This window comes from Drosophila eugracilis, unplaced genomic scaffold, assembly GCF_018153835.1.
Source record: "Drosophila eugracilis isolate 14026-0451.02 unplaced genomic scaffold, ASM1815383v1 contig_90, whole genome shotgun sequence".
Classification (NCBI taxonomy): Eukaryota; Metazoa; Arthropoda; class Insecta; order Diptera; family Drosophilidae; genus Drosophila; species Drosophila eugracilis.
The window spans coordinates 9,618,821-9,738,179 of NW_024573812.1; the positions used below are offsets into that span (position 1 = coordinate 9,618,821).

Here is a 119,359-nt window from a genome sequence, read left to right on the forward strand (position 1 = left end):
CACTTTCAATTGAAATAAATCCTCACAAACACACGCATAGAACACACACACACACACGCACACACACATTTGGAAAAAGCGAGCTCGAAAAAAGTACGAAATTTGCCAATTTGTTGTCATGTCCCACTTTTGCCACGCCCATTAGCCCATTACACACACACACACACATACACATACATAGGCGGATGGAGAAAGTGGGCGGATGATATCTCATGGAAGACCAAAGGCATTGTCAATACTTGAGCCTTTTTACAGCTCATTCACTGGCTGCCTTCGGCTCATTTCTCATGGCTTTTCCATTTCCCTTTAGCTCTTCCCAGCCCCTTGTCAAGTGTTTTTCAAGTGGAGATTAGCACGATTCCTGTGCAGCTTATGGCAAGGATGCGGCCCCCTTTTATCAGTTCGATTGGTTTGCTTGTTCAACTGTTTTCCTTTTTGCCTCGATTTCTTTGAGTTGTTTGCCAAATAAAGATTTGAGTCGCTTACAATGAGGCAGGAAATGGTAAAGCCAACATTATATCTAACAAAAGTGGGTCGCATAAATAGATTGTGTTAATTCAAAAAAAAGGTTTTGGGCATAAATTAAGGAAATGAGAGATTTATTACAAACAAATTGAAAGATACAACTCATGAGAGTACTTTCTAGTAAAACTTTATCCATTGTGGAATTAATCTTTATTTCATTCACTTAGCATATACATAAAACTCTATATAGATAGTATCAATCTAGCCAAAGTTTTTAGACTTTTTACCTAATAAGTAGCCCCAACTTAATTGCTAAATTTACCCAAAATGAAGGCAATTTCATCACGTTTAACGATGTAAAAAATGGAGCTAATTCCGAGAGACATAAAAAGTAAAGCACCAAAATGAAATCATTTGCACCTTTAAAAGGGCATTAAAAGTGGACCCTAAGCGAGGGTGGGTATGCGAGTTTCACGGGGGGATATGAGTGGCAATCAACAAGAGACACACACGTAGAGTTGCAAACAAATTAGAACACGCACGAATGGCCTGACCACAAAAGCGATTTGATGAAGAAAACGAAGGAAAAAGAGGGAGGTAACCCAACACACAGAAAAATACTAGAGGACAGAGGAGAAGATCAAAGCCGAAGGCACGTGAGTCTATGGCAACTTTTCCCCCAAGCGGCATAATAATAATTGAGTGGATGCCCAAACTAGTCGAGGTGTACAAAAAATAGTTGCAGAAAATGCAAAATAAGGGGACAAAGACGGCAAAACTGGAAAAAAGAGAAAAAAGAGGAAATCGCCTGGCCATTATCCACAGACTGTCGACTGACCGCCTGGGCGTATACGTAATTTAAGCCGCTTTAAGTCAGGCCCAATCGTTGGAAACGGAAATCAGTACCCTACTCCATTCGGGGATTGAAGGGAGGGTGGAGTTCCTCATCCCAGAGCCACACCTACACGCACATCTGCTCCTAAGCTGCTGCACGCACATGAAATATCCAGCAAAAAGTCCTTGAGCACGGCCCACAAAAAGTGAAAGAAAGGGAAATTCAGTGGCGGGGCCAACTCGAACTGGCACTTAAGAGCGTCGATGTCATGTCGACACGGCGGGTGGGAAGGAACAGAAAAAAACAGGATGGTACAGGAGAAGGTGCACACTGAGAGGAAAATTTGTTAGAAATTCAAACAATTAGACATTAACTCAAGTTCAAAAACTAAATGGAAGTCCCTTAACCTTTTCCTTTGACATATTTAAGTTTTTATGAAATATTTCTAGGGGAGATTTTTAAGAGAATGTTCAAGAAACAGTAAAGAACATTCATAAGTTCATACAAAGTATACCACAAAAAGTGTAAACTAAACTAGCTATCTAATGCCTTCGGCTAGCATTAACTGAGAACATATAAACTTTCCAAATATTATTCTCAGTGAATAATAGGCAGGGGCAAAGGCAGGCATCAAGTGTTCCTGGCGCCTAAAGTAACTGAAGTCGGCAAATACCGCGAATCGGATGGGTGGGGACGAAACTGGATAGGATCAGGATAGGATCTGAACAGAAGGAGCAGAGGAGCTGAGGAGCAGAAGGGCAGCCTGACACCGTCGAAAGCGGGCGACATGGAGTTAAGTGGCGTAAAGCGTGTACTTAATCGCTTAAAGCATTAGAATTTGAAATTGAATATCATAAAGGATATTCAAAAGTGCGGGCTACAAACGAACTGAGGAAAAAATCGAAAAAAAAAACCCATCAAGAACAAGCAAAGCGAGGCGAAAAAATTGTTTAAGTAGAGCAGACAGCAAATAGTTGTAAAATGTTTCTATGAAGGGAGAGAGATAGGAATAGCAGGGAGGACAAGGAGGGGGGAGAACATTCTGAAGGGTGCGAGAACATTTTGCAAATAGTTAAGGGTCCGTGTGGAGTTGAAGGAGTTTTCGTTGCGCCGTCGAACTGGCGACTCGTAAAATTGTTTTAAGGTGCGACATAAACTGTGAGTGGCCGGGCGAAAGGAGTTTCGTTTCCAGGCGATAAACAAATTGTTGAATGGAAGTACATTTTTATCGCAATTGAATCAATTTGTTTGGCTTCTCGCTGGAACGGCGATAATTTGTGTGGTTTCACATGACCAAACACAGCCGTAAAGCTGGATGAATTTCCATGCCATTTAATGCATTATCATAAAATTTACAAAAATATTATGAAAACTTTGGTAATATCTTTTAATAACAGTTATTACCCTGGCCAACTAGGGTAATATTTTACGCGGCAATTAGCGAAATTACATTAACAAAAGTTTTGATTTCACTGAGGCAAACAATTTTCGCCCGAAATGATTGCACAAAATTTTTGTTCACTTCAGCATTCTCGCCACAGACAAGGCACTGAAATTACAACCGAAAATAATTATGACTAGATAAGTTTTTGAATGCATTTAAAGCGAATGGAACTATTGAAATGTATTTTGCATTTAAATTTATTGCACAAAAGAGAGATTTATAAATCGCAATGGCAGAGAGCAGAAAGCAGAGCACAGGGCAGAGAGAAGAATGATTTTGCGGAAAATCCAAATGTATGTCCGCCCGCCCAGATGGCATTAAAAATGCATGACATTTTGACAATTGATGGGCTAAGGAATCGATAACATCAAATATGCATTGCCAAGGGGGCGACTTTGGGGGCATGGCAGTTGGGCAGGCAGGCGGGCATCTGACAATTTGCAATTTGCTTTTATCATCTTAATTTGATTTGAAGGGTGTTTGCTGAATGGGTCAGGAGTGAGGTTGCGTCGGCCAGGCAGTTCGATAATGAAGCGAAGCTGGTTAAATTAGCACAGCATTCAATTATTCAGCTCCGATGGGAGTGGCCGTGGGACCAACTGTCTTCTCTTTACTTTTCCAATCCCTCTACAAACACAAATTGATTCTGTATACGTCATCTACACATCAACATATCCCAAAAACAAAATAAATCGAAAATGCTTTCGGTTATTGTGATAATCTTGGTGCTGCTGGAAGCAGCTTGTGGCTTCATCATCACACTGGATGCCCATGAGGAGGAGTGCTTCTACGATCACGCCAATGTGAACGATAAGGTTACCATATCCTTTGAGGTCATGGAAGGTGGCTTCAAGGACGTGGGTGTAGAGATCTCGGCACCGGGAGATGATCGCCTCCACTACTCCGAACAGGAAACCCTGGGCAGCTTCACCTTCACGGCCATGAAGGATGGCCTATACCAACTGTGCTTTGACAACGAAATGTCCACGCTGACCCCTAAGGTATTGATGTTCCAGTTCCATGTGGCCAGACCCCTTCAGTTCTACTCGGATCCCGCTAAACGAAAAGACGATGTCGTGGAACAGGCCACGGTCCAGTACACGGTCAACCAATTCTCTGCCAAGCTGGGAGCCGTGAAGATGGAGCAGGAGTACATGCACTTTCGCTATCGCGGTCACGTGGAACTCAGTGATACGGTGGAGTTTCGGGTTCTTTCGTGGTCTATCTTTGCACCCATGATGCTGATCATCACGACCATATTGCAGGTGTACTACCTTAAGCATTTCTTTGAAGTTAGGCAAGTGGTTTAGGCGGGTGATTAATAAATGTTTTTCTACATTCTATTGTCTCATTTTAGGGACCTTAAAAGTCTATATTTCTTAGCTTCTAGATTAAAACCACGCAAAATCCAAGCGCTAAGCTTAAGAAACTAGTGGAAATCTTGGGCTTTTCCTTGTGGCTTTTTCTTTCCCCCAATTTGTTGCATATTTCACGCTTGGCAAACCATAAAACTTTGCGACTTACGGGAGAGGGGGCTGGTTCAAGTATCCATAAAGTTCACTTCACCTATATAAAGTGTGGCCCCACATTGGATTAGCACTGGAAATTTATGACGGCTGTCCACACATGGCCAATCCAGCGGTGCCTCCAATACACCAGTCGAGGCGGAAACTTATCATATTCATTCACAACTTTCTCCCGCCGCTTTCCCAGCTCCTTGGCAAAACAAAGCCAAAGTTTTTGCCTCTTATTTACGACAATGTCGCGTCAAGTTTTTTTCCCCGCTCCAGGCTTTCTTTTTTGTTTTTCTATGAGTATATATATTGCCCTATAAAGTAGCAAGTTTTCTGTATTTTTTCCTATATTTTTTCGTTGGCTGTTGCATAATAAAATGAAGCATGTTGTGGGAGCTCTCGAGACGCGGCATCTGGCAGCGCAAGAAGAATGAATAAAGGACACCCGACTCGGTACAATATTGTTCCCCAGCGTCAAATGAAAGCAAAAGTTCACGGGGAGAGTGGGATGGGAACGGGGAGCGGGGACAGGAGAGAGAGAGCGGGAACGGGGGCAATGTGGTCCAAGCATCCTGGCAGCCAATGGAGCAGCGCGCAAATAAAGTTCACAAGACAAAACAGGAAAAGCAATGGAGCCTAGGCAAAAAGCTGGGCAGGCCGAGAAGAAATCCAACTCCCTGATGGATATTTTCCAAGAATTTTACTTTGAATTTACATTCTTCGGTTGGTCATGGTCCAGTTCTTGTTTGATGGGAGATACATTAAAATTTTAATCATTTACCAACTTCAAAAATTATTTGGAATTATGTCTTAAGTTCCGTCCACAAATTTCAGGAAGGATTCCCTTTACTTAGTTCCCAAAGCGGCTTATATTCTGTTCAACGAATAGTACGGAGGACCACAAAGAATATATCTCCATAAGAAAACGGATTAAAGACCACTTCGATTTCTCCAGCAACAGCAGCTCTAGCAGCTACTCAACATTCCGATGGCCCATCATCTCTCATCATTATCGCATGCCAGGACCTCATGGCACTCTGGCTTCAATTATGTTTTGCATCCTTCAGAGCTGTTCACTTAATTGCATCACTTGCAGAGCTGCCATCGGGGTCGAAGGCAGCGGTTAGCCTTGGGTTCCCTCTGAGTTGTGATGGCTCTGGGTTCAAATGTCCTCCCACTTTCCATTCCGCCCATTTTCCTTCCCTCTCTCCGTCTCTCCCCACAACCAGCGTGGCAATTCAATTTTCTATTATGTCAGGCCGAGTTGAAAGCAATGTAATGTTAATAAAATACTGCCACCAGCCTCTGAATCAGCCTCAGCCTCCTCGACTAGTGCTCCAGCTAGAGCAACAACAATGCCAGCAACATAAGCGGCGCGGCTGCCATGGCAACGTAACGTATACGCAACGTGGTGCGCCTTTTGTCCTGCCTACGAGTATTTACCCGCAACACAGCAAACACACAAGCCATATGAGAAGGGGGCCAACTGAGGCGGTTAGAGCTATGTTATTTGACATTTATTTGCCATTTCGAACCACAGTGGTTGCACTTAAAGAAATGGCAGAAACTAAACGAAAATATACTTGAAATTTTATTAAATTTTAAGTTATTTTCTTAAATATTTAAACAGAGAAGTTGATGGAACGTAACAGGCTATTGAGACAGGAATTTTCAATGATACTCCTTTCATTTTAACTTGTTATACATTTTGTATATAAATCTATTCCTGATTTATCAGATAATTCTATTTAAAGTCAAATTAACCGCTGTTCAAATTCGAGTGCCAAGAGCCCATTAACACATTATAATGAAGAATAAATCACCAAACAGGTCGTTATTTATGGTAATTAATGAAATGATATAAAAAGCAATTAAAACATTTTTGCCAAAGACAATTTCAGATGGCCATAATTGTGAAAACTGTTAAGAAATGGCGTTAAAAAGCCAAATAAAAATCAGAAAACCTCAAATTAGGGAATTCTAAGAAAGAATTGAATTGATTTCTGCCTGTGCATTGAGCAGCACTTACCTCTTTTCTGTGGCGCCTGCATCGAGGAGGGCGATGGCGTAGCCAGGCGCTCACCCACCAGCTGGAGGAGCAGCAGGAGCATCAACAGGCCACAGTTGACTGCTCCTGATCCGGCAGCGGCTGCTGCTCCTTTGTTCCGGCCCATCGTCGGTCGTCGACGGGCGACTCCACTGGATCCTTGACTTTGGTTACGGTTTTGGTTACGGTTTTGGTATTGGTATTGATTCCACAACTCGCTGGAGCGTTTGCTTTGCTGCATTTCGGAATTCGCACTTCACTTTCACAATTCCCGTTTGTATCTCTGATTTGCACTTAATTTTTATTTATTTTATTCGTTCATCTCCCGTGCTCGTATGCTCCTGTTTAAATATTATTGGTATTTAAAAAAAAGGAAAAAGGATAACAAATTCGGCAAATATTTGTTAAGCTTTTCCGTGCTTAATGTCTGCAAATATTTTCATTTTAATCTCGCTTATAATTTTGCGCATTTAGTAGGCCATATTTGCTATTAATTAAAAACCAATTTACTCAATAATTGATTTTTTCTCGAAAACAATACATATATGTTTGGTTTTTGTGAACATGTTTTAATGGCTCATTGTTTGGTCATCATTAGTCATGGGCAAAATCCAGTGGGAACTGAAAAATGAGTTAAATCCCAGGAGGCGAACTGTTGGCAATCATTCTCCATTAGATGGGGCCAACATGTCAAGGACTTTTCGAGGACGACCACAGAAATTTCGCAGTTTTCTCCGCCGTCTTCTCATCCTTCTACTTTTTTTACATTTCTTTTTTTTTTTCGTTTGATAAATATCAAAAATTCACAGTTGCATTTCCATGGAAATTGGCAAAGGCAAAAAAAAAATAAGGGAATGCAAAGCAAAAATACTTTTTTCTGGCAGCCAACTAGGGGCAGGCGACGCTCTGTGGAGCTTGAAAAATTGCAGCAATTAGTGGTGCCTGGAGGTCAACCAACCAACGAGCCAAAAAGGACACGGGCCCAACACCAACACCAACACGGACTCAGTCCTGCTACCTGGCGACGTGAGCCAGCCAAGAAATATGTGGCTGAAATATTTCGGTGACGCTTTCTTTTTTTGCTTTGGAATAACTTTAAAGAGGGATTTTTCGGGCAGATTGAAATATAACTTGTGACGTCACAAGTTGGGTGGGTATCAAACAGGGCTTTTATTTTAATAGCTGTTAATGCCAGTTCAAGGCTGCTCATTTATTGATTTTTAATTCAGTTTTTAGTGCATCGCCATCGTCAGTGATTAATATTTATGATTCTCTTATCACATTACATGATTTACAATGCAGTTTATGAACTATGTGGCAAAAAACATACGATTCAACTTTCATATTGAGTTCATTTAATCGTTTGATAGATATCTCTCCCTCTCGACCCTCGACCCATCGGGCTCTATATATCGGATACGACATTAAAAATATAAACCCATTCCGCGGTTATTTCAATGATGAATGCCTGCTTGGCCAATTGGGGGAACAACCGAAGCGCAGGACTCCTTTTGTGGGTTCAGCTGGCCTGGCCCAACATTTCAATGGGTCGCACGGGTTTTTATTGCACCTCTAGGCGCATTCAATTATTTATGCAAACGCTTCGAGGGGAGCGGCGAAAAACACAACACAAAAAACAGCAGCAAAGGGCGGCGGCAATAAAAATCAAAATCGGGCCAAATTCAGTTGTGTGGCATGTGGCATATGGCGAAAAAGGGACAAAAACTGCTAAAGAATAACACAAGGACCAAAAACAAAAGCCAACCGAGGGAAACGCACACGAAAATAAAAAAAAAAAAGGGGTAGGGGAAGGGGAAGGGGAAGGGCAACATTCTGATGGCCATTGACGGATGTGGCACGCGTTTTTCCTTTTTTTTCATATATATATATATATATTTGTATTTGTTTTATTCTTATTTGGTATTTGCAGAGGCACTTTATAAAAAATCACGTAGCCGCCATGGAGTCAGGACGGCTTATAGCGTATAGCCGTGAGATGGCGCCAGCCACGGAGCATTGAGCATTGAGAATTTAATATTTAATCTTAACGAAGGACATCCATTACAATTACACAATTGAGAAACACGCACCACAGACACAACACCACGATTTTCCAGGTCGTCACAGAAATTACGGACCAATCTCAACCGCTTCTGCTGGCTTCTGCAGACGAACTGAGCGCGAATTTATGGAGCTGCTATAGGAAAATCCGATTGATGTATATATATATACGAATATATATAGGAAAATCCAAGCTAGACGACCTCAGGCTTCGACTTGCCACGGCAAACTGCCGATTTTTTCAGATTTCTCTGGCAAACAGCGAAGCCCAAGACGAACGGAAAAACGAAGCTCTGAATGAAAGTGAAGCTGGTTTCCCGACGGGAGAAAACTGAGCGAATCGGTAAAGCCCTTACTCCGGGGAGCGTGAAAGCTCTGATTTGTGCGTATTTTCTGCTCTCCAATATTCTCTCCGGAACCATCTGACTTTTGTTTACGCCAAATCAGCTGTTCGCAGTTTGGAAAACGCACGTGGTCGAGGACAACAAAAACAAAGGCCGTGTTTTGATTCTGCATTATGTAAGCAACTGAATCGGTTAACGGGAAAGTTGTCTAAAGGGTAATTAAGATACACGCAAGGAAAAAGTAAGGCATTACTCGAGAAAATCTCTTAGATCTTTTAAGTATAAATGAAAGTGTTTAATAGTTTAATAAATTTATATGGAATAAGAATACAATTATTATTCACCACATGAGGATTAGGATTAGAATCCTTCCAAAAATGTAACATAAGTCATGTAGGAAAATTAAAACAAAGAAAATTAAGTTAATTTATTTTATATCATGTAAAGAAAAAAATGTTATGTTTCATGTTAGCTATCCAAAAAAAGAGGAAAATATATTAGTGTGTTTGTTATTAAAAAACATTAGAGTTAAGTTAGGAAGAGTTTTTAGAACTTAATGTCGGTATTGAGGAAATGCTTTTATTGCCTATAAAATTCACATAACTTATGATTTCTCCATAAGTATATCTTCCCAGCGTGGACTTAGATAACAAATATTTGCATTACTTCTACTCTTTTAATTTCCAAATCAAGATCGCAAACTACAAGCTAAATGGAAGAATACAGCTTTAAAAATGATACCTTCAAGAGCCCAAATAACTACCCCCTCCTCTACCAGAGTACCACCCACCCCCGCCCAAAGTGGTCATCATCAAGGGCGACTCTTTTGCGTGGACAGCTGGCGACGACCTTTGCATGCCAATTAGATTGGGGATCGCAGGCAGAGGAGCAACTGGGACACGGACCACTGCGCTCCACTGCGGATTCCCAGGACCAGGACCAAGACCAAGACCAAACCCAAAACCCACCCAGTGTAACCTGCCCTCAATAACCTTCAAGTATAACGGTAACGGCTGAGTTTTAAGATGGCGAGAAGGAAAACTGGAGGTATTTTTTATGGCTATCAACCATCAGATTCAGATGCAGGTAGCCCATGCCCAAGTCGTGGCGTTGCTCTCTTTATTTTCTCATTTCCTGGCCATCCTCAAGGATGTGCGCAGGTGTCAGGACCAGAGGTAAGGCCACTAAAAAAGTCCGGGAAGCGGCTTCCTTTTTTTTTGCTTTTGCTTAATTTTCGTTTTATGTTTTGACACCGTTTGGTAAAGTTTTCCGCATCTCGTCCTGACACTTACAAGTTTGCCTCTTGTTGCCGTTGACATTTTTATACATCATCTGTCCTGTTGGAAGCTATTTACCCCGCATCCTCGTCTGCCCCACCGACATGTGGCACCTTTAAGTGCCCCCCATATCATTTCGTCGTTTCTTACATTTTTATTTAATTTCAGCCTTTTCTTTTTCTTAGTATTACGCGCCTGGAACGGCCGACATAAAGTTTTTGTTGCCCATAAAGGCAAGTGTCTTGGCTTCGTTCGGCTTACGGTTTTTATTTTATTAGGACCATATAAGTGTGGAAAGGGTGTAAAAAAAATAAGGGAAATCTTGAAAGTGTGAAAAGATGGCCCTCAACTTGATCAATATTTTATTTGGCTTCAAAGGGAGAATCCATATCAAAGGAATTCCAACGAATGTTGCATACTTTCGGGCTACATTTGTAATTCATAATTTACACGCTGGCCATAAAATATTGAACAAAATCGCTATGCAATTGATTTAAATGGGATAAAATTGTTCGATAAATATGTACAAAAAATTACAAATTAATTACAATTCAAAATGGCCGCAGGCAGCCACAAATATGTGATGTGATTTATGTGCCGGCTGTGCATCAGAAATCACGTATACGCCACCCTCATTTTGCCAATGCCTTTGGCCCTTGCAATTGAACACATAATAAATATTTATACAGACAGTTGCTTGTTTTTCTACGCACACACACACACATACTGCCGCTCTGTGTAATTACACACCCACACTTGGGCGTTATTTGTGTTTGCCAAGATTATTAAAGTTATTTTCTTTAGCCTCCCCGCCCTCCACCTCTTTCACCTGGCGCTTTTCCTTGGCTTGGAACCTTTTGTTTATGTTTACACACATGAATGTATAAATTACGATGCTTGGTTTTTGTAAACAAAATGAGTTTGCCTGCGGGCCGGCAGAAGCCTGGCAGAGCCTCCGCCTTCGGGCCAAAACGGCTTCTCCCGTCGGCCACATTTAAATATTTGCGCATGGAATTATTTTCCCTGGCATAAAGTGTGGCCAGGTAGACATTTTACAAAGTCAAACAAAAGCCACCACCACCAACATCACCGCCACCTCATTCACCTGCCAAGCTGTTAACCTCTGACCCTCACTTTTTGTACTTCTTGTACCCGCCACCCCCTTGTCTGGGGTGAGCCTGATTTCTGTCCCCATTTCCAGCGGATAGCCCGTCAATCCTCTTTCGCCCCCACCCATCCGCTCGGTCATTGGGAATTTTAATTAAATTTAAATGAAGATTTATTACATATTTCTTTGCTGGCTGCTCGGCTCGGCTCTGATGTGACCTTCAATTGTCCTTCGATTAAGCCACAATTGAAAGCGTTATTATCGATTCCAAGCAAAACAAAGAAGGCAAAAAGGGCGGATTTTTGTAATTATAGCCATTAATTATAGTCATCTATAGAAAAGTTGTATGAAATCACTTTGCATTACGACTTGAAAAGAAAAAATAATATAAATATATTCTTTTTCCATATTTATTCAGAGCAAAAACAGTTACATATTTTGGTAGTATTATTGCATAATAATTTCTATCCCTTATTCCAAAATACCTCAAGTTAGAACCTCTACAACAACTTCTTCTCTCTGCTCAAAGCCGGTGGTCCTGTGACATTCGTAGAACCACTGTCCGACTCAAAGCCAGTTGGCCGCATCGCAGGCCTTGGGCGGATGATGACAAAGTGGCAGACCAGATTGGGGTCCACCACCAGAACAGCGCCACTGTTATCAAAGATATTACAATAATTGGGAGCCGAGAAGATGGTTACCAGCTGGCGATCGGCAAAGAACTCATAGCCATCCTCCACAACCTGATGGGCGCGTACAATCAAGTTGAATTTGTACTGGAGCAGGAAGCTCTCCACTATGCTAGGGCCGAAGGTATAGCTGACACCCCTATCATTGGCCGCCCAGGTTCCGGTTGTCTCCTCCGGATCCGACCAGAGCAAATCACACAGCAGTCCATCACTAGGCACATCGGTGGGTCGATGCAGTCGCCGGATATCATCCAGTTGCTTAAGATCCGGACTCAATCCGCCGTGGACACAGAAAATACGATCCGCTATAATGGCAGCCACCGGCATGCAGTCATAGCAATCCACAAAGCAACGCCATACTTTCACATTATAACGCCGTTTGCACTCGTCGAAGAATCCATAAACCCGATTAACATCCGCCGATTCGTGGTTACCACGCAGCAAAAAGAAGGTCTCCGGATAACGAAGTTTGTAGGTCAACAGCAGGGTCAGGGTTTCCAAAGAGCACTGACCACGATCCACGTAATCTCCAAGGAATAGGTAATTGGATGCGGGTGGGATACCACACTGCTGAAATATCCTCAAGAGATCCTTGAACTGACCATGCAGATCCCCACAAATCTTCACCGGAGCACTCAGTTCCAGGAGCATTGGTTGGGATAGGAACAGCTCACGGCACGAGCTGCATATAAAGGCTATAGTGGCATCTGTCAGGTTACCAGCTCTCCGGTTACCCAGATTCTGGGTCTTCAACTGATTGATAATGGCATCCAGTTGGGCCAGACGATTCTTGTCATCTTTGTCCCTAATAGACTCCTTGCCACTGGCCAATATAGAAGTCGAACGGCGAGACATCTTCTCCTTTCTATTTCAAAATTGTTTTTGGAGGGTGAAATGTTTTTGCTATGTTGAGTTAAATGTCTATTTTGTAGAGAAACTAGTCAAAACTGGTTTCTGAATGTGATGATGGGAATAGAAAGAAAAATACTTTTATATTTTTTATTTGAGAAAATGTTAGGTGTGGGTACATTTTCAATAGTTAGTGACTAGGTGATCCAGAAACCAGATGTATGTATCTGAAACTCTGATTAGTTTCGTAGAATTAAACTATGTTTCTCTTAGAAGTAGTTTTAGTTACCTTAAATATTCAACAATTTTCATATAAAAATATATTGAAAATTAAAAAACTTCTTTTAATATCAAGAAATCTTCCTTTAAACATATTTTCCACTTTCAAAATTCAAGTAATGTATAAACTGTGATTTTCCCGATAACCTTAAGTAGTCAGCTTGCTGTGCTGCGGTTCAGAAACTTTAATCTGCACTTCAATACCCAATGGCTGTGGTTAAGACTTTTCACTCCATTTGCCTTGCCATTCCTTTGGCCCATTCCGTAAGCCAACTCCCTTTTGTTTCCCATTTTGGCATTTGGCATTATCTTTTGCCCCTCGACCGTTTCAATTATCAGACACTTGGCATAAATTTGGCAAAAACAAAAGAAAAAAAACACATGCAAATGGACGCTCTCGATAACAGGGGAAAAGCGCCGCAAAGTCGCTTGTTTACTCGCTGTTGACCCTTGAACCTCGTTTGGGGGTCCTCTCACCCCCTCAACCCATATTTTTCGACTTTTTTTTGTACTTTTTGGCCACGAATGTTGGACCCAGCTGCATTTTGGCTACTCGTAATCCCGATTCAGAGAGCTTCCTGCACTTGTAATGCGGCTTAAAAGAGTGAAGGGGCAACGGGAGAGAGTCCTGGGTTTTATGGTACCATTTTGGCCCATCTAGGGTTTTATGTACTCCCTCGGAAAAAATCCTTTAGCCTCCCTACCCCGCCAGCTAGCCATTTCTCTCTCCGGTTTTTGGAGCGCATTTTGAATACATTTTTGAATCAGTGTCAACGCTGTTTACTTTTTATGTCACTCGCTTTTTCGGACCCACAACAGCTCCTTGTGCCCCCTTTTGGGTTTTATGCGATTTGTGTACTTCCGGCTATAGTGGTCCTTCCCAGGGACTCATGTGTGTCCTACCACTCTGGCAACCTAAAAACCACTAGCAACTTTGAAGCCCACCAGCGACCCATTTGTCGCCCTTTCCACCCCCCGCCCCCACCAGAATGTATTTAATTGCAAGCTGCGCTCAAATAGGATTTGTGCATTGTTTTCTGCGGTGGATTTAATGCACTGCCCCGGCAAACCTAAAAAAAAAGAAGAGATAACACCCATCTCCTCCCGTTTGAGAGGTTGTTTGCATTTCTTTACTCCCCACCCACCCCACTTGCCTTCCATTTGGAATCTATTTTAATGTCAGTTTAATTCAATGCCCCAGCGGTTCTCTAACGCGCTGCGGGAGCTTAGAGGGGCTCCCTTGTGTGGCAAATGTAATTAAATTGTGGCCAAAGTGGGATAATCCCCTTCGTTCTTTTCGATAAAGGTACTTAGGATATGCATGTGACTATATCTACGTGACTATGTACATGGGAACATATAGTGCTGTGGGTTCAGGATTAGAGGTTTGGTTAAATTACACTAACCGACCTTGAAAATGTTATGAGATATGAGAAGTTTCCTCGTACTCTTTGCCAGTTTATATCCTTAGTCATCGGAATCTCACAGATACTTCAGTTTGGAGAAAGGAACTTAATAAATTTAAATGTATAAAAATGTATTTAAAAGTTGTACTATTTAGTCACAGCATATCCTGATTTCCTGGAAATATCCAAATAACTATAAAATGACAAGGATTTTTGCGGAATTTTAGTTTTGATGGCTAATGGGAAGCTTATTTATTCAAGATTTAAATCTGTTTTAATGCTAATTTATACATTGTTTATCTTCGATATGGCTAAATGTTAAGATCAATTCAACTAAAAAATCATATTCCTATCATTCTGATATATAAGTTAAGTAAATATCCAAAAATATAAAGTTAAAATACAATTTATATATTATATATGGCTAGTCGTATTCCCCTAAAACCCTTCTTCCTTCCACTCTTATTACGAATTTCATGGAATCGTACTCAATCGCCTCACTGGGGACTCAAAGTCGAACAGCTTTCAACCGTCTCTCTCGAAATCTGAAGCAGCTAAAGGCGCTTGGCTTATTTCCGTTTCCGCTTGCTGCCATATTTTGCCAGACCCTCCTGCTGCCAAGCAGCTCTCCATTTTTACCTCAGCAATGCAATTTTCGATTTGCAAAAAGAAAAGCAAGGCAAAAATCGCACGCTTGAATTTGGAAAAGCGGGAAATCTGAGGGAAAATCGGGAGAATCAAAGAGAGAGAGAGAGAGCGAGGGCAAGGGTTGTGTGGTTAGGTCAGCAAAACTGCTTTTCAGCTGCTGTTGTCGCTGCTTTTGTTGCGGCCATCCCATTGTGTCGCCGGAAATATTCAATTTTCAATTTTCATTTCGCTGGCCAGCAAAAATTGGCAAGCGAAAACAAAGGACGTGAATGGCGAACAGAGTGAGAAAATCTGCTAAGCACATTGTGCAGCGAGGTTAAATCAAAAAAAAAGAGAAGGAGAATGCTGCATGAAGGAAATCAATTCGATTATTACGCTTTTCCTCTTTTTTATTTTCTCCGATTGCATTGTCCGGCATTATGAAGGTGCATCGGAAAGTTGCTGCCCGTCGAACTTAATCTTAATGAAACGTGCAACATGATTTCCCAGCACATATACGAGTAAGTGGCAGCCACAATATAGACACACTAACTTTAAGCAGACATTGTCATCTTAACACAATTAAGCGCTCAACGGGTGCCGGGGTAAATATAAATTTATTGAAATATTATTTATGACGTTGAAAATTGCTGGAAGCCGCCTTTAATCCTCGTTACTTACCAGCCAAGCCCCCTGCTGGGCTCGCCTCGGCTATCGTTTGTTTTGGCCATTTTCCAGGGTCATTAGCTGATAGCTAAGATGATGATGATGATGATGCTGTGGTGATGCTGATGCTGAACTGAAGCCGACAAGTTTGGTCGGACAAAGGCAACAAGGTCCTGGGAGGTGGCATCTCCAGCTGGGTGTCAGACCGCAATAAAATTGTTTATTGAAAACAATTTTGTAATTTAAAAGTTATTTGATAATGTAAAGTTAACAGCTAATTTATGGCGTCTTAAATGAAGTGAAGATTTTTGATTTGAAATATAGTTAAAGGGAAGTTGTAGAAAATAATTTAAAACATTTTTTATAATAACTTTCATGGTAAATCCCTGTCATATCTTCTGCATGTAAAGATTATCTACAAAAGAGATTATATATTTTTGCTAATAATAAATCATAGAAATATAATATATAAGTTCCTTAACTTTATTTTTAAACTTTAATTGCATAAATATAAAAAATTTCATCAAAGCAAATTTAAAGAGCTTTCTCCAAGCTGACCAACTATCAAGTGGAAGATGCCTTATGGCATAATGACCCATCCCATATCTTCTATAAACATTAAGAAGAACGCCGTAAAGTTGTCAATGAAGCCGCAGACCAACAGCTCGCTGACAGCCTCCGAGAAATATCTCCAAGCCACACTCATTAAATTGGCCCGGGGCTTTAAGCTGTTTTTGCTGAGTGCTCGGGATGTGCAGAAATTTCCGGAGACGGGAGCTTGTTTTAATTAAAATTTTAATTTAATTCCTTCCCTTTTTTTTCTTTTCTTTTTATTACCTTTTTTTTTTTTTGGTATTTCACACACATCAAACGTGATGGGGATCGCTGCGGGGGCCAGCCAGACATCAAGTGGCCGAAATTAAAATCTGCTGCAAGCACTTGACACTTGGTGGGGAGGGGAGGAGTGGTAAGAACGGGAGATTCGTTGTCAAACTGCAAACTACATAAGTGACAAAAATTACGCATACGCACTGTGGCCCGGCTGTGAAAATAACACGTATAATGAAAGCAACCAGGGCGCAATATATTGAAGTGTCTGCATATGTGTGTGTGTGGGTGTGGGTGTGGGTCCTCATTAACACTCTGTCAAGTGGTGTGTGTGTGTTTGTGTGGTTCCAACTTGAAGTTTGTTTCGAGTGGAGAATACCAACTGGGAGATGAGCTCAGGCCGCGTTAAAGAGTGAGAGGGCAAACAGTAAATCACTGAAAATAGCTGGCAAAATAAATTCCACAAAGATTTAGTAAGACATAGACATAGCTATCGTCCCTAGACTCTTTTCTCCTCCATCACTTTTCACACTTCACGCCTGCTGCCAGAGACTACAGTCGTGTCTGGAGAAGTGGGAATGTTTTGAAAATAGTTCGACTACATCTAAGCTTAAAAAGTTTTTAAAAATGTTATTAAATTTTATATGCCAATATGATATTAATTAAGAGATATATTCTGATTGAAAATTAAAAATGCAAAGTTAGTTAAGTATTTAAAATTATTCATTAGGGCAGCATTCCTTTTCCTTTTTGAGTTTGCTGATTTCGCCTTCACTTAATCGGCATTTCACTGTAGTTGCCGCTCAAAAAGGCTTGCCTACTTTTCGGCCTCGCTCGGTGTGCCTGACTTTTAGCAGTCGCTTGACACATGCAAAGGCACAGACATAGACAGTGAGTCCTCCGTGTGATATCCTCTTTGGCTGGCTGAATTCACCAAAGACACCAAGTGCCAGACACTTGACGTTGACGAGCCTGTGGATAAGATGCCCCAGGCACAGCAAAAATGTGGAGTGGGAATGGTATGGCAGTTGGAGAGGATGATTTCGGGTGTGGGTGGCGATAAGCGAGCGGATAATGATGTACTGGAGCTGCAATCCACTGACACAGTCGACAGTCATTGAGGACGCGTATGAGTAATGGGCCATGTTAGTTAGTTAGTTAGGTTCGCTGCTCGGCTACTTGACTACCCGCCTGCTTGGCTGGCCGAAAGACCAATCTCTCCCTTTCGACCAGAAAGAATGATGCAATTTCCAGGCCACAATTTACCATTTTAATGGCCTTGGCAGACGGACCAGCGAGCAGGACATTGCCGTTTCAATGATGCACTTAGCCCAGCCTCCTTGAGTTGCCATCTCTTTCTCCTACTCTCTCTCTCTTTCTCTCGTCTGCTTTATGCATGTGAGAAATTTAGAGTAAAGCACCTCATTAAATTGAAAAATGTCTACAATTTGCAGGACATTATGTCCGTTACTAATGCATGCCCTTCGAAAAGTAGTCCATGTCCTTCTTCGCATCTACGTATACCCAGCTCTCTCTGGCGCTGCTCTCCGTCTCTTTCTGACCCTACAAATTGTTTAACTTCTCCACTTTTAAATCTCTTTTGGTCTGAACGAGCTCAATCTATACGGATGTGTATATGTATAAATTTGCAGTGTTAATGCAATTTTAAGCTGCTTTATTAATGATTTTCTCTTTGGTTTACCTTCCAGCTTTCAGTCCCGATTGCTGCAGCGGTACAGTGGTTTGAGGTTTATGATAAATTGGGTGAAAATATTATTGATATAAAAGGTTTTAAAGAAATTTCAGAAATAGCCAACGAATAGGTGCAAACTTGAAGGATTTTTTACATTCTTTAACTTATAAACTTAGTTTATTAAAAATTAACTTTAGCGATATTATTACGAATACGTATCATGATTTTATATCCTATTTCCCTCTTTTTTTTGTGTTATAATATTAAATTTAAATTTTTATGCAATTTCATACCTCTACCAATCAATCTCGAACCACTGTACTCATGCCGCTTGTCATACAGCAAAAGTTATTGGTGCAAAAATCCTGAGCGCCAGAGAGAATTTTTTTCCCGATTTTGCTCTTGTTTGTTGCGGGGCGGACGCATGTATGAGTACGTACGAATGTGTGTGTGTGTGCGGGCAAGCATTTGTGTCAATGCATCGATAACCCGAGAACAAGAACGAAAACAACAACATCGAGGGGCCGTCAAAGGATCAGAGGGCGACAGGATATGGATATGGGCAAGGGCAAGGGTGGGAAGGGAGGCTTAAGAGAGGAGCCACTGCAGCCGGAGTCGGAAAACGAGCTCCGTCGGCTTTCTGCATTTACTCGCATGCATTATTGAGCATTAACCTCATTTCACGCAGTCAATTTACGGCATTAAATTCTCGTCTGGCCGGATCTACTCTGGCTCCTGGCTCTCCTCCGGACCAGGGCAATGGCGTAAGGATTTAACGAGCTGTCGGGACACCCAACCATGCCAGGCCATCTAAGCCCGTTGATGATGATGACTTTACAAAACTAATTCGGTTTTGATTAGCCTGAAAACACAGGCGCGAGGTGGTTTCAATTCCTCCCCGGGGAGAAGTCCACCGGACTTAACAGTTATTGAAAGTATCTTAACCGTTAGCTGATAATAAGTGGCAAGAAAGCAAAGGAATTGCCACTGGCCAAGAAATTGAAAACACTTGAGGTGCAAGAAGCGCAAACGGCCAGACTAAATAAGCTCATAAAAATCCTAGAGGATAACCCAAAGTGGAAACTCAAGTGAAAATAGTGGGCGGGGGGTTGGGAAAATGGAGGAGAAACTAAGAGGTTGACAGCATCCTTACTTTTATTTTGGCCTATCTCGTTTGTGCCATTGTAATTGGATAATTAAAGAAATGTCTGAGCCACAGAGAAGAAAGAGAAGTAGGGAAAGAAACAATAGAGACAGAAGCAGAGGAAGAAATTAAGAAAGAGACAGCGAGATAATGCCAGAAAGAGACAGGGACAAGCTGGCGGTCTCCGTTGGCCCTTTGTGCTCTATAATGTGTGTGTGGAGGCTATTAAAAGCATCTAAACGGTTGCTAAAAATGCTAGTATAATTCACCACTCCAGACAACGAAAGTGTGAGAAGAAAGCTTAGAGCGAGATAGCGGTAGAGTGGCAGAGAAAGAGACCGAGCACAGGGCAAAAACATGGCAACGTTTAAGTAGCCTTAGTAACAGCTACCAGCTGTTCTAGTCGCAGCGCGGGAAAAGCCAAGGCGTGGAACAAAACCCCAGTACCCACGTCCACATATATTATATAAGCTGCTTTTCTATTGTCTCGCTTACTTAATTTACCCAGCGGAAAATAGAGATAGTAGCTCAAGAAGCTACGAACAGCTGTGTCCTGGGGTCCTGGTTACTTGTGGAGCTGGCAACAGTATTGATTTTACAAAATATGATAAATATGTTAAGATTTTTTGAAGTATATTATGTGCACTTTAAGGTTATAGTTAAGATGGGCAAGCAATATCTTTCTTATTTATTACAAAATTTAGAATTCTACAAAAGTGATCCTAAGCCCAGCTTTTACCCACAAATCTATTTCCTATTTTATTCTCTGCTTCAGATTTTCAATCTTCCTTAAGTCGTTCTTTCTAGTTCTCAGGCTCAAGACCTATTTAGTTGTAATTTTTGTCAAGGTTGACTTTGGGAGATTGCTTGATTCCGGGATCATCAGTTTCGAATTGTAAAAATAAAGATTAGTTTCACCTGAAGGCTTATCTAATTTGGTCACTTTCCTGATTTGAATTTGTAACCTTTCAAGAAAATTAGAATATTTTCTTAACAAAAGTTTATTCTAGTTACTTTTAAAATATCATCTCTTATTTTGATCAAATTCAAACTTTTTAACCAGCCCTACAGTTACTAAAAGAAAAATTAAAGTAAACAGAAAAGCATAAAAGTATTGACAAAAGTACATTGCCTTTCCACGTCTCCACATACTATATCTACCAAAGAATCAACGTAATGCCGTGTTTACATATCATAAGCTGGGGATAACCTTCCCTGTGACCCCATTGCCATAAGCTCATTCTTTAATTGCCATATGCTGCAGAGATAGGAAAAATCGCCCCAGCTAATGGCCAATTGCCCTGGCAACACCATTTGGCTGCTGTTAATGGCGGTGGTCAACACTCCGGCACCCATAACCAGGACTCAGTAGCAGACACTTCAATTCGAATGTAGAAGGGGAGAGAATATGGTGACCGGTGACCCTTCTTTAGCATCATGTCACCAATAGACACATGGCAATGGCAATTTTCCCTAATCTTTGGCATTTTCCGTTACATTCTATTCAAAGCAATTAAGCTATCGCCGTGGACTTTTTGCCTGGGCAATAGCAATCGCAATTGCCATCGTCATCAATCATCGCTTAACGACGGAGATGAAAATAAAACGCGAAGCTTATGAGCGGAGCAACACCTTCAGTTTTGGGTAGAATGCATAATTCATGGGGGAAATGGGAAAACTTTGACTTTGGCGCGTGACTAAACGAGAAATGCAATGAACACAATGCAAAAGGCCAAAAACTGTTGCCAACAAATGAGCCAGCATAGTAGCTGCTCTAGCTGGTGTAGGGATAAACGATAAATAGCAGGCAACAGCAACAGCCAGTGAAACAGAGCGCCAGCATCTAGGACACTAAGTATGATTTATGCGGCGAGTCTCGCCATGGCAGTCAAATTGAAATTTACACCAGAACCTTGGCAGCATGCCCCGTGAGCTGGGCTCAAATGAGTTGCAATCCTTGCAGGGTTTGTCGCCTCGCACACAAGTAAATGTGTACAGTAGATTGTGCATGCACTGGGAAAAAAAGGTTGGAAATCAACGTTGAACAACTAAGACCTTAGAGAAGAATTCAAAACAAACTTCGAAATGGTGGATACTTTTAAAGTATTCCTCTTACAACGGCTGCATAACCAATTTGAATTCGTTAGGGCTTCTAATTTATTAAATCTCAGAAATGACTCCTCTGACCTTTTTCTCAGTGTGCTTACCAAGTAAGACACAGATACAGATCATTATAAGCAGCAAATCTGTTGTCCCCGGGGACATGTGCTGGAGATTGGCTGGGGAATCGACCCTTTTTCTTCTTAGCCGGAATCTTTCTATTTTCTGCTGCTGCTGCTGCTGCTGATGCTGCCAGTTGCACTTCAATTTTCGTTTGTTTCGCCGGATTATCAGCCAAGCTGAAGCATGAAAATTTAATAATCCATTTGGCCCGGTTGCAGGCGAGGTCCTGCAGCCAGGACCTGAGGCAGCTGCAAGACTCCTCGGAGACGCTCGACGGCAGCGGGCATGATAAATTCTATTTAATTTCTGGGCGAGAGATTGAAAAGAAATTCCTGGTGGATTTTGTGATCTGATTGGGAAAGCGAATGATTTGGGGCAACTCTGCCCTCTTCTTCGCTCCGAAAATCCTTTAAAATTAATTGACTGTTTTCCCGGGCACAACTGTACCCCTGTACACCCTGTACGGTGTTTTATTTACCAGTTAAACGGCCACAGCAATCGTCCGAAACAGTTAAAACCCCAATCATGTACTAACAAAACCCCAAAAACTAAACCAGTCCACCCACCCACCATTCAACGTGTCATTTAACATTTTGGCTAATAGTCCGCACATTGTTTCGAGCTGTGGACTCTGGAATAAAGCGAAAATTGCCAAATGAAGAAGAAAGAAAATAGCCAAAATAGCAGCTAAAACTTATTTCATATCAAAAGAGTGCTGAAGGAGGGGCGGCGGGGCAAGCAGTCCAAGGGGAGGACATTAAAACCGCGCCAATTTTGGTCAACATGCTGAATGAACTGCAAAATCAACTCGCTTCAAAATGTGGTCGGTCAGCAGTGTGTTTATATATGTATATATACATATATACTGATGGGAGAGTGTGTGTGTGGATGGTACATCAACGACAACACAACTAAAAATCAGTTTACCCGATATTACGTATACGACGCGTGCAACGCTAAACGAGAATTAACATTTAAATGCCGCATCTACATCGTTGCAGGTTTTTGTTTGCTCAATTGAATGGACACGGAATTGTAATATATAAAGCTTGTATTCGCATGGATATTTATAGGTTTTATACGGGCTAAACAACGGCAAAACAATTGCGGGAAATTAGAAAAGGCACCTGTCAAAAATAAATTTGGATTTAGAAGATAGAAGTAGGGGGGAATTTTAATTGAAGTTATTAGGTAAAACTAACAGTTTTGTCTTTTTCAATTCAAGAGTTTTTATGATTTATGTATGATTTTTAAAATTTTTTATCAAATTATGTGAAAATTATAAGCAACAAAGCTGATTTCAAGTTAAATTAATTAATTTATATTAAAAACTTTACTAACCTTTGGTAAAAAATCTCATTTTGAAAAGAGAAAGCTTGACTGTTTACTCCAGAACTCCATAACTTATAGTTTAATCAATTTTAAATATAAAAACGCAAATTTTTAATTTAAAATTTGTTTTATTAACAGTTTGCGTTTTAGTTTTTAGGATTCCTATGGACTATTTGTCCCTTTAAATTTCTAACCACCTTAGTGCACACTTGCAATAGTAAATATTTCTTTATTTCCTTTTCAGTTGACTTAGTTACCCATCTATTCACTTTGGAAATTCCCTCATCCGTTTCCTGTTGCCATTCCGTGTCCTCTCTACGTTGTCCTTTTTCTAGTTGACTTTCTGTTAACAAAACTTATTAAAGTATGCTTGACATTCACTGATTCTGATTCGGATTGTCTGCTCTGTTTGTATTTGCTTTGTTCATTGTCAGTTGGATGGTGCCTCACCTATATATAATAAAATATTTCCCATCTTGTCAGGTTCAAAACTCAGATTCTGTTTTAGCTTTAGCTTTGGCTTTGGCTTTGGCTTTGGCTTTGGCTGCTAGATGTAGACGACAAATTGTCGCAGGAACAAAACTTCGTTTGCCTTTCAACTCGGCAACCAAATCCTTGCCAGGCTTTCGCCAGGACCTCCTCCCTTCCCTTTCCTGCCATTCACCTCTCCCCGTTTTCCATTGCATTTGATTCAATTTGCGCAGAGCAAAAGTAAATCAACAAAAAAGAGTGGAGAGGAAAATAGGAAAAATAGGAAATGTTCGTATTCCATAAATTTGCTGGCACTTCAATCTCTGTTCCCGTTGCCGTTGCCGCCATCCTCCCTTCTCCCTTCTCCCCTACCTCTCTCTCTGTTGTTCTATGCTCTATTTATAAAATTTAACATTCCGTTCTTGGTTCTATGGGTATATATATTTTTTTATATTCTATATTTTCCATTTTTTTTTTCTGTTTTGTGTTGGCCGTGCCAAGTTTTTGCGGCTTCATTGTCAGTTCTTCCATGTCCTGGTTCTTCTCCATTTCTTCCAACTGCCATTGCATTACGTTCCTCGTCCTTTCCTCTTCCTTTTCCCCTCCTGGTCCCTTGTGTTTTTAATAATGCATAATTTGTTTTATAACTAGGTTCGGGTTTTACCCCTCCCCCACCCAAAACCTCTTCTTTCCTCATCATTCGCATTTTATCTATGCTATATATTGTGCATACCGTACTATAATATATATAAGGGAAGAGGAGAAATATTTTAATCAAAGTGAAAACAAAGCATTCCATTGTTGAAAAGTTATTATAAAATGCTTTGCTTTGTTTGGCATTTTTTCTGGGCTCGGTTCATTTTCTAAAGTGCCTCGAGGGGGTGTGAAAAACTAAAGCTGGCTAAGTGAGGAACTCCAACTGCTGGACAACTATTGTCTAAGCGAGCTTGAATAATGCAGTTATAGCCAGAAATTAGATATGGCTGAGAGGGAAGGCAACGTTGACATAGAAAAATCATTTAAATCCGGCAAGGGAAGCTGAGTTTTTCACGTAGACAATCTTTTTAAGAAATAACTTTTAGATTTCGCAACGAAATTTTATCCATAACATCAATATTGCTTCGTAGAGAATCTGTAAATTTTGTTTTCAAAAATAAAACTTTCACAGCGGAGCTTCATCAATCCATTTTAAATACGGAAAAGATTTTTCATTACAACCTTGCTATAAAAATGGCCCTAAAGCAGGTGGGGCAAGTTATTACCAAATTATGGTTTTGACTTTATGAAGGCTGTTTCTGATACTCTGGACCCCTTTACTCAACCACCCCCAAGGGCACACTTAAAATGTCATTACCCTGCCTGGCAATTTGGTTTTCGCTTACTGTTGGGAAAGGTTCGTCCTCTTTGTCTCTTTTCTCTGAGGGCAGGGGTGTGTTGGTTTTCGAGGCAGGAAAACTCTCATAAAAAGCCGAAGTGAGACATAATAATAAAGCAACAAAAGACAATTCAGCTCGTAAAAATACAAAATAAATGTTATAAATGTAGCCATAAAAATTACAACAACAAAGGTGGAGTCCCCCCCCTTGGGAGGTGCTTTCCTCTTTTTTTTTTTCTGCAACCTTTGGCAGCGGAAAATATTTTTAACTGATTGATACGCGCGGGGTGGTGTGCTGTAGGTCATATGTATAAGTGGGCCTCAATATGTGTGTGTTTGTGTATGTGTTGCGTGACAAAAACAACTTGACTCACACACACACACACACTCACGTGAATTGACATTAAGGGGAAGAGAAGAAGAGAAGGTAAGAGAGGGGCAGAGAGACACTGACGAGTGACGCCGAAAAAGAGGCAAACACTCACACGCAGACAGACGCGCGTGAAAACAAATGAGAAAAAATATGTTACAAAGTGTCGCACATGACACACACTCACACTCACTCACACCCAAACACGCAAACACTCCCGTCCACATACACAGCACTCTTTTTTCCTGTTTTCGAAAAATATCCCATTTCAATTTGCAACATGGCTGTATTTGTTTAAGGAATACACCCATCGTCTCTTTATTTACTTGAAAAAGTTAAAAAGTATTTATAGATCTGGGAAATCTGTGTTAAAAAATATTCTTTAAATGTGTGTTAATTATTTAAACATAGAAATTAAATCATTATTACTTTTGAGCCCTAATCCAGTGTGTAATTCAGAAATAAAATTTAATATTATATTTCTTCCTTAAGTTAATATTTAACTTTAAGCTTTTTGGAGTATATCTGCAAAAAGTTCAAAGAAACTATAAAGTAAATATAAATACCTAAACAAATGAGTCACATTAATAACAATAAAATACCTTAAAAATGGTAAATTTACATCATCTTTCAGTTCATTTAATTCCTAAGCAATAATGTTTAATGTATTTCTCTCAGTGCTCCGACTCAGTTGCACACCTACAGGAGCATGCCACTTGCTCGCCTCGTCATGTCCTGGCAGCGACTTTTACATTGTTTGGCTTCGAGCGTTGTGCCATTTTTACTTTGGCTTTCATGGTGGAAAGGGGGGAGATGGTAAAAAAAAGCGGTAAAAAGGGTGGCAAGAGGGAATGGGGGCAACAGTTTGCGGGGGTTTTGGGGTAGGTACCGCTTTTGTGTCATCCTCGCCGACGCATTCGTGTCAAATTTATTTCTCCTGCCTTTTTTTTTTGCTTTGTATTTTAGTGTAATTTTGTTGATTACAACGTTGTTGCCTTTCTCCTTTCCCTTTCAGGCTCTCACCAAATGTGCATGTGTGTGTGTGAGAGTGTGGGTTTGACATCGTTGAGTGTGTAATTTATTTGGAGTGATCCTAAATTATACATGCATGTGCGTGGCGTAACCGGCAAAGATATGGCCAGGGATATGGTTGAGTTGCATTTAAATTTTGGGTTTATATTCCGAAATCAGTTGACCTTGTTTGGCATTGTTTTTATACATTTTTAACATTTTAATAAATTATTAACAAAAATATTAAGAACTTGACTCTAACATCGCATATACTATGCCTGAGTTGGGTTATAAAACTTTTAAAAACACAAATTTGAGACACATATTTGATTTTTAAGACCTAAACTTTAAATAAAACAGAAAATTTACAAGACTTGCACCTTGAAATCTCCCAAGAAAGGACTTTGAATTGATGGAAAAAACACAAAAACAGAAAATGCTAGCCCAGAAAAGTATGCTACACTTTCGCTCGCCAACCACCTTCATCGCGCTCTCCTCCTTTATCTTTGCCTTTTTCTTGGCCCCTGGCTAACGATTTTACTGCCACATTATTACTTTTTATGAGGGACAAGGCACAAGGGAAAGTCGTGTTTCGAGCTTGTTAATATAAAAATTGCGGTGGAAGCACCAAATTCCAGCACCACCCGCGGCCAGACTCAACGCCAAAATGTCTAATGAAATCTAATAAATTAAAGAGATTTATACAAAAGCCGTTTGCCCATGGCTGTGCTCCCTTGTTTCCAGCTAAGCCAGATACTCCTCCCTATATACTCGTACATATATATATTTATCCACTTTTCTCCTTGCCAGCGGCCTAATTTCGTGGTTGGCATAACTTACATTATTTTCAGGCTGGCCGAAGCTAAATTATTGTCCCTTGAGCAGAGTGTAAATTCTTCAAATAACAAAAACAAGAACTGGGGCTGGGAAAAGTTTTCCCCTTTTTCCGCCACTTGTCACACTCCATTGTCTTTTGTTGTGAATGAACCCCAAGGAACGCAAAGCAGATAAAAGATATCGGATAAGAAGTTCAAGTCTTACCCGAAACAATCAAAACTTTAAACTTAAATCAAAGCCAAAGCTACGATAAAATGTTTCATTTTATCACCCAACTAAATTCAATTAGAGTGGCTTTAAAATTGTTTTATTTTAACTGCCTCGCTGTCTTTGTGTGCATAAAAGTTTAATTGATTTTCAATGTTTATTTGGCCAGTGGAAGGAAGGGAAAATGGAAAGCGAACTGCGGCCATAAATCGAAGCTGAAGCATAACTGTGCCAAAGTCAGTTGAAAAATTTAATCAACCTAGCTGTGACAATTCTGGAGAGGATTTTGGAGGTGGCCTTTGGGTCCCTGGAGCCACTTTCCTATAAATCTTCAGACGCTTTAGGAGGTGCAAAATTGTATACATAAAATACTTCTGCGTAGTCGCATTCGTTGAGGTAATGTTTTAAAAATGATTTATGGATCCGCATCCCCATCTTGTAAGGGAAAACAGAGCGGAAGGCAGCCAGGATGGGCATGTGTGAGGATCGGACGGGGAGGGAGGACCTCCCCATGGCACCTCAAGTGCTCGGCCAGCCATGCAATTACATATATCAGGGAGGAACTCACTGCGGGGTGGCCCGGAAAATAAGGAAGCTTCCCTTGTTATTTTTGTGCATGTTACAGCAGGGGCGAATGCATAAATTATTTAAAATTACCCACCACCAACAGCAGCAGCAGCAGCAGAGGCAGCAGCCGAAGAAGACTCTTCAGCTCCCGTGGTGCAAACTCAAGCTTGTAAAGTGCGTGTAACATCGAACAAATAATATTTGGAGAGCAATAAATAGATGATAAATGTCTTCAAGCCGACCCGAGAGTTCCTCTAGAAAGTTAATCAAAGTGTTTGAGAAATGGTTCCTCCCCCCATCTTGGCAGGAGGAACTGCATAGTTGGAAGGGTTTTCTGTCTCAACGAGGAGCAACTTTCGCTGGCGTTTAATAAACAAAGGTCTTTGCCGTTCATTAATCACCAAAGGAAATATTTCCCTTAACTCTTAAATTTAACGAGCTGCTAGATACTTATTACAGCAACTTTTTCTAAGCACTATTTTCTCCCATTCTATAAATTGTTTTCATTAACGTTTATGAGCTTCCTTCTTAATGCATTTTTAACATTTTTTATTGCCTTTAAAGGAAATTTAAAATCTTATAATGATTTCAATTTTAATTTTTAGGTTTTAAACTAATTTCCGAGCCGATGAAGATTTCCTTCTCGACCACCAAAGCAGATTTCTTCCACATAAAGTGCAGATGCAGGAGACTGCAGAAGGCAAAGGTTAAGCGAAACAGAAGTCTCCTATTTGGAGTAACCAATCCAAGGACTAAGAGGCTCGGCTGGAAGCAACATCGCCTCACGCTCTGACCGAAACTGTCGATATCCTGAACCTTCCAGCGGAAGTCCTTTCGTCCCAACCAACCATGTGTGGCCAGGACCTCCTCGAAATGAAGGAGATGCGCCACGTGCATCCAAGAGGTGTCCTGTGGAGCACCACTGGTGGCCACCAGTTCATCAAGGGTGTGCAGGAGGCCCTTTAGGTTGTTGACTAAAACTCCAATTTGTAAGATGCGTCGCCATTCGCCACTCGAAAAGGTGTAGATGGTGCTGAGGTCGTAGAGAACTATCAGGATCAATTGGGGACTCAGGCATTTGATCAACTGATGGGTGACCTTTACATAAGATCGATGTAGTAGCTGCAGGGAAGCCAGGCGTCTTTGTAACCTCCTCACTGCTTGATAATCCGATCGCAGGATCTCCAAACAGAGTCTCTCATCAATGGCAGTCATTTCTGTATTCACCATCTCGAAGGACTTGAGCAGGAGGGAAAGTACAATGCCAATCAAATGGGAAGTGACATCCATCACCCAAATGGCGAATGAAATCGGCACCACGAAGAGCACAATGTACATCATTTTCCAGCTAGCGGCCCTATGACCCAGTAGACCCTCGTAGAACATCCGAAAGGTTAGGAATTTGACCAGCAACTGGAAAACCAACGACCAGGACAAGTGCATCTTCCGCCTGCACAAACGATAGAGTTGCGGCGAAAGATGCAGGATTCGGTTCAGCAACCTCGTTCGCTCCTCGACGACTCCTCTTGGCTGGATTAACAGACAGCAGGTGAATCCCACCAGCTGGAGGTGAAGCATCAGGGAATAGGGTTCCAAAAGGGCCAAAGTAAAGAAGAAGCCGAACCAAAGGCCAATAATCCTTGAGACGGTGACACTGTAGTAGGTCAAACGCATCTCCTTTCGGCACTCCTCGTAGCGTATGCGCATCAGTCCCAGGTAATAGAACTGCGCCCGGTAGAAACGCAGCAGGAGGAGCACGTGCTGGCTGATGTAACGGTTGCTCAGGCGAAGCGAACGCCACAGGGCCATCGATGAAATGTATCCCTCAACTGGTTTTTCCGAAAGCATCCAACTGTTCCCTGAAATGATGGCTATCGTTAAGTTGGTAATGTTCCAATAATGGGCTTCTGATGTACACCAATTAGGGATGACACTGCGATAAAATAGAGAAGGTTAGAGTTACATATTCAGTTTTCTATTTCAAATTCAACAAATAATCCATTTCCATTAGCCTTTAAAATAGGAATAGAAACATAATAATTATTAAATATAAAACTGATTACTTAAAATTTCTTCATTCATTTGTTTATATCAAACATTCAAAATGAATTGAGTAGTTTTCACATTCGTTTTTTATCTTTATCTGTATCCAAGCTCGTTGTGGAAGGCAGGGCAGACAAAGCTATGTATATTAACTGGAAAACCAAACCCAACCCAATGCAAGAATGACCAAGCTCATTTTAGTTAGATGTACTCCAGCAGCATTCTTGCACTTCATCAACACAATTTGTTATGCAATTAATTTGAGTGGCAAAAAGTGAGGAACTTTGTTTGAAGGCGCCAAATGGCTGATGGAGAACGGCGAGTGCTGCTGAATATGAAGTCTGGTAAACAAGTTTTGCATAATTTCCATAAAATATTTCATAAACAACTTGAAAAATGGGAAAAAAGGCTAGGAGCGAGAAAATAAAAAGAAGTGAGAAGAAGAAAAGTCCAAAAAGAAAACAAGCCAAACTCGCAGCGGTAATTAAAAAGTTCACAAAAGAGTCCGGGCACCAGGGACTTTGGAAAATTGCTACCAAGAAGAATCCCACCGATGACAAGGCACAAAACTTGCCGATTGAATGCGAAATGTGGGCCGGTCACAAGGATCCAGGCACAATGCCCGACTCCTTCTTTGCCCTCCTGCCAATCCAAATAAATTAAAAAAAGGAACTGCAACTCGTTGCCAAGTTTGTCACCGCAGAAAAATAATATGGAAAAAATGTGATTTATATATATATGTGCTCTTATATATATATCTAGATAGATATTAAAATATGTAGATGTGAAAAAAACAGTGCAGAGAAGGCTTGGCAGGAACCGCAAACTGCGGTTACTGTGGCTACTCTGGTCAGTGGTTGTTACTTTTCCACTTTTGTTGTTATTTTTGCGGTGTTTGTCCTGACAGCATCCTTGCATCCTCGCATCCTTGCACTGCCACTGCTCATTATTGTCGCCAACGGCCAGGCGTCGGAAATTGGAAAAGTTTCCTGCCATCTTCACAATTCACACTTCACATTTATCCGTTCATAAATATGCAATGTTGTCAATAAATGTGGCTGTAGCTTTTCCGATTTCCAACTGACAGGGTCAAGGCGAATGAAAAACAACTTTGGCCACAGAAAGGGGATTTTATTGGTAAGCCGTTTAGCAACATTAAAGGGAATTTGTAAGTGCATGCCATAGATTTGAGAGGTGTTCAGTATTTACTACAATTTACATTATTTTGCAACAGAATGAAACAGCTGATAGCAGAATAAGCTCTCTCTCTCTCTCGACGAAGTTTACCCCTCTTTCTTAACCGGCTTCTCTTTGGGACATCAGGGGTGGTTTTGAAACGGTTTGGATTTATCTAAACGGTTGGTATAAGGAGAAATTCTATGTTTTTTCGGTTAACAAACATTGAAATCAAAAGGAAAGTAAGGGGTATTAGCTACTATCGGCTATATCCCGACGCAGCCAATCGACCAGCGAGTCCCTGGCGCATTCTGCCTCCGCATCCAAGCAGAACAGCTTGCAGACTTCCTCCAACCAGTTGGCTATGATATAGCGTTTAATACACGGCATCACTCCAAGTTCCCGGAACACTTTAAGGCAATAAAGTTGCAGGCGAGGATTATCAACCGTGGCGACCATCAGTCGACCCACATAGCATGGCAGCTGAGTAAACTCCCTGCTGCGCCACAAGGCCTTTTTGCTATGGAGACCATTGAGCAGGGCCAACACCATGTACTCCCAGTTCTCCACCTTCTGACGAGGTAGCAGCACCCTTTGATTTTCATCAGGTTGGACAAAGACATCGTACAGGAGCTTCACACCATCCACTTCGTCGAAACGACGCTGACCCTCAGTGCAGCGAAGCAGCAAGGCAAATGCCTTGGTGGACATATCCCAAAAGTTGGGAAGGCGATTCAGGATCCTCGGGTGCAGCAGTTCAAAGAACCCCAACTCGATTCCCTGCTCGGGAGCCAGTTCCATCAAATGGCAAAGATGGTGCCACAAATGTAGAGGATAATGTGGACGACAGGGATCCTGCTTGAAAATTTCAGCCAAGGAAGCGAAGTTCTCAGGATCCTCTAGAATAATACCTAGAACTAGGGGGGATGAAAGAAATTAATCATGCTATTTTTATATATTTTTTTAATTCTATAGAAATTTCTTAGCTTACCTTTTGGTTTGCCTGTCAAATTTCTCAGAATCTCTGAAGCCAGATCATCTTTAACCGACTCCTGATCCTTAATGATTTTATAAAACTCAATCCTAAGACACTTGCGGTTGGCTATATTTTCGGCACCATCCAAATTACGTGAGAGTATATCTGGGGCAGAAATGATTCAAGTTAAGATTGGCTGACTTAATACCGAACTTACTATATATCCTTAGATACATCTCCACCTCTCGGTATTCCTCTTGGTGATGCTTCAATCTCTTTCGCATAAATGCATTTTTCAATCTGTTTAAAAGAGGGGAGTTTCCAGAACTGAAAGTATCGATCAAGAAGTCAACTTACTTTCTCACAATGTCCTTTTCAATAATGGCTCTTTGGGCATTCAGCGGGTTCAAGAGAAAATCTGTTAGTGAGACGACTGCCTTCCAGTGGGTCAAGGGAACATCACTATCCAATTCTTTCATCAGCTTGGGCAAAGCAAACCAGCCATAGGCCAACTTAGCCCGATCATCCAGGTAAGTGGAGCTCGTTTTGCAGCGATAAGGAATGCATTTACACATCTCCCGTTTTTCCATGGCCTCAGTCAGCTCTAATATATATTTTTTACATTTAAGACTGAGTTATAAATCATTTTTCTTTTCTCACCTTGATTCTGTTGAGTGTTGATGGAGGTGGACTTCATAACATCCTTGATCTCTAGTTGCAAGAAGTGATTGCGATATCTTGCCAGCTGCTCCCACATTTTGGCTACAGAATTGTGAAGTTTGGATAATATTTAAAAAAAAACAATGCCAAATGTCACCGATATTTATTTTGTTTATTGAAGTATAACAGGTAGAATTTTTATCCGGCGATTAAAACTTGTAACAATTTGTAAACTTTTATCACATTTGTATGATATTTTATTCCAGTATTTCTGATTTCTTACAAACTGCATAAGATAACTAAAAAGTTTTTAATAAAAACGTAAAATTCAAATTCAAACTGCCAAGTAACAGCGCCACGAGTGCCAGTGCGACAGAAAACAGAACTCTGATGAACATTAGCTCAAATTAGGTCGAACACTTTGCTGAAGGTTGCAAGTCCTGCTAGAGGTAGTTATCTCAGCTAAGTAATTGGCAATTCGGATTAACAGCTGTTCGGAGCAAAAACTTGAATCGAAGTATAGCGTATATATCGCCTATTTTAAAGCCGCTGCACTTGTGAACGGGCGCCGAGCGAGTTGAAACCGAATAATAAATGCGGACCGCGAATGAAATCAAAGAAAACTATACTGTTTAGCCTGGAAATAATGCAAATGACAAGAGTGCAAATTTATTGACCGGTTAAAAGGCGATATTGCAATTGCAATTGCAATATTATTTTAAACACAAATGCTCTTAGCTGAAAAGTTGTATAAAAGAATCAAGAGAAGATACCGTCTGTGCGTGTGGGAAAATGTAAACAAACGTGTTAAATAAATAGCAAAAATAAAAACAACTTAACTAAGGAAATATCGAATAAGCGCAGTGTGTTGTTGTTGTGCCGGCTGCAAATAACCGTTGCTGTGACCGCGTGTGTGTGTGCGATTTGTATTTTACGTGTGTTTGTGTGCGTGTAAGAGTGAGCAGACAACAAAAGAAATTGCGCTCCCTGTACTTCATCTTCCTCGTCGTCCTCCCTTTTCGCCCGTTTACCGTTACTTGCACTGCCAAAATAGCATCAAAAAAGAAGGAAAAGGAGAGAAGTAAATAAATAAATACCGACGAATTTCAAATAATATAAATAGAAGGTCCTGCCAAAAAAGAACAAAATAGGAAAGTCAATTATATAGACGGCGAATCGAATCGAACAACAAACATGGCCTTGATAAGACTGGCAAGGTGGGTTTTTTTTGTTTTTATATTACCTGAAATCTATGTATAGGAATTTTCCCGTTAAAAGTTTTAGTCCCCTTCATTTCTCTCTTTGCTTTACCACTTAACAAACCGCAATTAAGTTCCAGGGGCGGAGTTTTCTACCTCAGGGGGTTTGTTCCCTACTATATAAAATTGATTTTTCTTGGCCCTCATCATTACATCCTGACAGGCTGACCTAAACTGACCCCATTTTTCATTTTCCGCTGAAAAAATGAAAAGCAGTGTAGGCCTGGAAAATCCGGCCCTGGCCTTTTTGTTGCCTCTTGGTCAACAGAAAATCGCTTAAGGCCGTGTAATAACTTTAAGGCAAATATTTATTTACCCAGCAACGAGTTGTTGATATTGATGTTGGTCAATGCACTTTAAAGCCCCTGAAACGCACTTCGAGATATCGCAAAAAGTATTCAGCCCCACGGGAAATCAATGATAACAATAATAGCTATGAACTGGAAGTTACAGAACAAAATTATAGAACTTTATATTTAATTACCATCAGAGTACATTAAGAACACGTTTTATATTGATACAGACAGTAATATTATTTATATTTATTTTTAGCTTTCATTTATTTACCTTTTATGTACTATTTCTTGTTTTAATGATCTTAATATTTTTTAAATCATTTTGAATCTCTTTAAGGTTAATATTTCTAGATTCTAGATTTTTTACTAGTAGTTGTTACTTTATTATTTATTAATAATAACATTACTAGTTCAAACATACTAATACGCAGAATTAGAAATACGATTCGTATAACAATAACTATCCATAGAAAGAATCTACAATTCCACCTAATTAATCCTAATAAAAAGATTACAGTAACAGTATATTTAGTAACCGTCTCGATTTCGTTTATTTTCTTTATCAACATTTACAACGTCTAAAAAAATAAACGGGGATTGGAATTTCCAACGTGTGTCTGGGACGGCGTAATTATCCATTAATCATTGACTCCGATTTCAGTATATATTTATGCTGTTCGCGTTGTTTACACTTGCAAAGTAAACAATCGCAAATCACACATGATTAAATTAATCAAGCGGCGCAGCCAAGGCGTTAACTATGCGATCAGTTGATTGATGGCCCGGTGACTGATTGGCCGCGTGCTGCTTAACAATATCAAAATTAGGACTATCCTACGTGCTATATATAAATATACATATATCTATCTATAGGTGGGTAGTGCCTCACATGCACTTCGAGTTTGATTGTCGTGGCAATTTAGATTACAACATGGATTAATAGCAAAAGCAAATGCTCAACTCATTTGATTGAGAATTTGTTAGTTCGAGCTGGTTCAGAGTGGTTTGTTCTGCAATTGATATAGATTTTATTAGTGCAATATAGTGCACCTGCATAACTGATTTCTAATAGACTTCGAGATGCGTTTCGACTGACTCATCCAATGGCAGTTCCAATTAAGGGTCCAAAAATAACTTCCAGCCTTTCAGCAATTGAGATCGCAGTTCCTAGGATGATGGGACTTCAGTAATTGAGTGTAATTGGAACTGAACACGAGGCTTCTAGCTATCGACTCCACTCCTCACTCCTTGCCCTGAGAAATCTCTAGCCAGATGACGGATGACAGTCCCCAATGGAAGCTGTAAAAGTGCAGCAGAGATTGCATCCACAAAGAATGTGTCTGTATCTCAACCCGATGGCCCCAATATGTCCTCGCCTGACCCGCTAGTTCAATTTGCACATCGCACTTGTGAAGCATATATACTATATAGTATATATAGCATCCATATATATATATGTTCAGTGGATGTGCAATGGAAACTTTTTGTGGGCCACAATGAAAATGTAATAAAAGTAAAACCGGAGGCTGCATTGATAAAGGCGTGTAATCTATATGACGACATGGTCTCGAGTTACTAAGTAAATAGCACCCTGCATATGGCTCTTATTTACATACTATGCACGTATGCCAGTAATCTCGGGTCTGCCGCTGGAAGACCTTATTGTTATACGACTCGTGCTGGCGACTCTTTAATTTAATTATGACTATTTCATTAATTGAAATGCGTAGTATTCTATAAATGGAAACTTTGTCGCAACAACAACAACAACAACAATAATAACAACAATGATCATGAAATGAAAGCTTCCAATCAAGATCTGTGCTTTATACTTTTGCTAACCATAAATCCAAATAGTCATATCGAAGTCAGTTCGATTTGTCATTTCATTCCACAAAAGTCGTTTTTTATTTCGGAATAGATCTTCGATTGATTGAAAGATTGGACAAAATGCATCTGATCGATCAATGGGAGGTCTTGGCCATCCACTCGTGAGTAAATCTTGTAATTGTCATTGCAAAATCAAGTTCTAGATTGCGCAATATTACAACTTGTCACAGTTAGCTCGAATTCTAGTTTTTTATTCTCACACAAACCTGTTTGGAAAACCAACAAACACTCCTTCCACCGCTGATTACTTTGTAATGCTGGAGAATACTTAAAAATACAGTACTGATACTTATAAATAGACTTTAAAATGTGATATCCCTTAAAAACAAAACATTTGTTAGAAAGATGGATTGGACATTTGCTTTGGTTTCCTTTTAAAAACAGAATAATTTCCACTTAAATACTCGTAAATCAAGATCCCAAACCGTTCACAATGACAGACTGTTATTAGGTAGAGAAATTATTTTTAATTTCAACATATTAATGGCTAAATACGGATCCGCCTTTACAGTCAGTAAATAATAGTCGTAAATAAAGCTGTGGGAACTTTCTCAATTGGAGGCATGCCGAAACAGTAAAAACCCGTTTGCAGGGAGCAGAAATCAAATATATTTATTATTATTGCCCAGTTTATAGATTATTATTTCCAACAATTGAATCAAACTCATACACAAACATACATACCCCAACATTTTGCAGCGCACAAATTAAAGATCAAACAGAGCAATTGGAGGTCGAAAAAAACCACAACGAAGATGGCATACACTCTACTTTAAAAGTAAGCAAAGTGGGGGTTAGTTTTCGGGAATCGGTAGATCGAACCACCTTCTGACCGATCTTAGAGTATTCTCTAAAGACTCCCCCAACTTGACCAATGAACGTTTAGCGCAATTCAATGCCCAGACATTGGCTGGTGGCAATCGGCGTCTGGTTTTCAGATGGCTACTGAGTGCGGGAAATCCGGCTGAAAGCAGTTTTCACCAAACTTATCCAAAGTCAAGAGCATGGCGCACACGAAACTCACGGATACAGATACCGCTACCGATACAACTGCATTCCGACGACCATGTCGCCACCACTACGCCAGCGATTCTGGTCGAAATTCGAATCAAGGGTACTGCAACTGAATATTGTATTCAAGCGAATTGCAGTCAGTCTGGAAATCTGAGGGACCGAGGGAAGGGGTTCCTTCATTCAAATAGAGCCCGAGAAGGTCGTCATACATTTTTGGACCGGCTTCGGAATGGTAAAATTATTATGCACGCGCCTCCATTTCCAAAGCGGCACGCGGGGCGTATGCGCAATAAATATATATATAATTTGTTTCCCCCTTACATTTTTTGCCTCTTATCCACTTGCTAATTTCTATCAATTACAATAAGCCCAGCCTCAAGTCATGTTTATTACAGTAGTCTCATCTCCAGGACCTTGACGGTAATCATCCGTAAATAAATAGCCGTACCTCTGCAAGTGGCAATTAGCAAAGCCAAGGCGAAGTCAATTGCCGTGTACGATAATGTTGAAAGTGCAAAAGGTGCCACGTGATTCCCTCTGAATGATCTCATAAAACATAATATTGGTTCTGCTCTATAATGACATATTACTATTACTATTGATTTGGATTCATAGAAAGAGAATCTTAAGTATAAAATGGTTTTCGAAGTTACCGAAGAAAAAATACTTCGAAACCCCTAAATGGGAGAACTAATTTACTTAAAAGCAATACATAAATTCTTCTAACTCAAAAAAAAAAACATAAGGGTATATTCTAAAGTTTTTACTTATCATAATATTTCAAAAACAAGATAAGACTCCCTAAATAAGCGTTAAATTGTTTTTTGCCAAACTCAATGGTTGATTTTACTTTATTTGGTTTTTCCATTTAATATGCTTGAAATATGCACATAGGCGCCTATTTCATTTATAGGCTTTTGTTTTTTTAGTTCGTTAGCTCCATTGTGCCCGGGCACGCTTTTCATTTGGCCAATTCATTATACCTCCTAAAAATGGGCCAACTACTGTTCGGGAATTGTGAAATACTAAATGTGTAGCTAACTAATAAATGCCTTGCCTTGCATTCAGTAGTGTGATTTGTAATTATTATTACTACAACTACATTGTTTTGGCGACAAAGAAAATTGCACTTTACTGCCAATTTTGTTGGCCAATTAGTGGAATGTGTAAAAAGGGGCTTGTCATCACTCGTTGAACAATTTGGCGAGATGATGACCAGTTGGAAAACCTGTTGCCGACTCAGGATTCTTTCAAGTGAAACACTCGGTGGGTGTGGAAATTCCAATGGGGGTGGTAGAAAACTATAAGCTAGTATAGCATGTAGCTTGCCAAAGGGATTGTTATTCTTATAAGTGGAAAAATCCAAATGAAGTGTTTTCTTTTATTCCGATAAGTGGAAAAATTAAAATTTATGGGCATGCCAGGCTATAAGCTACCTAAAAACTTCATAACAAAATTCTTCAGTATAAATCTTTCATAATGTTTGTTGTAACTCCAAAGAAAATGCTTTTTATTTAACTATTACTAAACTTTATAAAGATTTTAGTTTATCAAGTAAGCCCTATTTAAATTACACATTTTCACACTCTATACTTAATGAAATACCAAATCCTTCTCGTTGTTCAATCTTGTTTTGGTCGATATCTATTTACAATTGATCCTTTCCACTAGTTAACCTCCTTTCCGCATGAAAATTGCTCTGCCCCACTGGCATTCCGCCCACTAGGCAATTTGTTGCAATTTTCTAAATATAGCTTAACCCATTAAAGTCACTTAGAATGCAAAGCCGACAGCACGGACTCGATTCAATTGGCGCAAGTAAAAGTGAATTTAAAAGTGGTTTTCCTTCCTCTTTTTTTTACTTTTTGTGCAGCCTGCCAGAGACACAGAGTTCATTCATCCAATTTTATATTGTTTGTGCAAAAGTCGACTTCCGCATATGGTCCACCACGGTCCAGCCCCCTTTAGCCGCCTTCCCCAAAAACGACACTAAAAAGCGAAAGTGCGATTGTGTCTGCCATGCAGTTTTCTTGTTGTTGTTGTCCATTTAATCATTGCAAATTTTATGCAATCTGCCGTTGGCAAATGTGTGTGCTGAGGCTGATCTTTTTATAACCACTTTGTGTGTGCCATATATCAAAAAGCAGATCATGTCAGGCATTTTTCATATGTAATTCAATTTGATTAAATTGGCGCGGAGCGTGCGCCAAAAGTGCATTGACTCCGGAGGCTGATGCAGTGCATCTGGTGCATTTCGAAAATAGAAAGATTACCCTAATCGAAATGAGAGTACTAATCACAAGAGAAACCCCAATGGGGAGTTAAAGCATTTTGATGTCTAGTAAGTGTAGTTTTCGTACGATTATCATCAGACGATGGCACGCGATTCGTTCATTTGTCTATGGCTACTTAGTCCCCAATGCAGACTGATAACTTTGTGGAATATAAAGTTTAGCTCTTTTAGTTTCAACTTTCTTAGGTACGGCTATCGTTAAATAAATTAAATCAATTAAATAATTCATCTTACTTCAAAAGAAGTTTAAAACAAGAAGAAACGCTATAGTCGAGTGCCGCGACTATAAGATACACAATTTTAAAATATTAATTTTGCTAGTGTAAAATCACAAAGCGCCATTGTCAGAGATAGCATGTTGAGTAACTGATACTCACGTCACTGCTCAGGTGAGGCATGGACATGGGCTTTATATACTTCGCTATTGATACTAATCAAGAATTTATATACTTTATAGGGTTGGAAACACTTCCTTCTAATATATCCTTCTTAATTCTAAATTATTGAGTATTTCAATAATAACCTAATAAATATTGTATTTTCTAAATGTTAAACTTGCAAACAGATTTTTGTCTAATAAAAAATTAAAAATATCTTTGTCTAACATAAATAATAAAATTTTAATTTTCAGTCTATAACTTTCCTATTGGAAGGTTTTATAAAAATAATACACATTTTTTAAAAATAGTCAAATGTACAATCAGCGAAAAATAAATGAAATAAATTTGTACATTTTCTGATGCATAATTTTTTTCTCAGTTGTTTTCGTCAGCATACAAAAATAGAGACATAGCAATCTGATTGTGAGATAACCGGTGCAATTAGTGAAAGTAAGAGTCGTCGGCATTTGCTTTATACAACTTGATTTTATCGACCAAACAACAGACAGCTGCATTAGTAGCTCTCATTTGAAAATCCCGCCATTAACTAGTGTTGTACACAGCAACACCGAATTGAGGCTAAGTGGCAACGCTATACCGGCATGTTGCTTTACTCATTTTGCATGCGGCATTGAAATTCCCAAAACTTACTTAAAGTTAGTGCCAAAAATGAGCGCGCCAAGCACCAAACTGCTCCTAAAAAAGATGCCCTGCTCCATGGAGGATCTGGCGCAGCTAATCCAGGAAATGAAGTTCATAACGCCGCGTTCATTAAACTCCTACGGAAGAAAGAGGGTGATGCTGGAGTACGGAGATTCGGAACAGGCAGAAAAAGCCCTGACGCAACTGCAAGGATTAAGCGAAATACTGGATAAGCCATTGTGCATCAGCGTCTTTGGACCTCGTACCAGTACAGGACTCACCACTGCCAGCAAATCCACACAAACAAAGACAGCGGGAACAGAGTCTCAGAAACAGGATCCCGAAATCGACAAGTATGTTCGAAGGCTATATGCCTGTAATAATCAGTCCGACTTTACACAGCCTCCACCGCCTTATCTCCAATATAACTATCCACCAATTAACGGTGATATCCTAGCCAGAATCGGTCAGAATCTCAAGACAAATCACCGTTTCTACAACCAAGTATTACACTTGATGAATCGCATGAATCTGGAGCCACCTTTTGAGAAGCATTCCCCGAGTTTATTTGTCCAAACCTATGTCCAAAATGTTGGCACTCAAACGGAAGTAACACCCAGCGAATCGGAAAGTGAATTGGAAAGCGACGATGAGGAGAACAAGAGGGCCAAAAGACAGAAACTGATGCTAACACAATCAAATGAAAAAATGCAGGCCAAAATCCTCAAAAGAACCCGACAAATGCTGCAGCAGGCTGCTCATCAAGCTAGCCACTCTAATCCCAAGGTGGACATCCAGAAGCCCATTTTTAATGTACCCAAAATCGAACTAAAATTGCCAGAAACCCTAAAGCCATCCACCTCTAAACCTCATGTTCGTCTGTCTATCAATGAACTTCGAGATCTGCCTGTCTATAAAAATTACAAAACGGGGAAACCCAGTAACAAGCTGTACATTAAGAACCTGGAGAAGAGTGTGGATGAACAACAGCTAAGGGAACTGTATGCCAAGTACACTGCCACAGACAATTTGGACATCAAAGTCATGCAGCAAGGTCGCATGAAGGGTCAGGCTTTTGTGACCTTTCTCAGGCCTAACGAACCGGAGATCATAGCCCAAGCTCTCAGCGAAACCAATGGTCTTTTGTGGAACAACAAACCTATGATTGTCAGCTATGGCAAACATCAATAGGATCAGTCAAAAAATCAGGGAGAAGGTTAGATTCTTCTCGATTATTAATTTTCAAAACTTTTCCCCTAGACAGTAGTGTCAGTATTAAACTTCAGTCTAGTTTGTTCGTATACTCGGGTCAGCTGGAGGACAAGCTCTAAAAATATCATACCAATTTTCTACAAAATTCTTAAAAAATTAAAAAGGAGACTGTAAACTAATGCTTATATTTTACATTTCCCGTTGATTTTTGCAGACAACTGGGCCTGATAGATACTATATATGTGGACGGAGCTCGACCAGATCAAGTTAACGAGCCCGAGGAGTCGCTCAACGAAGACGAAATCACAGCAGCAAACTCAGTGCCCGTTAAAAACAAGAAGTCGAGGAAGTCCAAAAAACTCGCTATGCAACCATACTCCTATGTGATTGCCGTGGATTTTGAGGCCACCTGCTGGGAGAAGCAGGCTCCACCACAGTGGCGAGAAGCGGAGATTATTGGTAAGAACAGTTTTTAGATTTATATTACAATGATTTAATTCCTTATTCATTTCCAGAATTCCCAGCAGTGCTTGTCAACCTGAATACAGGCAAGATCGAGGCGGAGTTCCACAAGTATATCCTGCCCATCGAGTCGCCACGCTTAAGTACCTACTGTACGGAGCTGACAGGCATCCAACAGAAGACTGTTGACAGCGGAGTGCCACTGCAGACGGCGCTGATGATGTTCCATGAGTGGCTGCGTAAGGAGCTGCGCGCCCGCAACCTAGTCTTGCCGAAGATGAGCAAGTCAAACATACTTGGCAACGTCGCCTTCGTCACCTGGACAGACTGGGACTTTGGCATCTGCTTGGCGAAGGAGTGCACTCGGAAGCGGATGCGCAAGGCAGCCTACTTCAATCAGTGGATTGATGTACGTGCGATTTATCGATCGTGGTACAAGTACCGCCCGTGTAATTTCAGCGATGCCCTGTCCCATGTAGGACTGGCCTTCGAGGGCAGGGCTCATTCCGGGATTGACGATGCCAAGAACCTGGGCGCCCTCATGTGCAAAATGGTGCGTGATGGAGCGCTCTTCTCGATCACCAAAGATCTGACGCCATATCAGCAGCTCAATCCCAACTGCGTGTTGTGAGTTCCAGCGGCCAGCAATCCCTCCAAAACAAACAGAGATGAAACGAAACGCAGAATATCCATTTAGTTACTGAATTTTATTTAATTATTAATATTTAACGCAAGAAGATAGATGATTGGTACGAAAAAGATATGTGTAAACTGAAAGCTAATGAAAAAAATGCATAAAATTTTAATTACCTCCTCCTTTTTTTTTAAATTTTAATATTTGCCCTAATTTTTCTAGTAACGGCAATTGATAAGACTTGAACAATTCGAAGCATCGCAGCGATCATAAATACATATAAATTTATAAATAGCTATAAATATGGCCTTAGAGCATACATATTTTTCTACCATTCATACTTACTTGATAATGCTTAGTAGTAGTCTATAATACGGAATGCAATACTTATTTTAACGACTTACACCGCCTACCATTTAGGAGATAAATTAATAAAACGACAATAGGTACATATAAATATGTGCTGTTAATTGATATATCCAATAAGTCTGAATAATGATTTTTGATAAAAGTCAAACAATAATGTCGCTCGACAGTCGATGCTTGATAGCCACTTGTATGACAGCCTTGTCGCCTGTGGTCATCCACTCTGGATTGTCCTCCGTTAGCCACTCCACCTTGCAGACGGGCAGGCCACAGTAAATATCCGACTTAATGAGTCGCAATGCACAAACGCTTGTTGGCTCAAACCCACGCAGGCAATTCGAAAACTTTTCCGTGGACTTGTAGTTAATATCGCCTAATAGTTTTCGGTAGTTAAGATCGCCCTTAAAGATCACCAAGGCAGCCTCACTGATATAAACGTAAAGACAAGGCTGCACTCGCTTCATCTGGCTGAAGGCGTGGCCACTTGTCCAGAAGTAGCTTTTCTCGCACAAAATAAACGAACGATCCTTAAGGTACCCCCGTATTCTCCTACCGAAAGACTTAAATTCGGGAAATTCATGCTGGGAAATGAAGTTAAGCAGCCAGTGAAAATCTTTATGGGTGGCATCTAAGATAAACCATGGAATAGCCTTTACATGGAATCGCACGCGTCGAGCTAGCCCCGATTCAATGATGTACTCAGCAAGAATGAGATCCGAAAAGAGTTCTAATCCAGCGTTATCACAGACGATGTCCACGTAGACGGGTTCGGCGGCTTCAGTCAGATCTTTCCATACATCCGATGACTCATCTGCTAACAGATCCTTGTCTAAGCTTGTAATCTTCTTAAAAATGTTTTTATCCGAGCCTTTCTTTGCGATAGGCAGATCACCGCGATTTGCCCATGCGGATAGTTTAAGTAGACACTGAAAGTTATCCTTGCTGCGCTTTAGCTGTCTGGTGGACAATACTATATCCCTCATAAGGAGCGTCGAATTCTTAGTAGACAACATCTTTTGATCACCAAAGAAGTCATAGCTTACGAGGGTTTCTGAGCGCTGAAAGATCGACCAAACGCGGCGGTACATATAGCATTCGGCGTGCATCCAAACGGCTGAGAACCATTGCCTTCTGTCCTCGCTGAGACCCATCAGAAACTCATTCCAATTGTCCGTATCCGGGGCTTTGACCCGGAATATCTGAAAGTCGTCGTTGTTGATTATCTCTTCGCGCAGCAGCTGCAGACTCCACATGGTGCGCTTTAAATCGAAATGGGCATAGTCGCCAAAATCTTTTACAATTTCTGTCTCCCGATCTCGCAGGAATGTGATCAAATCCCGTATAAGTCCCGGTGTTCTTCGCTTGAAGGTGGCAAAAGCGAAGCTGTGCAGAAATCTGGCAGACAGCTCATCATTAATTCCTGGTGGATTGTATATAATCAGATTCTTTTCGTTGAATCGCAATTCCTTCATCTGCTCGATAGTCGCCTCCTGATTGCCCGGAACCGTGATATCCGTCACATCGGTACGACTACTGTGCTGGCTTTGCATTTTGTCTGAAACTACAAATTTTGAAACCCTCTGCCAGTAAAAATGTTAATTTTCAAATGGAGATTTCTCTAAGTTTTAGTAGCCCCTGGGCAACTGACATCCGTAAGTTTGAGTTTCTGTGCTTTTATAACAATGCAAATGGCTTTATAGAGAGGTATTGCTTGAGACGGCGAATATTCTTATTTACAAAAAGTTTGTCCTTTTTTGGTTCTAGGTTAAAATCAATAAATCATTTCATCCAAGAACAATTTCTGATTTAACTTCGTTAATTTTAATAAATCACTGTAAATTTGTAGATTAACTTCCCGTCCCTTGGATTTCCTGCTTTACATTCAACAATTAAGCTAGTAATTAAGGCTACAACAATTCAACTAATCCTTGTCCGTGTACTGATTCTGTCCTTTACTTGCTGGCAAACTGAATAACCCCGTATTCACCGGTGAGCATCCACTCCTTATCCTTGGCAAACAGTTTCTCTGCCACTCCATCGCCCAGTCCGCAGATCAAATCCGCTTTTACCGTGCGCAGTGTGCAAAGGTTAGAGGGACGAAAACCTAATGGAAGTGATGCAGGTAATTATAAAGACCTCTACACACGACCTTAAGATATACTCACCTCTTAGGCATTTTTCAAAGGACTCCGTGCTGTCCCAGGAGAAGTCCCCCAACAACTTGCGATAGTTAAGATCGCCCTTAAAAATGACCAGTTGAGCTTCCTTTAGGCGTTCGTATAGTGACGGATTCACCTCCGGCATGCGATAGAATTCGTAAGGAGACGTCCAGAAGTGTTCCAGTGGCGAAAGCTCGAACTTGCCCTCCTTTGTCAAACGCTGCCACTTTTTGCCTACTTCACTAAGCGCTGGATCCGGATGCTCTGCAAGGAATTTCAGTGTCCAATGATAGTCGTGCTCCATCACGTCTGATATGAACCAGGGAATAGCCTTTGGGTTAAAGCGCACCTTGGCCGCCAGACCCTTGTCGATGATGTACTCGGCAAGGATGAGATCGGTGTACAGCTCATAGCCGGCATTGTCGAAAATGATGTCTACAATACCCTCGCTAGAAGCTCCTTCGAGAGCTTTCCAAACCTCTGCCGTTCCGTCAATTAGCAGCTTCTCCTCCAGGTCCGTGACCTGGTCAAAGGCATTGCCAGTAGGCTTCACCTGCTTGCCGGAAGTGATAGACAGGTCACAGCGGTTGCCCCATAGATTCAGTTTGATTAGCTGCCGGAAGGTATCTGAGTTTCGTTCATTATTCCTGGTAGCCTTGGCTACCGCCAGCATGGCATCCACGCTCAGCTTAGCTGCCGTCTGTTTCTGCTGGCTGAAATAATCATGGGCGGACAAACAAGACGTAGCCCGGAAAATTGATGAGATTTTGCGATACATATAGCACTCAGCATAGAGCCAGCATGTTGAAAAGTAGTTTCTCTTCTCCTTAGGCAGTTTCTGCAGGAATGCGTTCCACAGTTGAGTGTCGGAATCTGTAAGGAAGGTGATTATAGTTTAGCTTAGTTAAGTAAAATATTTTACACCTTATGCCTTACATTTGTCATCACCTCTTTCATAAATAAAATTTTAGGTTTAAGGCTTTTAAGAAAAATTTAAAATTTATGATATGGTAGAAATGTTTTTATATATAATTAGATATAATTCGTTAATCTTGCTTTTAAGGTGTGTTTAAAACCACAAATGATATAAGCCGATAACATATTATATATAGTTGTATCACCTATTTTTCGAAAGCCCTAGAATACTTACCCTGCCCCTCAAAGGGCAACAAAGGACCATTGCTAAGGATGTCCTCCCGCAGCTGTGTAACATCCTTTGTAGTTTGTTCAATATCGGCGCCTGCTTCCTGTAAAGGTAAACCAAAGTTACTACTCCAAGGTCGAAAGGGGAAAAGTGCACCTCACAACTTACTGCACCATATGTGGCTAGTAGGTTGTCCTTGTCCTTGACCAAAGAATCTGCTATAGTGGCCAAGGTCGAGGGCAGACGAACACGAAAAGTATAGTAGGCAAAGCTCCTGTAACAATAATAATTTAAATGATAATAAACCATTTCGCCGCCCTTTATGTATGGGTGAAGATAAGTCACCGAGTATTTGTTACATATGCTCGGCCCATATAGACAACATCTATACTAGGCGCTATATTTAGCGACCTCCCTACTCACTGCTTATAGAGGGCAGCCAGTTCGGAGTGCGGAGGTGTTTGGCCGTCCACAATTCCATTTTTTGTGTCAAAATCCGGATCAGCAGCCATCTCAAAAGATCTGTTTTCGTTCCTATCGAATATGTTTTTGGAATTGAACTGTTGCGGAAAGTTTATAACTTGATAATGTGGCGGGTAGAGTGACCATTTTGGGTTCGATGAAAAATACACACCGATACATTCTCTCGATAGTAGGTAAGAGTTTTAATTTTCAAAATTCCCAAAAATTAAAGCGAAAAATGTATTATTTGAAATTTAAAAACCATAAAATACCAATAATAAACGTCTTTAGTGTTTAATGAATTGAATATACAAAAATGTTACAACAATTGAGTATAATCGGCATACTTTAAAAATAAATAGAAAAAATCCTTATCGAAATGTATATTGTTAGTAAACGTATTACCAATTAATAGTTTGAGAATAGCTTTCATTTTTGCAACTTCTCGCTTTGGTTTTAAGATATGTAACGACTATTTATTACCAATAATTTAAACTGCGCAGCCTTTACAAACTCAGTATCCAAATTCACGAGTTCCGTCCACGAACTGGATGACCCCATAGTTTCCGGAGACCATCCACCCGGGATCCCTTCTACTCAGCGTCTGACCAACACCTTCGCCCAGGCCGGAGATGACCTCGCTCTTGACCCTTCGCAGCATACAAATATTGCTGGGCAGGAAGCCCCGGAGACAGGTGCTCAATTCTTGGGTGGTGTTCCAGCAAACGTCCTGCAGCAGCTTGCGATAGTTCAGTTCTCCCTTGAATACTACAAGCTTGGACTGCTGCAGAGACCTGTATAAATCTGGATCCGTCTGAGCCATGCTGTAAGTCAAACAAAATGCAAGTTAGGTACTAAAAATCACACAGTATTTGCAAATCGCACCTGTAAAAAGCATGTGGCGATGTCCAGAAATGTGAGAGTGGCGCCAATTCGAACTTTCCCTCATCGAGATATTGCAGAAACTTCTTTCCTATCAGACTTATAATGTAGTCCACATGTTGGCTCAAATACTCGAGAGTCCATTTAAAATCCCGCTCTGTAACATCAGTTACAAACCAAGGGTGGGCCTTGACATGGAAACGCACTTTGGTGGCCAGTCCTTTCTCAATCATGTACTCTGCCACGATGAAGTCGCAAAAAAGTTCATAGCCTGCATTGTCTAGAATAAAATCCACCTGCTTCTGTTTCTTGGTCTTCTGATTGTCCAAACAACTCCAGATATCGGCTGCCTGGTTAACTAGTACATGGTTATCGGTGACCGCCACATTTTCTAGCACCTGACGATTCGATTGTTTAACTGTATCTGGATTGCTGGACACATCGTTGGAATTGCTCCACATGTCGATCCTTAGCAATTCGTCGAACCCTTCTAGGTTATTCTCGGATCGCCTAGTGTATTTGGTCAGGGCCAACACATCATCCATGCCTTCGATCAGCGCCTGTTCTTTGACCTTGGCAAAATAATCGTAAGATTTTAGAAATATGCTGTTCTCCAAAAAGGAGTAGAGTTTTCGGTGCAGGTAGCACTCCGCATGGAGGGAGCTGGCCTTATAGAAGGTACGCTCACCATCTGGCAGGTGGCTGATAAAGTTGTTCCAGAGTTCTTGGTCGGGCTCTAGAGATAAATAATTGTAGTAAATAAGATCTGAATTAATCTTAAAGCTTACCGTCCCCTGTAAAATTTTGAAACGGTTTGTCTGTCTGCAACTCGTACTTCAGCCTAGAGATTAGTCCAATGATGATTTTTAGCTCCTCGCGAGCAGCCTGTGTAAACTCATTAGTGGCTGGAAATCAAATTAGTGAGGCTTGGGATCAAAAAATGCTATCAGGTATAGCCTTACCAAACTGAGTGACTATCTCGGCTTTGTCCCGGGTCAAGGTATCTACCACATTTGTTAAGATCACGGGGAGACGACTCCTTAGAGTGTAGAAGGCGAAGCTCTGCTTGTAATGACCGGACATAAAAGCATTTAAGGGCGTCTGCAGGTTTACAATCTGATATTTGGAATCGAATTCCGTTCGCAGTATTCGCGATATTTTGCTGGGTTCTGAATCCGACTTGGATGGATATTCATCATCCAGCTGTTTGGACTCCGAGGAAGGTTCCCTCGAGGACGATTCCATTTTTTTTTTTTTGTGAATTTTTAAGTGAATTTTGTGCGTTTACTTCTGCATTATAGTAAAATTTACTTGTTTTTCTGACGGATTTTTCAAAGCTACAATATGTGCAGTGTTAGTAAACATGCGTCGTACTGCGTTTATGCGCAGTGACTATACGAATTGATTCATCAGTTAATGCATGTGTAAATGAAATTTTTGAGGATATGAAAGTTTTATTTCTAAATTGGGGTAAATTATTATTATGAAGTTATTTGATATTTTTTGTTTTCTTTTCGGAAAGAGTGTATTTATCTTTTATAAAAAAAACATTTTTTACGGGTATTTTATAAATTTGGCTTTAACAAAATCAATTTTTCTATGTCTCCTCATAGCAAAAAAAAAACGTGTATTAAAAATGAAAAATTTTTTGAAAACTTTAAAACAATTTAATTTTTTCGAATATTAATACTTAAATGATATATAAAATAATATAAATTATATTCATTAAGTAATAGAAATGTAAAAATCGTTAGTATTGAGAAGCAGCTGACATGTAAACAGTGTTGCAAAGCGACCGACAATCCGCGGTCTTTTTTAGCCCCTTTTCACTTCCGCATCTGATTCGCGACGCTGCCCCTCTATTGCAGTTTTATTTGGCGAACGAACGCGACGCGAGATGTGCAAAATGTTTAAAGCGCAAAGAACGATCGACCAGTGATTGCACCTTGATTGATCCGTTCAATCCGATCTGATCTGGCAATCCATCCAATCGGGCAACACAAAACCGCAGAGCAACCGCAGCAAATGCCATCGTGAATTGAAACGCCCACCCACACAGGCAAACGAAAGGGGATTTGGATTCGGAGTCACCACACACGCACACACAGACGGACTTTAGGAGCACCACCCGCACACACACGCACCCACCACCCACACACCCGCAGCGATGTCACACCTACCTTTGCCGCTTTATGGCTTCGCGGCATTCTTCATGGTTTTCTGGCTTGGGACTTGGATGGTGCACGTGATAGCCATCTGCTACGGCCGCTATAAGCTGCACAAGAAGTCCTGCAAGCTGCCTACGGAGGCACAACCCCTTCCAGGTGTTTCCATTCTGAAACCTCTCATGGGTGTCGATCCCAATTTGCAGCACAACCTGGAGACCTTCTTTGCCATGGATTACCCGCTGTACGAGCTGCTCTTCTGTGTCGAGGACAAGGAGGACCCGGCTATTCAGCTGGTGGAACGGCTGCTGTCCAAGTACCCGCTGGTAGATGCCACACTCTTTGTTGGTGGCTCTGACGTGGGCGTCAACCCCAAGATCAACAATATCCATCCCGGCTATATGGCCGCCAAGTATGACTTTGTGATGATCTCGGACAGCGGCATCAAAATGAAAGATGACACGCTGTTGGACATGGTGCAAAACATGTCCGAAAAGCACGCCCTGGTCCATCAGATGCCCTTCACCTGCGATCGCGACGGTTTTGCAGCCACCTTCGAGAAGGTCTTCTTTGGCACGGTGCAGAGCAGGATCTACCTTTCGGCGGACGTCCTGGGCATCAACTGCCACACGGGCATGTCGTGTCTGCTGCGCAAGGCAGTCATCGATCAGTTGGGCGGCCTGAGAGCCTTCGGCTGCTATCTGGCTGAGGATTTCTTCATTGCTCGCAGTGTGACGCGACTGGGCTGGAAGATGCGTATCTCCAACCAGCCAGCGCTACAGAACAGTGGACTCTGCGACATCGGCAGCTTTCAGGCACGCCTCATCCGTTGGGCCAAATTGCGCGTTGCCATGGTGCCCACCACCATTCTACTGGAGCCGCTATCCGAGTGTATGATTCTCGGCGCCATCGCCGCCTGGTCGGCCTCCGTGCTATTCAGCTGGGATCCACTGGTGTTCTACCTGGTGCACGTGCTCTGCTGGTTCCTGTCCGACTGGCTGCTACTCTCCATTGTCCAGCACGGCTCAATGCCGTTCCACAAGTTCGAGTTCGTCGTTGGCTGGCTTTTCAGGGAGCTGACCGGACCATATCTGTTCCTTCACGCCCTCTGGAATCCGGCGATCCGTTGGCGCGCCCGCACCTACAAGCTTCACTGGGGCGGAGTGGCCTACGAGCTGAACAACCCCACCTCCGATGCTGCCAACGCCCCACTGGCACCACAACCCGCTCCCACGTTAGAGCCTGCGCCAATCACCGGGGGATCCACGGGGGACACATTAATCTGCACGGGCGCCAAGCAGCGTCTGCTGGTGTCGTAGCACCAGCTAGTTAAGTTTGTTATTTTGTACTTGTGAGAAACCAACTCAGCGGACTGCAAGCGGCTGGCGGGCGGCGTCTAGCGTCTGGTAGAAGTATTATTAGCTGAACCTTAGTCACTACGTAAGTCTAGAGTTAAAGCTGTAAAAAAGGCGATTGCGGAGCGGCATCCTTGCACGCCTCCTGGACGTGAAGCGCGGCAGGCGGACCTAGATTAGTTTAAAGACACTGATTAGACGACGAGCGTATCGTTGCGATCACTCGCCAGAGATTTAGATTGTAGGCGTTCGAGCAGAGCGACCCGGGCGCAGTTTGGTGGCTTCATGGAAACTGGTTAATGATGCTTTCTGTATATATTAGGTACATATATTTGTAGCCAGCCTGTACAGACGTAAGCCCTAGTTAGCATTATGATTGTGTTAATTCTCTTCTGTTGCTTTATTGAATTGTAATTATTTATTTTTGGCCAAGCACCCTAGTTATATTGTTATTGTTAAGCCTAAACTTATGATTACTTTTAGTTGAGTTGTTTGTGTTATGTTCTGTTTTGCCCCAGCTTCTGTACATAAGCGCCGTAAGGGAATGCCATTGAATAAATCGAATCGAAACGATCGTGCGAATGAAAGCCCATTAGGTTCTTTGATTGATGTTTATTTTCGGTATCATTTTTCATACATAGATTGCTTCTGGTTATCAGTTATCTGAGTCACAGGGGTTTTGACCAAATAAGTGGGAAAAGTTTGGCTGACTCACGCCAACGACAACAAAGTAATTATCATCGTACTTTTGACTCGACTTTTTGCTTAATGCGGGCCAGAAGCGATCTAGCGATCTTGCACCCCAGTTTTTATCAGAGTTATGTGTGGGAGGTGATGGGTCAGGCTGGCGTCGACGACCATTATAATGAACAATAGATGCTGTTTATAGAACTTTCTAGTCACATGATCATATTGGATTGTTATGGCGGAAAATTCTTTCGATTTCTTTCAACAGAGCCCCTTATCTTAATGAACTTAAGCTTAAGCCATGACAACAGAGAGTGACACAAACATATTTATGAATTAAACGACTACAGATAGGAGAATGGGCATATCAGCGTCCAAGGGAAGAGGATATAGGTGGACCTTTCGATGCAGGTCTGGAACATACCAAGGCCAACGCCTTTAGCTTACGCATTAAGTAATAAAAATTACGACGAGACGTATTCTAATGAACCACAGGGTAGATATATTTGGTGGGCACACACTATAAAACGACTGCGGATATTATTTGCAAAGCCGCCTTGCCTAAAAATGGGTGAAAATGCAATTAAAACCGAATGACGTACATTTCTGAGGGGGAGTGCTAAAAATTCCGAATGTAGCCATATCTTGGCCAGGAATTATGTAAATTAATCAATCGTTATCAGTACCCAAGGCACGACGATCCACTCTAATTTTCAGTTAAGCGATTAGATAAAATTGTTGGGACTGCAAAAACCCTTCGACTAGAATTGTTTGTTGCTTCGTTTGCCAAGCTAAATCGAACTATATGAAAAGTGTATATGAATAATTAAGTACATATGTATTTTTTAAATAAATCCGTAATTTAAGCCTAAAGCTAGTCAAACGTACATATATTTAACGAATAAACCGAAGATCATGACCAAAATAAATCACAGTTTGTTTACATTCTCAATACATAATGAATGCAATGTGTAATTGCAATTTATTTACGTCCTTCGGATTGTGATAAGGCGGAATGGAATGAATCACCCGATTGTCTGTGATTTACAAATAGATGAATTGTTTTGGTGTTGATAATTACCCAAAATGTCCGCAATGGCAATTGGGTTATCTAATCGACTTTAGAGGAGCACGAGGGACACATGAAGAGCATAAAGAAAGAGAAATAACAACAGGATATGATAATCATTTCATTTTAAATTTATTTATATAGCTAAAAAGAGGCAAAAGAGTCATTCAGTGATATAAACAAAAGGAAACTTAAAATATCATTCTTTTCTGTGTAACAAAGGGAGCGTCTGAGAAACCCCCACGTTGAAGTCATAAGTAAAAGTGAGGACGTTTTCTTATCTGTTGATTAGAAAAGTGTGCAGTTTTGGGCGATTAAGATAACTAATAGCTATATTTGTCATATAAGAAATAGAAAATATTTTAGATACCATAGGCATTGGGGTCGCCAGTGATAAGGCGCCATTAGCTTTGGCCTATCTTCAAGTGTCCGATGTATTCTTTAAAAGTGGCTAATATACTTGACTTCTTTTTTGTAACTAAAATCAATTCAAATTCAAATGTTTAGATCAGTGCGCCAATGAAAACTGATTTCTCGATAATTATCGAAGCAAGCTAGAATGTTGTCATTCTTCAGCTTATCAAATACGGTCATACTAGCCAAAGCTCCCAAGAATTTTGCAATAAAATCTCAAACAAAGGTATTAAGTGATATTAAATCCCTAGAAAATAAAACAAATTAAAAGTGGCAATGGTGTTGTGAACTACAGTGATTTCTGTAAATAGTGTTCTTAAGGTGCTACGAATTTTGGATGTCGGAAAAAGCAATCCATTTCCGTTGCAAACTGCATGTGAAAAATCTATAGAATGCGCAGAAAATGTTTATCAGTCAAGCACACACACTCATAAGTAGAGAGAGTGAAAGCGAGAGAGCACAGCTGTCGCCGGTGCATGTGTGAATGCTGCATGTGTGTGCGTGAACTTGAGTGCGAGGCGGAAAATATTGGAAAAATTCCTACGCTTTTCGGTTTGTTTATGTTTAAGAGTTGCCTATTGATTTTTAACAGGCTACCGAAATTTTAGTGCCATTTCCAATTCAGTTCAAAGTGTCGGTGGAACTAGCTGAACTTTATCTATTTTCCCACATTTTGTTTAAATTAAAGATCAAGGAAACCAAAATTTATTGGTACAATATTTGTGTATATTCTTTGAAGAATTTAGTTTCATATAAATGAAATATATATTCTTATATTTTAAACATTACTTAATTATTTAATCATTAGTTGATTGCAAAAATACATTTCTATTTTTGCTTTAATCTGTTAAAATGAGTATTTATATATAGCAAGTTAAAAACAGAATATTATCAAACTCATTTTGTGGTTTTTATTTTTTAAACAAGAAAAACGTTTGTTGAGAAAAATAAAAAAAGATTTAAATACATTTTATAATAATGGCAAACAATTTTGTAATTAAATATTACTAAGTACACATATGTACTATATAATTGATACATGCACTGATAATCTCATTTCTAACCGAAATACACCCAATAAAAATCTAATTAGAATGTAAAAATACACCCACCATTAAATTGTTTATTTTATTTTCACCCGCAGATGTCTTAGCCTAGTGCTATCGCCCAAAAAAAAACCATAACCAAAAACTAAAGGATTAAAAAACATCATTCGAAAAACTAAAAAAGCCAGAAGAGAGATTCCAGCAAGATGGCCATGTCCAAGGTGATCCGAGTGCTGGAGAAGTCCATTGCCCCTTCGCCGCACAGCGTTCTTTTGGAGCACCGGCACAAGAGCGACAGCATCCTATTTGAGTCCCATGCTGTGGCCCTGCTCACCCAACAGGAAACGGATGTTATCCGGAAGCAGTACACCAAGGTGTGCGACGCCTACGGTTGCCTGGGTGCCCTTCAGCTGAATGCCGGCGAGAGCACCGTACTGTTTCTGGTGCTGGTCACCGGCTGTGTGTCTATGGGCAAAATCGGCGACATCGAGATCTTCCGGATCACGCAGACTACCTTTGTCTCCCTGCAGAATGCAGCGCCTAATGAGGATAAGATCAGCGAGGTGCGCAAGCTGCTCAACTCGGGAACCTTCTACTTTTCCCATACCAATGCTAGTGCCTCGGCATCCGGAGCCTCGTCACATCGGTTCGATATCACACTCTGCGCCCAGCGACGCCAGCAAACAGAGGAGACGGACAACAGGTTCTTCTGGAACCGCATGATGCACATCCACCTGATGCGTTTCGGCATTGATTGCCAGTCCTGGCTGTTGCAGGCCATGTGCGGCTCGGTGGAGGTGCGTACTGTCTACATTGGTGCGAAGCAGGCCCGTGCTGCCATCATCTCCCGGTTGAGCTGTGAGAGGGCAGGCACACGGTTCAATGTGCGCGGCACCAACGACGAGGGATATGTCGCCAACTTCGTGGAGACGGAGCAGGTGATCTACGTAGATGGCGAGGTGACAAGTTATGTCCAAACTCGCGGATCAGTGCCGCTCTTCTGGGAACAACCTGGCGTCCAGGTTGGCTCGCACAAGGTGAAGCTATCGCGGGGATTTGAGACATCGGCAGCTGCCTTTGATCGCCACATGAGCATGATGCGTCAAAGGTACGGCTACCAAACGGTGGTTAATTTGTTGGGCAGTTCTATGGTCGGCAGCAAGGAAGGCGAGGCTATGCTAAGCAACGAATTCCAACGCCATCACGGTATGTCGGCCCACAAAGATGTGCCGCATGTTGTGTTTGACTACCATCAGGAATGTCGCGGTGGCAATTTCTCGGCGCTGGCCAAGCTCAAGGAGAGGATCGTGGCCTGTGGGGCCAACTACGGCGTCTTCCATGCTTCCAATGGTCAGGTGTTGCGGGAGCAGTTTGGAGTAGTGCGCACGAATTGCCTGGATTGTCTAGACAGGACGAATTGTGTTCAGACCTATCTCGGCTTGGACACACTCGGTCTCCAGCTGGAGGCTCTGAAGATGGGCGGAAAGCAGCAGAATATCTCGCGGTTCGAGGAGATTTTCCGCCAGATGTGGATCAACAATGGAAATGAGGTTAGCAAGATCTACGCCGGCACCGGGGCGATCCAAGGTGGATCCAAGTTGATGGACGGAGCACGGTCTGCAGCAAGGACAATTCAGAACAATCTACTAGACAATTCCAAGCAGGTATGGGAAGATATTCAATCAAAGAAAAATCTACTTTAACACATTACTAACGATGTTAATCATTTTTAGGAAGCCATTGATGTGCTGCTTGTGGGTTCCACTTTGAGCTCCGAACTGGCGGATCGGGCTCGCATTCTGCTGCCCTCCAACATGTTGCATGCCCCCACAACCGTCTTGAGGGAGCTGTGCAAGCGCTACACAGAGTATGTTCGTCCTCGTATGGCCAGAGTTGCTGTGGGCACTTACAATGTCAACGGCGGCAAACACTTCCGCAGTATTGTGTTCAAGGACTCGTTGGCTGACTGGCTGCTCGATTGCCACGCTCTGGCACGCTCCAAAGCTCTTGTCGATGTTAACAATCCGTCGGAGAACGTCGATCATCCAGTAGATATTTACGCCATCGGCTTCGAAGAGATAGTGGATCTAAATGCATCCAATATAATGGCGGCCAGCACAGATAATGCCAAGTTGTGGGCGGAAGAACTGCAGAAGACGATCTCGCGGGACAATGACTACGTACTGCTGACTTACCAGCAACTTGTGGGCGTTTGCCTGTACATATACATCAGACCGGAGCATGCACCGCACATCCGGGATGTTGCTATCGACTGCGTGAAGACGGGATTGGGTGGTGCCACTGGAAACAAGGGTGCCTGTGCTATTCGATTTGTGCTCCATGGCACTTCCATGTGCTTCGTGTGTGCCCACTTTGCCGCTGGTCAGTCCCAGGTGGCGGAAAGGAATGCTGACTATGCGGAGATCACTCGAAAGGTAGCTTTTCCAATGGGCCGGACCCTGAAATCTCACGATTGGGTATTTTGGTGCGGAGACTTCAACTACCGCATCGACATGGAAAAAGACGAGTTAAAGGAGTGCGTCCGTAATGGAGATCTTCCAACCGTCCTTGAGTTTGACCAGTTGCGCAAGGAACAGGAGGCTGGCAATGTTTTTGGCGAGTTCCTCGAAGGAGAGATCGGCTTCGATCCTACGTACAAGTATGATTTGTTCAGTGATGACTATGATACATCCGAGAAACAGCGTGCGCCCGCCTGGACAGATCGCGTGCTCTGGCGGCGGAGGAAGGCACTAGCCGAGGGTGATTTCGCCGCTTCAGCATGGAATCCCGGAAAGTTAATTCACTACGGGCGATCAGAGCTAAAGCAGAGCGATCATCGACCCGTTATAGCCATCATCGATGCTGAGATCATGGAGATTGATCAGCTGCGTAGACGCTCTGTCTTCGAGCAGGTTATTAGGGATTTGGGTCCACCAGACGCCACTATTGTGGTGCATGTGCTGGAGTCTTCGGCGACGGATGAGGATGGGCCCACCATCTACGACGAGAACGTTATGTCAGCCTTAATTGCTGAGCTGTCCAAGATGGGAGAGGTGACTCTGGTGCGTTATGTAGAAGACACTATGTGGGTCACTTTTCGCGATGGAGAATCTGCTTTGAATGCGGCATCTAAGAAAAGCATTCAAGTCTGTGGATTGGATCTTATTCTGGAGCTTAAATCAAGTGACTGGCAGCATCTGGTCGACAGCGAGATCGAACTTTGCACCACCAATACCATACCGCTTTGTGTTAACCCTGCGGAACATGCTCAGCTTCTGCAGGCTATCACGCCGGAAGTGCCGCAACGGCCGAAGCAACCACCTTCACGTCCCCCAGCCCGCCCCCCAATGCCTATGTCGCCAAAGAATTCGCCACGCCACCTACCCCACGTCGGGGTCATCAGCATTGTCCCAAAATCAGCGAAGCCACCGATGCCGCCTCCACCACGAACTCAACCTCTTATTCCCTCACCGCTTCAGCCGCAACCGGCACCACCAGCAATGGACACCACGCCATCATCAAAATCTCAATCGCCCACGGAACACGTTTCTGCTAGTTCGTCGACCTCATCCTCTGGGAAGGCCTCTCCCACGGCTCCGGCCGTGCTCTCTGGTCCGCCGACCCCGCCACGCCAAATGCAGAGCAAACAGGCCACACCAGTATCGACGCCCACGCGACAATTACCGTCACCGAAGGATCAAATTCCACCCGATACCGCCTACGAAACCGCCAGCAACATTTACGAGGAGATTCAGGAGGATGTGCCTGCACCACGCCATCCACCGCCGGCTGGACCGCCGCCAGTGATAGGAGCACCGATGGGACCGCCACCACCGCTGCCGAATCGAAGGGGTCCACCACCCATTCCAAATAGGAGCGGCAACGCCCCTCCGCTGCCCACTCGACCCGCCAACAACTGAGCATCAGGCTACGCACACGGGGTTAGTTTATAATTCAGACGTTTTATTTTTTTCAAATTAATTAATGGATTTATGTATTCAGCTCGCTGTCCTGCACTCTGATTGCATTCCGAATCGCTGTATTTAATGTTATATATATTCTCAAAAATATTGGGCCACCCATGGAGAAGGAGAACTCCTCCTGGCAATATCTGCACTTCGCATGGAATCTATGTTACTAGTGTATTACCTGTTTGTTTGTCTCGATAGGTTCTAGCCGAAATCAAACTAAATTTAACTAATTAGTTCTACATAGCTAAAGCCCAAAACGAGACCCCGTTCTGTTAAACTTTTTGTACTTGTTTACCGCTGGCCAAACGTACTCAACCCATTTTCTCCGGATTTGCCGAGGACGAACAAATAATAATGAATTATATAAGCGACAAAGTATTACAATTACTCTGCATAAATGTAATGTTTAAATGAATTATAGCCGTACTAGTCAAATTATGAAATAATAGTGTAAACACTGGAGCAGCAATTCGAACTCTGTAACAGATTCCAATATGAAAGATATACATACATACACACACATATATAGTATATATTCATTGTTATTGAAACCACTATTGAAAAAAACTACCCATTATTCCGTATTATTGTTAAACTATCGTTGTAATCGGTCAATTTGAGGCTACATTCGAATTTGTGTTTCAGTTGACTTAACAAAAGTATATCAATGAAATTGAGAAATTGCAGTTGCTCTGTTCAAACGTTGAAGTTACACCTAAGATTAAATTAACCTCCCCCAATCGAATGAAAACCCAATTAGCATACAACACAATAAACAAGTTGGACCGCTGTAGCCGCTACACCAACTGCATACTCGCTAAAAGCTTTTGTTCTTAATTGGAAATCAATAAATTAAGTTTGTTTGCCCTTTTCCAGGTTGATAAAAAGAACAACAGTTGACCTCGGATTCAGCCTTTGTTATTCAACCAAACTCAAAAGTATCTTCCAAACAGATTAATTCATTTATTTCATTTAATTTCAGCTGAATTCAAACAGAAACTTAACACAGGATGTTGGTATATCAGGAAGAATTGGATAACCGAATCAACTAGAACCACTTGGGCAGTGCGTCATGTGGCAAGTTCTTGTGATTGGGAAGCGCCGTGCAGGGGCGTTGTTGCCGCCAGAATTCCTGTCGTTTGTTAAGGAACTCCACTGCTTCTCGGGCGTAAGCGGAAATGCTCTCCGTGTGGGTATCCGCACGAACCAAGTCCGGATGGAGCAACAGTTTTTCCAGGTACTCCTTGTCTACACACAGCTCTCCTAGTAACTTCCGAGCGTTTCGTCGCTCCAGATCCGCTCGACTGGGTTTCTGGCGTACTCTAGCACTGGTCCCAGTTGTTCCTGCTGGCTGGGACTTGGGTGTATCTTCGCCGGACTTTCGCGACTTACCGCTTTTCGGAACTGCAGATGGTGCTGCCGTCGCTGGGCCAGGCTTACTGCCAATCGTGTTCTCGATAGCCTCTTGCGTTTTCTGAACGCCCAGCCGGAATAGGGCCAGTTCGGGACGAGCTCTTAGTCCGCGATGGAAGAACATCAGGCTCTGTTCGAACTGACCTAGATAGTAGAGTGATTCGGCCTTTTGGTAGATGGCTCGAATGTTATTCTTATCCTCTCCAAGAGCCGTCTCTGCATCCTGCAGTGCCTTGGAAGCCTCGCCAAGCAACAAGTAGCACTTGCTACGCGATATCAAAGCGTTGATGTCGGTGCTATTTAGCTCAAGGGCCTGAAAACGAAAAAATGGGTTTTTCAAAATAAAGCTTTCATAGTTTAACACTTATAAAGGGTGGAAATTATTTGTGGTTTAAGTATAAAACGTATTAACTTTCATTCAACAGCAAAAATAATATTATAAAACCAAGCCACAACGCCCTAGAGAGTTCCCTAAAAAAATGGAATCCTAATAAGATGAAGATGAGCTGAAGCACCTTGCAGAAAAAGTGGATGGCATTTTCAGGATTAGCGTTCTTGATCTCCTTGAGTCCAAGTGCGATCACCGAGCTGATGTCTGCCTCGTCGGGGATAAGCAGTGCCTCGTTGCGGTCCTGTTTCTGCTTGATCTGCAGACTCTGCTTGATGTCGAAAGCTCCAGCGCTGACCGCAGCCGCCCGATCCTTGTCCGTGTAGAAGTCGACAAAGTTCTCTTTGGGTTTCTTTTTCTTGGCGATCTGTTCCTCGATCTTTTTACGGGCAGCCCTCAATTCGGCCTCAATGCGATTGCCTCGCTTGCCGCCCGCACCGTCGCCACCTGCTCCGCCACCAGCTCCTCCGTCATCCGCCTGTTTGCCATCTCGACCACCGCCACGTCCACCTCTTTCCGTGGACTCACGCCTCTCCCAGATGGGTGGCTTGTGTGACCGACCCTTGGAGCGTCGATTGCCCTCGTCTTGTGACTCTTCCTCCGCAGCCGCTCCTGTGCGGATAAAGCTCTGCAGCAGCTCCTGCTCCTTGTCCACAGCAAGGATGGTGTTCAGAACGTTTGACATTCTGTTTTATTATCCTTACGCAACCGTTGGTAAAACTCTTTAACGTCCTTCGATTGGAACAAAGGGTAAGAACTCAACTACTGACCAAATCACTCGCCGATTGATTGGTGGCTGTTGCCAAGATACTGGCGCTCCCAAATGGGTTAGCAATCGATAACAAAACAACCATCCATGCGTGTGGTGCCAGGTGCCAGGTATCAGGTGTCAAACGCCAGGCGCGAGGTGTTGTGCCTTTGGGCGGTGTGAATGCCAAGAATAATGGCCTCCAAGTGGGTCGCGACCTTGAGGAAGCCCGCCAACCTTAAGAGCTACTTATGTTTATGTTTTACAATTTTAATTTATGCCAACACTTGAATAATAGAATGTTCCGCGTTTTATTAGTTATAAATTTTAGGCATTTTTAAAAAAGGTTTGTGAAAAAAAGTGCATAAATATTTGATTTAGAATCTTATTCATTTAATTCTAAAAAATAGATTATTTTGTTTTTTGGGTAAAAATGGAAATGTTTCTCTTAGCAGAAAAACATTTGGTTTATAGGTCGTATAAGTAATCTTTGGTGAATGTGTCTGATATGGCGCCAAACTCGACTCAAATCGAGTTTATGGATTTAACCAAACTTAAATGCTTCGGAATGCGGGTTTAAACAAGGTGATTGCATTTTAATATTGTGATAAAAACTAAACTTTTTCCTGATGTATGGTAGTTATAGAGTTAAATTAAGTTGATCAAAATAATAAGTCAGTTAAATAAATTAATTTAATTATTTTATAATAGCTAAAAATTTTAATAATTTATGTAAAATATATATTTTAGTTTTAGTTTTGGTTTTTACTCTACAGGTGTGAGTTCAGTGAATCAGAAACCATTCGTGCATGTCAAACTGTGTAACTTAAGCCTGCTCTAAGCTTTCACAAGCTTTTAGCGGGGTTTCCTACCAGTTTCGGAAAGTTTAAAAACCTGACAAATTCTATTATACAGGTAATAATAAATATCTATAACATCTTAACATAAATCTATAAATCTAATCCGTTTTAATTAAAATAACACTTTATTACTTCTTAATATACCCATTTCCAAAACAGTATAACAGTAGCAGAGTCTGACATAAATGGTTTTCAAAGAAAGAGAAAGATCCTTTTATTCTTGTTTTTTGAAGTTCTAAAGGGTATATTTTAATTTTTGAAAATTCAGTAACATAAATACACAATTTAAAGTATATATATTCTTGGTAAGAATCACAAGTTACTATACAGACATGTCCGTCTGTCCCCCGGACACATACTAACAAAAATATAGATTTACCAAAATTGAAAACACTCAAAATCGAACATGATTTAGTTTCAGAATTCCAATTTGGTTTCCGGTGTAAGTTCAGTTTACATAATTTTAACTTGTCTCAGAATTTATGCATTAATATCAATAAAAGCTATAAATTAGCTTACACTTTTTACGCAGAGATATGTTATAGTTCTCTTTCAGGATATCTTAGTTAATAGTTACCTAAAAATTTCTACAAAATAGTATAATAGACGCACCTGATTGTAGCCGAAGAGTGCCTTCTCGTAAGCCCGAACTTTCATATGGTTATTGGATTGATCGCATAGCAGTTTTATATTGGTCTCAATCTCTTCGAGAGTGTCAACCTTCGGCTTCTTGCGCGGCATTTCGACTTTGGTCTTATGGAAGGTCTTAGATTCACATTTTTCACTTCTTTTTCAACAACTGTGTTGTGATTTCTTCACCGCGGTCCGAGAAATTGACGTCTGTACGCGACGCTTGTCGTTGAGCAACTGATTCACCTGCCTTCACTTTGCATTTGACTCGACTTGGACTCGGAACCCAGTACCAGCAAGCCATTACCCAACTACCCATCGCAAGCTCCAGCTCCTGCTCCTGGCTTTTCTTTACTTTGTATGCCAGTTTACATGCGCTGACAAGCAGCAATAAACTTCAATAAAGTTTCATTAATATCTCAACAAACCCTTCTGGGCACTCGAAGAAAATTCGTATTATACTTTAACGTATGAAATTATTAATGACAGTACAACTTAGCTTCTTAAATTTATGTCCGTTTATCAGTTCTAATAAATTTTGAACGATTAAAAACAGCTTTGTTTTCATTTGAACTTTTTGAGATTTTTATGCCGATATCACTGTGAATTGAAATTTAATTAAGAAACCAATAAACTTGGTGTTAAATTAGGTAGAACCCGTTTAAAACTCAACTTCCAGACTTATAATTCAGTAATATTTCGATCTGTAGTTCTTATTTTTCTCTGTGTAGGAATTCTAGATTGCCGAGGAACAAAGGGAGGACCAGGTGGACGAGGGGCCACCGCATTTACACGCAGTTAATTGAAGCTATCAAAATTAAACCCGAACTCCCAAGCAGAGGAGTCACGCACCGAGAAACCAGCTGATAAGAGAAGGGCTTCCCCAGGCCAGGAAGCAAAGTCAGACAATCGATGGCACCAGGTGAAACCTATTTCGCAGCACCAGCACCGGCAAAGAAAGCCAACCGAATGATAGTAAGGGGAAATATAGTCACCAGTTAAGGACATTTATTTCGACAAATTTATGAACCCCAACAAATTGCTATTAATTTTCCGGTATTGTTTTTAGAGTAAATAAATAAGCTTGATGTTTGAGCAGGTCGTAATGGTGGAGCACGTGAAGGAAGTTTGGGTTCTTTGGGTGTGGGAACAGTGTGGGTGGTTCCAGGAGGTGGTTGGCGGTTGGTGGTTTAGCCAGGTCTTGCGTGTGCCAGCCTCATTTCGACAGCGGCTGGCAACCTTCGCGGTGGCGTGACGAAACAATTTTATTTGTCCTGCCCTCGTAACGGTGGCCTGGCTTTTGGATGTGCAGGTGGATCTGGAGGTGGATCCGGAGGCGGGACTCCATTTGTGGCCGATTCCCCTCCCTTCGTTTGATACTTTCTGCAGATGTGCTGTCGGAAATTATGATATTTGCATTTGCTCAAGTTGCCCTCCTCGGCGGTGGGGAGCAGACCTTAATGCCAACTCGCGTTTACGACAACTCCAATTGAACAGACACGACCTCCGATTGTAATGGCTTCGATTCCCAGATTGGAGCAGCTCGCATGCAAGGCACCAGGCACTCCACCTGTTGAATGTGGATAGGACTTGCGTTCAAACGAATGAGGCCACTCGGTTGTCCTAACTTAGCATGGGACTTAATACAGGTCACTTTGCAATATACTAATACTAATAATAATCACATAATCTACATATTTTAGAGTTGATAAATGGTCACAATAATGTTCCATGGCTAATAAATGATTAGAAAATAATTATTAAGTAATAAATTGTAAACATATTTCATCGTTTTATTATCTTAAATGATCTTCCACAGGTGGTCTTAATTAAGTAGTGAAAACATTTAGGAAAAATGATATAGTGAAGAGTTCTTATATCAATTTGATACTAATTCATTGGTAGATTTCTAAAAAATGTTTAGTTTGTTTTATTTTCAATACTTGGTTTCAAATCTATAATACCCATTGCTTTTGTACAAATCCAAATTCTTGACATGCAAACGAAAAATCAAAAAACTTGTTTCTGCAGATCTATAAGATTACTAGTATAAGAAGACTTACAGGCCCAGATAAACCATATAAAAATTCTACGAAAACACAAACAATTTATTTAACCCCAGCGATTTTTAACATATTCGCAGAGGTATATGGAGCAGACGGTGTGAATCACTAAATGACGAGACAGGGAGAAATCCATTGGAAATTCGATTATCACAACAGAATTACAAGAATTACTTACCGACGGGAAATATTGCTGGAGTGTTCACGATTGGAAAAAAATAGCTTAAGACTTTTCCAGCCTTAAAGACTCCTTTGGCGTTCTATTATAACACAGTAAGAGGTAAAAATATGATACTTGCTTGACCTCCTACTTATCTTAACTTACATATTTATGGCCATACGTCATAAAAATCCCTGCGAGCAGATAGGTTAAGGCAAAGCACAAATACATAATACCAATACCCTTAATATTAATATCTACTGAATTCGGCCCTTCGATAGAGTTAGTCTTTTGCTGCATAATAATCGCTCCCGCGATAACTCCAAGAACACCAAATATGACGCACCATAGTGTATAGAAAGTGGCACAACTTTCCGGTGAGTAATCTCCGCAACCCATCCTTTGTTTTATTTACGTTAACAATTTTTTAACGAAACAAAAATATTAAATGTGTGAATTGTATTTTAACTTCCTGACATGATTCACCCAGAGAACTAGGTCTTCAGCGTCTTCCATTTAGTAATTTTTAATCATTTTAGAGTGTTTTCATGCTAGGCGTGGTTTTCGAAACTTTATACCTTTGTCTTTTGCTAGACTTTGGCTACTTTTGCCGATTCCTAATTCTTCAGTAATTTACTTCTCTAAGCTTGTTTTATATATTCTAGTTTTTGAAAACATCTTACAGATGGGCCTAAATAATCAGAAACATTTAAATTTTAATCATGTAAGTTCTGCCTCATGACCGTAGACCTACAGAGATTGAGGCCGTAAGAATGTGGAAGATGCTGGATGTGTTCAATAGAAACTTTTGGTGGTTTCGCCATTTCAACTAATATTTGTTACTCGATTTGAGCCACATCGAATGTTATTATTGACTTTATAAGGGCAAAATAGTCTTAGAACATAAAACATTAACAATTAACATCTTCTTTAGTCAGTATGAGACAGGTTAAGGATGGATTCCTTTAAGATATTCGTAATACCTAAAACGTTTCTGGCCAGACGGAGTGTTTATAAGGAAGGTACGAACAGGCGGAGAAACAATCATCAATCTCCAGTTTAGTTACCCCTTCCTTATTGTTGGATTATGAAAATTAATTAATTTAAAGCTACCTAAGCCTTACGTTGACTCTTCTGCCTTATAACATTGCCGCGACTCGGATTTAACCGGAGATATCCTTTATAAGTTTAAAATATCTTGAAAAAACATAGAGGCGGTATATCTTAGTGCAAATCCTGATAAGATCAGTCATTAACCGGTTAAAGCTAAATTCAAAAACATCGAATTTTATGTTTTTAACATTCAAATATAAAAATAAAATAGTTTTAATGAGTTTGGCTCCCAAATTAAATTTCTAAAGATAAACCCTTACTATTTTATTTTTATATATGAGTGTTTAAATGTAATAAAAATGTACAAGTGTAAACTATTATAATTTTGATATTTAACATAACGATTTGGACGCATTATAAGCTGCTGTTCAGTGCTTCTCAAATAGTCCGATCAAAATGCACTGTTTAAGGAACATATTAAAGGCGGCTTTAAAGTATTATTAGCTGTTACTTACGAAGCATTGACGGGCTGTACTGCTTAACAAGCACTTTAAAGGCCATTTAAAAATATTAATTACGATTTGGGCTGGAAATGATAAGCCGAAGACAACTTACGTAGGTTTGGTTAACCCCAGCGCCCATTCACATATTTGCACAGATTTATTACGGCTATGACATGGACGACTGAATGCAGAAGTAGAAATACAAATACTACATATTAGTAAAATTTGAAAAATATTCTGAATAGAGTTGAGTATTAAGAATAGGCACTCTGAGAACACCATGTTCAGATTAATTGAAAGTGTAAATTGAGTAAAGACAAAGGTTAAGTAAATGCAAATCTGTATACGATAAAATTACGCAATGATAGTTACTAATAGTGAATATAGCAGCAACCATAACAATAGGAAGTATATAGCTGATGATCTTTCCAGCCTTGAACAATCCTCTTTTGTCCTATAAACACAAATGATTGGTTAATTTTGTTGAAACCATTAATGATCTCAACTTACCATTCTTACTCCCAACATCATTAATACTCCAGCTAGGATATATGATATGGACACAGTCAAATTGATAAACGCAAACAGCCTTAAGCGTTCGTACTGTTTAGCGAAAACCATATAAACTGATGATAAAAGTGCACAAAAACCAAAGCCAATGCACCAAATGGGATAGAACTTAGCGGAACATTCCGGTGTGTATTGGCAAGACTCGCACATCGTTGATTAAGTATATTTCTATATTCTAAAAACTCTCGAAAGGAATATGTTCGTATATTGTTAGCTACTAATTTTACGTTTTTTGACAGTGAACTAGACTAGGAAAATCAGAAAGTTTCGTTGACCCTTCATATACAAGGGCATGTATCATCTTGTATTCTAACAAAAGTATGTAATGTGCCTATCATAATTACCATCCAAGTTAATCTATTTTGAATATAATTTCTGAATATTAACTATACCCTAAATAACGTATACTTACTTACACTTATCTTATCAATTCAAAAGAAAATCATACGACTTGGTAGTTCTGAGACGATTTATTTCGCAAGTAATGCGATGACCCGCAGGTCATCTACTTAGTTAGCTCTAGCATAGGTACATGTACATGGGCTATAAATAATTTAAAGTATTCGCGGTCTCCCGGACTTTCGCACATTCTGCTACTGTCCCCCAGTCCGCTGCACGTTGTCGAAGGGCACAAGAATGCCGGGTGGTCCACCAAAACGGCTATCCGTTCGCCGGCTACTATCGGCTTGCTGTTCCCTGTGTTCCGTCTGCTGGCTTATGGGCTGGAATGGTCGCGGCTCCGCCTGCGCTTGTGGCGAAAGGATACCCGTGGGTGCTCCAAAGCCACCATTGTAGCGACCTGGATTAACGATGGGTCGCCCCTTGTTTGCCTGCACAATGGTGCTGAACTCGTGCTTGTTGCCACCCACATAGATGTCCGGATTGGTAGACTGTGGACGCAGTAGTCCCGCTGGTGCGCCAAATCCTCCCGTGTACTTTCCAGTGTTGCTAACTGATGCCGCTGCTTCCGCTGAGGAAAAGAAAAATATGCATTTTTATTAAATTTAATTACCATTTACCATTTTTTGGCGCTAAGTTAAAAATTGTAAACTTAAATCCAGATGGCACGGTATTTATAGTTACTACTTACTCTTACGCTGATTGCTAGTGACCGGAGTGCTGATGACCTTGCCCTCATCGCTTTTCGTGTACTCGACCTTGCTGGTTGGGGAGGGCTCGATGTTGGGTGAGTTGGCATTGACGGCTGGTGGATCGAAGCGGGCTGCAAAAGGCGTGATAGAGTTGGTAGTGGGATGGATCAGTGGTCCGGGATTGGTGCCGGAGAAAGAGCCGATGTCAGAGCTGGAACCGGAATCGAAACCGGAATCCGAGCTGTCAGCGGGCGGAACGAGCACCAGCGGTGGCCTCTCGCTGCTACTGCTACTGCTACTGCTGCTGCTGCCTGGAAGCGGAAGCGTGACTTTGGATGGAAAAGCGGAGGAGGCGGACGGGACGGTGGGGAGACGTGGTGGGGTGGTTGGGTAACGGGTGCTGCTAGCTGCTGGTCCATAATTGTCCGGATCAAAGGGCACTCCGGGACCAACATCCGGATAATCGAAGTCACGCAGCCAGGCGGGAATTGTGGCCGAATCGAATGGGTTGCCTGCATCAAACTGGCTCGGAGTGGTGTTGATGGTGCTGGTATAGGTGCTGCTGCTGCTCGAATCCGTCGGCGAGTTATCTGCGTGATGGGTGGTGGTTGTGGTCAGTTTCACTTGCTGTGGTTCTTTGTGCACTTGGATGCTGTGAGTGGGTGGTATGGGTGCTTTGGTGGTGGTTCTCTGCGTGCTCGGACGTCGCGTGGTTGTGGTTGTCGTTGTTCGTGGCGTGGTTGTTGTGGTTGTGCTAGTTGTTGTTGTGGTTGTCGTTGTTGGTGCTGCCGTGGTGGTGGTCGTTGTGGTTGTTGTGGTTGGTGTTGTGACTATGGGCCTAGTAGTCGGCGGTGGTGTCAATTGAATGTTGCCCAAATCGACGAATGGCTCAAATGGTGGCTCCAGATCTTTGGCCAGCGTGTGGTTGTAAAGATCGTTGTCGGCGGGCACTTCAAAGGTGACTGCCACATCCAGATCCGGATCGGTAACCTCCTGCAGCCACGTGGGCAATGTGTAGGCGTAGGCCTCCTCGTTGTCAAGGCGATAGAAGGTGGACGGATCCTCGGTGGTGCCAATAGTGCTGGTTATTGGGTTGGCAGTGCGCGTCTCTGGTTTCGCTGTAGTTGTGGTCCTGGTTGTAGTTATTCTCCTGGTAGTTGTGGTTGTAGTGGGCCTCGTTGTCGTCGTGGTGGCCCTTGTTGTGGTCGTCGTGGCTTGCGTGGTGGTGCTGCGCGGCCTTAGAGTGGTGCTACTACTCCTGGTGGTGCTGTAGTGGGCCGTGCCACGTTGGCGGTTCGGAAAGCGGCCCGGATTGCTCGGCGTGGTGCTGCCGACATGCGCATTGGTGCCATGATGCCCCGGCCCATCGTTATGTTGGTGCTCCTGTGGCTGTGCCTGTGCTTGTGGTGCTTCCGGACTCAAAGCATTACCACTGCTCAGGCTGATGCGTATGTTGTTGGTTATGGGATCGACAATGCTCTGCACCTTCTTAGCCGGCAGCTGCTGGGCCTGAGTGATAATCGTGGGCTCCTGTGCCTGTTCCTGTTCCGCCTGGCGGTGGGAATCCTGATCCTGGTGCGGTGGCAACAGGTCCCAGGCAATCACACTGAGAGGTGCCCCATCGGCAGCCGGTTTCCATTCGATTGGACCGCCAATATTCGCATCCTCCCGTTGCAACTCCCGGATATAATCGGGCAGAGAATCCGCCTCCTTCTCGTCCTGTGGAAGTGGCACCAGGTGCGCCTGCTCCACCTCCACATCCGCGGTGGTTGTCGTGTCGGTTGATGGTGGATCATGGAGGGGCGGTGTTAATGATGTGGCTGGAAGTGGTGCTGGTGCGGATGCTGATGCTGTGCCAGTGAATGAGTTCGGATTCGGTTTCTGATCGGCGCTGGGTTCCAGGCCCACAGCGATGGCATCTGGTTGGAGAGGATTCGGATTCGGAGTTGAATATTTCGAGCAATTCGCGTTGGCTGGGACTTGGGATAAGGACCTGGCACTGGGATTAAGACTGGGACTGGGTTTGGGGCAGAGTCTGGGACTTGAATTTGGACTGGGATGGCTACCGATCTGGGTAATGGGTGTATCCAGACCAAGGAAGGGATTCAATTTGATTAGGGAGAAGGAGGGAGGGGCGTGGCGGTTACTGGGTGGTGCAATGGGGAACTGGCCGCCCTGCGAATCTCGCTTGGCCAGTTTGTTAGTGGTGCTTATGGGTGCGGCTAGTGCGGTGCGGGTGCTAATGCTATTTGTACTATTTCTACGACTACTGTTTGTGTGTGGTGCTGTCAAGGCATTGGTTTCTGTCCTGGTTTCCGTTTCCGTTTCTGTTTTGCTGATGGCACCGCTGGCAGCCGCTGCTCGTAGCGTAGATGTCAACTCACCAATGTGCGGAGGCAAAAGATCATCGGCCGGCCGCCGGATCTCTGTGATTCCCGAGGCATACGTGGGTATCTCGAACTGAACGCCCTGGGCACTGACCACCTTGCGACCGTCAGGCGTGTCTATTGGTCGCAGTGCATCGATGGGGTTACCGTAGCTGTCGATGGCCTTTGGCCCACCATTGCCCCCTTGGGCCGAGCTGAAGGACACGTCCGGCTGCAATAGCGGCGGTTGCAGTTCGAGGGCGAAGGGCGATTCGCGCACATCTGTTGGAGGGGGAGCAGAATGTCTCATTGTCTCGTTGTGGCTGCGGCTGCATCTTTGGAGCGTTTGAAAAGCATGGAGTTTGGCAAGTGGAAGTAGCAAGTGGGAGTGGCAAGTGGAAGTGGATAAATGACAGAGTGAAACAATGGTGCAAGCCTCAAAAAAGTCAAAATCAAAATAGTTTTAACTTGTTAAATTTGAAAAGCTAGCAAATTGGGGAAATGGAATTTAAAGAATGGAATTTATGAGAGGTAAACTTTTGGGATTAAAAAGGAAATTTATGTCATTCTAGAAATAAAAACTTTCCTTTTTTTCCTTAAATATTTTACTAGCTGAAGGGCTACTTTTAAATTGAAGTCGAACTTAAATTCCTATTTGAGGGCATGCTGTAAGGTGGGTGAGAAGTTTATTCGATGGCTATGCTGGTGGTTGGGTGACAGATGAGGCAGCTGTGGGCGGCTCTTGGGCAATTTGGCTGCCGCGGCGGCTGATTGATTGACATTGACTGAGATGGGCCATACATTTGCTTTAGGTTTCGCTGCTGCTGTTGCTGCTGCTGTTGCTGCTGCTGCTTATGCTGCTGCGGTTTTTGTGATGTGTGGCTGGTGTGCGATGGTTACTGTTAGTTACACAAAGGTCCGCCACCAAATAAAATTCAATTTTAAAAGTTACCCAGGCAGGTTAGTCAATGTACGTGTGTCTATGTGTGGGTGTGACAGGTGTGCAACCATCAAGTTCGTTGCCTAAGTCTTTCGTTTCAGCTGGCCATTGGAATCGAGCAAAAGGGCTCTAGGCATACGATGCGTTTCACATCGTCGTAATATGACAAAACATTAAATCAATTTAACCAATTTGGCCAATGCTTATTAAACTTAATAATAAATTGATTGGGGAGAGGCAAATCGAAGCAAATTGATTGTCGTTTTAAATTGATAAATTTCTTTAACTTAAAAAATCGATAAATATTTATCTAGACTTGCAAATTTTCCTCCATTCGGTAGTGGATTGGGATATTTAAATAAACAATTTTTTGACACCACATTGATGGCTCTATCTCTGCAAATTTAAGTTTTTATAACAATCTAAAGTTACCCTTACACTCGCGAAACGCACTTTGCAATTATGGAATGGGTTTTATCAAGCGATACACTCATTGTTCTGTCGCTGGGAGTCTGGGAAACGGAGAATCGGGGAACCCATGTGACAGCTGGCTCTGACAGCAACAACAACCAAATTAATGGCTAATGATTGTACTGACAACGATTTGGTTATATTCGCCATGGGTATTGTACTTCGCTCGTGCCGAGTGCGAATAATTAATAATAATTTACGTGGATAACTGAGATATTCTCTCAGTCAGCTTCTGATTCTAACTGATCTGCGCCTCGATTCCTGTTTACGGCGGAATAACTGAATAAATTGTATGGCTAATCTTACTGGAGATATAGATATGGAATATTTTAATTTGGCTGGCGCTGGGGAATTCTGGAAATGCTGTTTCTGCTCTGCGGTCAACTGGTATTTAGTATGTGACTAAGCCAGATCGCGATCGATGGGCGTTGCTTTGAATTCGCTAGCCAAGTTAGTCAGTTAGTCAGTCAGTCAGTCAGTTCCGGCTGCTAAGCACATGTGCATATCTCTATTCTATGGCCATAAGCAGTCGAGATTCATTTGCATTTTGGGGACGGGCCTTTGGCCGTACATCAGGAAGCCCTGAACTTTCGCCTCTCATAAATATGAATGCTCAAGAGATAGCGAAGATGATTTACGTCACGGCTGGCGGCCGAAAATGTTTATATATTGTTTTTGGTTTTGTTTTTGATAATTCCAAAATAATTGAAATTCCCCACACTTCCGCCTCGAATACAACAACAACAACAACAACAACAAAAACACACAACGCTGCTCAAGTTCAGGCCAATTAATTTTGCTTGTCTCCAGCGCCATCTTCAACCCAATCGACATCTCCATCGCCATCTCCCTCGCTGTTTATGTCTATTGAATTTAATTTTTAATTGATTGACGGCTTCACGACATCTGCACCCACCTAAAGACAATGGGTATTTCTGTTCAAAAAACACATTTTGCACTTGCCAATTTTACAGTTTGTTTACCAACTTCTTGATTTTTTCGACATGTTTTTCAGCGCTTGGCCAACCTTCGCCAAAACCAGCGAACAAAAATTGTAATGGATTTTTATTAATCTTCGTTTATATCATATGGCAGGCCTTGGAGTTATCGACTTATGGGGTTGTCATCCCACACGGCATCGATTTTAAACAAATGTGTCAAAAGCCGTGCCAAATCGGCAAATCAAAATCCCAACTTGTAAATTATACTTGGCTGTGAATCGAATATGAAACAAAGTGTGTTTATTGCACTTGAAATCGCCGAATGGAATGTGATTTGATTATGATTGGCTCAGAAATGTCAGGGGGTAAGTGAGTGAAACGGAAACCGAACTCTCCCATAAATGAATTAATATTTATGGCTTAGAATGGCCAAAGAATTGGTTCTATATGGATTGGCATTTGTCGGAAGCCTTTGAGGAATTCGCAATAGATCGGCAAATCGGTTTTTGATTTCTGTTTCGAAATCGAATTGCCGCTGCTCATGTGTCTACCTATCTTCATCTATATATCCATAACTGGTTGATATCCCATTGTGTTTTAATTACGATAATCAGCGGCTGAATCATAAATCAAGCCACGCGAAAGTCAGGCACGATTCCCTATTTCAGATCCGTGCGAATTTGCTAATTATCACGTACGGGTCCATTCATTACGATGGGTTCATTGATTGCCGAATTTGAAAACCTCAACCGTAACATATCTATTTCTTTCAGAGTTAAAAGAAAAGGAAATCCATTAGGCTAAAATGATATATATCCATCATTGGTGCTTCAAACGAGCGCTGAGCTTATGGATTGGGTTTAATTGTTATTGGCCAATTAACTTGACTAGTTGGTCATTGGGTTTTGCCCAACTCTTCGAGATGTTGCACGAAATTTCCTCGTGTTTTCATTCTCTAAATCGTTTGCTTTTTTCTTCGTCGTGGCTTCTTGTTTGTGGCCCCATGACCCAAAAAAAAAAGAGCGCCACAACATTAGTCTCTAGTTGGTGTAAACAACTTAGTTAACAGATCGTCTTGACAAAAGCGTCTCTAAATTTATGAACTACATGGATTCCCCCCTTAGGGAATCCATTCCAGAGGTCGTTTTGGCCCTCCTTTAGCCCCCGGAACGCCAAGAGGAAGGCAACGGATCGACAACGACTTTGTCGAAGCCTTGCCAGTCACGTTATCTTCGGTTTACGTAACCCCACTTGCTGGAGTTTTGGGTTTCAGTTTCAGTTTGGGTTTGAGTTTTGCTTCTCTTGGGGGTCTCTTCACATCTTGGCTCTTCTCGAATTTCGTTTTTCTTACGGCTTTGCCTTTGGGAATCTCGCTGTTTGTTTTTGCAGCGGCTACCTGATTTCGCTTTCAAACCAAAGAAAAAACTTAATGATCGGCGCCCAGTTCTTCAGTTTGTTTGTCAAACAAAAACAGCTTAAGGCAGCAGTTATAAGGCTCTTCAACGGCGAAGGCTAATTGCAAGCAGAAGCCTTCGGGACAAGACAGGAGAATGCACTTAAAAACCAAAAAAAAAACTGTGTCAATGAAGATGCAACACAGAGAAGAGTAAACCACTTTAGTTACCACTTCAAGTTAAATCTTTAACAAAGTAATAAGGATGCATCTACAAGTTTTTGGTGATGGCAACTTCCATATCTAAATCTGAAGATTTATCTACATTTTCTATCTTAAAATCTGAATGGCAAATTAGCTTCGTTTTCAATTCATTTCAGACCCAATGATTTTCCCGCCTGTTGGTGCAATTGTCATTAGTCGTTAGCTGGGGAATAGCACTTGTCTCCCAACCGATGTGGGTCATGAACACGATCACGATCGAAGTTCACAGTGGGGTGAGTATGAACTGGTGAACTGGTGAGTTTTGGGAATGCAATTAATGTGGGTGAGGTGAGATACAAAATGCATTTAGGTGAGGATGAGTAAAAATTTTAAACTTCTAACAGATATTGACAGACAAAGGGGATAGGGGATTGGGGACTTGGGTTCAGAATAAAACTTAGTAGGATCAAGATAAAATCATAAAATTAGTTACAGATCAAGTTGAGTGGGGGAAGCTGAAAGTTGTGGATGCATATATATATATAGATAGAACCACTGAACTTTAAGTCATAGAATATTTCTAAATGGTAATGTGCTTGGAACAGGTTCGACTAGCCTATTATTTATGCCATACATTTAATAAATTTATAATTTTTATATAGCATCCATAAACTTGTAGCTTCCTCCAGAAAATACGCAATAAGCACACATAACATTTCCAAACGTAAACCGCAAATAGAAAGAGTTTAAGACAACGAAAGCGAAGAAAATCACTGATTCAAAGATCGGATTCGCATGCTGGTGCAAATTGAATATGCGATACTGATATCGTAATCCCAATTGCAATCGCCTTAGTTTATATACAAATATATATATATAGTTTTTCTTTAATTTAATACCAGGCCTTCCAACGGCGAATTCGGCTCCGATGATCAGCAGCAGCATAACGGTAAAGCTAACCACGCTGCCACCGCATAGTGGCTTCGGGACGATCTGCATTATCTCGTGGGTGTTTGGGCTGGTGTTTCGTATTTTTATTAAATTATTCTTGGGCCTTTTTCTGACGGAATCTGAATTTGTCACGCAATAAACAATTTAGAATTGGGCATTGCCCAAAGGGGATAAAAAACGAACTGGAATAATTATCGCGTAGGCGGACCGCGACGTCTAACAATGATCGCGATGACAAAATCGCTATAATGTGTAATATTTTCACCGCCTTTTCTCAATCGAACAGAAACTTCAAAATCCGCGGCACGATATCACGATCACTTCGAGGCGCGAGCGAGAGGGTGCTATGAGCGGAGGGCGGGTGCGAGCGAGAGATCGGAGGTCGAAGTCGGGAGATGCGCGATGCGCTCGAGCGAAACACGTCCGTAGCTTACGGATTCTGCGCTTTCAATAAACTTGGCCAACAGCCGCTGCTCGGAGCTTGACTTGGCTCAAACAGCGACGCAGCAGCCACCGATGCTAGCAGCGACAGCGACTGCGGCAGAGTCGTCTGGAAAATAAGTTAAAAAAAAAACATTGTAAATTTCGATAGCTAGAAAGTATTATCCATGCAAAACCCTTATTTAGTTTTGTATAATTTTTCCCTTAGCTTCTGTTCTAATTTTTGATTTATATTCTATGTACCGGAAAACATTGCAAAATAATTGTTTTAATTACCGCCCGGTGATCACCTTTTTTTGCATACTGGTTTGTCGCCACAGTTTGACGCATTGCCAATGACGTTCAAGGTCAGCCAAGCAACCTGATCGCATCCAGATATTAACCCCCTGCTGGCTAAATTTGGTAATATCTTTAAAATTGGTATATATGTTTTGTACTTTACAGCTTTGTTTTTTTTTTAATAATGGTGACTTCAGTCATAAAGTACGTGAAAATGAACTAAAGTGTTGAATTTCCAAGTCATATTTAAGGCATTTGGCTATAAATCTGCTTTCTGTTATATCAAAATGTCATAAATCTGTCAAAAAGAGTTTAAAAGAATGTTATTTTTCATTTACTGCATTAGAAGTTCAAGTTTTAAGTTTAAGTAAAAGCAATTTGCTCTGTTTTTAGTTAGTCCGTTACAGAAATGTTGCCTCTTTTTCACGTTACAAATTAGTCACCAATTTTAGTAAGGGGTTAATATTAACATTCAGCTAACAGTCGGCTAACATGAATACTATTCTCCGAATGATTTACAAGACAATAGCCTAAGCGACTCCCAAATAGACACAACTTTCGCATAAATTAAACACACACGAAATGCAAATAGATAATGAAAACGAATGTGATCCGTTCGATTTGTTTATTTTGGCAGGTTTGGCATGATTTTGGAAGAGTATTATGCTAACAATCCACAAGTTATGAGTTCCATGTGTCACAGATTCTACCAGATCCTGTTCCCCATAGCAAAGTTCTTGTTCTCAATTCATTAATATTTGGCGAATCGTAAAGCGTTGACACAAACATATTTCAGGCTTGTCTGGTTGCTTGGCTTATTGCTTTGGGTTCTCTTGACTGTTCTGAGTCAGAGAACCGATCGATCAGACTTCTGGCAGATCAATGAAGATGCGTTGAGTTGATCTGCGGTGTCAGTGATCGATGAACTTTTGGCATTTCAGCCCGCCCGGCGATTAACACGACCGGTGATTAGATCATCTTGTCTCGTGATCATATGGCAAAATATTTATAATTGCTTATAAGAAATTCTTTTCTGATCTTCAGTATGTAATTCTATATAAAGAGTAAAGTAATATAATAATCCTCTATTTAAATTTCTTTTAACGTCCTTGAATAACCATCTCCCTATGGACTTTAAATTTAAATGCGTTGATGATCGCATTCGAAAGCCAACCATGACCATATCTTCGGATGTCTCTGGAATGTAATTATCATTTGGCCTGAGCAAATCTTTTATTTCTCGCCCATCACAAGAAATTATGTCAGCTTATTGGTTCCGCATTTGAGCATTTGTACCGGCATTTGGCTTTTGACGTTCAAAGAGCCAGTTTCCTAGGCTCATCATGGCCCAGCAATAAGCGGAGGTATTGCGAAAAGGGGGTTTTGTTAAAGAAATGGAGAAATAAAAACTTTTGTAGATTTTATATTTTAAAAATAAGGCATTTAAAGTCTTTTAAAATATTCTTTTGTTCAAATCTTGAAAAGGATAAAAATTTAACTAGTTCATTTTTTATAATTTTAAATGGTATTTTGACAGTTTAGTAAGCAGTTTTTATATTGAGTAGAAAATGTTACCGCCTTTCGAAATATTTCAATATAAAAATCTCAACGATTAACCCCCCATAACCAGCCCCTGGTACTACTACGATGTCAATGATTGCCCAGTTGGTTGGGGCAGAGTCGTCGGGAATCACGGCTGTTATTATTGTTACAATTACAACAAAGCTATTGCCAAATGGACTGCGATCCCGGCAAATGGCCAACGGTAGCTGGCAGCTGGGGCCTTTGTGGACTGGAGCTGTGAGCTGTGAGCATCGAGCTCCTCCACCCATAAATCAAATCGCTTAGGGACGCACAAAAGGGGCCGAACTGAGACAATGCCCATCAATGGGCGGCTGGCGTCGAAGAAGTAATCAAAATTGTATTACGAAAACAAACGTTTTTATACATTTTCAGCTTCGTTTCGTTTTCTTTTTGGCCACAACAATGGCAACACGCTGGCATCTTGGAAACTGCAAAGTCAGCTAAGAGCAACAACAATGCGCGCCACATATTATTTACTTTAATAGAGTCGGCTCAGTTGGGAAATGTCGCCGCGACCCTTCACCCTTCACCGTTCACCCAAAGCGTCTTATTAATTGTTTATCGTCATTAATGTCACACAACAACTCCAACGGTTTTCCACCATGCGAAATCGGACTTACAGTTTTGATGGGGGAAGCCCAAGTATATACTCGTAAACATGCAAATTTCAAACTTAAGTGTTATGTTTAAGTCGGCATTTTTTTGCAACTACTTTGCGACGATGTTAAAAAAAATAATTACTGGGGTTAAGCTCATATATGAACTTGCTGAAAAATAAATATATTTTATACCGATTTGTGGTATTTGACGTAGACTTACGCTTAAAAATTTGAAAGATATAATGGGTTTACATTCTTAAGCCTCATAAGAAAGTATATTTTTTATTATCACAATTAGAAAAGAGCACTTTAAACCCTTGACAAAATGAAACAAAGATTTATATAGTAATAAATTGTTCAAGATGTTTTACAAGTGTTATTTACTCAAAACCTTATTCCAAAAATAATACCAACAATAAACGAAACGTGTATCACAATAACTTTTTTGCAAATTGTTTATCTTATTAACGATTTCGCAACCAGTTTCGTATCAATAAAATTCAATAAAATGCAATTTGCCGAATGCAGCCCACATGGAAAATGTGTTTTCGAAAAACAACATCAAGCCGAAAACAGTTGAAAAGTCAAACAAATTGGCGGCGGAGACCAGTTTGCATTTTGAATGCTGAACCAGTTGGTTCACAACGACAACGGCGGCGCATCTTCTTTTCTGTAAGAAACAACAAAATTTTTTATTGCAAAAATATTGAAAAATGCGTTAACAACAACAACAACAGCAGCAGCAACATGCCTTGTATACATAAAATCGCTTTTGTTGGTCACCGTGACCTTAACACAAATTTTGATTTTAGTATTGTATCAACTGGCTACGTGCATCGGGTTTTTTCTGGTTCCCCCCAAGTCAGGATGGTCTTTCATTAATAAAAATTCCCTGGCGGTCAAAAGATCTACATAGATGAGTCACTTGGGTACAGAATATATGACGGTTCATTGAAACAAAAAACCGAAAATACCCAGAGCACAATAACACGACAATAATGACAAGGGAGCGATAGGAAAGATCCAACCGAAATCAATTAATATTCTGTCTCGGTGACGGTTTCTCTGCGAGTTGTTGCTAATTTGCGTGGGGTTTTTCTTAAACTCATAATCGAGCATTCACACATAAGCTTTGATTTGATCTGAGAAGAAAGTCAAGAATAACCAGAACGGGTTTCAGTGGCTTAGCCCACTAAAGTCTTAGAGATGTGACCTTTTTGATTGCCTTGGTGAGCATTTTTGCAATTATTAACGGAATGTAGTTTGATGCTCGTTTAGATAAACAAATTTAATTTTTTTTATTTATGTGAAAACCGTTACGAGTTTCAGATTGCCAACAGTTTTGACCACTGTGGATTATAGAGGGACCATGCAGAGTGAGAATTTAAAAAATATCGCCTATCGATTACATTATTAAAGCGGGATTTTTAATTTCAAAAAGCTTCACTTTTTTGTTGTAATGCTTCTGTTAAAAATGTAAGCAAATGTTATATTTTATAAATATATATTTAAGAAATAATAAGAAAATACAAATATCTAGCTATGGAACATATTATCTCAATTGAATTCTAGTATTTTTTATTTGTTTATTTGGAGCCCCGACTGCGGTCACACTTGGGGGAAGAATTTTTTGCCATATCCAAAGGCCTTCGGAAAACCATAACAAAAGGTCTGGATCGACAACCAAATGAGTTCTCTGTTCCGCAGCCTAAATCACTTTTCATCGAAACGCGAAAATGTAGTTAAGGAGGCGCTTATCAATACCCTGAACGAAAATGCCCGCGAGATAGAGTTCGAAGTAAAGCAGAAAAGTTTGGGTGAGTTGTGGGTACTCCCCGGAAATGGTTATTGATTGATATTACTCCTTGTGGTTTTTAGAGGTTGTGGGACTCTGCGAACAGACCAGTGCACTGTGCACCACTCTAGAGGCCCTATTTCTGCACGGGTTGAAAGACTCTTTTCTCTCCGCCACCTTTAATGTCCTCGCTGGCGATGTGGAACGCAGACCAGATCCCAGCTTCTGGTCACCCTGTATGGTCTTTATGCACAAACAGGTGATCGAGCAAATTCAGGGGCTCAGCCAAATCACCTCGGAAACTGGTCAGTGCCGTGCCTGGGTGCGGCAATCTCTAAACGAATCCGTATTCTCCTCGTATTTGAATAACATGCGCAAGAATGGATCGGCCCTGTCGCAGTACTACAATCGAAACGCTCTGATCAGAGACTCTGAAGGTCTAGAGACGGCCGCCAAGATCATGGAGAGCCTGGAGGCGTACGTGCAGTTCGACCTGCCCGTTAACTCCAGCTTACTAAACCACTGGCCCGACTATTCGCTGCAGCTATCTGATCTCTGGACCCCAGCACTCAAATCCTGCCCGGTATGATTTGGTTTCCCATCAAAATCCTTTGCCAGACTTATATTTGATCTCAGCTCATGCATATCCTTTCAGTTGTTATAGATATGCAGTTCTAATCTTGGGCAAAGTGATAAATTATATTGTCCAATTTCCATAAAATTAGCAGTAGAAATGTGCACTAAAATATAAGGACTTTATTAGGGATAATATATAGTAGGGATTATATATAGTTATACTTTAAAGCAAAAACCCACAATTTGAAGCCATTATTAGTAGTAACACCTTGACTTTTATGATTTAAAGGTGACTAATTTGAGTACGTTCCTTGCAGATAAGTAGCGGCGTGGATGTGGCCAGTTCGCTCGGATCCGACATCATAGCGATACCGACGCCGCAGCCCCTACAGACCAACGAGCTATTCTCGGAGTCCATTTCCAATAGCCCTTTTAGTAGAAACAGCAATTTCGGGGTACCAGATCTCACCCAGCGCGAGAACCTTGATTTGCTGATACAAAAGTTTGAGGAGATGGATGTGATAAATGAAGAGCAGACAGCTGGGGAAACAGCAGAAGCGAGTGAAGCTGCAGAGCCAGATGTTCCGTCGAGCAGCAAGCCAAGGACCCGCAAGAAATCCAATCTTCAACTGAACCCTTTTGGCGAGCTGGATCTTGAGGCACCTTGCATTATGCCACAAGGGAGCAATTCGCTGTCCAATCTAATGCAAACCTCCTGGTCTGGTGATCTAGAAGCAACACCAACTTCACCCACTGAGGATCTGACTGGATCGAGAATTTTTCAAAGATCTGTCAGCGTTAGTAGCGCCGTGAGTCTGCGTTCTCCCAACACAGACAGGTGCAGCTACAATGCCCTACTACGGAAGCACGAGAGTAATCGGGAAGGCGGAGCCGGATGGTCGGAGATCTGGGAGAAGTTTAGGGCCAGTGCCTCTAACCTGAATGTGACTCAACCGCAGCGTGATAGTGATCCGCCTGTTTCAGAGGATTTGAGTGATCTTCAGTCACTAGATGTAAGTAGAAATCGTGTGATAAAAGAAAATAGCAATACATTTTCATAATTTAGACCAACTCAGAGTTCGAGCTTCTAACCTCTGAATTTGACATGGTTGAGCTGCAGCAAATGGTAGCCCAGTTATGCCAACTAGCTCGAGAGCCGGGTCTTAATGTCCAAGGATTCCTGTGCAAGAGCTGTCAACATCCACTGGGCATTGGCTACTCCAACTTTCAGTAAATACTTGTCTTTTTAGTAACTTCAACTATAATTAATAATATATCCGTAGAGTGTGCGCGTTTAGTGGTAGTTACTACTGCAATAGCTGCATGGATGTGGAGATGCAACTGATACCCGCTCGTATTATCTTCAATTGGGATTTCCGTAAATACAATGTAAGCAAGCGTGCAGCGACTTTTCTGGCCGAATTTCGTTCACATCCGTTCCTGGACATGCAACTGCTGAACCCCAGAATATATTATGCCTCCGATGCCATGGCTGAATTGCAATCTTTGCGTATCCGACTGAACTTCATACGGGCTTATTTGTACACCTGTGCCCCGGAAAGCATAGATCTGCTACAGAATCTATTCTCAGGCAGAGAGTACCTGTACGAGCATATTCACCTATACTCCATAGCAGATTTGGCCTTAATTCAACGGGGTGTACTGTGTCAGCAGCTGCAGAAAGCATTTAAACTGGGTGAAGCGCATGTGTTGAAGTGCAAACTGTGCCAGCTGAAAGGATTTATTTGCGAGATCTGCCAGAGTCCAAGGGTTTTGTATCCCTTTCACATCAGTACTACCTTTAGGGTAAGTCGACTTTTTAAGACATTTTCATTGATTAAAACTAATTGACATTGAAACATTGATTAAATCCTCCCTTTTCAGTGTCTGACCTGTGGAGCCGTGTTCCATGCAGAGTGCCTGAATGAGAAACAACCATGTCCCAAATGTGAACGAATTCGCAAACGCGAGGATCAAGGTCTCCAAGAGGCTGTGCAATGTCTTAAGCAAAAGAACGAGGTTGCTTAGTTCAGCCATATTTAGTCATTAAGTTGAAAAAGTGCGATTTGTTATTACATGTAACCAAAAAAAGGCTTTACTTTACATTTAAACTAGGATTAGGATCCAAATTGTTATTGCTTGGAAGCATTTACACTTACTCAAATATATATACATAAACCATACTCAATATAAAATATCACAAATAATGCTCAATTTTTTAATGACTTCGTAATTTTATTTATAACTGCAATGATTTTGATTTGGAATAAAATGTTATGCAATTGCTGATTAATACTTCTAATGACATCAAGTCCAACAACAATGATTGAGTTTAATAATAATAAGAATAAGAATAATATTAATGTGTATTATGCTCACTTCCAAATAGTTATTGCCCAAAAAGGAGTTTAACAAACGTTTACCAAAAACGATAGATGATAGATAAATACCTAAATACTTTGGAGATTATCACACGAACTCACTTATTGCACATTGAACTAAATACAAATCGGAAATGGAATGTGGCGAGTTTCGTTGAAATGCTCTCGGTTGTGCATTGTTAACATTTTTCCATTGTGTGTGTTTTTGTGTATTGCTCTAGGGGATTAAGTCGTACAGTAATCGATTCTAAATATCGTATATAATTACATTAATTAATTGTTGCTGTTGGGTTTTAACATGTTCAGTCTAGTAAGATATTTTTTATGCAAAGAGGCGCGCTCCTAAAAGTACGTACAATCATTTACACCCGTTTATACCATATATAAGGTATAGATGCTGCTTGATAATTTCACTAACTTGGTGCTAGTTCTATATACAAATTTCGGAGTGGACCATACATTTTTTGCCTGCTTTAACTATTTTAATTGCAGCATGGGAAGACGCCAACGAATTTTTAGGGTTTTGTAGATTGCTCTTGAATTGTTCATTAAGCTTTCCTTTTAGGGGGTTTTAGTGTGCCATTGTTTTTGGTTTATTCTACGTACTTTCCATTGACTTTTTGAACAACTGCCTGTGGCACATAACACACCCGCATACAACACATCAACAACGAAGCCACAAACACACTCCTCCCCATGCACACAGTTATATACAAATCAAACACTAAGCTTTATCCTTTAACCATAATCCATTCAGTAGACAGTAGAGTTTCGTGGCCCAATCCCCGCTGGCTGTGACTGTGGTCGTATGCTGCTCGAGCCACCGGAACCACCTGCTGCTCCGCCGTAAAGAAAACTCGATTGCCGTATAACTGATACCGTGGCTGCTGCCACGCCAGCTTGCGGTGGAGGTGCTGGAGCCCTGTGCTTCTTTAGTGGTGCATAGGCGGGCTTTAGCACTGGAGGTGCTCCTCCTGTTCCTGTTCCTTTAGGATTGGGATTCGTGGTCGTATTATTGTTGCTAGCCACCGAGCTGTTGTTGTTGTTCACATTGCTGTTTCCGGGTGCTGTGTACGGAAGAGTCGAAGGGCCGGGGAGATAGAGATATATGTACAAACATGGATAGATAGATAGGATAGCGAAGATCACATAGTGTGCTAAACTAATTCCAGAGGAACTGCTCTAGGATATGTTTTTACAAGCGAAATAAAGCGAAAACAAAATACAAATGGAGAGGAAAATCGACTTCAGTGCAAAGATCACAGTGATTGCCTAAAAACATTCAAATCGAAGGGAAATAAACATTGAAGGATAAAACTCAATTTCTCAGACCAATAATAAGTTCGGATCTCAAATATTTTACTTAGAAAATACAAAACAATTCCATTCATTGAAACAATAAGGTAGATCACTGATTATACGGACAAATGATATCGCGAACCAATAACCAAACGAAGATATAGCTTCCTCCAAACCAGACCAAAAACTGGAGAGAACTTAAAACACAAAATGAAACAAATGAAGTAACGTATATTATCCAAATGAGTTTTGGTTTATTGTTTCTTCAAAAGATACTTTCCAAACTAAAACAAACAATTACTCGTAATGTGCCTGTTGCATACTAAAAATTAATTATTCATCGGATATAATATGTGTATATATATATATAGAGATGTTTATAGGTACAATATATATATATGTATAAAATGATAGCCAGGATACAAGTAAAAGCATGCGCTACATGTAAGAGAAATGTATATATGGGGCGCAGGGGGGGAATACAATGCAATATGGATTGGCTTTTGTTTACACATAAAGTATATATATAAAGTAGATTTGTTAAAATATAACTAGGCGTAATAATATTGTGTGTGTGCTTAGTAGTAATATCGCGAAGGGAAAAGCTTCCGTTTCATTTCCCATTTGAAATTTAACAAAATATAACATTAAAATGTATAAAATATACGTTTTGATAAAGCTATTCAACTTTAGTATTATGCAATATACAAAATAACATTCTTCCGCTAAGCTTTATGCAATTATTTCATTGCTCGTTAACAGTAAAATAAACAACAATAATCAAAATGGTTTCTAAACTCTGCGGTTTGTGTGTGCTGTGTTTGGATTCTAAACTGTACTTTCCTCTTGTAAACAATAATATATATATTCTATAATAATAGTAATACACTTTTCAAATTAGAATTATTTAGAGATAAGAATCGTTGTATAGATCGTTTATGTTCGAAACTAAAATGCCAGAGCGTGTGCCTTAAGAAACAATTAATTATATAACAGCATTCCGTGTGTGTGTGGTGTGTGAGTGTGTGATATAACAATAATTCAAGTTACATATGCTTCTAATTGCCTATGCACTAAATTTGAAAAGAACTCACAGAACAAACACATTCGCTCACACACTCGACTACATACCGTTGGTGGCCTTAAACGTGCGACTAGGATAGACTTTTTGTATATTTAGAAACGGAGGCGGCTTTGGAAACTCGGTGACGTTGTGGAATCGCTTGCCAAACTTTGTCTCCAAGTCGTTGACCAGCCGACCCACGTTCGCTGCAGCTCCTGCTGACGATCCCGACGACAATCCTGAGCTGCTGCCAAACTGATGCGATGCATTGGCCATGTGCGTGGGTGGCGTCGATGGGGCGTTGGGCCTAATGGAAGAATGACGCTGCGGCGGAACTGGAGCTGATCCCGATGCGGAACCACCCTGCAAGAAAAAATAATTCATTTAGTTTGGTTGCACCAGATTTTTGGGGAGTTGCTATCATAGCCTGTAGTTACGTTGCGCTTGCTGTTAAGCATCAGCATTTCGATAACCTTGACTGGCTGGCCACCTTGCTTCCCTTTGCGTTCTATGAGGATTATCTTATTTGAGTACAGCTTCTTGCACATCCAGCGCCTCACTCGGTCCTGCTGGAGGAGCACATGAATGCGGGCCACTGGGCCAAAGGATTCCCTCAAGGCAATAGGTTTGTGTGCAAGAGCCTTGTGTTTTGGTCACGTCTCGTTTTGGAAAATCAATCTACCCCGCTCAACACGAAAATAGGTGAGTTATAAACGGAACACTGGCTTCGACTGATATGAACAGGCAGTGCGCACAGCCAGGAGTGCTCCCAGCAAGGTGAAGCGCAGGCGCAGTGAGAATCCCAAATTAAATCGAAAACGATGGGGTGGAAAAGGTGGCTCTGGCCAAAGCAGGCAACAAATGCACTGTAAAAAGTTAGATGCTTAATTTAGGACCTTGCTTAACCGAGCTTCTATTTTAATCAATTCAATATCTACCATATGGCCTATGAGTAGCTCATTCAAGACGTTTAGGATAATCTAAATATTATTTAAGTACTTATGGCTCTCACTTTACCAGCCCACCAACTCAGTCAAAGTTCCCCAAAAAGAAAAATCTCTGAGCTCAGAGTCTCTTATCTTATCTCTACCCATGAAAAACTCCCAAGGTAACCATCAAGGCAAAACAGTTCATTAATGTTCACCCCTGGCATTTGAGCCAACCTGTTGTTCTGGGCCATTGTTATTGATGTCCGTTGGCTACTCACATTACTCGACTGTCGCTGCGGAGGCGGCGGAGGTGGGCAGGTGCGGTGTGGCGGTGGCGCTGGCGGGTTGAGAGGACCTCCATTCAGGATAATCGGTTTTACATTGTCTCGCAGCGAGGATTTTGGGCTGGCGGTTGCCGAAGATGAATTGGAGGTGGGAGCCGGCGTCGGTGGCAGTGGTGGCGATGGTGCCCCATTAGACATTCCAGCTCCACCACGGAATTGATCGCGCAGGGCGGCCACGCTGCTGCTGCTGCTGGAGGAGGATGGCGGCTGGGTAATTGGTGGTGATGGTGCCTGTGTCGTGGTGGCCGAGCTCTGAATCAAGGCCGTGTTCACCGCACTGAATGGCGAGGATCCTCCAATATTGTTCAGATTGCTGTTCGAGAAACTGCGAGCCGGCGTCGGTGGTGGTGGCGGTTTTACCGATGGGCGGGCTGTAAGTTAATATCAGAAAATTCATTAGTGATTAAATGATTATATAACTTAAGTAGTTTTACAAAAATGAAACTCAAAGATGTTACTACAAAATTTGAAATTACCAAGAAAAGGACTCTTACATTTTGGCGGGTTGGGGGCACATCGCATGCTGCCGGCGCTGGTGTTGTGGCCGATGGATTCGCTACCGTGGAACTGCAGGGGACCACGCAGAGTGCCCAAATGCTGTTGGGTGGGGAACACTGGTCCATTGACGCTGCCTGCCGCTGGAGGAGATCTGTGAAAAGAAGAACCAGGATAAGTTAGATTCACTTTTAGTTCTTCATCAAAGGATATTGGCTAAAAAAAAAAAGCAAAAGCATTAAGCAAACCCCAAAACGAGTTTGATGTGAGCAGATATGGTAAGCGGTCGCAGTGGTGCTGGGTTAAGGATTACGGAAGCTGGTAGCTGAATCTGTATATCGGTATACCTGGGCGACTTCATACTGTGATGCCTGGTCACCGCCGGACGCTGCTGTCCATTGGCCAGCGCCAGTTGATTCAGGCCCGGTGGCTTTGGGGCGAAATTGGGCTTGCCAAAGCTAATGGCCGGCTTCATCTGCGGTGTAGGCGTGACCGATGGCGTGCTGTCGGCCGTCGAGGGTGGTGAAGACTTCTGAACAGTTGCATAACCGCCACCAGAACTTGACCCGGAACTAGAACCACCGCTACCACCAAACAATGTGGACTTATTGGGCGCCAAATTGCGCAGCGATCCCGTCGAGGACGTTTGACTGGAGTTCAGCGACGTGGTCGAGGCACTCGTTGTTGTTTTTGAACTATTTACAAAACTATTGCCTAACGAGATACTGTGTTGTGGGTATGAATACGGTTTGTGTGTGTGTGTGGATGTGTTTGGTGTGCGAGGATAACCACAAAGTCCCGTCAAAGTAATCCGAAAATAAAGAAGAAAATCAAGAGAAATTTTAAGAAATAATTTACAAATGAAAAACCAAAACTTAACCATCTCGAACGGCAGGCAGTGTTAGATTTTAGGGGTCTCTGCAGATTAATTGGAATTTATATAATGGATTCAGTTACCCAATAAAATAAGAGGGTGTTCCAAATTAATCTCCATTGATTAAAAAACAAGGGTGGCTGTGACACCTCAACCAACTAACCATCTAAGGAGGTTTCAGGAATCCTTTAGGAACATTTGCTAAAATAAACCCATCATTATCATCTTTTTAAATTCCAACAAAACTGCAGAGTTAATACCCACTAACCATAACCCAATCATTTACGCTGCTCGTGGCTGGAAGATGACACTTACTTCAGGTTGGCCGCCTTGCTCTTGACGCTTCCACCTCCGCTCCCGCTGCTATTGCTGCCGCTGTCCGAGAGCGTGGGCGATGCCGCTTTGACACTCGAATTGGCGGCAAATGAGGGGGCCGGCGCTGTGCGGGGGATGTTCATGCGCTCCAAGATCGAATCACTCGTGTTGGCTGACTGTGAGATGGCACAGAGATGGAGAACAATGGTATGGATTAGTTGCGTTGACAATAAGATTGCGTGCCACACTTTCCTTTCTTTAAGTAGTTCAACAAATTTGCTTTTTAAAAACTAATCTGTATTCACAAGAACTGAGTCATGCTGATAAAAACTTCAGAAGCTTTTAAACTGGCAAATCTAAACAACATTCTTAAGAAAAGTCACTTAAAGGTTAACCAGTAGCCTGATTTAAATATCTATTAACTTAATTTGTGTGTCAGTTGAGAAGATCTTCTGGCTAGATGCTAAATTAAAACCCACGCGTCTTTCTGGAAGCGTAAATTAAATACTTCCCGACATAATCTGGACCAGCTTTGCATTAAAATAATGGAAAATATCAAAGTATTGTTCTTAGTATTTCTGTTGTCTAAATTGAATCTGTTTTTACCTAAATTGCCAAATTAATAATTCATTTCTAATAACATTTTCCCATAAATACATTTTCTATCATCTTTTTAAACCTCTAAAACAACTACCCCCAAGATTCTATAAATAGAGGATCCCCATCCATCTTTCTCGCCATGGGTCCAGTTCTCACCTTTGGCGGCTGCGGTGGTGGTCCCCGGTTTGTTCTCAGATTTGCTTCCGTTGCATTGATATGTGTGTTGTTCGTCGCCGTCGGCTGCTGTGGTTGTTGTTGCTGCTGTTTTTGGCGCTTCAGCGTTAAGTGCTTGGTGAGCTCCGTGTTGAAGTCCATGGGTCCGTTGCTGGCATTTGAGGCGGTCGTTGCGGCTGGCGGGCTATTGCTCCGCTGCTGAACCGATGAGTTCGTTGTGGACTTCGATGTTGCTGCTGTTGCGGATGGCGTTGCTGCGTGGGCGGAAAACGGAAATCAGTTGAGCAACGATAAACATCGGCATATAAAATATACTAAACGTACCGCGAATGCCGTTCACGGGCTTCAGTTTTGGCATTTGCGAGAGGCCTTCGAACAGGCCTCCCAATTTGGGGGTTCCATTGCCAAGGCCATTGCTGTTGTTGTGATTGCTGGTGCTGGTGTTATTGTTGAGGGTTCGCTTGGCTCCAATTCCGCCTCCTGCTCCTCCTCCATCTCCTCCACACACCTTGCCTGATAACGCCGGACCACTCTTGTCCACTGTTGTGGTCTTTTTCAGCTTGGTTCCCTTCTGGATCGAACTGAGCAGGGCTGAACGGGCGTCTGCTCCACCTCCTCCTCCGCCACCCAGTTTTAGGCCACCCATCGCCGGAGGCGGTGGAGGTCCTGGCGGAGGCGGTGGTCCCGGTGGCGGCGGTATAGCCATCTTTAATGTAAGAGAAGAGATATTAAGGAACTGAGATGTAAAAGGAAACTTAACTTAAGGAAACTAATCTATAGGGAATCTAATGCTATATGCTTTCGAATCATTTTAAAAACACAACTTAAGGGGGTTGTAAATAGGTCATAGCTCTACTGTATAATACTTTTTGCTTAGAACTTCGTTTTAATCTCATTTCTGAGATGTTTTTTGATGGATACGTTGGATCTTTTGAGCTCTGTAAAAATCCACAAATTCTGCGTCCGCCTCTGCGAAGCTTTGGCTTAAGACTGGCTAACACTTTTGCGTTGATCAAGCGACTTCCAAAGCCAAGACCGCTGTCACCACCCACACACAACATAACACTCACACACGGTCTGGGTGTTTAAAATACCATTTCTATACTTATTATTTATGTCTTGTTTTCTGTTGTCTTCAGATTGACGCCCGATAAAGAGACCAAAGAGATGTGGACGCACCGAAGCATAAAATTCCCTAGTTTTTAGTATTTAATTAACAACTCCTAATGTGGTTTATAAACTAGCTACTATTAATCGGGGCAAACTATTAATCATTTTCTTACAATGTTGATAAGTTTGTTTATAAACTTTTATGTATCCTGTTATCTTGTTATTTCACCTTTGCTATTATTATGAAATTCTACACTATAAATGGCTCACTTTATCTTAAATAAATCCAATAAAACTACTCATATTTATTAGGCCCCCATGAGCTCGTAAGCTGTAAACAATAATAAGAAATTTCAAGCTCAAACAGCGCGTAAAACGGCACAGTTTTAGATGAACTGGGACAGCCCACTTAAATCCAACCAACAAATCCCACGTGATCCGAGCAGATCTTAAAAAAGGGAATGTTTTTGTATTGCTTTTTTTTTTTATCGCATTTATGGCTGTTTTCAATTAAAATTTCTTTAGCTTCAACCCGAGCAACCTTTCAAAATCGCATTAAAATCGCACGTCAAAAATACAAAATGAAAAGCTTTAAATAATTATCAAGAAATCATAATCAAGTAATTCGGTTGATAAGAAACAGCAAGTAAACAAAGACGTTTCCTATTCCTCTTTTGTTTGCAATAAAAAGTTTACGGAATGCAAATCTTTTTATATTCCAATCGATTCGCTGGCAAAATGAAGTCTTCCAATCTGCCAGTTATTTCTATATATATTACGCTATTCTTAATAATATTCTGTAGTGCAGAGGTTAGTAAATTATATACTTTAAAGTAAAACCTGCAACTAAAATAAACAAAACCCTTGACAGCAGCTAAATGTGGTTGAGAAGTTGGAGGCCATTTATGAGCAGTCAGAGAATCTACTTTCCATGTAAGTTATTATCAAATCCACTTAACTGCCTTCTAACTATTAAAATTCGAAGTTTAAAGGAGGAACTTTTGCAAATAGAAACTAATGGCATTCTAAATAACAAGTCACCGGCTAAGGCTTATCCCACATCCTGTCTGAATGCGAATCCCAATGAAAATTTTTTGTCTACCCTGGAAGTTCCAGGCCTAAAACCATTTCAAGTCTATTGCGAAAATCAGTTGGCCGGCCCCGGATGGATTGTGATTCAGAAGAGGTTCAATGGAAGTCTTAGTTTCTTTCGCAATTGGGAGGAGTACAAGAATGGTTTTGGAGATCTAGAGGGCGAGTTTTTTCTGGGCCTTGAAAAGATTCGTGCCCTGACTGCCCTGGAGCCACATGAACTATACATCTACTTAGAAGATTTCGATGATACAATAAAACATGCGAGATTCGATGAGTTTGCCATTGGAAGCGAAGAGGATGATTATGCTATGAATGCACTGGGAAAATATTCCGGTACCGCGGGGGATTCCCTGAGATCTCATCGCAAAATGAAGTTTTCTACCTACGACAGGGACAACGATCGTGAGTTCAATAGGAATTGTGCGTTTTACTATCTGGGAGGATGGTGGTACAATGCCTGTCTGGATAGGTGAGTTAACCAGGAAGTAAACATATCCGTTAATGTCTTCCTAATTACTTTAGCAACCTCAATGGCCAGTATATGCCGGGTGGTAAATACGAGGAAAAGTACTTCGCTCGAGGCATGTGCTGGCGATCTTGGCGCGGTCACAACTACGGATATAGGATAACGCAGATGATGATAAGACCCAAGTGCCGAAATATACCAGTGATTCATTCCTGATTCCGGATAAGGCGGTTTCACATACAATAATATTATATACTGTTCACTCCCTTTCGGTTTAACGACTTCCAGATCAACGAGAAAACAACTTGTTATGTACTTGATTATTATGCAAAAGGTGTTGCCATTGAATCATCACATTCTTGCCGAGCACATTAATCAGATTCTCAATCAGAAATGCGAAATATACTGGAATTCTCAATGAAATTTTTTAGTTTTTTCAACTTCCTGACGGGTTATCGCCCAAGGCAGACTTGACCTACGGTTTTTCAATGCAATTGATAAGTCACACGAACTATATAGTATCGAAATTGATTTCTGAAAAGCTTTAACAAATCTTTATGGTCTAGATTTATAGAATCAAGACACTGAACAAGATCATGAAGGTTTATATGATGTGTGTTTTAATGTTAAGTTTTGGCTGTTTCTTTTCTAATGGTGACAGTAATAAATTAGAAATTGCCTACAACAAGGCTGAAAGAATGATTTCCAGGTTGGCATTTTGTACTTAACAAAAACATTTCAAATTATAAAGTTAATTTCAGTTTAAAAACCCAACTTGAAGAACTTAAACAAAGCTACTTGGAGATGATAACACAGAAAGCGATTCAGGAAGGTAAGTTCTGTTTTTGCTATGAAAATTTAACACCTTCTGGTTCTTAGATAATTGATAAACCCAGTAAAAGATAATTGCTTAACTCAGTACACACTAGTTGATTCTATTCCAGTTCCAGTTGTGTTTAATCCCTCATCCTGCCTAGCTGCTGGAATTAACACAAATGGAGTCCATACTATTGAAGTTCCTGGCTTAGAACCCTTTCCAGTTTTCTGCGACACCCGACTGGCGGGATCAGGATGGACAGTCATCCAGCGTCGTCGAGACGGAAGTGAGAACTTCTACCGCAGCTGGGAAGAGTACAGCCAAGGATTTGGCAGTCTCGACGGAGAATTCTTTTTGGGCTTGGAGAAGCTACACTTTCTAACTTCCGCCGAACCCTACGAGCTGTATGTCTTTATGGAAGACTTTGATGGAGTTACACATGATGCTCGATATGAGGATTTTGCCATTGGCAATGCCTCAGAGTCCTATTCACTTTCAGTTTTGGGTAGATACTCGGGAGATGCTGGGGATTCTTTGAGATACCACAAGGGAATGCCCTTCTCCACATTTGATCGTGATGTAATGGGTCATGGATGTGCCAGGATCTATGTGGGGGCCTGGTGGTATGATCAGTGCCAGAGAAGGTAATTACTTTCTATTGAGAACTTCTGTTCCCAAACTGAAGAATGTTTCACTTTAGTAATCTAAATGGCCAATACTTAGAGGGTGGCAGATTCGAGGCCAAGCTGTCGGGACGCGGGATCACCTGGATGAGCTGGCGTGGCTACGATTATGGCTACAAATTCGCCCAAATGATGATCAGACCCAAGTGTTCCAACAACCTAAAGAGGCAGGGCTTGCAAAAGCATTGAACGAACATTCCACACGGAAATCGCAACGAAATTGTTTCATTTCTTGATAAACACTATCAACATTTTGGGGCTTTTATTTACATTTTGATAATAACCGCTTCCCCTTTGATTTGTTTGTTGTATTATTAGTTGATTTTTTTTTTCAAACGTTGCTATTGTATACACGCACGTAAACAAAAGTGGTTTGCCGAAGTATATATACGATATATATATATATTATATTTTTTGTTGTGATTTCGTAGTGAAACGCGCGTTGCGCTCAGTTCGCGAGTTGAATTCCAACTGAGAAGCCACAACACGGCTGCGCATGCGATGCCCCAGCGATAAAAACTCAAGCAGAGAACCCGGAGGCACAGGGAGAGTCTCCAGCGAAAAAGACTCTGAGAAAGAGAGATATCGAGGCGGGCACACAGTGAACACATTGATAAAAATAAAATTAGCTTTGGTCTGACGTCACAGCTGGGAGCTCCATAGCTCTATGGAAATAAGCAGCTGAGACAAAGACCAGAAGTCCAGACAAAGAGAAACCCAATGGCAGACCACACTTGTCATCACTCAGCATGATGATGATGATGATGATGATGATGAGTAGAAGAAATGGTTAACCGTAAGCCTGGCAGGCAGCAAAACGTGCGAAAAACCCGGCAGTCTTGACTTACTAATGTGGCACAGTGGGACAGGTCTAGTGGAAACCGACAGCTCCTTAATTGCTGTGTCCACTGCAATGCCCCTTCTCTGGCCTTCAACGTAGATGAATCACTCGATTCAGCTTGATTCACCCAGACGGATTGTCGCTTAATTGAACAGCTGCTGTTGTGAAGGGGAAATTGATCTTCACTTGGAATCAAATATATAGTATAGTTGGGGAACATAGTCTTCCTATACATTCAAGGCTCAAGATCCGTAAGACATATAATATTCCGCTTACGAACCAACTTCCTCTTACTCATTTAAATTATTGGTTTCCGTTATCAAGTTAGTTACATTTTGTGCAGTCACAGCTAAGTTTTCAAAAATTCGCCATGATTTTATATCTCCCATTTGTCTGACCATTTGCCAATCTCTTCGAAGTCAAATCAAATATTTGCCTCAAAAACGATGATTCATAAGGTATCGTGTTCGTTGGAAATCTGAAGCATAAACCCCAAGTATTTATAAAGTTGCTATATCTTATCAAGAATTACGGTTGCCCAGACCCACCGCGAAAATTAAAGAATTTATTCAAGAACTTCGGGAATGAAGAAACACGTTTGAAGACACATTTGATGGGGCGATAATTGGTCAAACCCTACGTTTCATAAGTATTAAATCAAATATATTTAACAAGAAGTTAATATTTTGAAGAATGAACTTTATCTTATAAAATTTCATTTAAATTATGGGTAACACCAGGAAGAGGTTTAGTTTCCGAGTAACTTGTAGTGTAGCTCAGTGATTATCAGCTTTACTAAGTTTTATGGCTGTGTCACGCACTGTTAAGTCCATTCCATACTTCCATGTATATTCCCCAATTTTAAACTTAAACTGAAAACGAAATTGATATGGAAAGGTTCAACGACAGCAAATCGATTAATTGAAAACGGTGTGGTCTTCAGCAATTTTCTTTCCTGATATGGGAAATGAGTCACTCCCCTTGGCCAGCGATTTCAAATTGGCGATCCTACAATTTGGCACGGCTTATGGCCCTGTGTGTTGCTTTTAGCTCCTGCTCTTATCCTCGGGTTACATTCAATTAACGTTTTTGAGGTGTGTTTAGGCCACCTAAGTTCTGACCCAAAAGCTCCCTTTCCAAAAGCACGGGAGAACGCTTACGGATTGCCCCAATAAACACTGTCATCAAGTTAATTGCCCCAAATGCACACATCTATAAACAAGGGCGTGTTATGTTCCTAAGGGATGGGACGACATCGAATCAAATTGAATCAAAGCGCGGAAATCAAACCTCTCCTGCCCATTTCCATTCCAAGCACGCTAACAACAAATTGCTCGACTGTCAAAATTCATTTCCATCGCCGGCCATTATGTAAGTCAAATATTGGGTGTTAAACGTTCAGCACGCCCATTGGAAACGCTTCGTAAGACAATACTTAGGGTATCCAAGCCTCAAGTAACCGCAAAAGATTGCGCAAGTCTTATAATTCAGGCCGCAAAATGACCCCCAGTTGAGTTTCTGATGGGACAGTTTACTTTCAGCAAACCCAACATATCTCTTAATGATGTTGATTTTCTGAGGTTTTTCTTGATTTTATTTTTATTTTCTTTGTCCGGCTTTTCTTTCGTTTAGCTCATCGCTTTGTGTACTTGGCAATTTGCACAAATGTTTCAATGCGGTTCAGGTTTTGAGACTGGTTTTTGGGATTAGCTATTCTAGAGAGAGATTTTGCAAGCTTCTACTCTTTCCTTTGAAATAGCTTATAGTATGGCTTATATTTTTGAGATGAAAATGTAAATTGTTCTGTGACTCATTGTGGTTGTGCTTGATTCTGAAGAAAACAAAACCAGTTTATATACCCACAATCTTGTAAATTAATTTGCCTCACAAGTGCCCAGACTTTCGCTTTCAATTTCTTTAATTTATTTTTGTCGTTTAGCTGCTGCCAAGCCAGGTCGGCCAAGTTCCAATTACACAAAGCCAAAACCGTTGGACTAACAATTAACATTTACATTTCAATTGCAAGTCGTGCCAGCTGCGGTTTTTGATGATTCGAAAAAAAGGGAAGAGCCGGGGAAGCTGGTCATCAAATCATTGAAATTCCAAAAGCCACGCAGTACGATAATAATATGTGACCGCCGTGCAAATCGCTTTCAGTAACAAATGCAGAAGACAACACGCTCCGCAACCATTTCTTATGCCAATGTTTTTATAGCTCATCCACACCGATTTTGTTTATAATTTTATTTGTGAATGACCGTTTATACTACAGGGCCGCTGACGTAAAATCATTTTGTGGTGAATGTTTTGAGGTGAAACAGATTTGAGAGATACACAACCTGATTTGGCTCTAGTGGCGGATTTTAATTTGCCAAAAACAAAATTGCCTTAAGGTCAGAAAATCTAATAAGTACAATTTAATATGCAAATGAAAATTTCTCTCTCTATCAAAGTCAGAATTTCCAATTATTCTTGAGATCACTCTAAATGACTCATAACCAGTTGAGCTTTAGCCTGTGATCAGTAAAAGTAAAAAACATTAGTCATAAAAATGTTGTAAATGGCAATTTAATACTACTACAAAATCAATACATACATTAGCTGACAATTTCGATGGCTTGACATCTGTTAATTTCTAAACAAGTTTTCCTCGCCATTTATTTATTCTCCCAGATTAGCCCAACCTTCCTGCAACCTTGTTTCGTCGCTAATCCCATGGATATATGAATGAATACATCACACTGGATTGCCTTTTATCAGCCTAAGCGATGCGTTTTGAATTACTTCTGATCTAAGCGTTTCACCATGCATCATTTTGCATTTGCATTTTGTAATTGAAGCTTCTGCCGCCTCGCCCGCTGCTGCCTTTGGCTCGCCCGCTCATCAGTTACTACCTCTCATCGGTTACTAAGAGTGTATGATGTAAGGTACATATTCGCTTACCGTCAGCCGTACACAACACCAGATAAATATTGCATTGTTGCACTTGCTGTTACTATATTCCTGCTGCTGTTTTTGCCGCTCGCGGGGTTTATTAAAATGCGGTTTTCAGCACCGTCGCACAATGCTTAAATAACTAACGCAAACACATCATGAGAGCCGGAGACCCGGAGACAAGACACAAAAGCGTGAACTCAATGACAACAACGGTGTTGGGTTCGTTATTTTGCATAAACCACACATGGAAAAAACTAACCCAAATATTCCTATAATACGCCCTTTTTTTAAATAAATATTTATACAATTTGTTAAATCCACACATTAGAACTTAGAAGAAAATGATTAAAGACAAGTTGATATTCTGTTGATTTTTAACTATTGCAGATTTGATTGTCCTTTTGAGTTTCTGAACTATTTTTAATCCTAAATTTCAATATCAGTTTAAATATATTTTTTGGTTTTTAAAACTAACTTCCATGCTTAGTCATTTTAAACTTTAAATTCATTTTTAGTTATGATAGAAGGGAAATAATCAAGAATAGAATTCCACATTTTTTTTGGATAAATGTACATGTTTAGGTCACTAAAAAAACGAATGAATCATATTCCATATTATTAATATTTTTACTTTAAAAAAATGTTTCCTTTGGATAAAAACATTTCTCAGTGCAGCTGCCAAAGTGATGTAAACAAAAGTCAAACAGTAAGCATGAGTCACCCACAGCACGGAGGAAGCAAAAGCCCTCGGCATGGGGTTTGAAAGTGACTCCAGAAAGCGGTGAGCGCGCTGGAGAGCATACTGCAGTTTTATGATTCAGTTCCAGGTTGCACGAGGCACGAGGAAGTGCAGCATAAATCAGCGATATAAAGGCTGAAAGAAACGGCAGACTCTCTTCACTACGTGCCAATCAAAATCAAACCTCGTGTGATGCAGTGCTCGAAAAATGCATGACAACGAATTCAACTGACAAATGGCCGCACACAAGGCCGACAAGTGCCCACTCCCCTTGCCATATAGACCCATGCCTCCACCTCCTCTACCACCTACCTCCTCCTCCTCCACCGATCTTTGCGTGTGTCACTGCAGCAGCACTCGATATTTTTGTATGTACTACTTTGCAGTGGGGGATGGATAATATGGCCTCGACAATAGACTGCCAGGCAGACTCCTGGACGGAATGGGGGGATGGAATGGTATGGAATGGGATAGGTTGGTTCCACGTCTGCCTGCTGCCATGGCCTACCACACGCCAATGACATTGAACCCGGCGACTGGGGCGCCCCTTTGTGCAATGCATAAAATTACTGAAAGGAGCTTGGAAACCCTTTCACACTTGGGGATGGACTCGAAAAAAAAGAACACTGAATATTCCACACATGAGGGGTTCCTTTATAGAAATACAATAGAAATATTAAATTATTTTTAAATTTTGTTTCATGATAAACTTAAATTTTTCTAATTCTCATGTATTTCTTTGTTTATATTCTGGACAGCTATTATTTGACAGAATAAGAAGATTTATGATATGTACTACTATACTACTAACAATACTGATCTAAATAGTCCATAATTGTCTGCATATAGGAATCTTTCGTGTTTGACATTACTCTGCTTTCTAAACAGCTTTAGTAAGCTGGCAGATTATGTCACACCATCGAGGCTTAACCATCACAATTCGCACTCGCATCAGCGACAGAGCCTAGGCAAGTGAACCAACCCCTGAGAGAGCGAACTTGGTTTTGGTTTGCCGTCGAGCAATGCACTCTTTGTAGGTCAGTGATGGGGTGGCATGGGTGGACATATGTTTTATGGGCTTTCGTTGGCGTTGCTGCACTTGCTTTCGTCATGCGTCGCGTGCCGGACGTTTTGCTTAATGTGATTAAGACAAAGCGACAGCAAACCAAAACGAAGTGCATTCGCTGATGGAACAAGAAAAAATCAAAGCGACCTAAGTTTATTGCACCCCTTTTACCCTACACAGGAAACAAAATCATTACTATCAAGAAAATCACAATAATTACTTCTTTGTATTTTTTCTAAAAGTTTCTTTGTGTAATAATTACAAAAGTTATCTTGGAAAATGAAAGAGAACAAGTTGGTTGTGGATAACTATGAATAAGATCTTCAAAGGTAAAGAAAATTTTGATAAGGTAATTCTATCCTTTACTTGTATTTCAAATTATTTGAAAGTTTATCCAATATTAAAAAAGAATACATTGCTGTTCATGTGAGCTTACATTGGTCATAGCAAAAATTGTCCACTCCTATTTTATTTTAAAATATATTTTTTTCAGTGCACTTCTAGGCCATTAGATATAACCATATCTTGGCAAATGCAACTTTACATACACACAATTATTAGGCGAAAATGGTGGGGCGATAAGATAATTTCTTAAATGGCAAGGTGCCGAAAAGGTCTCGAAATGTTTCATAAATTACCAAATTTGTAGGCGCCATGCGAAATTGTATTGATAAGCCGACTCAATAAGTTGGTACTACTCTGGATTTGGAGCACTGAATGATGCACTCAATCGACTTAATGAGCACCGAGCCAAACGGGTTGAATTTAGCAAACAGACTCACCTTGAAGCGGGTTTCTGTTTTCGATTCGGACTTTAGCTTCTGTGAATGAAATTCTCGGATCTATGGGCAATCGGCTGTCTTTAGTTTTTCAGCAGGTGTATGTCGTTGTTTTCGGGCGAACAAAAGTGCGAGGATGAAACAGCATAGCAGGCGTTTCCAAATGTGTTTTTGTGAAGAGGTGTATGATTCGTACTTAATTCCAAACTTGATAATCCGCGCGCTAGTCCCGACGATCGTTTAATTTAAATCCACTGGTGTTGAATGTGGTGTGCGTCGTGTTTTGTGCCTGTGGCGGGAAATCCCCTCCCAACAAATTAATGTAGAAATGTGTAAAAGTCAGGCTAAATGCCTAAAAGTCGTAAAACGAAACAACAAATTTGTCTGATTTTCATTTTTACACAAACACACGCACACTGCGACGTCACTCTCACTCACGTACACACGCACACACAGCCAGATGGGCTGCCTTTTGGATTTGTGTAATTTTTGAGTTCTGTTGGATACCCAATATTTCCCGAAACGCCTATTTATTTCGATTAAGGGGTCTAGCACTGCAGCATTGTTTATCTGCTTCGGATATCTCGATTTTCCACGCAATCAGTTGAGAAAACAAAAAATTTATTGTGCTGCTGGCTGCCAGTGTGACAGTAGCTTTCTTCTTTTTGACGAACTAAAATATACTAAAACTTACTTAACTTAATAGACGGATTCCACTGTATTATATTTATGCAACTGCACGGATTAGGAGGTTTTAATTATTTGCACTTTTTTTTTTTTACTGACAGTTTAAAAGTGACTTAGCTTTAATAAAAACACATATTTATATAGCAGCTAAGGAAACTACAATTGTTTTTTATTTTAATACTATTGACATTAATTTGTAAAAATCATCGGTGTAATTATAATCATTCATAAATAATAAGAGCTACAGAATTTAAATTTTTCATAGTCCTGGGGTTTTATTTCAAAATCTGAGCCCTGAAATAGGCGCTGCCACTCCTCCAATAAGTATTCTCTCAGTATCTTTGGTATATCTTGAAATGCGAACACGGTCACTCTGGCATAAAATTCAAAACAAGATCTTGGCGTCGTCTCTCTGAATTTCGTGAATGGGATAGAAAGCATAGAAATGGTGAACGAAGTAGAACAGTATAAGCTGCTGAACGCCGAACTGATGGACCAGGTGCAGAAGCAGCGTATGGAGATAGGCGAGTACAGAAAGCAGGTGATAATACTGCAGCGCGAAATCATGGACATGCGGGAAGAGCACATCCTGCAAAACGACCGTCAGCGGCAAGAGAATATCTGTATTATAAAAAGTCTGATGCAGCGTCTGAACATCGACAGCGACTGTCTAGTGGTGCCCCAGGAGCCTACTCAAAGGGTCAGCAAACCACCTAACTCGCGTCGCAGCTCCAAAGAAATATGCAAGGAAATACGACGAACGTGCGCATTGGCTCGTACCACCAGAACTACCTCGCCTAGGAAATCCATCCCGATGGAAATTTCGTCCATTAGTATTCCTTACAGTGCATTGCTGAAACCACAAATGGAGTCCACAAGAGAAAAAGATGAGAATACAGCCATCAGGGTAACAAACCGATATATATTTAATACTCAGTTGCTAACGCTTTTATTTATTTGCCAACAGAATAGTCTACAACCTCGAAGGCCAACGGAACTTATGTTCGATGAAGACGAATCGGACGAAGATTCTAGCGAAACCGCAAGCCCAGAACAAAACAATGAGGCACAGAATGATGGAAATCAGAACAATCACCTGTTCAGCATTATTGAAGAAACCGTTAGCGAAGACGAAGACGAAGACTCATCGTCATCTTGCGAGGCCATATACTGCGACACCACTATAGAAAGTAGTCTCTCAAACGAACGAAGCACTTCTATTCCCCGTGGGCGGGCTCTCCGGGAAGTGAACACAAATGTACCGGAAGCAGTGCCGTTGTTTAAGGGAAAAGATCCCAGAAAATCAATGTCTGGTGTTCCTAGCAATGAGGATTCCATTCAGGAGCCCAGTATACAGCAGCCTAGGCTGGCTGTCACAAGGCCCAGTAACAACTCTGTGATCCTTCCTGATATTATTGGATCAACGCCACGAAGAAGCATGTTCAATTCAATTTATCAAAAAGGCGGGAGCACCAGCACTCCAAAGTCTTTTATCGTCGAGGAAGAGACTGCCACGAAAACTCGAAACAGAACTGCACCACAAAAGAAATCTATTCAAACGGATATGTCTAGCTCATTTTTCAGCACTAGTGGACGACCAAGTCGGAGATGCAAGCCAACTAGCTTAGCGGAGCCTAATTTAAGGATCAAGATGCGCAACGAAGCCAAGAAGTAGCATCACTTCTTTTCGTTTTTTATTAGTTTAATTTAAAAACATTTTTGTACAATTAATATTTAAAATCTCAAACCAGTTTTGATATTTACGTTAATATTTTTAATTTGTAGCCAAATTATTCACCTATAAAAGGAGACTTATTGAACTCATCCAGCTGTCGGAAGAAGGGCAACTATCATCATCATCACCCAAAGATGCCAATAAGATTTTATAAATACGTCTTAGTTCTACGCTTAAGAATTTTTTAATTTGTGAATAAAACAACGTTCAAGTTGATTGTTTGGTAATACGTTTTTGTGGGGTAAGATGTAGATTCGTCTTAGAAGCAAACTAGGTTTATTCGGACACATCGTTGGAAACATTTACAAAAGACTCTGAAGACCAAAGTACCATTACATTTAAATACAGTAGCAAAAGGTGAATAATTTTACGTAAGCTGGCGATAATTGCACTTAGCAAGAGAAGGCCTCATCTGATCTTCTAGACCACCTCAAACTTTCCCAGGCAGCAGTTAAGATGGTCGCCTGCATGGTTGTGTGTTGGCTGCTCCGTGTTCTCCTTGATCTCGCTGATGATGTCCTGTATCTTGTTAATGATCTGCTGAGAGTTTTCACCCTCGAAAGATGCCTGTTCGTTATTAGCAGTAGCGTCAGGTTGGTGCGACTGGCCGGAATCGGAAGGCAGCTCGACCCCTAAACTGACCACCAGCTTGTTTAGTGCCTCAATCTTTTCGCGCAACTGCTCACGTTCCGCTTGTAAAAGTCGCATTTGGGCTGCCTTTTCGTACTCGCGCTGCTTCAGCATCCGCCTCTGGGTTTGGTAGAGAGCAATGTACTCGCCTATCGTCTCCGTTTCGCTCTGCAGCTGCAGCACTAGATGTTCCAGGCTGTGCTTCTCCTCTGTTAGGTCGGCCACCTGGCTAATCAGCGTGGTGAACCGTGATTGCAGCCGTTCCACTGCTTCAGTGGTGGGCAGAACCTTAGATGCTCTATGGTCGTCGTGATTGTCGACATGGTGGTCATTGCGTTGTTCATGGGAATGACCATGTAAATTATCATGGAGATGTTCATGCGAATTATCATGTTCATGCGCATGATCATCCGGATGATCATGGGAATGATCGTGGTCATGATCCTGACAATAATTGTGGGAATGATCGTGTGAGTGATCGTGCGAATGATCATGTGGGTGATCATGAGAATGACCAAGATGTTCATTATCTTTAACTTCCACTGCCTCATCTCCCGGGGCATCTCCACCATCTTCTCTTTCCTTTCCCTTTTGATTGTGATAAGCCTTCGCCTAAAAATATAATATATACTCATATTTTGATGTATTTTAAATAATTTTACTTTTCACTCACTTCATAATGCCTAAGGCGGTCCAACTGTTGCTGCATCATCAACTGCTGACGCTGAAGTTCTACGTTCTCGTGTGAGAGTCGAATCATCTCCTCATCCTTAAACTTAAAGCGCTCCTCATTGGCGTGCATCTTTTGCTCCATACTTGTGTAGTTGTTACGGATTTCGCGATTGGCAAACTCTTCGGCATCCAGGCGGATGACCAGTTCAGCTTTGTCATTCGTTAGCTGGACAAATCGTAGCTGCAGTTCGTCCAGCTGGTTTTTCATCTCCACGTTCTGTGAAAGAGCACGCGAGGCAGCCACTTTATCTGACTCCATGGTGGCTAACAATTTGGTCTGATCTGGTTGCTCGGCCTGTAAGCGTTCAAGCTGCTGTTCTAATTCGGCCAGAGCGGAGTCCTTTAATTGTAGTTGGTCATCCTGCGACTTGATTTTCAGCTGGAATTCGTGGCGTTCGAAGTCGAAATCAGCGAGACGTTCTTTTAAGGCCGCTAGTTCATCTTTTAAAGCATTCTGAAATATATATATATATATATTTGATAAAAATCGGTTTACAATGTTTTCGAAGTTTAGTGTTTACCTGGTCGTTGGACTCTTCCCTAGGCGGTTGCACCTGACTAGCCTCTTTGAACTGGGCCTGAAGACTAAGGTTCTTTTGAATGTCCCGCTCTAAGCCGCCTACATGCTCTACCAGCTGTCGTTCCCGCTCCCTTAAAGAGTTCAGCTCTTCTGATAGTTCCGTGTTGCGTTCGTTAAGCTTGGCGATCTCGCCGCTCTGATGCTGCACATAGTTCTGGTATTGGCCGGCTGCTTGTTCCTTGTCCTGCGTTAGTTGACCCACCATAGCCTGGAGGTCACGAATTTGTTGCTCGTACATGTATTGCGTCTGCACCAACGATTCTACTCGGTTGTCATTGCTGACGCTGGACTCGTCGGAAAGTTGTCGCAGTTTCAGTTGGGCCATTTCTAATTCGTTGGATTTTTGGGAAAGCTGCTGCTGCAGTTCCTCCTGGAGGAGATTGCTCTGTTTCTGCTGGGCCTCCATTTCGTTGAGATGCGACTGTTGATCCTTAATTTGTGCCTGCGCCTGCTGCAACTGAATCTGGAGTTGGGCGTACTGCTGGCGTTGCTGATCCCCCGAAGATTGTTGGTCCTGATAGTGGTGTTGCAGTTGCTCCAGACGCAGCTGATTCTGATCCCTTAGGGTACGCAGCTCTTCCAGCTCCAGTTCGCGTTCCCGGCAAGCCAGACGAACCTTTGTAAGCTCTGCATTCAGCTGGGCTTTCTCGGCAATGATGACCTGGATCGCCTGCAGATTGGAAGGATCTCCTAGTCCACCGTTATGTTCCGGCTCGTTTTGGGAAAAGTAGGAAGCAGCCGTGAGGGGGACGGAAGACTCCAGTTGCTGAAGACCGCCGGCTCCTGCTCCGTTCACATTTATCTCGCTGTCTGAGCGCTCGGAAAGATTACTAGCTATGCTGACAGCGGACGAGTGCGATTGTGGGGTGGGTGCCACATGCTCCTCCGCTCCCGGGTGGCCATTGTTGTTGCTGGCGCGCTGCTGGTACTCCTTCAGCTGTGTCCACATAAGCGTGTTAAACAAAATCAATATTAGTGGGCCAATATGTGTCCACGTCACAAGAGCAAAACAAATGTGTGTGGCACACGTTCTCGCACCTTTTTCCTCGCCGCGGCCAACTTCTGCGCCTTGGCATCCTGTGTGTCATCGGGCATGGTCCTTTGGAGTCACCTGGGTTCGAAAGGAGAGCCCAGAAATTTAAATAAAACAAGGCAAAAGTGGCCAATTCCAAATGTTGATAACAAGTCTGGGGAATAGTGTGGCCTCACACATTAAATGTTGAAATACATCACGAACGGTCACACTTGGTTATAGATGTGACTTCTAAGCTTTTATTCTCGAGATAACCATGTAGCTTTTTCTCTGCTCTGAAAATCCCTTTTTTTTGTAGCCGTTTTAAAAACTTAGAAATTAACAACAAATTGTGAAAGAGTTTCAATTTGTCCGAAATAGTGAAAACACTATTTATAAGAAGTAGATAAGTAAGGTGTTTGATTTAGTTAGTTAAAGTAAAAAGTAAAGTAAATAAATATTAAAAATATAAGGAAACATTAAGTTGTAATGAATAAAAATTACAAATTATAAAAATAATATTTTATATTCTAAATGTTTAACACAACAGTTAGAGTTTACATACTATACGCTATTTAAATAATATTTTAAGGGTTAATATACAAATAAATTTGAAAAAAAGAGAATGAAATTAACATAAAGAATTTGCAGATATTTGAAATTATTTATTATTCATATATTTTTATATTAATTATTGTTAGTATTTTTGTAGGTTCTTGACATTGCACTATTTTATCGGCGGAGGGTAAATTTATCGTCAAGTGCCGCCCATCTTTTCGTTTTCAGTTTGTTTTAGTCGAAACCAGAATTCAGTTTAATTGAAGCCGCGGTAAAGAAAGGAAATCTGGGTGATGATGAAAAACATTATCAACTGCTTAGGGGCGATCTGCTTTTTGTTCCTAATTGTGACTGACCATACAGAGTCGGCGAACAGATTTAATGTAAGCTTTTCCCAGCTGGAATCCTGCGAAAGCTACTCTATTCCAAATTTAGGATATGGCTACCGAAACTTCTTTATGCTCAATGAACTAAGCAACAACAACAGAAAAGCCGGGGAGCGGCTGCACTTGAAATTTTACGTATTGACCTCCATGGATGCTCACATCCTGCTCTCCGTGACGAATCATCCTCGGTTACGTGATCGAGTTTATGAGATTGGTTTGTAACATGTTCTTTAGTTATTTTTTTTTAAGTTAGAGGCTGTAAATGTATTATAATTTATTATTTAGTTACAACTTTTTGGTTTGAAAATATTTTGCTATATGTTAATAAAATTAATATTTAATGTTTATTATATATTAGTCAAATAGTATTGGACAAAATATAATTGTATATTAATTTTTAGAAAAGAAAATATTGGATATAAGAAACTATGACCTTCAATACTTGTAACATTGTATTATGTATTATTTTTATTGATAACTTTGTTCCACTTGCAGTGATAGGCGCCGGCGGAAATACGTTTTCCGCAATCCGTACCGTAATGGGAATGTTGCGGGTGGCCACGAGTCAAGAACCGAACTTGGTATCACTGTACGAGCCAACCCCAATTGAGATTGTCCAGACACAGAGTGAGTTTCCTGCTCTGCCCCTGTGGTTATGCCATCTTATCTAATAAAACCCGACTCTCAATGCTCAATGGAATTTCTCAGATGGCGAGCTGTTTGTTTACATTCCCGGCTTCAAGAAGGAACCCCTGCTGAAGTTTATCGATGAATCACCGCTGGCCATCAACTACCTAAGTTTCAGCTCCTTTGGTTCTAATACAGCAAGATGGTTCTACGACTGTGGATTCGATGGCTATAGTGAGGATATACATTATCATTAATATGTAGCCAAATTCTTAGAAATTCAACTTTTCAGATATGGAAATTTCTCCGGAAGGCCACGAGCCAACGGCGGCTGAGAAACTTCTAAGCAAACTGAACATCCAGGCGGAGAATGCTAGTTTGCCGGTCAATCTCAGTTCCATATCGTTCCACTTCCAAACGCGATCACTTGCCTACGAACAAACCAATTCCTTGCTTCAGACCCGAATGCACATGATGATGGTAATTAAGGATACATTATATAATAAAATAGAAAAATATACCTTTGTTATCCTTTCAGCACTGGCAGGACACACGTCTTGTTTGGAAACCCGAAGAATTCGGTTCTCTGCAATCCTTCGAACACCGTGATCTGCGAATATGGACGCCTCACATGAACGCCCTTAACGGAGCCCTGCAATCCATGGGTGAAGTCCTCCGATCCTATGAACTTCGAGTTTATGCCAACGGCAACATCACCCTATATGCCAGCAACCTGCAGCTGACCACTTGGTGTGTGGACAGTGCCCGAAACTGGCCAAACGAACGGGTGACTTGTGACATCGAACTGGGTCTCATTAGTCAAGAGGGGCAGCAAAACATAGCGCTTATCTATGATCATCAGCGCAAGCCCATTGCACCCAATGAGCACGTTAACATGCCGTCCGGCTGGTCATTCCCGAAATTGTCGGTGGTGGAAGTGGATAATGATGCGATGAGACGATATAACCCAAAAGGAATAATGCAGAAGATGACTGGTGATGTGGCCATTGAGTACACATTGCAAAGGAACAGAAGCTTCTATATGACAGTTTTTTATTTGCCGCTGATCGGTAATCAGAAAATTTATTTATTATTAGTTAAATATATATCTCTGTAGCGGAAGATATCTATCAGTTTATTCATATAACTTACAATGAGTTCATTATCATTGAATTAAAACATACATAATTATTTTTAATTTCAGCCTGCCAAATCTTCTTGATAATGTCTTTTGTGCTGCGATCTACTCGTAGAAGTTCCCTGATAATCATCGCCTTCTTAATACTGGCTTGGGGTTTAATGTACATGGCACGGCACGCCTCCCCGCATTATGTGCCGCCCCTTAAGTAAGTTGAAAAACATTCTTCAGAAATGTTATAGCTTTTACCAAAAATACTTACAATCCGTTGAAAATGAATTTTCGGTTAGGAAGGCCTTATAATTTTATTTGGTTTTAGACCTTCCGTCCTTGTAAACAGAAATCTTATTGATAATGGATAAAAATGTCAGTATTGTAAATATTCATTCCCCACAGTGACTTCATATAAGGCCGTAATGATGGTCGCCACCTATTGCTACATCCTGCACGTTTGCATCATATGGCTGGAGTTGTATCCACCAAGATCGAAGGCTCCTAGCTCCTTGGTTGCAATGTTAAGTTCGAATGTGCTGCGGTGTATTCTAGGATTGAGATTCACGGATGTAAGTGGTTTTAAGTTTATTTAACAACTAGATAATATTAAATGATATTATATTTTGCAGTCCAACGACTACTGCGACATTGAAGAGAATCCTTGGCGTCACCTGGCCAAGATCCTGAACAACCTAAGCTCTGTTTTGGTGGCCATTGTCTTCGCCGTTGTAGATATTAAAAGTGGGGTTTGAAAAACTACATTTTTCTTTATTGTGCCTTTGAAAGAATATTAATGGTTTCTTAAATAAATAAAGAGTAATCAGTGAAGATAGTGAAGATTTTTCGACTAAAGGAAAAGTGGGAGAGTACGAAAGGATAACGTGCCTTGGCTGCTGCAACTTCTCGCTGGAAACGGCTTCATTAGCTCCATCTCCGATTTAGAATCAATTTGGATTTGGAGTGGTTTGGTATCAGAGCTTAATGGTAGCCGTATCCACCCAGGGACAGAGCCGGAGCAGAGTAGGATTTGACCAGAGCCGGAGCTGCATAGCTGATGGCCGGGGCAGCATATGACTTGACCACCGTGGGAGCAGCGTAGCTGATGGCTGGCGCGGCATGGGCATAGCTAATTGCTGGAGCGGCATAGGACTTGATCACAGGAGCTGGAGCAGCGTATGCGATGGCGGGGGCAGCGTACGACTTAACAATGGGCGTGGCATGGGAAACAACCTATAAATAAAGTAAGTACGAGTTTAGAACTGTAAAATTTTATCCTTATAAAAAAAACGCTGGTCTTACCGAGCTGAAGTGCGAGTAGCTGGTGGCTGGAGCTGCCACCTTGACCACCGGAGCAGCCACAGCTACTGGAGCAGCATAGGATTTGACTACCGTGGGAGCGGCATAGCTGATGGCTGGAGCGGCATGGGCATAACTAATGGCTGGAGCAGCGTAGGACTTAATCACAGGAGCTGGAGCAGCATAAGTGATGGCGGGAGCAGCATATGACTTGATCACTGGAGCAGCAGCTGCATATGTGATGGCAGGAGCAGCATGTGCGTAGCTGTAGTCCGGAGCCGAGTGTCCAATTCCATAGTCTAGAAGTCCAGGTGCTGCATTGGCGGCAGCCAGCAGAGTGGTGAGGATCTGTAGGAAGAAAAATCAATCAAATGAACTAAATGATAATCTGATCTGAAACCTCTAAGGTCCTTCAATCATATAATTTTCCCAAAATCTAAAGTATATTCCAAAAAAATCCTTGAAAATGACTCCATAAGTAATATGTAAATTTTTCAGATCCTATATCTATAATGCTCTTATACATATATATCCCTTTGATTTTGAACAGGCGTATCTTACTAATCTTATTCTTGGGTTAGAAGAATCTGATCTAGCAAGTATCCAAAGTTCCTTATCAATTCTAGTTCACTGAACTTAAAACTAAAACTTAATGAAATGTAGACGGAACAGTGAATTTCGAATAGAAACAGATTAGGTAGATTACATTTTTCAAGTTCTAATCTAATAATCCTGCTCCTTAGACCGATCCTTAGGCATCCCTTTCCACTCACCAGAAGTTTCATGCTAGCGATGGATAACGAATCACTTGGCTTGGAGGGAGAATTGCAACTGTAAGTGGATTGCGTGCATTGCGTTACTTTTATACTGCTCGACGGCAGACCACGCACTCGTGCTCTCCAGCGGCGGACAGTGGACTGGCGGACCGGAGGACAGGTGGACGAACGGACAGATCTTGACTAGATTTCGATCTGAGCTTGGAGCGGACAAACAGTCAGCAGTCAACAAAGCGGGCCAAGCAGCACCAATTTGTGAAGTATCTTGGCTGCAGTGAAACTGCAATTCTCGTCGATGCAACTTGGAGAGCGCCCCAAAAGCGGATGACGCAACACGAACTGGAGCTGGGAGTTGGGAGCACCGATCTGAAGGCAGACCACTTGCCGTCTAAGGAGTCGCAGGAAAGGCGGCATTTCCACTGGGGTTGCCATTGTGCCATACAATTTTTTGGAAAGCACTAAGCGCACGCGCGCCTCAGCTAATTGAATTCACTGATTAGCTGGCCAATTTTGGACACACCGTGAACACACCCCTCGAAAGCACCCAGCCTTGATGGTCTTAACAACTTAATTAGCCAATGGAGAATGCCGTCTAATTGTCTTCGATGCTATGTACGATTATTCTCCAAGCAATTCTCGGTGTCGCTGAGAAATTCTCCCCAAATTGCATAATGAACGCTTGCCAAATCGGCGAATGTTTAAAAAATCAAAAAACCAAAAACCAAACAATCCCCGGCTGGCTAAAATATCTAGGCGAGCTTCATATTTATCTTTATCGTGCCACAAATGCCGCTGCGTGCCACATTTGACCATATTGGATGGGTGATTTCAACTGCAGCCACGCCGTCTCGTCTCGAGGACACTTGTGCATGGAGGAGGGGGTCGTTTTGGCTCCAGTTCCCCCAGTTCCAGCTCTCCATCGACCGACTGAATCCGCCGATTGAGCATCTGGCAGCTCGTGGGATTTTTTATTACCACCATGACTAACCCACTGGGGTGGGTGGGGGTAAGGAGATATGACAGCCGCCGATGGCAGTGGGTCATCAAAGAATTAATAATGTAACAAATTTTATCCACCGAGTTTACAAGTTTTTTATCTCAGATGAGCAGTGGATTAGATGATTTATTCAGCGGCTAAATGAATAGCCTTTAATTTAAGTGGAAAAATATATTTTTCCTTTTTTTAATTTAATGGAGAAACATTTAAATAGTGACGCTACTATTAACTATGTTTGCTTTTGACTAAGTTGAGGCAAAAAATTGCGATATAATTTGATATTCTTGTTTATTAAATATGTGGTTATTAGCTTTTAATGACTTTGGGTTTAAACGTAAGGTATATGGTCAAATCCATTTACTTAGTTTGTGATGCTCAACAAGAATATTTATTTATGCCCTTTAGTCGTAATAGGTTCATTAGATTCGTTAAAAAGAATATAGCAGGTAGGAGGAATCGTTTTCGAGGTCCCTACGCAGCGCAAGTTTATTTTAGCATCCTGCCACATCCACTCTTACGCCCACCGATTTTCGCTTTTTCTTGAAAGGCTGATATCTCGGTAACTATAAGTGATAGAAATGTGATTATGCAGTAGTTTTTTAAGTACCCCCAATTCTTATCGCTTTTTCCCTTCTAGCCACGCCCACTCTAACGCCAACAAAACACTGAAAACCGAAAACGATAAAATCTCGAAAACTATAAGAGCTAGAAAGTCTAGGTTTAGGAATACGTATTTCAGAGGTGCCACTATAGCTCGACGCGAGTTTTCCTCCGACCTCCCCCACTATAACGCCCACAAAACGCGGAAAAGTGTGGACATATTTTGGTCAATTTCTTTCGATTTACCAAAGATTTTTCAATTCGGCTTTGCTATTTATGAATGAATGTGGGTTATAAGGCCCTCACATGGACAGTGACGTCACCATCAGTTAGAAAAAGTGCTTGTCTGACAAAAGGTGGCGCTTTGTCCATTTCCACTTGTTTTTATCTTCATTTATCAGTTTAGTAACTGAAATTCTAATTTGTTAGTAAAGAAAAATGTGCGTATCTTAAAAACGTTAACTAACACATTAAAAATTATTATTTTAATTTCTCTTATAAAAGTTGTATTGACTGAATAGACGAAAACATAATACACAGTACAAAGTATAATACGAGTATGTTTATAACCTTATATTTTTAAATATTAATATTAACTATTAATACTCCCAATTCTAATAACACAGATGATATTAAGATTCATTTATTACTACGTTTTTGGCAGAGTTGAAGAGAAATATCTAGGACAAAAATTATAAAGTAATGGTATTTAATTTTTTCAAATTCCCAAAAAAAATGTTTCTTCCCCGAAAAATCCCCCGCAGTTCAACGGTTAAGTCACAGAAATTTGCAACAATTCGTAGAGTCTCAAATTGGGGCAAACAACTAGCAGCACTTGTGCGGAGTTTCCTCAAGAGGTCTTAAAAACAAACCACAACAACAACGCAGCAACTTCTCGAAACTACTTAGCACAATGAGAAAAGGACAGCACGAGATGGCAGGAAAGAGACAGAGAGTCACCTGCAAGCAGAGTTCATGCATAAATCATGCCAGCGGAATGTGATTTATGTGAAATCTATTAGCAAATATTAAGTCAATAGCAGCAATTGTTGGCAGTGCCCGGCGACTGCCAAACAAGTGTTCGATGCGGACAGATCGATGTGGTCGGTGTGTCGGCTTGCTTTATAAATAAAAGATTTCCCAGCCACTGCCCCACATATTTTTCGACCAGGTGGAAAGCAATTTTCCAGCAATCGATCGGGCCAAAAGGGTGGCAAACTTGAATGCCAAATTGCCACATAACAAAATGCCGATTTACGGTAGATCCCCTCTTTACTTTTTTTGTTTTTTATTTTGGCTTCGATTTGAAAAGCCAAGTCTTTAGGCCACATTTGGCGATCGGGCGGCGTGCGCTCCAAAATGGGTGCAAAATGCCGCAGATTTTGGATGACGGGCCTAATTAGCTGGTGGTCAGAGAATGGAGAAGAATTCGCGACGATTGCCCAATGGCTCGCGAGTGCAGAATTCTTCTGCGGCGCACGCTGCGTATGCGTTATTTTTGCTTCGATCCATTCAATTAATTAACGCCACAGCCATTTGACTTGCAAATGCCACGCGGAACGGCCAAGAAAAACATTGCAAAATGGCAAAAACGCCGCTTAATTAAATCAAAAACAAACGACGAAATCAACAAGCTGGAAAAACCAAAAGAAAAAGAAAAACCGTGTGGCATTTATGACGCTTTGCCTGAATTAATGAATGAATCGTGGTGGACATGGAAATGGATTTCGGACTACGAATTTGGGAGCTGTCAAGCTTCGAGCCTCGCTTTTACGTGACTGGGAGTTTTTACTGTGGCACAGTGGAGATTTTAGTGGATTAAATAGGATGTAAGAGTTGGAATTTCAAGAGTTTGTTGATTTTTATAGACAAGTCTTTGAAGAATAAGCGAATGGGAATTTTTATTTACTTTACTTTCGTATCAAGATGATTATTTGCTTTTATTTGTAACCATATGTGTTATATGGTGTACATATATAGAAAAATTGTATAACATATATCAAACTTAAATCCTAGATATTTTTATCTCTGTATTTCAAAGCCATTTTGCATTTGGCAATCTCAACTTAAAGCGAGCCAATGACAGTTTCCATTCCATGAATTGCTGGCCAATTTCTCGCCTTGCTGTTTGTTTTTCGTCAACAGGATTTGGTGGCAAGGTAAGTGGCTTATTTATGGGATGACTGCATCGAGGTGGACAGTTGTGAAACGGTTATAGCCATGGTAATGGCCAAGATGAAGTATGCCGAAAGTTGCAGTTCCAAAATACTTTTTTAGGTTTTTTATTCTTTATATTTTAACGCGTAATATAATAATTTTAAAAATAATCATAATCATAACGTTTAAGGAATATTAGTTTTTAGTTAATATTTTGTTTTTTTTTTTTTCTGTTTGGGTTTTCATAAAAGCAGAGCTTTTATAGTTTTATTTTGGCTTAAGCACAAGCTTTGCCAAGTGGCTCCATCTTACAGAAATTGAAGGAAACTTTCATAGCCGCTAGATGGTGTGATGTACTGAATGATGTAAAAGTAGTTATAATGTAAAAAGTTTGTTTAATATTACTTTTTAAATGTGAATAAAAGAGAAATAAATAGAAGTTGCCATTTATATATAAATAAATATCTTAAAATTACTTCTTTTCCTAAATGTTATATAAAAATGTATAGAAATACTTACTATTAATAATGATTTAAACAAAATTTGACAATTCAAAGTAATAATCCCCTTGAGAACTTTTTGGAACTTTATTTAAGTTAACCTCGAACTCAGACTCTTACAAAAGATACAAAAATAATATTAACCAAGTGTTTCTTAACCCACTAGATTAATTTTAACACTTAAAAGAACTTCCATACATTTTAAATAACCATAAATATATACGTTATCAAATGTCGAGTCAAAATTTAGGCAAATTCGGAAAAACATTATCAGTACCTTTCCTTATTTCCTTTAAACAATAAGTATATCTTTTGGTGAAGTACATAATATCACATTTAAATCATGAAATTAACCTGAAAAGGGGACTCCATTTAAATCGCACTCCTCATTTCTCCCTATATCGATTGCCCTTCGCAGCATTTCCATAGAAAAAGCTGCACCCCAATCAGGCAATCAATACGAGACCCAGAGACTCGAATAAATTTAGATCAAAGTCAGTGAAGTTAATGACGTATGAGGAATGCACAGGACAGCTTTGGGGTGTCGACGATTTAAAGGGGTTAAATGGCTTTCACCGATTTGACCCCCTCACAATTCAACAGGTTAACAAGTGGGTGGGCAGCGGGTGCTATATGTATGAAGGTTTATGGATGGACTTCGCTGAACACTGACCTTAAAATCCAATTTTAAACACGTTTTGCGGCAGAATGTCCCTCTTCTTTTTAGGTTTTTTTGCAGTTTGATTGATGGGAAATGAAATAAAGAACAAACCATAAAGGGTTAACAAACTATAAGCTGTAATTCAACCTTTAGGCCTAGTTTATTACCTGTTTAATTCCACACCATCAATTGCCTTTGACTGCACATTTGAGATTATATTTTTGTGTTTGTGCGTTTGTCAAGTGCAGTTTGAAATTCAAGTTGCCTAATAACTTAAAACCCCAAGCAGCTTTAATGGCCGTAATTCGTCTTGGCCGCAGTAGAAGAAGTGCTAGAGCCCATGGGTTAGAGGCAGAAGGAGTGTCTTGGCGTTCTTGCCATTGCTTTTGTTGTTATTGCGGTGTTAATGTTGTTGTTGTTGCTGTAGCACCACTATTGACATTATTGATGGAAATTCTTTTGTGTTTTACGGGAAAAGAAAAGGGAATGAAGAAAGTAAAACTTGCCCCGTCAAGAATGACGAATCTTAAATTCTCTTAAAATTATTTAAGAGTATATTTGTTCGGGCAAAGTGAAGTGTATTTACTAAGTTTCGTACCTTTTAATTTTGTAGTTTAACCTAACCTAACTTTTTTCACTGAAATAAAAAGTTTCTTTTTTTTAACAAACTATACAAAAAGTTAGATAGGTTAACGTACAAAATAGTTTGGACTTTTTTGATTTTTAAATTGAACTAATGTTAAAATAAACATTCTTAAAATGTTTTTTAATGTTGAATCTTACATTGTTTTTAAACTATTTTTTGAAAACCTAAATACTTTCTTCCTCTAACATTTACTATACCTTTTAGTAAGAAGAAGCGACGCGCGCTGTTTACTCTTTCTTAGCAGCAAATGAAAGCCCAACGGAGTCGTCGTAGACGGTTATGTGGACAGGTGCAGTGGCCAGGTAAATTCAGGTGTGTGTGCGTGTTTGCCTCCGTTTTCCTTTACCGTCCGTCTGTTTTTCGAATGCAACCTAAGGCGATAGCAATACCAATACCAATACCATAATAACCAGGCCCAAACCCAAACTCAAACCCAGACCCAAGGCATATCCATATCCCCCTACTTCTTGGCCCAAACGAACAGTTATGCAAATCGAGAAGAGGCGCACCTCCTCCCTCCCCCTCCTTCCACCCCCTCTGCTCTTTTTTGTTCTCCCACTCAAGAGCTTTACATTTTTTTTTTGTTTTTCTGTGTATTTAGCGCCTAATACCCAAGTTTATGTCGCTTAATTATAGACCTTAAGCAGCCGCCGCGAACCGTTGGCTTAACATGCTAATCGGTAAACTCTGAGTAACTCCCATCCTGGCGGCGGTATCGGATGACCTTCTTCTGATGATCTGAGACGCCACTTGATGGTCGAGTTTAGGTTTTGGTCTGGAAATTCTAGTAGCTTGGGAGCGGAAATCCGCGAGGCGAAAAGTTTTTGTTAGCCAATTTGGGTAATCGATAGTAAGCATCGATCCCACATCAATGGTTGGCCTTATAAAGCCAACTATTAAGCGGATTTGGCCACTTCGGTAGCGGTCAGAATGGAACAGTATCGAGCGAAGATCTGCTTTTAATATGGCTTAAATAGCTCTCAGCCGACATGATTAATTTGCCGTAAATGTTGGGCTTTAATTGGCCGACGAGTGGGAAGACAAAAGCGTTAACTAAGGAAAGTGTTTGCCAAAAGAGAGGAATATGAATAGATTGTTGGGAATGCACTGAGAAAATTAGCAAGCCATCTGTCTCACTAATTATATTGTTAATAACAGAAATAGTTGTTGTTGATGAGGAAGAGAATGTAGATCCTATTAGTTTATCATTTTCCTAAATTTAAGCTTAATAGCCTGCTAATAAATATACTTCCATTTCCAGAAATAGAATCATTAAATCTATAACTACTTTCCCAGTGCATCCATAAAGTTGAATATGATGTAAAGTTATTCAGCTGGCATTGGGAGATAAGAGTGAAAAACACACACTTCCAGGTGCACTTTGGCCTTTACACGAAATTTGAATGTCATGTGGACTGCATTCAGAAGTTGGCCACCCAACAGGTGGGCGGCGGGATACATCAGTGGGTGGACTTTCAATGGGCCGCGGGCAGTAGTTGTCCTTCACATGCCCTTTTACCTATGACATTAAGCCAAGCAAATTGAGTGACTGACTTGATTAAACCACCTGGTCAACGTACATATTTGCTGTCCTATCTCATTATTGAGTGCACTTATAATGCACACAATTTAGCGGCTATTCAAATTGCATTATAATTTAAGAGCATGCTGATAAACTTTGATTGATTAGTGGACACTCTACACATTTTGGAAAAGGGTGCCGAGTTGTTCAAACCTTTTGTGCATTTTATTTTATTGGATTTTAATTTTATTTCGGCAAATCAATATCGAATATTAATAAAAACTATTTGCTTAATAAACTAGAAATATAAAGATTTTATTGTGAATTTAAATTATTTTCCCTCTCAATGGACCGTCAAGCTCCCTAGTGCTCTCTCACCTCTTCCTAGGGTATTCAACACCCACAACTTCAAGAGCGAGATGAAGAGCGGTGTCATAGCAGTGAGCATTCCGTTGGCAACATTGTCCCCACTTGTTGCTCTCAGAGAAACCTTTTCATGGGGAGAGCCGTTGAGTGTAAGAGAGCGATGGTCAAAGAGCGCTGCACAGTGGGACAGAGTACTTATGTCCAACACAAAAAATTCTGATACTGATAACTTCTCATGTACATGATATATATTTTGAATTATATAATACTTTAAGAAAAGTCAGAAATATTGTTATTTATGCAAATGCTTGATTCATGAGCGCAATATATTTTATTTCTTTTACATAAATTTGGTATGTGGATTTTTGTTTTTATTCTTATTTTTAAATGATGCCTATGAATATGGCTCTGAATAAATATTATGTTTATGCATAGGTATATTCATTTATATAACTCCACCTACATTTCGACTCTCTCAATATGTTAAGAAGCTGAACCACTGTGCGTTGGGGGAGAGAGCGAGAGACCCCAACTATTTAAGCCACATCGCAACGAAACTCGTGCTCAATCTTTGTTTTCGCAGCGCGGCGGCCGCATCGGAGTCGAGAATTCGGAATAAAGGTGCACGAAGAATTCGATAATACAATTGAATAGTTTTGAATAATTTTCAGTGAGTTTTGGATTTGTGATTTTCGGTTTACATACCGGTTTTCGAAAAGTGTTATGTTTGAATATCAACAAGTGCCTAAAAGTGCGAAACAAACAAATTAAACAAAAATCGAAAGCGAAACAAAATTTATAAGATGAACAAATAAATAAGAAGTGAATTAAAGCGAAAAATATCAATATTTTGTCTTATCATTGCGGTGATTTCATATTCAGAAAGCGCAAATTAAGCCACTAACAATTTTGAGGAAAAGGCAAAACTGAAAGCTAAGCATTTATTCCCTGATTAACTTGCTGTTTTTCCAACGAAATATATTTTTTTACTGATTATTCCCATAACAGCGCTTACAACAAAAACATAAGCATACGAAAACGAGACAAGTGTGTGTGTTTGTGTGCAATTGCAGTGAAGAATGTGCTAAGCAAATAAAGCAAATAACAAGCGTTTAACTGTAACTGAAACGCTACACTGAGAAAAGAAACTAGTCAAGGAAAATGTTGTAATTTTTGGATGTGTTTTTTAGATTATTTGAAAAACTCTACTACTAGCTGAAAATTAAAAATATGTAAACTGAAACATAAAACTGAGAGTTGATTTTTCCATAAATTTATATTTAAATAAAAGCAAATCAAATCAAATTTATATCACGTTTTTAGCAAATTTTGCATATTTCTTAAAAATATTAAATATTTTCTGTAAATATATATTAAATAAAATACTAACTTTTCCATACGATTTACTTTTTCCTCTGTACAAGCGCAAGGGGTTAAGAGGGTAATGGAGATCAAGACAGTTGATTGATTTGTGCCAAAGGGAATTCGAGACACTTAAGATATTACCAAGTTCAGTGAGCAAACGCCCTAATGTCAAGGTCTTTCGCTTGGGGATCGGGTTTTAGCCTAATGGACTTGACCCCCATTTCGGGGGCTATACGAAATCCGCAGCTTAAGTTACTCGAAAACAAAAACAACATATTTACTCAATTAGAGTTGCGGCCTTTTGTCTCGCGTTGCAACATTTGATGAAAGTATAAAATAATAATCATAATAATTATTATTCTTGATTTCTTTCTTTAAATATTTAGTAAGACATAAAACTAACGACATAAACAATAAATAAAAGAAACGTTAAGAAAAACAACAGAGTGACAAAAAAACGTTTAGCAACCGCGAAAACGACTTACGAATTTTCACAACAACTTGATGTTTTGTAACGGATTTTCAAGAAACTGGTAAAGAAAACTTTATTGTGGATTCTTCTGCTGCTTCTTCTGCTTTGCAACTGCGGCAAAAAACATTTTTGTGGCTCTGCGGATTTTTTTGTTGAGAAGGCAAACCATTCCACGGTAAGTTGTGCTAATTATTGCTAAATTATTTGGTTAGCTATTCTAAGTGCAATATCTTAAGGATGAATCACACGAGGAATCTGAATGGGAGTCTGCCCTTTTGTGAATCAGCCACTTGGGGTGGCCTACATATGGTTTCTTTTAATCACAAGTTTTATAAATAGGAAATGCAATGGATTACCTACTATTTCATGTGGTTAAGTGGATTGGTTTGAACGTCTGTTTCCCATACTGATTTAGATCAGTGATTAACTTCACTAAACTTACTATATTCCTTTGGCATTTATAAAAAAGTTCAAAACTGTAAAAGTTTTAACAATTATTACAGCTAAGATTTTAATTTAGGCAGTTACTTAGTAATGATGACATAATAATGATCATATCCTTAGGAGGCA

General features: G+C 41.0%; 21 protein-coding genes across 38 annotated transcripts; 9 read left to right on the top strand and 12 right to left on the bottom strand.

The window, feature by feature from the left end:
- Window positions 1-3,384: 3,384 nt before the first annotated feature.
- Window positions 3,385-4,082, top strand: LOC108113071 (transmembrane emp24 domain-containing protein 2). Its single transcript, XM_017223511.2, has one exon. It carries the CDS (start codon window positions 3,443-3,445, stop codon window positions 4,052-4,054), a length of 612 nt encoding a protein of 203 aa, XP_017079000.1. The 5' UTR covers window positions 3,385-3,442; the 3' UTR covers window positions 4,055-4,082.
- A 7,407-nt stretch (window positions 4,083-11,489) lies between these two features.
- LOC108112288 (serine/threonine-protein phosphatase alpha-2 isoform) lies at window positions 11,490-12,697 on the bottom strand. The gene has a single exon (XM_017222109.2). The coding sequence runs from the start codon at window positions 12,637-12,639 to the stop codon at window positions 11,596-11,598; it is 1,044 nt and encodes a 347-aa protein (XP_017077598.1). The 5' UTR covers window positions 12,640-12,697; the 3' UTR covers window positions 11,490-11,595.
- Window positions 12,698-28,263: 15,566 nt separating this feature from the next.
- Window positions 28,264-29,478, bottom strand: LOC108112162. Its single transcript, XM_017221911.2, has one exon. The coding sequence runs from the start codon at window positions 29,476-29,478 to the stop codon at window positions 28,264-28,266; it is 1,215 nt and encodes a 404-aa protein (XP_017077400.2).
- Window positions 29,479-30,828: 1,350 nt separating this feature from the next.
- Window positions 30,829-32,696, bottom strand: LOC108112331. The gene is made up of 5 exons (XM_017222159.1): window positions 32,525-32,696; window positions 32,222-32,468; window positions 32,082-32,164; window positions 31,880-32,029; window positions 30,829-31,805 (listed from the first exon to the last, which is right to left on the bottom strand). The coding sequence occupies exons 1-5, from the start codon at window positions 32,619-32,621 to the stop codon at window positions 31,141-31,143; spliced, it is 1,242 nt and encodes a 413-aa protein (XP_017077648.1). The 5' UTR covers window positions 32,622-32,696; the 3' UTR covers window positions 30,829-31,140.
- Window positions 32,697-33,061: 365 nt separating this feature from the next.
- On the top strand, window positions 33,062-43,092 carry LOC108112903 (ERI1 exoribonuclease 2-like). 3 transcript variants are annotated; one of them, XM_017223261.2, is made up of 3 exons: window positions 33,062-33,741; window positions 41,725-41,969; window positions 42,026-43,092. In XM_017223261.2, the coding sequence occupies exons 1-3, from the start codon at window positions 33,719-33,721 to the stop codon at window positions 42,601-42,603; spliced, it is 846 nt and encodes a 281-aa protein (XP_017078750.1). In that variant the 5' UTR covers window positions 33,062-33,718; the 3' UTR covers window positions 42,604-43,092. The 3 variants fall into 3 exon arrangements, with proteins under 3 accessions (XP_017078750.1, XP_041675592.1, XP_017078749.1); XM_017223260.2 differs by lacking the exon at window positions 33,062-33,741 and adding an exon at window positions 40,270-40,651; XM_041819658.1 differs by lacking the exons at window positions 33,062-33,741; window positions 42,026-43,092 and adding an exon at window positions 40,266-41,514 and having other exon boundaries at window positions 41,725-41,813.
- On the bottom strand, window positions 43,054-44,686 carry LOC108112900 (damage-control phosphatase ARMT1). Its single transcript, XM_017223258.2, has one exon. The coding sequence runs from the start codon at window positions 44,520-44,522 to the stop codon at window positions 43,119-43,121; it is 1,404 nt and encodes a 467-aa protein (XP_017078747.1). The 5' UTR covers window positions 44,523-44,686; the 3' UTR covers window positions 43,054-43,118.
- Window positions 44,687-44,770: 84 nt separating this feature from the next.
- On the bottom strand, window positions 44,771-46,876 carry LOC108112901 (damage-control phosphatase ARMT1). Its single transcript, XM_017223259.2, has 5 exons — window positions 46,699-46,876; window positions 46,444-46,549; window positions 46,282-46,378; window positions 45,138-46,004; window positions 44,771-45,076 (listed from the first exon to the last, which is right to left on the bottom strand). The coding sequence occupies exons 1-5, from the start codon at window positions 46,785-46,787 to the stop codon at window positions 44,925-44,927; spliced, it is 1,311 nt and encodes a 436-aa protein (XP_017078748.1). The 5' UTR covers window positions 46,788-46,876; the 3' UTR covers window positions 44,771-44,924.
- A 130-nt stretch (window positions 46,877-47,006) lies between these two features.
- On the bottom strand, window positions 47,007-49,000 carry LOC108112899 (damage-control phosphatase ARMT1). The gene is made up of 4 exons (XM_017223257.2): window positions 48,582-49,000; window positions 48,408-48,524; window positions 47,623-48,355; window positions 47,007-47,561 (listed from the first exon to the last, which is right to left on the bottom strand). Exons 1-4 carry the CDS (start codon window positions 48,862-48,864, stop codon window positions 47,252-47,254), a joined length of 1,443 nt encoding a protein of 480 aa, XP_017078746.1. The 5' UTR covers window positions 48,865-49,000; the 3' UTR covers window positions 47,007-47,251.
- Window positions 49,001-49,464: 464 nt separating this feature from the next.
- On the top strand, window positions 49,465-51,726 carry LOC108113240 (ceramide glucosyltransferase). Its single transcript, XM_017223784.2, has one exon. It carries the CDS (start codon window positions 49,787-49,789, stop codon window positions 51,101-51,103), a length of 1,317 nt encoding a protein of 438 aa, XP_017079273.1. The 5' UTR covers window positions 49,465-49,786; the 3' UTR covers window positions 51,104-51,726.
- A 1,752-nt stretch (window positions 51,727-53,478) lies between these two features.
- Window positions 53,479-59,143, top strand: LOC108113122 (synaptojanin-1). Of its 3 annotated transcripts, none has more exons than XM_017223623.2 (4): window positions 53,479-53,535; window positions 54,454-56,019; window positions 56,089-58,296; window positions 58,358-59,143. In XM_017223623.2, the coding sequence occupies exons 2-3, from the start codon at window positions 54,562-54,564 to the stop codon at window positions 58,273-58,275; spliced, it is 3,645 nt and encodes a 1,214-aa protein (XP_017079112.1). In that variant the 5' UTR covers window positions 53,479-53,535; window positions 54,454-54,561; the 3' UTR covers window positions 58,276-58,296; window positions 58,358-59,143. The 3 variants fall into 3 exon arrangements, with proteins under 3 accessions (XP_017079112.1, XP_017079114.1, XP_017079113.1); XM_017223625.2 differs by lacking the exon at window positions 53,479-53,535 and adding an exon at window positions 53,560-53,861; XM_017223624.2 differs by lacking the exon at window positions 53,479-53,535 and adding an exon at window positions 53,925-54,020.
- Window positions 59,144-59,265: 122 nt separating this feature from the next.
- LOC108112313 (outer dynein arm-docking complex subunit 4) lies at window positions 59,266-62,578 on the bottom strand. Of its 2 annotated transcripts, none has more exons than XM_017222140.1 (2): window positions 62,348-62,578; window positions 59,266-60,052 (listed from the first exon to the last, which is right to left on the bottom strand). In XM_017222140.1, the coding sequence occupies exons 1-2, from the start codon at window positions 62,474-62,476 to the stop codon at window positions 59,375-59,377; spliced, it is 807 nt and encodes a 268-aa protein (XP_017077629.1). In that variant the 5' UTR covers window positions 62,477-62,578; the 3' UTR covers window positions 59,266-59,374. The 2 variants fall into 2 exon arrangements, with proteins under 2 accessions (XP_017077629.1, XP_017077628.1); XM_017222139.1 differs by lacking the exon at window positions 62,348-62,578 and adding an exon at window positions 60,255-60,870.
- Window positions 62,579-63,477: 899 nt separating this feature from the next.
- Window positions 63,478-65,057, bottom strand: LOC108112433. Of its 4 annotated transcripts, none has more exons than XM_017222276.1 (4): window positions 64,831-65,057; window positions 64,754-64,782; window positions 64,607-64,688; window positions 63,478-63,935 (listed from the first exon to the last, which is right to left on the bottom strand). In XM_017222276.1, the coding sequence occupies exons 1-4, from the start codon at window positions 64,985-64,987 to the stop codon at window positions 63,823-63,825; spliced, it is 381 nt and encodes a 126-aa protein (XP_017077765.1). In that variant the 5' UTR covers window positions 64,988-65,057; the 3' UTR covers window positions 63,478-63,822. The 4 variants fall into 4 exon arrangements, with proteins under 4 accessions (XP_017077765.1, XP_017077767.1, XP_017077764.1 ...); XM_017222278.1 differs by having other exon boundaries at window positions 64,850-64,930; XM_017222275.1 differs by having other exon boundaries at window positions 64,754-65,057.
- Window positions 65,058-67,165: 2,108 nt separating this feature from the next.
- On the bottom strand, window positions 67,166-75,515 carry LOC108112987 (mucin-5AC). 5 transcript variants are annotated; one of them, XM_017223398.1, is made up of 4 exons: window positions 75,020-75,515; window positions 70,190-70,453; window positions 67,805-67,936; window positions 67,166-67,684 (listed from the first exon to the last, which is right to left on the bottom strand). In XM_017223398.1, the coding sequence occupies exons 1-4, from the start codon at window positions 75,117-75,119 to the stop codon at window positions 67,308-67,310; spliced, it is 873 nt and encodes a 290-aa protein (XP_017078887.1). In that variant the 5' UTR covers window positions 75,120-75,515; the 3' UTR covers window positions 67,166-67,307. The 5 variants fall into 5 exon arrangements, with proteins under 5 accessions (XP_017078887.1, XP_017078886.2, XP_017078883.2 ...); XM_017223397.2 differs by having other exon boundaries at window positions 67,805-68,395; XM_017223394.2 differs by having other exon boundaries at window positions 67,805-69,724.
- A 4,105-nt stretch (window positions 75,516-79,620) lies between these two features.
- LOC108112851 (pleckstrin homology domain-containing family M member 1) lies at window positions 79,621-82,528 on the top strand. The gene is made up of 6 exons (XM_017223169.2): window positions 79,621-79,791; window positions 79,853-80,352; window positions 80,663-81,358; window positions 81,412-81,575; window positions 81,629-82,151; window positions 82,230-82,528. The coding sequence occupies exons 1-6, from the start codon at window positions 79,662-79,664 to the stop codon at window positions 82,371-82,373; spliced, it is 2,157 nt and encodes a 718-aa protein (XP_017078658.1). The 5' UTR covers window positions 79,621-79,661; the 3' UTR covers window positions 82,374-82,528.
- A 31-nt stretch (window positions 82,529-82,559) lies between these two features.
- LOC108112849 (WAS/WASL-interacting protein family member 2) lies at window positions 82,560-100,005 on the bottom strand. 5 transcript variants are annotated; one of them, XM_017223168.1, is made up of 10 exons: window positions 89,686-89,730; window positions 89,144-89,525; window positions 88,802-89,073; window positions 88,046-88,221; window positions 87,204-87,581; window positions 86,856-87,010; window positions 86,296-86,732; window positions 85,526-85,657; window positions 85,157-85,451; window positions 82,560-83,793 (listed from the first exon to the last, which is right to left on the bottom strand). In XM_017223168.1, exons 1-10 carry the CDS (start codon window positions 89,713-89,715, stop codon window positions 83,480-83,482), a joined length of 2,571 nt encoding a protein of 856 aa, XP_017078657.1. In that variant the 5' UTR covers window positions 89,716-89,730; the 3' UTR covers window positions 82,560-83,479. The 5 variants fall into 5 exon arrangements, with proteins under 5 accessions (XP_017078657.1, XP_041675567.1, XP_017078655.1 ...); XM_041819633.1 differs by lacking the exons at window positions 85,526-85,657; window positions 89,686-89,730 and adding an exon at window positions 99,356-100,005; XM_017223166.1 differs by lacking the exons at window positions 85,526-85,657; window positions 89,686-89,730 and adding an exon at window positions 93,261-93,444.
- LOC108112853 (angiopoietin-related protein 1) lies at window positions 90,668-91,908 on the top strand. Its single transcript, XM_017223171.2, has 4 exons — window positions 90,668-90,739; window positions 90,804-90,862; window positions 90,915-91,493; window positions 91,547-91,908. The coding sequence occupies exons 1-4, from the start codon at window positions 90,668-90,670 to the stop codon at window positions 91,704-91,706; spliced, it is 870 nt and encodes a 289-aa protein (XP_017078660.2). The 3' UTR covers window positions 91,707-91,908.
- Window positions 91,993-93,254, top strand: LOC108112852 (microfibril-associated glycoprotein 4). The gene is made up of 4 exons (XM_041819634.1): window positions 91,993-92,199; window positions 92,252-92,322; window positions 92,441-92,951; window positions 93,008-93,254. The coding sequence occupies exons 1-4, from the start codon at window positions 92,087-92,089 to the stop codon at window positions 93,177-93,179; spliced, it is 867 nt and encodes a 288-aa protein (XP_041675568.1). The 5' UTR covers window positions 91,993-92,086; the 3' UTR covers window positions 93,180-93,254.
- Window positions 100,006-100,391: 386 nt separating the features above from the next.
- LOC108112010 (shugoshin) lies at window positions 100,392-101,990 on the top strand. Its single transcript, XM_017221748.2, has 2 exons — window positions 100,392-100,946; window positions 101,007-101,990. The coding sequence occupies exons 1-2, from the start codon at window positions 100,485-100,487 to the stop codon at window positions 101,712-101,714; spliced, it is 1,170 nt and encodes a 389-aa protein (XP_017077237.1). The 5' UTR covers window positions 100,392-100,484; the 3' UTR covers window positions 101,715-101,990.
- Window positions 101,991-102,033: 43 nt separating this feature from the next.
- LOC108112009 (golgin subfamily A member 2) lies at window positions 102,034-104,932 on the bottom strand. The gene is made up of 4 exons (XM_017221747.2): window positions 104,755-104,932; window positions 103,658-104,653; window positions 103,078-103,590; window positions 102,034-103,016 (listed from the first exon to the last, which is right to left on the bottom strand). The coding sequence occupies exons 1-4, from the start codon at window positions 104,809-104,811 to the stop codon at window positions 102,195-102,197; spliced, it is 2,388 nt and encodes a 795-aa protein (XP_017077236.1). The 5' UTR covers window positions 104,812-104,932; the 3' UTR covers window positions 102,034-102,194.
- A 597-nt stretch (window positions 104,933-105,529) lies between these two features.
- LOC108111905 (acetylcholine receptor subunit beta) lies at window positions 105,530-108,259 on the top strand. 2 transcript variants are annotated; one of them, XM_041819671.1, is made up of 8 exons: window positions 105,530-105,886; window positions 106,168-106,299; window positions 106,381-106,533; window positions 106,592-106,779; window positions 106,838-107,369; window positions 107,504-107,644; window positions 107,834-108,000; window positions 108,061-108,259. In XM_041819671.1, the coding sequence occupies exons 1-8, from the start codon at window positions 105,580-105,582 to the stop codon at window positions 108,181-108,183; spliced, it is 1,743 nt and encodes a 580-aa protein (XP_041675605.1). In that variant the 5' UTR covers window positions 105,530-105,579; the 3' UTR covers window positions 108,184-108,259. The 2 variants fall into 2 exon arrangements, with proteins under 2 accessions (XP_041675605.1, XP_017077032.2); XM_017221543.2 differs by lacking the exon at window positions 108,061-108,259 and having other exon boundaries at window positions 107,504-107,645; window positions 107,834-107,957.
- Window positions 108,260-108,348: 89 nt separating this feature from the next.
- On the bottom strand, window positions 108,349-109,935 carry LOC108111898 (calphotin). The gene is made up of 4 exons (XM_017221535.1): window positions 109,753-109,935; window positions 109,501-109,686; window positions 108,731-109,075; window positions 108,349-108,661 (listed from the first exon to the last, which is right to left on the bottom strand). Exons 1-4 carry the CDS (start codon window positions 109,933-109,935, stop codon window positions 108,410-108,412), a joined length of 966 nt encoding a protein of 321 aa, XP_017077024.1. The 3' UTR covers window positions 108,349-108,409.
- Between the last annotated feature and the right edge of the window lie 9,424 nt (window positions 109,936-119,359).

What these genes read in the sequence shown, in the direction of transcription:
- LOC108113071 (XM_017223511.2), top strand. Translation starts at nt 3,443, where the DNA reads ATGCTTTCGGTTATTGTGATAATCTTGGTGCTGCTGGAAGCAGCTTGT.
- LOC108112288 (XM_017222109.2), bottom strand. Translation starts at nt 12,639, where the DNA reads ATGTCTCGCCGTTCGACTTCTATATTGGCCAGTGGCAAGGAGTCTATT.
- LOC108112162 (XM_017221911.2), bottom strand. Translation starts at nt 29,478, where the DNA reads ATGGCCCTGTGGCGTTCGCTTCGCCTGAGCAACCGTTACATCAGCCAG.
- LOC108112331 (XM_017222159.1), bottom strand. Translation starts at nt 32,621, where the DNA reads ATGTGGGAGCAGCTGGCAAGATATCGCAATCACTTCTTGCAACTAGAG. An exon ending in GATGTATCTAAGGATATATA is followed by an intron (nt 32,030 to 32,081) that starts GTAAGTTCGGTA and finishes TTTCTGCCCCAG; the next exon opens with ATATACTCTCACGTAATTTG. An exon ending in TTTGACAGGCAAACCAAAAG is followed by an intron (nt 31,806 to 31,879) that starts GTAAGCTAAGAA and finishes CATCCCCCCTAG; the next exon opens with TTCTAGGTATTATTCTAGAG.
- LOC108112903 (XM_041819658.1), top strand. Translation starts at nt 40,326, where the DNA reads ATGAGCGCGCCAAGCACCAAACTGCTCCTAAAAAAGATGCCCTGCTCC.
- LOC108112900 (XM_017223258.2), bottom strand. Translation starts at nt 44,522, where the DNA reads ATGCAAAGCCAGCACAGTAGTCGTACCGATGTGACGGATATCACGGTT.
- LOC108112901 (XM_017223259.2), bottom strand. Translation starts at nt 46,787, where the DNA reads ATGGCTGCTGATCCGGATTTTGACACAAAAAATGGAATTGTGGACGGC. An exon ending in CTGGCTGCCCTCTATAAGCA is followed by an intron (nt 46,550 to 46,698) that starts GTGAGTAGGGAG and finishes TTATTGTTACAG; the next exon opens with GAGCTTTGCCTACTATACTT. An exon ending in GTTGCCCTTTGAGGGGCAGG is followed by an intron (nt 46,005 to 46,281) that starts GTAAGTATTCTA and finishes CCTTCCTTACAG; the next exon opens with ATTCCGACACTCAACTGTGG.
- LOC108112899 (XM_017223257.2), bottom strand. Translation starts at nt 48,864, where the DNA reads ATGGAATCGTCCTCGAGGGAACCTTCCTCGGAGTCCAAACAGCTGGAT. An exon ending in CGAGATAGTCACTCAGTTTG is followed by an intron (nt 48,525 to 48,581) that starts GTAAGGCTATAC and finishes TTTGATTTCCAG; the next exon opens with CCACTAATGAGTTTACACAG. An exon ending in TCGCCACATGCTTTTTACAG is followed by an intron (nt 47,562 to 47,622) that starts GTGCGATTTGCA and finishes TTTGACTTACAG; the next exon opens with CATGGCTCAGACGGATCCAG.
- LOC108113240 (XM_017223784.2), top strand. Translation starts at nt 49,787, where the DNA reads ATGTCACACCTACCTTTGCCGCTTTATGGCTTCGCGGCATTCTTCATG.
- LOC108113122 (XM_017223623.2), top strand. Translation starts at nt 54,562, where the DNA reads ATGGCCATGTCCAAGGTGATCCGAGTGCTGGAGAAGTCCATTGCCCCT. An exon ending in TACTAGACAATTCCAAGCAG is followed by an intron (nt 56,020 to 56,088) that starts GTATGGGAAGAT and finishes AATCATTTTTAG; the next exon opens with GAAGCCATTGATGTGCTGCT.
- LOC108112313 (XM_017222139.1), bottom strand. Translation starts at nt 60,812, where the DNA reads ATGTCAAACGTTCTGAACACCATCCTTGCTGTGGACAAGGAGCAGGAG. An exon ending in CCATCCACTTTTTCTGCAAG is followed by an intron (nt 60,053 to 60,254) that starts GTGCTTCAGCTC and finishes TTTCGTTTTCAG; the next exon opens with GCCCTTGAGCTAAATAGCAC.
- LOC108112433 (XM_017222275.1), bottom strand. Translation starts at nt 64,987, where the DNA reads ATGGGTTGCGGAGATTACTCACCGGAAAGTTGTGCCACTTTCTATACA. An exon ending in TGACGTATGGCCATAAATAT is followed by an intron (nt 64,689 to 64,753) that starts GTAAGTTAAGAT and finishes GTGTTATAATAG; the next exon opens with AACGCCAAAGGAGTCTTTAA. An exon ending in TCCAGCAATATTTCCCGTCG is followed by an intron (nt 63,936 to 64,606) that starts GTAAGTAATTCT and finishes CACATTCAACAG; the next exon opens with GTGGAGTGCCTGGTGCCTTG.
- LOC108112987 (XM_017223393.2), bottom strand. Translation starts at nt 75,119, where the DNA reads ATGCAGATCGTCCCGAAGCCACTATGCGGTGGCAGCGTGGTTAGCTTT. An exon ending in ATTCGCCGTTGGAAGGCCTG is followed by an intron (nt 70,454 to 75,019) that starts GTATTAAATTAA and finishes CCCCTCCAACAG; the next exon opens with ATGTGCGCGAATCGCCCTTC. An exon ending in CACTAGCAATCAGCGTAAGA is followed by an intron (nt 67,685 to 67,804) that starts GTAAGTAGTAAC and finishes TCTTTTCCTCAG; the next exon opens with CGGAAGCAGCGGCATCAGTT.
- LOC108112851 (XM_017223169.2), top strand. Translation starts at nt 79,662, where the DNA reads ATGAGTTCTCTGTTCCGCAGCCTAAATCACTTTTCATCGAAACGCGAA. An exon ending in AGTAAAGCAGAAAAGTTTGG is followed by an intron (nt 79,792 to 79,852) that starts GTGAGTTGTGGG and finishes TGTGGTTTTTAG; the next exon opens with AGGTTGTGGGACTCTGCGAA. An exon ending in ATTGGCTACTCCAACTTTCA is followed by an intron (nt 81,576 to 81,628) that starts GTAAATACTTGT and finishes ATATATCCGTAG; the next exon opens with AGTGTGCGCGTTTAGTGGTA.
- LOC108112849 (XM_017223168.1), bottom strand. Translation starts at nt 89,715, where the DNA reads ATGAGATTAAAACGAAGTTCTAAGCAAAAA. An exon ending in AACGAAGTTCTAAGCAAAAA is followed by an intron (nt 89,526 to 89,685) that starts GTATTATACAGT and finishes CTTACATTAAAG; the next exon opens with ATGGCTATACCGCCGCCACC. An exon ending in GCCCGTGAACGGCATTCGCG is followed by an intron (nt 89,074 to 89,143) that starts GTACGTTTAGTA and finishes CCGCCCACGCAG; the next exon opens with CAACGCCATCCGCAACAGCA.
- LOC108112853 (XM_017223171.2), top strand. Translation starts at nt 90,668, where the DNA reads ATGAAGTCTTCCAATCTGCCAGTTATTTCTATATATATTACGCTATTC. An exon ending in TAATATTCTGTAGTGCAGAG is followed by an intron (nt 90,740 to 90,803) that starts GTTAGTAAATTA and finishes CCTTGACAGCAG; the next exon opens with CTAAATGTGGTTGAGAAGTT. An exon ending in TACAATGCCTGTCTGGATAG is followed by an intron (nt 91,494 to 91,546) that starts GTGAGTTAACCA and finishes TAATTACTTTAG; the next exon opens with CAACCTCAATGGCCAGTATA.
- LOC108112852 (XM_041819634.1), top strand. Translation starts at nt 92,087, where the DNA reads ATGAAGGTTTATATGATGTGTGTTTTAATGTTAAGTTTTGGCTGTTTC. An exon ending in GCTGAAAGAATGATTTCCAG is followed by an intron (nt 92,200 to 92,251) that starts GTTGGCATTTTG and finishes AGTTAATTTCAG; the next exon opens with TTTAAAAACCCAACTTGAAG. An exon ending in ACAGAAAGCGATTCAGGAAG is followed by an intron (nt 92,323 to 92,440) that starts GTAAGTTCTGTT and finishes TTCCAGTTCCAG; the next exon opens with TTGTGTTTAATCCCTCATCC.
- LOC108112010 (XM_017221748.2), top strand. Translation starts at nt 100,485, where the DNA reads ATGGTGAACGAAGTAGAACAGTATAAGCTGCTGAACGCCGAACTGATG. An exon ending in ATGAGAATACAGCCATCAGG is followed by an intron (nt 100,947 to 101,006) that starts GTAACAAACCGA and finishes ATTTGCCAACAG; the next exon opens with AATAGTCTACAACCTCGAAG.
- LOC108112009 (XM_017221747.2), bottom strand. Translation starts at nt 104,811, where the DNA reads ATGCCCGATGACACACAGGATGCCAAGGCGCAGAAGTTGGCCGCGGCG. An exon ending in TGGCCGCGGCGAGGAAAAAG is followed by an intron (nt 104,654 to 104,754) that starts GTGCGAGAACGT and finishes ATGTGGACACAG; the next exon opens with CTGAAGGAGTACCAGCAGCG. An exon ending in ACCGCCTTAGGCATTATGAA is followed by an intron (nt 103,017 to 103,077) that starts GTGAGTGAAAAG and finishes TTATATTTTTAG; the next exon opens with GCGAAGGCTTATCACAATCA.
- LOC108111905 (XM_041819671.1), top strand. Translation starts at nt 105,580, where the DNA reads ATGATGAAAAACATTATCAACTGCTTAGGGGCGATCTGCTTTTTGTTC. An exon ending in TGATCGAGTTTATGAGATTG is followed by an intron (nt 105,887 to 106,167) that starts GTTTGTAACATG and finishes TTCCACTTGCAG; the next exon opens with TGATAGGCGCCGGCGGAAAT. An exon ending in CTGTGGATTCGATGGCTATA is followed by an intron (nt 106,534 to 106,591) that starts GTGAGGATATAC and finishes TCAACTTTTCAG; the next exon opens with ATATGGAAATTTCTCCGGAA.
- LOC108111898 (XM_017221535.1), bottom strand. Translation starts at nt 109,935, where the DNA reads ATGGCAACCCCAGTGGAAATGCCGCCTTTCCTGCGACTCCTTAGACGG. An exon ending in TCGCTAGCATGAAACTTCTG is followed by an intron (nt 109,076 to 109,500) that starts GTGAGTGGAAAG and finishes TTCTTCCTACAG; the next exon opens with ATCCTCACCACTCTGCTGGC. An exon ending in GCTACTCGCACTTCAGCTCG is followed by an intron (nt 108,662 to 108,730) that starts GTAAGACCAGCG and finishes CTTTATTTATAG; the next exon opens with GTTGTTTCCCATGCCACGCC.